This window comes from Oncorhynchus nerka, linkage group LG1 (genome assembly GCF_034236695.1).
Source record: "Oncorhynchus nerka isolate Pitt River linkage group LG1, Oner_Uvic_2.0, whole genome shotgun sequence".
Taxonomy (NCBI): Eukaryota; Metazoa; Chordata; class Actinopteri; order Salmoniformes; family Salmonidae; genus Oncorhynchus; species Oncorhynchus nerka.
Window position 1 is genome coordinate 19653768 of NC_088396.1, and position 144179 is coordinate 19797946.

At 43.3% G+C, this 144179-nt stretch overlaps 4 protein-coding genes and 1 long non-coding RNA gene across 13 annotated transcripts in view; 1 reads left to right on the forward strand and 4 right to left on the reverse strand.

The window, feature by feature from the left end:
• Positions 1 to 14530: 14530 nt before the first annotated feature.
• Positions 14531 to 18634, reverse strand: LOC115110807 (uncharacterized). Of its 2 annotated transcripts, XR_003860691.2 has the most exons (8): positions 18471 to 18634; positions 17675 to 17948; positions 17307 to 17435; positions 17027 to 17179; positions 16804 to 16841; positions 16408 to 16699; positions 15768 to 15821; positions 14531 to 15649 (listed from the first exon to the last, which is right to left on the reverse strand). XR_003860691.2 is itself a non-coding variant. In XM_029636782.2 (6 exons), exons 2-6 carry the CDS (start codon positions 17943 to 17945, stop codon positions 15390 to 15392), a joined length of 867 nt encoding a protein of 288 aa, XP_029492642.1. In that variant the 5' UTR covers positions 17946 to 17948; positions 18471 to 18632; the 3' UTR covers positions 14531 to 15389. The 2 variants fall into 2 exon arrangements, 1 of the variants encoding a protein (XP_029492642.1); XM_029636782.2 differs by lacking the exons at positions 16408 to 16699; positions 16804 to 16841 and having other exon boundaries at positions 18471 to 18632.
• Positions 18635 to 20851: 2217 nt separating this feature from the next.
• LOC115111032 (uncharacterized) lies at positions 20852 to 21608 on the reverse strand. The gene is made up of 2 exons (XR_003860751.2): positions 21411 to 21608; positions 20852 to 21292 (listed from the first exon to the last, which is right to left on the reverse strand). It is a non-coding gene; the product is annotated as an uncharacterized LOC115111032 (long non-coding RNA).
• A 306-nt stretch (positions 21609 to 21914) lies between these two features.
• LOC115110927 (protein FAM171B-like) lies at positions 21915 to 29870 on the reverse strand. Its single transcript, XM_029636854.2, has 8 exons — positions 29511 to 29870; positions 27059 to 27292; positions 26779 to 26871; positions 26168 to 26326; positions 25835 to 26005; positions 25547 to 25663; positions 25116 to 25239; positions 21915 to 24785 (listed from the first exon to the last, which is right to left on the reverse strand). Exons 1-8 carry the CDS (start codon positions 29716 to 29718, stop codon positions 23531 to 23533), a joined length of 2361 nt encoding a protein of 786 aa, XP_029492714.1. The 5' UTR covers positions 29719 to 29870; the 3' UTR covers positions 21915 to 23530.
• A 425-nt stretch (positions 29871 to 30295) lies between these two features.
• LOC115111091 (diacylglycerol kinase eta-like) lies at positions 30296 to 105841 on the reverse strand. Of its 6 annotated transcripts, none has more exons than XM_065012997.1 (30): positions 105605 to 105841; positions 104084 to 104245; positions 86039 to 86149; positions 81528 to 81608; positions 72062 to 72166; positions 65536 to 65668; positions 59744 to 59850; positions 58238 to 58363; positions 58056 to 58158; positions 53950 to 54112; positions 50569 to 50677; positions 50264 to 50485; positions 50058 to 50149; positions 49408 to 49507; positions 49017 to 49332; positions 48065 to 48196; positions 47309 to 47443; positions 44055 to 44172; positions 43666 to 43776; positions 43389 to 43485; positions 41505 to 41612; positions 39977 to 40090; positions 39759 to 39893; positions 39405 to 39565; positions 39162 to 39267; positions 38968 to 39060; positions 38650 to 38769; positions 38434 to 38539; positions 37189 to 37319; positions 30296 to 34245 (listed from the first exon to the last, which is right to left on the reverse strand). In XM_065012997.1, the coding sequence occupies exons 1-30, from the start codon at positions 105650 to 105652 to the stop codon at positions 34159 to 34161; spliced, it is 3732 nt and encodes a 1243-aa protein (XP_064869069.1). In that variant the 5' UTR covers positions 105653 to 105841; the 3' UTR covers positions 30296 to 34158. The 6 variants fall into 6 exon arrangements, with proteins under 6 accessions (XP_064869069.1, XP_064868953.1, XP_029493322.1 ...); XM_065012881.1 differs by having other exon boundaries at positions 47297 to 47443; XM_029637462.2 differs by lacking the exon at positions 105605 to 105841 and having other exon boundaries at positions 104084 to 104538.
• Positions 105842 to 111144: 5303 nt separating this feature from the next.
• The window catches only part of vwa8 (von Willebrand factor A domain containing 8), a 94766-nt gene continuing 61731 nt past the window's right edge, over positions 111145 to 144179 (forward strand). For 2 of the 3 annotated variants that reach the window (XM_065013025.1, XM_065013051.1), the window contains exons 1-19: positions 111149 to 111437; positions 111886 to 111963; positions 112100 to 112230; positions 114671 to 114781; positions 121318 to 121485; positions 121587 to 121751; positions 121881 to 121930; positions 122026 to 122134; positions 123929 to 124033; positions 124110 to 124253; positions 126676 to 126810; positions 127139 to 127216; positions 127768 to 127928; positions 134380 to 134493; positions 142748 to 142916; positions 143014 to 143091; positions 143207 to 143322; positions 143478 to 143575; positions 143659 to 143765. In XM_065013025.1, coding sequence (XP_064869097.1) covers positions 111299 to 111437; positions 111886 to 111963; positions 112100 to 112230; positions 114671 to 114781; positions 121318 to 121485; positions 121587 to 121751; positions 121881 to 121930; positions 122026 to 122134; positions 123929 to 124033; positions 124110 to 124253; positions 126676 to 126810; positions 127139 to 127216; positions 127768 to 127928; positions 134380 to 134493; positions 142748 to 142916; positions 143014 to 143091; positions 143207 to 143322; positions 143478 to 143575; positions 143659 to 143765 — 2256 coding nt within the window. In that variant the 5' untranslated portion in view covers positions 111149 to 111298. Of the gene's footprint in view, positions 111438 to 111885; positions 111964 to 112099; positions 112231 to 114670; positions 114782 to 121317; positions 121486 to 121586; positions 121752 to 121880; positions 121931 to 122025; positions 122135 to 123928; positions 124034 to 124109; positions 124254 to 126675; positions 126811 to 127138; positions 127217 to 127767; positions 127929 to 134379; positions 134494 to 142747; positions 142917 to 143013; positions 143092 to 143206; positions 143323 to 143477; positions 143576 to 143658; positions 143766 to 144179 lie in introns of all 3 variants that reach the window. The other variant, XM_065013072.1, reaches the window with a different exon arrangement.

A 144179-nucleotide genomic window follows, 5' to 3' on the forward strand; every position in this document is an offset into this window, starting at 1 on the left:
TTGAACCAGATCCTCACAAGCTCTGTCAGATTAGACAGGGAGAGTCGCTGCACAGCTATTTTTTCAGAGACCGGAAAATAGCTGTGCAGCGACTCTACTTGTCTAACCTGACAGAGCTTGTGAGGATCTGCAGAGAAGAATGGGAGAAACTCCCCAAATACAGGTGTACCAAGCTTGTAGCATCATACCCAAGAAGACTCGAGGCTGTAATCACTGCAAATTGTGCTTCAACAAAACACTGAGTAAAGGGTCTAAATACTTGTGTAAATGTGATACTTCAGTATTGTATTTTTAATATATTTGCAAACAATTTTGTTTTTTAATTAACTGTTTTTGCTTTATGGGGTATTGTGTATATATTTAGGAGTGAAAAAAAACAACAATTTAATCAATTTTAGAACAAGGCTGTAACATAACAACATGTGGAAAAAGACAAGGAGTCTGAATACTTTACGAATACACTGTAGCTAGATAGCTTCTCTACTGGTGTCAAAATTTGACTGTAGGGTGTCAACAAATGTAATTAAACATTTACCCTATTAATCTATGGCAAAGATACTTCAATGTTTCATCTGTGTCTGGTGTTAGCTAGTTCCTGGCTAGCTAGGTCTTCATCTGTGTCTGGTGTTAGCTAGTTCCTGGCTAGCTAGGTCTTCATCTGTGTCTGGTGTTAGCTAGTTCCTGGCTAGCTAGGTCTTCATCTGTGTCTGGTGTTAGCTAGTTACTGGCTAGCTAGGTCATCAGCCAGCATGGTGCAAAAGGGGGGGAATATAAATCTTATTTCTCAAAAATGTTTACTGTTACAATACTGTTAGTGAACATTTATCGTTTGACAAGATGATCCATCCACCTGACAGGTGTGCCATATCAAAAAGGAGAATTAAACAGCATGCTCATTACACAGGTGCACCTTGTGTGGGGGACAATTTTAGGCCACTCTAAAATGTGCAGTTTTGTCTCACAACACAATGCCACAGATGTCTCAAGTTTTGAGGGAGTGTGCAATTGGCATGTTGACTGCAGGAATGTCCACCAGAGCTGTTGCCAGAGAATTGAATCTTCATTTCTCTACCATAAGCTGCCTCTAACGCGCTTTTAGAGAACTTGGCAGTACGTCCATACGTCCAACAACTGCAGACCACGTGTAACCACGCCAGCCCAGGACCTCCACATCCGGCTTCTTCACCTGCAGGATTGACTGAGACCAGCCACCCGGACAGCTGATGAAACTGTGGGTTTGCACATCCGAAGAATTTCTGCACAAACTGTCAGAAACCGTCTCAGGGTCTAGACCTGACTGCAGTTTGGCGTCGTAACCGACTTCAGTGGCTAAATGCTCACCTTTGATCCCTACTGGCACGCTGGAGAAACGAACACAGTGATATTTTATTGATGGCAATTTGAATGCACAGAGACACCGTGATGAGATCCTGAGGCCCTTTGTCATGCCATTCATCTGCTGCCATCAGCTCATGTTTCAGCATGGTAACGCATGGCCCAACATGGCAAGGATCTGTACACCAGTGGTGGTCAGTGCTATTTAAGGGAGGATGATTTTTTTTCATGAGCATGGCCTTATTTCTATTACAGCATATTGGATGACCCTCATTCATATTCCATTCATCCAGTTCAATGTAACAGTGACAGGTTTAGGCTATTACATGATACTCTAATTTTCATAAGGTTCCTACAACCTAGCCTATGAATGAAAGTTTACAACGTAGGTGCACATAGGTCGAGAGACAAATTTGAGGTGACAGTGACACGTGGACAGACAGTGAAGTTCAATACTGCCTTGAACACTCTTGCCTGCATCAAGCTGATATAGCGTGTAATCATTAGCCCAACAGTTGCAAACAAGAGTTTCTATTGGACAAATTCAGGTATGTTTATACACGGTTTGTTCCATTTGCTTCTGTTTAAGAAGCGTTTTTCAACAGAATCAGTGGAATGAATACACCCCTGATCACCCACAGTTCGCTTTCATAGCAACCACGTTGTATTCCTTCTCGCATCTCTCCTCCTCTCACCTCTTCCCTTCGGTTGTGGACTTCAATGCACAACACATCAGCTGATATGGAAGAGTCCCAGTGTTGTGTTGGATAGTCATAGCCAGCCAGCTAGCTAACATAACATGTCTCTGTTTGAGCAGAGTGTTTCAGTAGGTTAAACTAGCTAGCTGCATTTGCTAGCTAAGTAAGTGCCGCTGAAAGTTTTTTTTTAATGACAATCTCTCTCTTATTTCTCTCTTGCTTCTCCTTTTGGAAGAAATGAGTTTGTTCAAAATCGTTAAACTATTTTCTTTCTCTTTGAGTCATCTACTTATGCTTTCAGTACTAGATTCATTCTCTGATTCTTTGATTGGGTGGACATGTCAGTTAATTACTGTGTAAGTCTATGGAAGGGGGTGAGAACCATGAGCCTCCTAGGTTTTGTATTGAAGTCAATGTACACAGAGGAGGTTGGAAGATATCTGTCCTCTGGCTACACCTTGGTGCTACCCTACAGAGTGCCGTTGAGACTACTGTAGTGTGTTTTAATAAATTATTTGGTGACATTTGTTAATATTTAGTATAGTTTTATCAAAAATCAATGAGGATGGTCCTTCCGTTCCTTCTCTGAGGAGCTGTATACAATTCCTAGAAGCTGAAAATGGACCCGTTCTTCCATGGCCTGTGTAGCCGATGTGAAATGGCTAGCTAGTTAGCGGTGGTGTGCGCTAGTGGCATTTCAATCGGTGACGTCACTTGCTCTGAGACCTTGAAGTAGTGGTTACCCTTGCTCTGCAAGGGCCGTGGCTTTTGTGGAGTGATGGGTAACGATGCTTCGAGGGTGACTGTTGACGTGTGCAGAGCGTCCCTGGTTCGCGCCCAGGTCGGTGTGAGGGGACGGACGTAAAGTCTATACTGTTTCACCTGCATACAGTACTCACCTGACATGTTACCCATTGAGCATGTTTGCTCACGCATGACAGCGTCTTCCAGTTGCTAACAATATTCAGCAACTTTGCACAGCCATTAAAGAGGAGTGGGACAACATTCAACAGGCCACAATCAACATCATTATAAACTATAGGTGAAGGAGATGTGTCGCGCTGTATGAGGTAAATGGTGGTCACACCAGATACTGACTGGTTTTCTGATCCACACCCCTACCTTTTTATTAAGGTATCTGTGACCAATAGATGCATATCTGTATTCCCAGTCATGTGAAATCCATAGGGCCTAATGAATTCATTTCAAATGACTGATTTCCTTATATGAACTGTAACTCAGTGAAATCTTTGAAATTGTTGCATGTTGCATTTATATTTTTGTTCAGTGTATATAGAAAATACATATCATTGACATAATTTCAATGGGGGCGGCAGGGTAGCCTAGTGGATAGAGAGTTGGACTAGCAACCAGAAGGTTGCAAGTTCAAACCCCCGAGCTGACAAAGTACAAATCTGTCGTTCTGCCCCTGACCAGGCAGTTAACCCACTGTTCCTAGGCCGTCATTGAAAATAAGAATTTGTTCTTAACTGACTTGCCTAGTTAAATAAAGGTTTTAAAAAATTGCCTGAGTTGCTTTGTGTATCACCAAATTTGGTTGAGATGATTTTACTTCAACACTGTTCACTGCGTTCAAGTTGTTGACATGGGTGTTTCAAAGAGCTGTCAGTCAAGGAGAGCTCATACCCACACTAAGCTCCATGCCCACTCAACCTGTCTTTTCAAACTTCCTTGTAGTTAGCCATGAGAGAAAAAGTACTTTTCAGAATAACTGTTCAGGACCTTTAATGAGGCTCACAGAAAGTCTCAGTCAAGGAGAGCTCGTGAATATAAGTTCCATGCCCACTCAACTTGTCTTTTCAAACATCCTTGTAGATAACCATGAAAGAAAATTCCTTTTCAGAATAACTGTTCAGGACCTTTAATTGAGGCTTACACAAATTGAGTTCTTAAAGTGCGTATGTGTAATGTTAAGATGATTACCACTTTGTTATAATTTTTATATTAAAATGATGTTAATTGTCTTTTTTTTAAAAAGCATATTATAAAAAAATATTGAGAGGAAATGTGAATTTGCAACCCTTCATGAAAGTGAATAAAAACCCGATAGGCCATGCCTTTGGATTTAACCCTGGTGGTTAAATTCATCCATATTTGGGCAATCCAAAAGCATGGCCTATTGGGAGTGTGGCTTTCAGATAGTTATTTTTTTATATGAAATATTTAAATATAAGGCATTAACTTGTCCATTATTGGGATATGCATAGCAACTCATACTTTTGTGTACGCATTAGTAAAGCTACAAAAATGTCAGTACTCAACCTTAACATGTGTTGACAATACAACAGAAAATATGAACCGGAATGACATTTACTCTCATGGGTGCTCAAAAATAACTATCTGAAAGCCACGCCCTACTAAGCCACACCCCCAGTCTTCTGATCTGTCCCGGTGGATCATAAGCTCAATAACCTAGCATCAACACCCCAACTTAATGAAAACTATGGGTTGTTTGTGACCCAACTGGCTGGGTCAAAATAACCCAACTTGTGTCCAATATTTACCAAAATTGGGTTGTTTTTAACAAAGCTTTTTTCAGAATGTGGGGTAACAAATAACCCAAATTAGGTTTTTAGCCCAGAATCAAGTTTTGTTTAAATGACTTGAAATCAATGCCAATGACTCCCATTTGTGATTAAATACCACCTTAAATCCATCCATTCCCCCACGGTACAAAGTGAGTGCTGTTTCTTAAAGGAAAAATTGACTTAAAAACTATGTCAAATAAAATAAAAAATTAGTGCAGGCCCAAAATGTTTTGCGTATCAACAGTCAAGTTTCAAGATATTGGACTTTCAAGTAGCAAATGCCGCGTGGGTATTCTCCGACTGGGAAAAATAATTTTGAACGGTCATCCAACTCGGCATTCCAAGTCAGAAATTCTGGCATCTTTCTAGAGCTCCGACTTTCCGACCTGAAGATCCCTGACATCATTACTTTGACCTATTTTATTGTTTGTTGAGTTCCCAGTTTTCTTGAAAGAACAAAAAATGTCAAGTGTCTCATCATCATGATATTGCAAAATGCATCTCATGATGCAAAACGCATCATCATGATGATGTGGCAAGTGACACTTAGCTTCTTGAAAAGTTGACTGCTGACATGCAAAACATTTTGGGACTGTATAAAAAAAATACTGAAGATAGTATTTGAGTGGATTTTTACTTTAACATTCAGACTCAACACTCTCTATCTTTGTGACTATACACTCAGGTTTTGGTCAGCAGTGCGCGAAAAAGAACTGCGAGTTGCCAGTCAAGGATCCATCTCTAGCTGTGATGACGTCATCAGATGACGTGTGTGGCGAGGGAATCAGAGGAAAAACAGGTCCCTGAGGAAGGACAGTCCATCCAGACAGACAGCTAGAGAATGGTGCGAGTAAAGGCCCTCTTCAGTGAGATGTTCTCCACATGACAAGTAGAGAGAGTTCAGAAATATCTCTCATGATATGTTGCTCTTCTTCAAGTCGGTTTGTTGACGACTCAAACTGTCACATTATTTACATGAAGATGAGTAAAAGGGAGGTATAGTGAGTATTTTTTTACAGTTCAAATACCCTCTCTAATAATGAGCTAATACGGGGTTTGGTAATGTGGGTAGTAATCAAACACAATTAACACCAATATGTTAATTATGTCACAGAATCAAATAATTTGTGGAAAGTATTTAGGCTTATAGTGATTATTTTCCTTGTTAGAACTATCTCGTTTCATAACTTTTTTTGCCAACCTCCTTTACACTACATATAACAATTCTGGCATTATTGAGCCATTTTTGGAAATAGAATTGCCTGCACCCCATGTTAAAGGGAGCTGTCTCTTGCCATTGCCATCTAAATTATGCAAGGTATTTGGTTGTCTGCATCCAACTAAGTCATCCCTGAATGGCTCAGTATTCTGTCAAATAATCTGATGGGAGAATTTCTAGCCTGTTCCCATGTTTCTGCTTTCTTGTCAACTCATTGGCATGACAATGACCATAGTATGTTGCACCACCAGATCTGGAACCAGGCCAGAGTATTCCACAAAATGTTTCCGGGAGTGAGTGGAAGGTCTAATGTTACCCCATGCTGCTCCCATTACGGATTGAGATATTCAAATATTCAAAAAGACACAAGGGTTAGGGTTTAGCAGTCTGGAGACCAGCATTCGGAAAATCTTTTTTTTCCAAGTCAAACTTAAAAGAATTCTTCACTATACCTGAGGGTTTACGTTAGCTTAAGTGAAATGTATGATTTGTAGAGCCCTATGATACAATCCTTCCAATCCAAATCGAAAGGGAGACTTTTACTTAAGCTCTCAATAATACGTTTATGATTAATCCGTTCAACAATAGTGTAGCAATCCTCACACCAAGTGGATTACCATATTTGCATTATGTGTAGGGTGTTTCTATTTCACACCAGTGACCTGGGTTCGCTGCCCTGCCGTTTGCTACAATATCTCTCTCATCAACCAACTTGAAATCAACCGTTCCCCCTGATTGCTCCCTTGCATACAATACACGTAGTTAGATTCTGTTGCTATGGGCTCTTACTTTTTTAGTTCCATCAGACCACAGTGCAGAACATTCGAGACATACCAATCAAGCAAGACTAATGGGTGCCTTTGTGAGCCTTCAGTTTGTTGTTCTTTTGTTTGGTGTTCGGATTAAATAAAGAATCATGAACACGTACCACGCTGCACCTTGATCCACTTCTTCCGATGAACGTTACAATATCCTGAAGCTGAATTTCGTGTAGCTGGGGATTTAAACAAGGCTAATCTGAAAACAATACTCCCTAAATTCTGGATCATTGTTACTCTAACTTCTACGACGCATACAAAGCCCTCCCTCGCTGTAACGGTTGTCTGTGATGGAAGAAAAGGAGGACCAATGCGTAGCGTGGTAAGTGTCCATATTGATCATTTATTATCATGAACACAAAACACAATAACGAGAACGAACTAAACGAAACAGTCCTGTACGGTGAATAGACAAAACAGAAAACCGTTACACTCGCCCTCCTTTCGGCAAATCTGACCACGACTCCATTTTGTTGCTCCCAACCTACAGACGGAAACTAAAACGGGAAGCGCCCGTGCTCCGGTCTGTTCAACGCTGGTCCGACCAATCTGATTCCATGCTTCAAAATTGCTTCGATCACGTGGACTGGGATATGATCCGGATAGCGTCGAACAACAACATTGATGTATACGCTGATTCAATGAGTGAGTTTATTAGCAAGTGCATCGGGGATGTTGTACCAACAGGGACAGAAACCGTGGATTGATGGCAGCATCCGCGCAAAATTGAAAGCGCGAACCACTGCTTTTAATCAGGGCAAGGTGACCGGAAACAGGACTGAATACAAACAGTGTAGCTATTCCCTCCGCAAGGCAATCAAACAAGCTAAGCATCAGTATAGAGACAAAGTAGAGTCACAATTCAATGGCTCAGACAAGAGAGGAATGTGGCAGGGTCTACAGTCAATCACGGACTACAAAAAGAAAACCAGCCCGTCGCGGACCCCGATGCCTTGCTCCCAGATAAACTAAACAACTTCTTCACTCGCTTTGAGGACAATACATTGCCAACGACACGGCCCGCTACCAAAATCGGCGGGCTCTCCTTCACCTCAGGCAACGTGAGTAAAACATTTAAACGTGCTAACCCTTGCAAGACTGCCGGCCCAGATGGCATCCCTAGCCGCGTCCTCAGAGCATGTGCAGACCAGCTGGTTGGTGTGTTTACGGACATATTCAATCAATCCCTATCCCAGTCTGCTCTTCCCACATGCTTCAAGAGGGCCACCATTGTTCCTGTTCCCAAGAAGGTTAAGGTAACTGAGCTAAACGACTATCGCCCCGTAGCACTCACTTCCGTCATCATGAAGTGCTTTGAGAGACTAGTCAAGGATCATATCACCTCCACCCTACCTGACATCCGAGACCCACTCCAATTTGCTTACCGCCCAAATAGGTCCACAGACGACGCAATCTCAACCACACTGCACACTGCCCTAACCCATCTGGACAAGAGGAATACCTATACAGCTCAGAATAGAGCTCAGCATTTAACACCATAGTACCCTCCAAACTCGTCATTAAGCTCTCGACCCTGCGTCTCGACCCCGCCCTGTGCATCTGAGTCCTGGACGTTCTGATGGGCCGCCCCCAGGTGGTGAGGGTAGGAAACAAAATTTCCACCCCGCTGATCCTTAACACTGGGGCCCCACAAGGGTGCGTTCTCAGCCCTCTCCTGTACTCACTGTTCACCCATGACTGCGTGGCCATGCACACCTCCAACTCAATCATCAAGTTTACAGATGACACTACAGTGGTAGGCTTGATTTCCAACAACGACGAGACGCCTACTGGGAGGAGGTGAGGGCCCTCGGAGTGTGGTGTCAGGAAAACATCCTCTCACTCAACGTCAACAAAACAAAGGAGATGATCGTGGACTTCAGGAAACAGCGTGGTCGGAACTAGTAGCACAAGCATTTCGCTACACTAGCATTAACATCTGCTAACCATGTGTATGTGACCAATAAAATTTGATTTGATTTGTGTGACGTCTGCATGAATGTGTGGTTTCATTTCAGCATACATTTTGACAATTGATCCCAGAGGTAAAAATAAGTTAGACTTCACCTTCATGCTGTAAATATGCCACCAAGCTACCCTTTCCAACCTCCCTGGTCTCATTCCCTTTGCCCAGGCAAGTGACACAGTCCAGTCTTTGTGAACACTTCCAACCCTGCATGTTTATGGCCTCCCAACCACTAATGGCAGTCAATGTACTGTCCTGACTGTGCCCTCACACGCAATCTCAATCACCCCATCCTGGACTTGTCTCTCTCTTTCCTTCTCAGCCAGGGATGAGAAAAGAGTAAAAGACCACATAGCAGGTAAAACCCTGGTAAATGCAATCACCTGTTAAATCACTGTTAACTTGTTTTCCTTAGAGATTTAATCAACTGTATTACACTGCAGCCTCTTGACATTCAATACTGACATAATAGAGTTGAATTCCCTCTTGAATTCAAAATAACTCGCAGGGGGACTTGGAGCTGACAGATGAAACTGTATTTGGTCATAAGAGCTGACTCCTTTCATATCAGTGGTGGTGATGTTTGATAGAGGCTGAGTCACACAATATATCACGTCCCTACCACGTCATCCATTATTTCAAGGTAATGTAGAGAGCATCTGCGTTTATCCCTTACACATATCACATAGGCTTTATACTAGAGAATAACTATGTAAATTACATAGTGAGAAGGTAGCAGTGGAGGCTCCTCAGAGGAGGAAGGGAGGACCATCCATAGTACCTACTGTACAGTACTTTGCTCCTCTGTGTCAATTTCTATACATTTCAAAATAGAGGTAAGTGGTAAACAACCTGTATTATGCTCTTGAAATTACTTTGAAATAATAATGACTATGTATAATGTTGGCAATGGATATCAAGTGCAATATCATGTTTTTTCTTACAATACATTTTCTAAATATGGGGTCATTATTGAAGAGCCATCATCGGTCACCGAATATATGTCCACACTATAAATGATTTGATCACAATTAAATACGCTTTTCACAACAACCATTTATGAACTTTTTTTGTATTTCTTATGAAATGCAAAACAAAGTTGGACTCTAAGGACCTCTAGTGGTAAAAACCATACACACAAGTTTGCGCCTATACTTGCAATAACTGGGGACATGGGCTGGGAACCCTGTGAGGTGAGATGGAAGGCCTGTATGGTGAGACTTTGGAATAGACTGCTGGATATGCCAACTGCCAGAATAGCTAGTAAAGTTTGTCAATTGGATCTATCCATAGGGGGAGCCTGGTAACTGAAATGTCTGACATTTTTCAACAGTCTGACTATGAACATCTGTACAAAAACCAAATTAAGGGAGACATGGATATGATTAAAAAACAACTGTTGATGCAATAAGAAAATAAGAACCTTTTGTTTGAATAAGGGTGAATTTGTGTGTTAGAAATATATTATATATAACCTACCTAAAAGCAAGAGATCGCTGTGTGCACAGGTAAGATCAGGGACATTGCCTCTGCGTATTGAAACAGGTAAGATCAGGGATATTGCCTCTGCGTATTGAAACAGGTAAGATCAGGGACATTTCCTCTGCGTATTGAAACAGGTCAGATCAGGGATATTGCCTCTGCATATTGAAACAGGTCAGATCAGGGATATTGCCTCTGCATATTGAAACAGGTCAGATCAGGGATATTGCCTCTGCATATTGAAACAGGTCAGATCAGGGATATTGCCTCTGCGTATTGAAACAGGTCAGATCAGGGATATTGCCTCTGCATATTGAAACAGGGACATTGCCTCTGCGTATTGAAACAGGTAAGATCAGGGACATTTCCTCTGCGTATTGAAACAGGTAAGGTTTTGCACGCCCAATTTTTCAGTTTTTGATTTGTTAAAAAAGTTTGAAATATCCAATAAATGTCGTTCCACTTCATGATTGTGTCCCACTTGTCGTTGATTCTTCACAAAAAAATACAGTTTTATATCTTTATGTTTGAAGCCTGTAATGTGGCAAAAGGTCGCAAAGTTCAAGGGGGCCGAATACTTTCGCAAGGCACTGTACCTTGGCATTATATGTGATGAGGAGAAATTGAAATGTTGTTTTTGTCCATTGTGTATTTCCGTTTGCGGAATATTTAGATAAAGACTGGAATACCTATAATTAAATTGTAAAACTATTTAGCTTCTATGTCGTAAATGGCATGTGTGTATATAGATTGTGTATAGGTCTTCTCTTTGTGGCAGACTGGATTCAAGTGACTTCTGTTTCTTTTTTTCTGTATTTATTATGTATGTACAGTGGGGAGAACAAGTATTTGATACACTGACAATTTTGCAGGTTTTCCTACTTACAAATGCAAATGAATTACTTAAAAATCATACAATGTGATTTTCTGGATTTTTGTTTTAGATTCTGTCTCTCACAGTTGAAGTGTATCTATGATAAAAATTACAGACCTCTACATGCTTTGTAAGTAGGAAAACTTGCAAAATCGGCAGTGTATCAAATACTTGTTCTCCCCACTGTATTTATTTATGTACACTACTGTCACTTAGAAATGTCCTTGTTTTTGAAAGAAAAGCTCGTATTTTGTACATTAAAATAACATCACATTGATCAGAAATACAGTGTCTCGGCCTCCAACCGCAAGACACTACAGAGGGTATTGCGTACGGCCCAGTAATTCACTGGGGCAAACCTTCCTGCCATCCAGGACCTCTATACCAGGCGGTGTAAAAGACCCCAAAAAAATGCCAAAGACTCCAGCCACCCTAGTCATAGACTGTTCTCCCTGCTACCGCACAGCAAGTGGTACCGGAGCGGCAAGTCTAGGTCCAAAAGACTTCTTAACAACTCTTACCCCCAAGTCATAAGACTCCTGAACAGCTAATCAAATATCCTGACTATTTACATTGTCCCCTCCCTCCCCTATGCATAGTCACTTTACCTCTACCTACAGTACATGTACATATAACCTCAATTATCTTGACTAACCTGTGCCCCTGTACATTGGCTCTGTACCGGTAACCCCTGTATATAGCCTCACTACAATTATTTAATTTTTTATTTCTTTTTCTTTTCTTTTTTACTTCAGTTCATTTAAGTAAATACTTTCTTAACACTTGTTTTCTTAAAACTCCATTTTTGGTTAAGGGCTTGTAAGCAAGCATTTCACTGTAAGGTGAATGTGATGTGACAAATACAAACAAATAGCATTCCTGAGGAAGATCCATTTTCGAGTTAACTTGAATTTACGATGTAAAAGGTGGATTTTATGATGTAATGTCAACTTTATACATTACATTGTCAACTCACCCACATAAATTCTCCATAAATATGCTGTGGATTACCGAGAATCCCATACCTTTATCACGGACTATGTTTGACAATGTAAACACACTAATCAACCAGGAGATGGCATAACACCCATTTTATGCAGGAATTTAACAACTTATTTACACCGTTACAATTACATGTACTGCAACACCTGTAGGCATTGTGATAACATGTTGTGTTTAAATAAAATGGAAATAGGTTGGCTGAGAAATGGAACACTGAGCTTAAGTTTTTCTGTGCAATATCTAGACACATTCAGGAAGTAATTTTACCCAGGTATATTAGGATTATGGAATCTTTACTTGATTTAATATTGAAGCAAGATTGGACATTGGGTGTTTGTGTCTGCGGAACCTCATACCCTCACTAACGTGCTCTGAATTTAAACGTGTTAACCCTCGCAGGGCTGCTGGCCCAGACGGCATCCCTAGCCGCATCTTCAGAGCATGCGCAGACCAGCTGGCTAGTGTGTTTACGGACATATTCAATCGCTCCCTATCTTTTGTCCCCACATGCTTCAAGATGGCTATCATTGTTCCTGTACCCAAGAAGGAAAATATAACTAAATGTCTACCGCCCCGTAGCACTCACTTCTGTCATCATGAAGTGCTTTGAGAGACTAGTCAAGGATTATTTCACCTTACCGGCTACCCTAGACCCACTTCAGTTTGCATACTGCACCAAAAGGTCCACAGATGACGCAATCGCCATCACACTGAACACTGCCCTATCCCATCTGGACAAAAGGAATACCTATGTAAGAATAGTGTTCATTGACTACAGCTCAGCATTCAACACCATAGTACCCTCCAAACTCATCAAGCTGGAGGCCCTGGGTCTCAACCCCGCCCTGTGCAATTGGGTCCTGGACTTATAGACGGGCCGCCCCCATGTGGTGAAGGTAGGAAACAACATCTCCACTTCACTGACCCTCAACACTCAGCCCCCTCCTGTACTCCCTGTTCACCCACGACTGCGTGGCCATGCACGCCTCCAACTCAATCATCAAGTTTTCAGACAACACTACAGTAGTGGGCTTGATTACCAACAACCTCTCACTCAACGTCAACAAAACAAAGGAGATGATCGTGGACTTCAGGAAACAGCAGAGGGAGCAACCCCCTATCCACATCGAAGGGACAGCGGTGGAGAAGGTGGAAAGTTTTAAGTTCCTTGGTGTACCCATCACAGACGAACTGAAATGGTCCACTCACACAGACAGTGTGGTGAATAAGGTGCAACAGCGCCTCTTCAATCTCAGGAGGCTGAAGAAATTTGGCTTGTCACCCAAAACCCTGACAAACTTTTACAGACGCACAATTGAGAGCATCCTGTTGGGCTATATCACAGCCTGGTACGGCAACTGACCCGCCCTCAACGGCAAGACTCTCCAGCGGTTGGTGCGGTCTGCACAACGCATCCCTGGGGGCAAACTACCTGCCCTCCATGACACCTACAGCACCCGATGTCACAGGAAGGCCAACAAGATCATCAAGGACATCAACCACCTGAGCCACTGCCTGTTCACACCGCTACCATCCAGAAGGTGAGGTCAGTACAGGTGCATCAAAGCTGGGACAGAGAGTCTGAAAAATAGCTTCTATCTCAAGGCCATCAGACTGCTGAACAGCAATCACTAACTCAGAGAGGCTGCTGCCTACATTGAGACCCAATCACTGGCCATTTCAATAAATGGATCACTAGTCACTTTATACAATAAACTGTAAAATAATGCCACTTGAATGATGTTTACATATCTTACATTACTCATATCACATGTTTATACTGTATTTTATACCATCTATTGCACCTTCGCCATCGCTCATCCATATACTTACATGTACATATTCTCATTCACCCCTTCAGATTTGTGTGTATTAGGGAGGTCTTAGGGAATTGTTAGACTACTTGTTAGATATTACTGCATTGTCGGAACTAGAAGCATAAGCATTTCACTACACTCATATTATTATCTGCTAACCATGTGTGCACTACTGTTCAAAAGTTTGGGGTCACATAGAAATGTCCTTGTTTTTGAAAGAAAAACATATTTTTTGTCCATTAAAATAACATCAAATTGATCAGACATAAACTGTAGACATTATTAATGTTGGAAATGACTATTGTAGCTGGAAACGGCAGATTTTTTATGGAATATCTACATAGGAGTACAGAGGGCCATTTTCAGCAACCATCTCTCCTGTGTTCCAATGGCACATTGTGTTAGCTAATCTAAAATTATCATTTTTAAAGGCTAATTGATCATTGGAAAATAATTTTGCAAATATGCTTTTCTTTTAAAAAAAAATGACATTTCTAAGTGACCCCAAACTTTTGAACGGTAGCGTATGTGACAAATAAAATTGCATTTGATTTGATTTGAATAATGTGCTAAGTTACGAGTGTTTTCTGATGTTTTGTGTTCACATTTCATCACGGTTATAGAGGTGATTGTCCATTTCTAGCTGTTGCATTACAATGTATGCAAATATGTCTTAAACATCAATGGTCAATGTTTAGATAACTACCGGCAAATGTATTGTCTATTGTGATGGGGTGTGTCAGTATGACAAAGTCAAACACAGACTGTCATTGCAAGTCCAACTCTTGGCCTGTAGAGGCCGATAGATGTTTATAGGCCTACAGATGTTTATTTCAGTCTAATTTATTGGACCTCTCCTTCTTGGTGGTTGACAACGTAAGTAGTTCAACAACATTTCATTTAAAGGTAATGTGGTGGTAAATCTTCAAACTGCACCGTTACATGATATATTTGGAATGTAAAGAACCATAGTCAACATAATCAAAATATATTGTCTTGCATTATTTATAAAAATGTTTCCCTTAAAAGATTATATTGTTTTGTCAATAAAAAATAGCACCACCACCAATAATTACACGTGGCAACAGCCTGGACTCAGGGGTAGACGTAACAGAGTAAATATATATCTGAGACAGCCAATTCGTATGATATGTTACCTTTCGTATGGAATGTATTAATTTGTGGATGTCCATCATCCATTTCCTATGATATGTTACAAATTACAATTTGTATGATATGTGATGAATTTCAATATGTAATGTTACCAATTTGCAGAATGTATGATATGTTATGAATTCCAATTTGTTGTGGCTAATGTTAGCTAGGCCTGGGGTTAGTGTTAGGAGTTAAGATTAGGGTTAAGAGTTAGGGGAAGGGTTAGCTAACATGCTAAGTAGGTTCAAAGTAGTTGACAGGTTGCATCATACTCATCCACCCTAACCAACCACTCTACATTCATTTAATGTAAACATACAATACCAAATGTACTGTAGCATATTATACTATTCTGAGTGTCCCAGATGTAAGTTGACTAGTCTATGAGACCAGGCTGGTGGCTAAGATGAATAAGAAAGTGATATAAAAAAGGTAAAAAATAGATCAATTATAATGAAGAACCAATTGACCTCTTCAAGCATTTTCAGCAATCAGGTCATCCATGACATCCTTCTGATGAGTTAAAAGGGCTTGAATCAGGGCGTTAGCAGCCCCGGTGCTGGTCGCGCTATCCAGGAGCTTCCTCATCATTTCTTGTGGTGTCAACTGGGCATTCACGTTGGCAGCCATTTCATCATGACAACCTCCACTCTGCAGATCATCGACAATGGCCTTCACGTTTTTCACCTGGCTAACCAGAGCTGTGCGGTTTCTTTTCAAAAACCCACGTTTGTCTTTCACAAGGAAGATAAATAAATATATTTAGGATAAATCGAATGACATTCTGATGGTAAGATACATGTATCGATAGCATTATCAGTGTTACAGCCCTTTCACAATATTTTTGTCTACCTGAAATTGAAGAGATCGATGGAGAATATGTCATGTTCTTGGGCTGTGATGGTCCTAAAAGAGAAAAGGTGATACATTGAGAAATAGTGCACCAATGTCACTAACATGAAAACACGCTATGGGAACACACTAGCAGAGAGTCTAACACAGCTAAATTGGTCAGCTTTTTAAAAATTCAAACACTTTTGCACGAAGGCCCACGTGTTAGAAATGTCTACTCAGGTCCGCAGTGCAAAAAAGGTAGTCACCCCTGCCTCATGCTACAGGGATTGCCATTTTAATAGGACCTCTAAACCAGGCTTAGCCTTATGTTCCACATAGGAATGAAGAAGACTAAGGTAGTAAGTCTAAATCAGGAGAAAACCAACGTATTATTATCTAGCCTGACTGGCCTCTTTCAGTGTATACAAACAGCAGTCTCTTCCTGGATCACTATTAGTACTCAGAAATCCAAACGTTAACAACATAACAATATTTCACGTCCCTGAAAATCATATTCTGAGGTTATGATCAGGTAAAGACATAGTACTAAGCTATTTATGGTATTCCTAAGTCTAGTCGTATTCTTCAAAACACAAGTTATTGATAAAATATTCAATTCTGTTAGTATGTTACTTAGTCAGTTAACATTCCAGATTACCTAGTCAGAATGTGGTGGTAATCCACTTCTTAAGTTCGGGATAGGTATCCTTCACCTCACTTTCTTTGAGAGTATCAAGAAACTGAGAGCATGTCTCTTCCTTTTTGAGAATCATCTTGTCAATCAGGTCAGTCACAGCAGCCTCTGGTACTGAGAGGCTCTTCAGCTCTTGATACTCTCTATCGGTAACAATACGTTTGGAGTGCACATGTTGAAGAATGAAGCCAGAATCTGCTCGGAGCCAGTCGATGAGTTTCACCTTATTCTCAATGATCATTTTCATGGCAGGGCCCTAGAGAAGCAATTTTTACTGACATGTTGTTTGTTTCTCAAAGAAAACAATAATTACGTTTAATAATTCAGTTTTTCATCTCATGCAAAATTGGGATTGACTACCTGAGAAGAGGACACATCTTCTGTTTGCTTTGGTGGCACTGAAATATATTAAGTTGCCATTATTTGATTTCAAATATCAAATGCATGATTGAAAATAACTTTCATTAAAATATATGTGGACTGAGCTCATTTGTCAAGGTTATTTGTCAAGATGATCCTGTTCTTTAACACAGCTACCACTGAGACCTGTGAAGATAAAACCTGCCTAAATGCAGTAGTTCACCTGGACACTGTGGGGCCTGGGGGGCTGGGACCTGCATCACAGACATATTGAGGTTGCCATCGATTGTACAGTTCGATATCTCTGATGCAAATATATGGCTGTGTTCTGTTGCAACCACTTCTGCGTGTGGGTGTGGTTGGCTGACGTTCATTCCTGAAAGAGACATTTTGTGTCCAAGTAAATATACAATTGTGTTATGTTCTTCTTATGGTGCTAGCTGTTAGTAAGCAATACACATTTCTCAGTATGACCATGTTGACTTATTCACAGTTGCACTCACCAGATCGATTCCTCGATCCTGCTTGGACGGTTACATGCATGTCTAAGTCTTTAATACCGCGGACATTGGTGACTTTCCTGGTATCAACAGTGCTGTTGCAATCTGCATACACCGTTGGGCTGACTGAAGCTTCAAAACACATCCGTTATTGCCATGTTAGATAAGGACCTTACAGCATGTAATGAAAACATTGTACCAGCAAACCCGACCATTAAATTGGTGCCTTGTGTCTATGTATTTATGTACTGTATAGTAACACCTATTTAAAAGCTTTACTGTAAAGAGTTGTATGTATTCTTATCATTACCATATGAAGTATATCTAAATGTTTTTTTTCATCACTACAAATGTTGATGTATACTACTTACCTTGTGTGCGCTTGCTGAAATGTTGTTGAAGGCCTGGATAATGTGTCTGCTCTTCCTTCAGAATCTTAAGGAAGTCCTGACATGTACGTTCTTCCATTTCAATGACTGTCTCCAAAAGAAGACTGATCTTCTCTGGATCCGTTTTTTGATTGCGAATACCCTTATCCTGTTTAGCTGTTAGGAGATCGTCGCACTTCTCAATGATAAACTCAGCATCCTTCGTCGATAACCACTTGCACAGGTCCTCCTTGTATGACTTCAGAAATTCCATGGCCTATTTGGAAATAATAAACACATCTCTGTTGGGTAAAACAGTCTTAATATTTGTATAGGTTGGTAGCAATCTATGTTTAACTGGACCAATATAATGTTTATTAAGGCATGATTATGGTTTACCCAAGGTGGTTATGGAATATTAAACAACCGCAGGTTTTGAGTGCATCGTGATTTTATGTTATTAAGTAGAACAAACAATAATACGTATAGTATGATCTTGTAGCAAAGTAAAATACCATGTCACTCTTTCTGGTATCCTTTTAACCCTTACAATGTCACTCTATGATAAAGTAAGTACCTTCTAAGTTAATAAAATACTGAACATGATACTGAATACTTAAAAACGTCTTCAGGCAAGAAGCCATAACTGTTTGGCCGCAGGCCTACAAAACATCAGCAGTTAATTGTATTGGTGGACGTAACGTAAACTTGACAAACAACGGCTGGTTTTCACACAAAGCTCAAGTAAAGCAGCTTCAGTACTTCTAAGAATAAACGGCAGAATAGGAAGATAGCTCACCAAATGATAAAGGTCTAACGGCACAGGTTCTGGTAGTAAATGTAAATCTGAAGACTGAAAAGACTTAACTTGAAAAAGTCCCGAAAAGCTCAAATGTGGCTGAGGCAAACTTTCTGCGTTATATAACCACGTTTACACAACTGGTGAACACATAAAGCGAAAGCGAAAGTACAGATTGCGCCGTAAAATTCACTTTGAGGAGTAATGTGTAGCTCAGTTGTTAGAGCATACCGCTTGCAACGCTAGGGTTGTGGTTTCGATTTCCACAGGTACCGATTGGACATTTTATTTCCTTTAAATGTATGCACTCTCTACTGTAAATCGCTCTGGATAAGAGTGTCTGATAAATTACTTACATGTAAAATTAGTAGTATGCTATGCCAGGTGCTCTTGTACTTGACCTTTCCTTGACATCCCAGGGTAGGGCTGAAAGTGAAGTCACTGTCTCACTGGGCAGGCAAAACATGTACTGGTTCCAAGATGTGGGTTGAGCGGGCAGTGATATGCAGGCAAAACATTTACTGGTTCTAAGACGTGGGTTGAGCGGGCAGTGATATGCAGGCAAAACATTTACTGGTTCTAAGATGTGGGTTGAGCGGGCAGTGATATGCAGGCAAAACATGTACTGCTTCCAAGATGTGGGTTGAGCGGGCAGTGATATGCAGGCAAAACATGTACTGCTTCTAAGATGTGGGTTGAGCGGGCAGTGATATGCAGGCAAAACATTTACTGGTTCTAAGATGTGGGTTGAGCGGGCAGTGATATGCAGGCAAAACATTTACTGGTTCTAAGATGTGGGTTGAGGGGGCAGTGATATGCAGGCAAAACATTTACTGGTTCTAAGATGTGGGTTGAGCGGGCAGTGATATGCAGGCAAAAATACACAAGACACTTGTAAGAGTGGAACAAGTTGAAATAAAATAGAAACAGGTTGGCAGAGAAATGGAACACTGACCTTACCTTTTCCTGTGCAATATCTAGAAACATTCAGGAAGTCATTTGACCCAGTTTTATAAGGATTATTGTATCTTTACTTGATTTCATATTGAAGCAAGATTGGACATTGGGTGTTTGCGTCTGTGTCTGTGGAACCTCGTACCCTCACTAACGTGCTCAGAATAATGTGCTAAGTTACTAGTGTTTTCTGATGTTTTGTGTTCACATTTTATCACGGTTATAGAGGTGATTGTCCATTTCTAGTTGTTGCATTACAATGTATGCAAATATGGCTTAAACGTCAACGGTCAATGTTTAGATGACTACCGGCAAATGTATTGTCTATTGTGATGGGGTGTGTCAGTATGACAAAGTCAAACACAGACTGTCATTGCAAGTCCAACTCTTGGCCTGTAGAGGCCGATAGATGTTTATAGGTGTCACTTTCTGACCTTAGTTCGTTTGTTATGTCTTTGTTTTAGAATGGTCAGGGCGTGAGTTGGGTGGGTAGTCTATGTTATTTTTTCTATGTTGTGTTTATGTGTTTGGCCTGGTATGGTTCCCAATCAGAGGCAGGTGTCGACACGTTCGTTGTCTCTGATTGAGAATCATACTTAGGTAGCGTTTTCCCACCTGTGTTTTGTGGGTGATTATTTTCTGTTTTACGCACCTTCCAGGACTGTTTCGGTTTTTGTTTATTTTCAGTGTTCAGTAAAATAAATCATCATGAACACATACCACGCTGCGCATTGGTCCGACATTTCATACTCGCCAGCTGGGGACGAAGAATTCCGTTACAATAGGCCTACAGATGTTTATTTCAGTCTAATTTATTGGACCTCTCCTTCTTGGAGGTTGACAACGTAAGTAGTTCAACAACATTTCATTTAAAGGTAATGTGGTGGTAAATCTTCAAACTGCACCGTTACATTTTATATTTGGAATGTAAAGAACCATAGTCAACATAATCAAAATATATTGTCTTGCATTTTTTATAGAAATGTTTCCCTTAAAAGATGATATTGTCCCGGTTTTGTCAATAAAAAATAGCACCACCACCAATAATTAAACGTGGCAACAGCCTGGACTCAGGGGTAGACGTAACAGAGTAAATATATATCTGGGACAGCCAATTAGTATGATATGTTACCTTTCGTATGGAATGTATTAATTTGTGGATGTCCATCATCCATTTCCTATGATATGTTACAAATTACAATTTGTATGATATGTGATGAATTTCAATATGTAATGTTAACAATTTGCAGAACGTATGATATGTTATGAATTCGAATTTGTTGTGGCTAATGTTAGCTAGGCCTGGGGTTAGTGTTAGGAGTTAAGATTAGGGTTAAGAGTTAGGGGAAAGGTTAGCTAACATGCTAAGTAGGTTCAAAGTAGTAAGTAGTTGACAGGTTGCATCATACTCATCCACCCTAACCAACCACTCTACATTCATTTAATGTAAACATACAATACCAAATGTACTGTAGCATATTATACTATTCTGAGTGTCCCAGATGTAAGTTGACTAGTCTATGAGACCAGGCTGGTGGCTAAGATGAATAAGAAAGTGATATAAAAAAGGTAAAAAATAGATCAATTATAATGAAGAACCAATTGACCTCTTCAAGCATTTTCAGTAATCAGGTCATCCATGACATCCATCTGAGTTAGGAGGGCTTGAATCAGGGCGTTAGCAGCCCCGGTGCTGGTCGCGCTATCCAGGAGCTTCCTCATCATTTATTGTGGTGTCAACTGGGCATTCACGATGGCAGCCATTTCATCATGACAACCTCCACTCTGCAGATCATCGACAATGGCCTTCACGTTTTTCACCTGGCTAACCAGAGCTGTGCGGTTTCTTTTCAAAAACCCACGTTTGTCTTTCACAAGGAAGATAAATAAATATATTTAGGATAAATCAAATGACATTCTGATGGTAAGATACATGTATCGATAGCATTATCAGTGTTACAGCCCTTTCACAATATTTTTGTCTACCTGAAATTGAAGAGATCGATGGAGAATATGTCATGTTCTTGGGCCGTGATGGTCCTAAAAGAGAAAAGGTGATACATTGAGAAATAGTGCACCAATGTCACTAACATGAAAACATGCTATGGGAACACACTAGCAGAGAGTCTAACACAGCTAAATTGGTCAGCTTGAACAGTTTCCTGGTATCAACAGTGCTGTTGCAATCTGCATACACCGTTGGGCTGACTGAAGCTTCAAAACACATTAGTTTTTGCCATGTTAGATAAGGACCTTGCAGCATGTAATGAAAACATTGTACCAGCAAACCCGACCATTAAATTGGTGCCTTATGTCTATGTATTTATGTACTGTATAGTAACACATATTTAAAAGCTTTACTGTAAGAGTTGTATGTTTTCTCATCTTAACCATTTGAAGCATTTCTAAATGGTTTTTATCACTACAAATGTTGATGTATACTTTTATTTTATTTTAAAAAGCAATCAAAGATGAGTGACAATGAGAAAGCGATCAAAGTTTCCATAGAAGTGCCCTTAATACTGTATATTACCTAAATTAAAAACTATCATTAACATTGAACGGGTTGTGTTTTTGGTCATTGGCATTTTGTTATGTAGTCTGCCCTTCTGAAGACATATAGTATGTTTGACTTCTATAGTGTCTATATCACAATAGTGGATAATATATTGCTAGTTATGTATGTGCTTTGTTGAACTGAAATATCATACACATTTTTACAAGTGTCGGGTATGTGTAAATGGCTGTAAGGGAGTCAGGTGCAGGAGAGCAGATATTGGGTAGCCAACGGAGCCTTTTTATTTAGGCGAACCAAAACCACACGGCATAGTGAACACGAAATAACAATACGGGTTAACCCAGCGCAACAGACTAACGTGTGGAAGACATGAAACAGAATTAACAATACCACACAAAGACCTGAGGGAAACAGAGGGTTAAATACACAACGCATGAGGGGAAATGAGAACCGGGTGTGTGAGAAGACAAGACAAATGGATCGACGATGGCTAGAAGACCACCGAGCACCGCCCAAACAAGGAGAGGCATCGACTTCGGTAGAAGTCGTGACAAGCCTCTGTGCCAACCAGTAATGAGTCATTTGCAAGCAAACTCATATGCATCATAACAGGCTCGCACAAGCGTATTTGAAAATGTAATTACTCTTTCAATATTCTCTTGACTTAAACAACAACTCATGCCATTATAAATTGTACAAAATCTAGGGATGACAAGAATAATAGATTTTAGTTGATAAAACCATGACTGTGGTGAAGTACCAGCAAGTACAAGCAGTTACATTTAAGTGGCAGAGGTGGAATGAGTCTAGAGTCCCGTGAACTAGATGAACAACAGCTGGTTTTCAACAGAGCGGGAGCAGCCATCTCACCCAACATACAGTTCAAAGGTTACAGGACAGGAAGATATAATTTACCACAGGACGGGATGTCTAACAGAGCAGAATCTGGCCGTGAACGTAAATCTAGAGACCTTACAACTTTCTGTACTGACAAGTTCAAATGTTGCTGAGGCAAATGTGTGCTTACTTCCAGGAATGTAACAGACTTCATGTGAGTATAGTCAATCACAGACAGGCAGATTCACAATGAAACTTAAGTGAAGACATGCATGGCGGGCTTGTAAAGGTGCAGCCTACACAAATGCATTCTATGTTATGAGTAAGAAATGGCACAGGTGAAGTGAAACTAAGATTCCTTTAAGTTTCACCGGGTTTACATTCGACAGATGAATACAAGAGATTGTACAACACCACCTTTAGGCATTGTCATAACATGTATTGACACAGTCAGTGCAATTTGATGTCTATGACTATTCCCCTACACAACTTCAGCTCATGCTCCTAGTTCAGCTTTGTGAGTGGCTTTTCCTCCATGTGATGCCAGGTTCTTGTCATTGTCCTTATCATGGTTTCCTGGGGGTGAGGTGGCCCAAGGTCACACTCAGTAGGCAAACGTTGTGGAGCGCTGCAGATAGAAATGTCATGAATTGAACTGACATGAATATTTATTGTTCATGTCAGAGGGACATGTTTATTCTACGTTGTATATTTATATCTGAACATTCCACAACTGAATATAGCCCTGAACTCAGTGTCTCTCTGGGCAAGCACTCGGCCCCTCCCCTCTCTCCTGTGAGACGTTGGTACTAGTTCCGCTAGCACCACTTACATCCAGGATGGTCCCCTGGGGGGCGTCATCATTTGGGGTCTGGCCCCCCATGGCACCTTTCCCGCTGCACTCCTTGTTCAATTCCTCACCAGAGACGAGAAGGGGGGGCTTAATATGGAGCGTGGCTCTCTTGACAAAGGTGCCACTACGATCCAGCATCGTCTGCCTATTCCCAACAGTTGGCTGGTTGTTGGGCTCGCTCATATCCACTCCAGAGTCAAGACTGGTGTCACGGCTGTCCCCTGCAGCCCTGCGTTTTCTCTTGGAGTCCGTGACGGAGGAAGAGTTGCGGCAGATCTCTGCGGCCGGTTTGCCCTCCAGGGATACAAACCATGCCCGCGGGGCGAGAGGAGAGGGCCTGGCCCTGGTGAGCTCTGAGGGGGTCTGCTCTGAATTCTGGTCTGCTTCCTGGAGCTCACTGGAAAAGGGACGCCCACCCCCAGGGCGGTGGCCTCCTCTTCCTCTGGCCTCGTTCAGCGTGCTGGGGACTGAGACGGACTCTGGGAGGCTGCTGTAGTAGCGGCTCCAGGACTCTGGCTTGAAGGTGGAGATGTCCCCGTGAAGCCCTCCCTGTCCCTGTGAAGTCCCCTCCCTGCCGTGCCCCTGGGAGCGCTCCAGAGTGGCCAGAGGGGCCTTGGGTAAAGTCTGTGTGAGGTTGTCCATGCCCACAGTTTGTCCTTGCCCAAGGTCGTACATCCCACCTGTTCGGGGCAGGGTGGCAGACCTGCATCCCGGAGAGGGCTGCTCTGGTGAGCTCCAAAGCCCCGGAGCATGGCGGATAGCCACAGGTTGGTTGTGGAAGTGGAGCAGTCTGTCCTGGAGGAACAAGCTCTCATTGAGAGAGAGAGGTAGATTTATCCCCTCAGAAATGCCCCGTGTCCACATAATGTCACTGCTGTTGACAAGAAGGGCCTGCTGCAAAGGCCTGGAGGATTCTGGACCAATAAGATCTGTACCCTCAATGTAAAAGTTGAAGTCGTCATTGTACTTGGAAGTGGCTGAATCGTCCAATTTGCCATCGCCCCTCCTCGTTAATAATTGGTGAGATACGTCTTCAGAGTGGGTGGAGTCTTGAGAGGACACTTCGCAGAGTTGGTTGTCATGTGTCGTGGTGGTTTGGTCCATCTCCAACGACGCCATTTTGGTGGCGTGGATCCTCTTTGTCTTAGGTTCCCTAGAAGAACATTTGTGGATCGAAACAGAAACCTCTCTTAGGAAATGCAACATGTTTCTAATCAGACCACCATTGAAAGGTGGATCAGCTTCAAATGGTCACTATCACTATGGTATATACAATCAGTTGATATCAGATCATAACATTAGTTGACATTGTTAAAAGATTACTATACTATACTATATTGACACAAATTCAAATGTGAAACAAAATATCAATTAACAGTTTGATGACACTGGAGATTTGTCAATTCACTTGGTTAATCTGGCCCATTAACATCTAAACAATAACAGATTAGTGAGGTAACAACAAAATGAATCCATCTCTTACCTACGACAACAGAGCATCACTGCTAAAATTCCAACAAGGAGGACAAGAGTTCCTCCTAGCACAGCCACGATCAAGGAGCTATGGTAGGAGATGAAGTCCATAGGGGTGGCATGTCCCGTGTAACCTATTTTAACATTAGCACATAAGAGTCTGGTTAAAAGTTTGGAAAGCGTTATGAGAGCACAACAAATAACTCATATACTGTAGAACAATAGACAATCTGCTTACTGGAAATGACCACCAGCTATAAATAATGTATAGTTCAATATATCTAGCAATGGTTGAATTGCATTCTGGGCCTAAAATTAATACAATTATGAAGTAATACAATAAACAGAGGTGCGTTTTAAGGTTTGAAGTTTTAAGGAGTTCTGAAGGGTCACAAATATTTTGTTGATTTGGGAAACTGCTACCTATCATACAGTACATACCCTTGATCGAAGGCATGGGTGCTGCTATCCAGTAGCCTAGATGAGGGGCCATGAAGGTCCAAAACAACTTCCCCTCCTCCATCTTCATAATTCCCAGTCCTCTGTTCATCCAGGCACCTGAATAATATTGATGACATGAATGTTGAAGTGTTGAAGACATGAATGAACTACTGATCTAGGGTCAGCCTTCCTTCCCCAAATCCTAACCTTAACCATTAGAGGGTAACATGTAAAACTGACCTTAGATCATTGTCTAGGGGAACTTCCCCTAACTACCTCTACACCCACCAGTAGTATGGTCAAAGGACCAGGCTGGCACAGCATGAGAGGCCTGCAGTCCAGAGCTGTCCCCCAGGGGTAGAGTGATCTGTACTGGCCCGGTCACCTGGATCTCTCTGCCATTGGACAAGAGTTGAGCACTGACAGCTGCTATGGGGCTCAACTCAATGCTGCTGTATCCTGAAACAGAAAACACTTACTTTAAGACCTTTGAAATACAAAAGATCGACGAAAAAGGTCTCATCATTACAGTATTGCTAATTTGTAGGCCGTTGTCTCTTGCTCTGTATCTCCCTCCGAATGTGGTTTGGAAAAGCTGCACAAACACACAAACACACATACCTGACTGGTTGATGAGAAGGCCAGCGGTGTAGACGTAACAGTCTTTCCCAACAGGAGGCTGAGGCGTTGTTAGGTAAGCTCTGAAAGAGGAGAGGCTTCTTCTGTCTGTCAGGTTCAGGAGACTCTTAGGGAACTGGACCCTGGGCTGAGACAAGGCATCTACAGATGAAAAGACATATGGTAATTAAGAAGATAAATGACAAAAACAAGGCCATGTTTAGCTTATGTTCAAGAACTAGGACCTATGAATAAGAGTAGCTACCCGTACGTACACTCGTAGAAAAAAGGCTTACAAAAGGGTTCTTCGACTGTCCCCATAGGAGAACCCTTTTTGGTTCCAGGTAGAGCTCTATTGGGTTCCATGTAGAACCCTCTGTAAAAGGAATGGAACTCAAAAGGGTTCTACATGGAACTCACGGATTCTACATGGAACTCAAAAGGATTCTACATGGAACCAAAAGGGTTCTTGAAAGGGTTCTCCTATGTGGACAGACAAAGAACCCTTTTAGGTTCTAGATAGCACCTTTTTTTCCCTAGGAGTGTAAATAAAGCATCATAGAATGGATAATAACAGGAAAGTAAATCAGACAACAAAGACGCAACATACATACCAGATGTTTTGCCAGTTATCAGAACTGAATCGTCAAACCACCAGATGTTGCCTTGGTTTATGGACAACAGGGACATGGTCACAGCTGAAAATACTGCAGTAAACCAGAAGGGAAAAGGCACGGTGAAACTTTCCAGAGGCACTTGCTTGATTTGATCCCCACACCGTCACTACGTAGTTGTTACATTGAGAAACTAGATGGCGATCTCACATTAGAATTCAACAGCTACTGCAATGACAAGCCGCCACGACGAGTACACACATACACCACACACACTTACTTGGCATCCTGGTGGTTTTCCAGGGCAGCAGGGTGAGCAGGTAATTATCCATGCTAGCCACGATGGTGAGGGGTAACCCCAGTTGGTAGGGCACATAAAGAAAAACTCTACCATCCTCAGTGGTGAGAGCAGAATTGGTCCTGGTGTAGTTCACATACACCTCCACTGTGGCTAGGCTCAGAACGTGGCGGGTTGACATGTCATTGACCTGGACCTTCAGAGGGAATTCAGAGCCTGGAGAAAGGATAAATTCAGTTCAATGATCAAATGTTTTTCCTTTTTACAATTCGATACTGTAATGTAGACAACACTGATTGGCAATATTTTTTAATCAATGATATAGTCCTGATTAAAACAAAAAAGGCCTTAATAAGAACACTATAAACAAAAACATTTGAGGATTTCCCTGTGGAAATATCTATTCAATTGTCCCACGGGACCTATGTGATGCAGAAACTCAATTTGGCCGATTATTGAGAATTATATAAAGACGTTTGAAAGATAACATTGTGCTACATCAGCAAACAGGCTAATAAAGATATTGTCCGGCTATCAAATCCTTTCTTTGGGCTGATTCTATAGAGGTGGACAGGTGACAATTCATCTCTGGGTAGGCTTATATTACATCCCTTTCAACAGTCCTGCAGTTTTCAGATCGGTAGAGATGAAGGAGAGATGTGAAGGGGATGAAGCCTGCCCTACAGCCACTTCACACTCATGTTCAACCAAGCAGTCTTAGTGGACCAACAGGACAGAAGGGCCTGTTTAATCTGCAGTGGAGGTGAATAATACCAGATTACTATAATCTACTTGTTTGGAGAATTGGGGCCCACTTCTAAGAGATTTACGGTTTGGACAGAATGGGGGTTTACGGGCTATGAGGTCATAATTCCAATAGAGATGGCTAGATATGTGATTCCACCTGCTATTAACTCAAATTAGATGGAGATTGAGAAGCCAGCTATAGTTGGTAACGCCAATCATATGACATGATATGTAGAATATCTTTTGAGACTTGGAAACAGAACATCAAATGGTTTCAGTGGGAATTAGGCTACATCGTGCAGGAAAGTGTGTGTGTTTGTTTGTGTGTGTGTGTGTGTGTGTGTGTGTGTGTGTGTGTGTGTGTGTGTGTGTGTGTGTGTGTGTGTGTACACCAATAGGAGGAGCAGATGGGCCTGTGGAGACTGATCCTCTATGGCTCCGGTTCAGACACTGCTGTGTTGGGATTAAGCCATTCCCTCTACAATTGCACAACATCACCGGGACAATCCAAGTCAAATTGCTGTCCTATAGACACCATACTGAAATGTATAGGAAAGTGGAATGGTGCTGAGATTTAGGTCATTTCGGTGCTTACAGTTAGCCTTGTCCCAGATCCGTTTGTGCCATTTTACCAGCCCCTATGGTCATTGGCAAGGCAATAGCAAACAGATCTGGGACCAGGCTAGTTTATGGTAAGACCTTGTAGGGTGTGTCATGTTGTCCAGCAGAGAGGACAATAAAACAGTGCGACCCTGTTAGGAGACACACCAGGAGGAGGAATTAAACAAAGAATTCAAATGATCCAAGTCCTTGTCTTTTAGCCTCTTCAATGTGGGACAAAATATCAAATTCTTGATCCCATTAGTCTGGTCCTAGACCTCTTTGTGCTGTAAGACAGCACAAAGAGATCTGGGACAAGGCTACTGAACATCTGGTACATGATAAAAGGTACCTTTTGTTCTTTTGTTGTGAATAAATGTTCCTCATTGGACACAATGAGCGAGAAGTGCACGTGAATAAGCATTATGCTAATCAACTCCTACACAATGAATAAATCATAAAGACTCTGAACAGAAATATGAATGCAAGCCTGTCATTCATTCGGCATTGTAAACAAGTAGGCAGCCTGCTGTTTAGATGCTATGAGGACCTTGGATCATGCTGTAATGGTGGTCCAGACTCCAAACCAATATCATGACTAGCAAAATGAAAATGAACACGTTTGGCTTTGGAAATGAGCTGTTCGTTCTAGTTCATTCACACTCTGAATGACATGATCTGCTAAATATTATTCACTCTCCTTGCTGACTAACAAACATCAGATGGATAGACGTGCATTGCACAGCATGTCTTACATTGTGGTATATTTGGCTTACAGCACTCCTTATGGGGATTCTACCGCAATTTAAACTGACTCTCTCATTCAAAGGTTCTCTGGAGGGAAAATGAAAAATATAACCAACCTGTGCTGCCTCACCTGTAGGCCTACCATGCAAGTATGGCATACTATGCACATTTAATATTTCTAAAGATGTAAAAAAAAAATATCATGAAATTTACGAGATTAAAATGTTCGTTGGCTATCTATGCACTTTACACAATATTATTTTAACACCACACACTTTGAAGATCTTTATTCATAACCAGGAACCACATTCCATCTGTTAACTGATTGGCGAACACATACCTGACGAGTAGACTGATGCTGTCCGGTCCTGATGCTGAATTTGTTGAACCACTTGATGGTCTGCTGCGCCCTTAACAATAAAGTTTACAATATCGCCGTCATCGCGCTGTGCCATCTGGCCCGCGGCAGACAAACTGCTTGCGGTCAATCTCATCCCGTCCCTGTAGAATAGCGCGAATAACAACAGGTAAACTCCTAATACTGACATGACTACTTGCAGTTACAAAGCGAGACATAACGGTAAACATTAGGCATGAGTCCCACATTATCCTCCGCATGGTAGGCCATTGTAGTTCTCTAAGCGATACAATTAGTTCAGCATGAACATCCTCGTTCAGAATCTACTGTCACTACCAGTACCAGCACGCAAGACAGGTCTGTAGTCTTTGACAAACTCCACCCCTTTTGTCCTACTAAATGTAGCCTAATGCTTTTCGTTTTTTGAATGTCTGTTTTTTGAATATCTGTGTATAGGCCTAAATATATACACAATTGTATGTAGGCCTACTTTACAGGAACATATTATAAATAGCCCAGTACCAGTTCATTAGTAAACAAGTACATTAACTGCTAATATGAGTGGTCCTCTCTACATTGGTTTTGTAAAAAATGTGATGAAACAACAACAAACAATATGAACAAACACCATATGTAATGATGGTAATGATGGTAACAGTCTATGGCTAGGCAGGAAACACATTGTGTACGCTTTCACTTTTATTCAAGAAGGAAGATATGAACCGGTAGCCTTGTTTTTAAGGCACCTAAGAAAATGTACAACAAAGTTGAACCATTTATTTAATCAGAATACAAAAATACACATCTCAGTGACTTCCATATTGTAATAAATAGTTAACCATGCATTCTAACCATAAAAAGGCACAGCAAACAGTCACTTATTAGTCATAAAAATGACCAACTACTTTACCAAAATCATCCAGATAGCAACACAGGTCACAACTGTAACATTATATTCCAAAGATGAAAACACAGTTACACATCATCATATTGTTTAACCTTAGGCAATAAATATGCAAATATTGTATATCTATGTATATGTATTCTTAAAACTGTGCCATTGTAAACATAATGTAAACAAATGAAACTCACTTCTCTTCCACCATGTTATAGACCATCATCCTAAAATATCCTCACATAGGGTTTGGTTGGTTTATGAAAACCAGGCAGTTTGCAGCATTATATATACACAACACTGGAAAACATGGAGTAGGTTGAAGTTGCCCTTGGATGCTGATCTAAGGTCAGTTTTGCGTTTTCCCCTTCTAATGGTTATGGTAAGGATTGGGGGAGGTAAGCTGATCTTAGATCTGTGCGTACGGGAAACCTCTCCCCAGGTTGGAGAACTCAAGCGCTCTCTGTCTCTAAGCCTGGAGTGGGGTCTAACACAGTCATGCAAAACCAGGCAGAGACCCTTCAGACAGACACACATAGCCTGTGAACTAAAGCTTTTGAGTTTGACCTGCAGTGAGAAAACGCACATTTGAGCTGAAAACACAGACATAAACTACCTAGATTGCACTTGAATTCAGATTACTGAAAATGTGGTTTTAATATGAATACAGAACTATGTATTGGAATGTTAAACCACTCTGAGAACAAGAGCTAGGCCTACTTAAAATGAATCCATATTCAATATGTCTGTGATACCAGCCCATAACAAAGCCACTTAAAGACAACAAGACATGACTGTGGCACAAACAAAGAACTGATCGTCATCTGACTGTCACACAATGACTGACATACACTTAATGATCAAGAATTGTGGGTTGGGTACTTAGGATTTCATAAAAGATTGAAAGTTCAGAATATGTTTAATTCATATCTTTGGTTAGGAACCTAGCTAGCTTGGGGCTATGAACTTGAATTATTATTATTTTTTTTTTTTACAACAATCATACTTGCAATAAAGCACATTTAATTTGTCTAGACTATTTTTTTGCTAAGGTAGGACTAGAAAAAAAAGTTTGTGTTTCAGGACATTTAAAGGCCTCATGATTTGGGTTTCATGTTATTAAAAAAATACTTGACTGTGAGGATAGTCTATATGCTTCTTGATAATGTCAATTCTCTTAAAGAAGTCACCGAAAGAGAGGTTGGTGGGAAACTAGGAATTTCAAGTTGTGATATGTGGCACCCTCTAAGAATATTGTAGGGAATGCTTTATTTTACAGTCCTACATTCACACTGCACAATTATGGAGTATTAGATACAAGCTACTTTCTGGCGCCGACTTCAAATAAATGAACACAATTGGTAACCAACTGGTACCAAAAAGATTCATTTCTTTCTCAATGAATCCCAAAGAAGCCTAAATGTAATTACCATGTGATCATGAAATGATCATTTCCTATTTCCATTTGATAGTAGATATTGGGGTACAGGAGGACTGTACAATAAAGCCAAGATCCTGACATGAACAGTTTTGTTCCAGGTAAAAAATGATCATCATAATAATCATTGGACCAATTGATAAACATACAGTTGTTGCTAAGTATTTAGCTGATGTAAATGAACATACAAAGGATGGTGTAGAAACACATAGAACAACAGTCAGGTCTGCCCGTTCAACAGTCAGGTCTGCCCGTTCAACAGTCAGGTCTGCCCGTTCAACAGTCAGGTCTGCCCGTTCAACAGTCAGGTCTGCCCGTTCAACAGTCAGGTCTGCCCGTTCAACAGTCTATGATTCCCTGCTTTGAGAATCATCCTGGAAGCACAGAGGAACGAGACTAAAAACCAGTGAGATGTTGGAAGAATTTTTGAATCGAAATGAACTAGTTAAAAAAACGCTCTTTCATTTAAAAGCCCGTCCGTGTATACAAAACCCTTTCGGTTTTCCCCACAGCGAAACAACTCGTCAGAGAAACTGTATGAAAACCACTACAGTATTGCACCTCCATTCAAATACAACAGCATTAAAACACATACAGGAGAGATTCGTCTACTTAACAAAAACAATCATCTACAATTGGTGTTTATGGCGCAAATGGATAAACAATGTCATCAAAACGTGTTAGCTGTTGCCACTTCATGACATGTCAGCAATCTATAAAAGGCATTGGACTAGAATAGCTACTAACAGTGTATGCATACACTGGTTTAGATTGCATATATACAATGCATACTTAGCATCACATACAAATATACCCTGTAATGCAACCAATCTAACAAAATAAGTGTCCTATTAACATTACATATCACACTGAGCAATTTAGAAAGGCTGCACATTTGCAAGACTCCTTTGCTCCTCAGCTGCTCTACTTAAATCAATGTATAACTCCTATCCCCACTACCATAGTGTTACTCTGTGAAATGTTTAAATGCTAAAGATTGAAGTGAAATGTATCTACTGATATGATGATGTATCTTTGCAAACACCCAAAATGGAAAAGTGCCTATTAAGTATTCCATAAAAATATGAAATTGTTGGCTTTTACAACCAGCAAATTCACTCCCTCTATACGTAACTGATATTTATCTCAAACACATTATAACAATATTTTCACTACTTTCAAAGTTAACATTTAAGCTCGGAAGTGTCTTGGACATTCACTTTGGTACTGATTTTCACATCAACAGAAAACGTGTCAAATGACAAAACATAACTCCTAATATGTAATCTGATAACTTGTCTTAAATTCTGATGTTTTCTTACCAATAAAGCACATTTACAATAAAATGACTAAAATATGGCACACGACATGGGTCTTTGACACAGAACCATCATGCAAAAACAAATAAATAGAAGTCATCAACACTTTTTTTCTATTCAAACTAAAATGATGCTTTCAGTAGTAACAAATGGCATAATAATACTAAAGTCATATAAAACAAACAAAAAAACTTGTTCAAGTGTTATCTTTTTACACCAAAAAAATCTAAACACTATTCATGCAATTCCAAATAGATATCCAAAGTCAAGCTAGCATAGCATGCAACATATGTCTCACTGTTTTCAGAGACCTCGCTTCACTCTCTTTAGGTTGTGATGTTGCATCTCTCCTTCTCCCAGGGCACATCTATTCCCTACATAGTGCACCACTCAAAAGTAGAGCTCCACATAGGGAATAGGGTGCCATTTGGGACGTAGGCCATCTCCTCTGGTGTAAACAGTGAAAGCAGGATATTGTGACTGTCGTGTTGCATCTGTAGCCATCTACTGTTAAGCAAAGGGCCAGTAAGCCAATCACAAAGCCATACGGTATTGAACTGGACACACTCACTCCCTGCTGGTAGGACACACTCATGGAAGTCACCTTGTTGCTACTTGGATTGGGCCTTCTCTACGATGCCAGGCGACCAATCAAACTTTTCTAATGATGATAAGTTGCATACCTGATTGTGCCATGAATGGTAATATGATTTTAGAAAAATGGCTTTTTGTGAAGATCCATGACTTCCTTCTTTGCACTGTCAACAGCTTTCAAGTTCCATCTTCCATTTTGGCACCAATCACAGCCTCACTAAAACATTTCTGTTCTAAAGCTTCTCTGAAACAGCCTTCCCAAATGCATCCAAAGGATCAAATCCATCCATTCATCCCAAGATACCAGGCATTCAGCTCTTCCTGCGGAGCTCCAAAATTCTTCCTCTGTGGTGGAGGGGCACTTCCTCTCCAACTACTTCTGGGTTAGAGGTCAATCATGGCGGTCTTAGCCAGGTCCTTAGTTCCCTGAAGAATTCTCTTCATATGACCCACTTTCGATATCCCCAGATCCTGTGGAGAGACGATGACATCTTAAGAACATTGATTCTACTATTTAAAAACTAAATATTTATAGAACTCAGTGTATATCACTATATAGGACCTCTTAAAGCTAGAATCCAGAGTTCAAACAAAAACAAGGCAGTTGGTAAAAAGCTACGGGATGGGTCTGGAGAAATGTAACCACTCTCAAATTCATAGACAGGGCTATGGATGCATAGAGTGACCATCCATTATATAAAAATGATAGTTTTAACCATGTTTTGAGGCTATACAATGTTTGTTTATATGTAGTTGTTTACAAACATAGGAGTAAAACAATCTTATATGTTGGGTTCTGATGGGGTATGACAGTTAAATTAAGTCCACATTGGATTTATGAGTTATATACTTCAGGAATCAACAAGTATATATGATTAATATATAAGTCCAAAAAATGGATTTAGCAACTAAGGAATCTAGCTTTAAAGGCAGCCAGTAATACGCGTTTCACTTCATGTGTGCTGAATATGTCTCATAGTGCCAGATGTTACAAAGCAACAGGTCATGTACTGTAAAAAAATAGATCTTCTGGTCAATGACAAAACAGACAGTGTGAACAGATGTGTTGTGCTGTACCTACCTTTCAATAACCATTGCAAATATTCAAACGTGGAGCACGCTACTGAACAGCATGTAGCTGCCACTGTTTGTATTTATGATCCTTTGGCCATTTTCTATGTGATAGTTTGATAATACCAATTAAAGCCAAATGTCATGCTTTCGGCACTCAAAATGTCTTATAATAGGGATTATAAACTGGGTGGTTCGAGCCCTGAATGCTGATTGGCTGAATAACACGGGTATGACAAAACATAAATTTTTTACTGTTCTAATTACATTAGTAACCAGTTTATAATAGCAACAAGACACCTCGGGGGTTTGTGGTATATGGACAATATACCACGGCTAAGGGCTGTGTCCAGGCACTCCGCGTTGCGTCGTGCTTAAGAACAGCCCTTAGCCGTGGTATATTGGCCATATACATCACACCCCTTCAGGCCGTTTTGCTTAATTATAATATGTTTAATACTTACATGCTGCAAAGCATTATAACCCACTGGGCACAGACGTCATTTCAACGTCTAGTTTTGATTTACAATTGGTTGGGTAGTCAAACAAGGTGGAAAAAAGACATCATGTTTAAGTACATTTTAAGTAACATTTTCGTAATAAATTAGGTGGAGAAAAAAACAACGAAATTCCAGTATGTTGATGACTTTTCGTAAATCCAATCAGTTTTCCACATTGATTCAACGTCATCACATATTTTTGGGTTTGTTGAGATGACGTGGAAACAACGTTGATTCAACCAGTTTTTGCCCAGTGGGAAGAGCCTTTTACATGCGTATGACAAGTCTTACAATGCATTATAACTGCATCATAATGCATTTTACCTGTAAGTGTTAAAGGCTCAGTGCAGTCAAAAATGTGATTTAACTGTGTTTTATATATATTTCCACACTAAGAGGTTGGAATATTACTGTGAAATTGTGACAATTATGATAATGCCCTTTCAGTGTAAGAGCTGTTTGAAAAGGCCGCCTGAAATTTCCGCCTGTTTTGGTGGGAGGGAGGTTTGGCCTTCCATGGTGACATCACCATACGTTAAATGAGTTTATAGACCAATACAAAAATAGTTCCAAACCTCTCTGCCAATAACAGCTAGTTTTCAGTTATCCCCTCACCACTCCCAGACAGTCCTAGCAAAATTCTTGTTTTGAGAAATGTCCCATTACTAAGAAGCTATTTTGTTTTATTAAAAACAATTACAGTAAGGTACTTAATTGTTACCCAGAAAAGATTTCACGTTGATATAAAAACAGCTGCATGGGACCTTTAAGTAAAATGTTACCATGTTTCTAAATATGATCAATTATAATTATGTAATAGTGTTTAGGAGAAAAAAAATCTAATTCTGTTTTTTTTCATTGGGTAATGATGGTATTTCCATAGCAACATGGATGGGACAGATTTGGAATGGACACACACACACACACACACATACACAGAGAGAAAGAAACACTGGCACAGTCCAAGGTATGGTAGGCCTGTTGCTCATATGGTATGCATGTGTGTGTCTATTACTAATGTCAGAAAGTCATCCCACTCGCTTTTCCCTCATTCAATCCCCCCCCCCCTGTATATTCCATAGGGTCACTGGTACATGAAATTCTGATAGACTTTTTAGTCTATTCAAAAAACATTGTTTAAATGACACTCCATCATCTCCATTGGATGTTCTGGTCATAAACAAGGTGTCTAAATTGTTCTCGCTGAGGTATTTTCTCAGAGTGGAGTCAACATTGGACATCTTTCTCCTATAACTCCAAGTATATGTCACCCATGTTAAGCATCACACCAAAAAAAGCATGTTCACTCACACACCCCTGGGTCGGCTTCCCTGGGAGTCGTTGTGCCTCTCTCCGTGAATACTATGTCGCTCATACTTAAAACAGCTTTTAGTCTCGTCTATGGTGGCACCCCAACCCTCCTTTACCCTTCCTGACCCCTCCCACACCCCCCAGCCCTCCCTCCCACCCCTCCCCCATTCCCCCAGCCCTGTCCCATTCCCAGTTCGCACACAGTACCATTGGAGACTGGGGGTTAGTGAGTTGCAGCCAGTCTCCTGCGGTAGGTAAGCAACACTCTCACACACAGAGGAAGCCAAGCAGAGCAGTGCAGCACAGAGTAGCAAACAGGGAGACAACTAACGGCCAACAGAATCAGAGAGAAAGAGATGGAGAGAAACGGAGAGGAAGAGAGAAAGAGAGTTGATCTGGGGATAGATGAGGTAACGTGTGTGTGTGTGTGTGTGTGTGTGTGTGTGTGTGTGTGTGTGTGTTTGAGAGTGAGTGTGTGTGTATGTATGCATTAGCGTGTGTGTGTGTATTATGTTTGAGTGTGTGTGTGTACCTTCAGGTCCCTCCTCTCCAGGTGCAGCAGTTCCGAGCCTCGGATGTCGTGGCGTGTGAAGGTGTCTCTGTACTCTCCCAGACTGAGTTGCTCCAGCCAGACGCCCACTTCCTCTGTGCCCCATCTCTCGACTACACACACATATAGAGCAAGAAGGGGCTCGCTCAGTGTGAGACCCTCGCTCGCGTGCACACACACACACAAATTTGGAAGCACTCCCACATCCACACACACGCTTGTATACACAGACATACACACACTCAGAGAAATAAAATCCCAATAGAGGGATAGGAAAACAGGGAGAGGAGGAGAGGTAGAGAAGGAAAGGAAGGGAGGGAGAGGAAATGCGGCAGCGGATGGCGGGAAAGAGGAGGGGTTAACAGAGATGTCAGAGGTTGGTTGGTCGGAAAAACAGGGCTGTGGCCAATGGCCTTCCAGAGAGGCTGAGGGCATGCAGGTTATCCACCAATCAGAACACAGACGTACAGGAAGTAGGAGGGAGAGGGAGGTGGAAGCCTGTGCAACCTACAGGAATGCCCCACCCAATCAACACCTTGCCCTGCCTCACTGTAGGCAGGACTAACACACTCCCAACATATCAGACATGGTCCTAAAGCAGAGGACCAGCCATCCCCTGGCATTCTATTTGTATCCATTCTACTGTCTGTCTGGCATCATATCTCATTTCACCCCAAAACAATGAGACGAGAGTTTATGAGACGAGAAACCCTACAGTAGAAATGGCTTTTTTTCATGTTCAATTGCCAGTAATATTCATAAACAAATGCAGTCAATGTTCAGTTGTATCAGTCGTCATGAAGGCAAAAAGGTGTTCTAATACAGAAAATGTCTTTCTCTGGGCAACCCCAGGGTTTTTGGCCCTGCGTCCACCACCCTCACCCTGTCGTTGGCCTTGGTTTGTGCCTGCTGTACATGCATAGACAGGTGGATGAGACCATGAACAGAGAAAAGAGGGGTGCTCTTGGATGGCTGGGTCAGACTGAGGACCCGGGGAGACAGAGATCACAAAGACAATCCCTGACACCACGCTGGGTGGTTATAATGCATTTCAACCACTATATGTAGGCCATAGAGACGGTAAAGACCTTAGTTCTAAACCTATGTAGTTACTTACGTATTGTGATATTTACACATTATATACACACTCTCGTTGTGTGTGTGTGTGTGTGTGTGTGTGTGCGTGTACAAAGCCTGTGGAGAGAGACGCAGAAGAACAACACGTACCTGACTGAGGGCTGGTCTTCTTGGTAGCTTTCTCTTTCTTGAACTTTGGCACAATTCTGAACATGCTGCTACGACTGTTCCTCTTGCCATACTCTAATGAGGGGTCCTGAGAGGGACACAAGTGTAGGATTAGAAGTGTGTGTGCGTGTGCGTGTGTGTGTGTGTGTGTGTGTGTGTGTATGGTGTGTATGGTGTGTGGTGTGTGTGTGTTCTCACCTCATCTTCATTGGGCTGCAGTATATGGTATAACCAGGGGATATCCACGAGTTTGCCTAGCTCCATCTCCACACTCTGCAGAGCACTGGATAAAGACTCTTCATCTGATGGTTCCAGTTGCTGCGGATGGACACACACACACACACACGAGTTGGGCAGGAAGGATACATTTCTGTAGAGAGACTGTGTAAGACAAAGTTGTCCTTTGGTACTGATCAAAGGTCAGTTTGGCGTATTCCCTCCTAAATAGTTCAGGTTAGGATTTAGGAAGGATAAACTGATCCTAGACCCTGCACATCTTCTTAGATTGTAACTCACCAGTGATACCCGTCCCACCAGAAGGGATTCAGTCTCGTTGTGTAAAGCCTTCACATTGCTGGCTACTTCTATAGCTGTGTTCCTGGCCATACTCTGGCGACAAGGCAATACAAACAAACCTGATATTAGACAACTAAAATCCCACACACACACTCCTCCCATCACACAGACAACCTGTTGATGACGTCCCTAACCTCTGGGAACTTGGGGTGCGTCTTGTTGATGGCATGTGACGAGGCGTTGACGGCGTGAGCAAGCTCCTGCTCTAGAAGCCCATTGGTCTTGGCTGCCTCACAGATCCTGTGATTGGAGAGGGGAGTCAGAGGGCAGAGTTCTGACTGCTGATTGACAGAGGGTTTTTACAGGTACAGTATTCAATATAAAGGACAGATAGTGTAGAATGGAGCGAAATGAGGTGGTCGCGTGTGTGTGTGTACCTGGTGATAAGCTCGTCCGCAGCACGTGCAACCAGCTGTACGAGGGCTACCTCCTCCTCAGTGGCCAGATCCACAGACTGCTGGGAGTAGAGGTGAGGCCGCAAGGGCAGTTTGTCATACTTCAGCTTGTCCTCCCACGACTTCAGAGTGTTCTCAAACGCCTGCACACGGACAGGAAGGGGACACACAGGGAGAACAGGAGTTCACATCCACAGACAGAGCCTCTTGGGCATACCCTTCTCTTTCTTCCTCTTAGCATCTCTTTCTCTCTCTCCCTCCCTCTCTATATTATCGCCCATTGACTGCATGTCCTCTTGTTCTCACACTCTGGGACTCCATCCCTACTTCGCTCACCCTGTCTCTCGTCAACATCTGGGCTCGGTTCTTGTGTTGGATCTTGATGACACCAGGAGGTTGTACCCAGGCCTCTCCGTCCACTTGGATAGGAACACCCTCATCTCCCAGGATCGTGATCTTCACTGAGCGACACTGACGGGGGAGGAAAGTGTCATAATGGCGAAAAACCACAGTATGATACAAGTAGTGTGTGCGCGTTCGCATGGGTGTGTTACCTGTGCTATGCGGTGGTGTTGTAGTTTGATGACTCTGGACACAGCCATCTGCATACTGCCGAACACTGCTACCACCTCCAGGATTTTATCATCGAACGACGGGGCACAGAAGATCTAAACACACACACAACACATACACACAACACACACACAACACACACACACAATAATAGAGGCAGGGGTTAAAACACAACGAACACATTTACAGTACATTGCTTTAAAGCATTTTGATGATGCTCACTGTGTGGGAGGGGGGGATTTTTCTTGTGGTACATCAGCCTCATAATCCTTATCACAATCACCATCACCACCATCGTCATCATCACCATCACCCTCCATTGAAAAATGTTGTTTTTTCTGACAATTCCTTCACCTCCAAATCATCTAGTGAAAACGAGGGGTTAGAATTTAGATTGAAAGACTGGAGTTAAAGGTCTCTCTGACTTGATATTGATTTCTCTGTCCACATTGTCCATGATAAGGTCAAGTAGTGATGAATTAGACATCCTTCTGCTGCAGAATTTCTCTGCTCCGATACACACTCGGAAATGCCACTTTAATGCAGATCTGTACTATTCAGCCGGCTGCACGTCAAAGGCTCAAAGAGAGAGAGAGAGAGAGAGAGAGAGAGAGAGGTTGTGAGCTATTGTATTGTAGTTCAGACTAATTCCACTAGGTAGAGCCCTACTCACAATAACACATTGGTATGTTTTCATTGTGGCCAAAACAGTCAGGTCTGTAGATGGTTTATAGTTTGAACACAGGCTAAGAAATAAGTATGTGTGTGCGTGTGAATTTACTGTAAGTGTGTATGTGTGTGTTTACAGACAAGAGAGTAAACTTTCAGGATGACGTGTGTGTTGGATCAGTTCCACTGAATGTTCTCTCCCAGCTGCTTCCTCTGCCCCAGCACAGCCATTACATAACAACACCAGGTCACAGACAGAGGTAACCTCACTGGACTAGGGGCCACACCAGGGAGGTGTGCGTGTGTGTGCGTCTGCGCATGTGTAGCAAACCGACACTCCAATCCGTCAGCAGCCCTTGTACTATCTGAGTCTTAAACAAACAAGTCGATAGGCGGCCAACTCTCTCACCAGGGGTCATACTCAGGCCCCGACACTGGGAGCGAGAGGAGAGGGTTTAAACACATCTAACAACGTCACAGCTCCAGTAATAAAACACACGTTACTGAACAACAACAACCCAGAAGTGTTATCATTCTCTTCTCCAACAAGACTGAGTCAGCAGCCACTAAGTGACAACCAAGACAACAAGAGTCCTTGGGATCTGGAAAGGTGTTGTACAAATAGAGTGACAAAGGCAGTATTATCAGTATGGTCGGAAGAATTGAGGTGCCACTTAGTGGCGTAAACAGGTCATCCCGTGCAAATACCAGAAGCCTGATTCTCTTTTAGCCTCCTGTACATCATCCTCAGGAAGCCGAGTAGTACACACACGCACGCACGCACGCACGCACGCACGCACGCACGCACACACACACACACAGAGAGAGAACAGTACTCACGTCATCCTCCTTGGTGCCTCCCCAGAAGTTGGTTCCTCCGGCGTAGCTGGGGATGTTCAGCACCGCGATGCCCTGAAGGCTGGGCAGGGGGATGTACTGACCGTCACACTGGAACACACAAAGAGTTAGTTAGGTTCTATTTCAACACGGAGAAGCTGCAGACTGGCTAGGGGTATGTACAGTGCATTCAGAAACTATTTGACGTTTTCCACAGTTTTCCAAGTTAAAGTCTTATTCTAAAATTGATTTAATTGTTTTTTTTTCCTCATCAATCTACACACAATACCCCATAATGACGAAGCAAAAACATTTTTTTTCTTTTTTTGCAAATTCATACAAATAAAAAAACTGAAATATCACACTTACATAAGTATTCAGACCATTTAATCAGTACTTTGTTGAAACACCTATGGCAGAGATTACAGGCTTGAGTCTTGGGTATGACGCTACAAGCTTGGCACACCAGTATTTGGGTGAGTTTCTCACATTCTTCTATGCGGATCCTCTCAAGGTCTGTCAGGTTGGATGGGGAGCGTCGCTACACAGCTATTTTCAGGTCTCTCCAGAGATGTTAGATCGGGTTCAAGTCTGGGCTCTGGCTGGGTCACTAAAGGACATTCAGAGACTTGTCCCGCAGCCACTCCTGCATTATCTTGCCTGTGTGCTTAGGGTCATTGTCCTGTTGGAAGGTGAACCTTTGCCCCAGTCTGAGGTCCTGAGCGTTCTGGAGCAGGTCTTTATCAAGGATCGCTGTACTTTTCTCTGTTCATCTTTCACTCAATCCTGACTGGTCTCCCAGTCCCTGACGCTGAAAAACATCCCCACAGCATGATGCTGCCACCACCATGCTTCACCGTAGGGATGGTGTCAGGTTTCCTCCAGAAGTGACGCTTGGCATTCAGGCCAAAGAGTTTAATTTTGGTTTCATCAGACCATCTTTTTTCATGGTCTGAGTCCTTTAGGTGTCTTTTGGCAAACACCAAGAGGGCTGTCATATACCTTTTACTGAGGAGTGGCTTCCATCTGGCCTCTCTACCATAAAGGTCTGATTGGTAGAGTGCTGCAGGGAATGTTCTACTTCTAGAAGGTTCTCCCATCCCCACAGAGGAACTCAGGAGCACTGTCAGCATGACCATTGGGTTCTTGTGCACCTCCCTGGCCAAGGCCCTTCTGCCTCGATTGCTTAGTTTGGCCTGGCGGCAAGCTCTAGGGAGTCTTGGTGGTTCCAAACTTCTTCCGTTTAAGAATGATGGATTCCACTGTGTTCTTGGGGACCTTCACTGCTGCAGACATTTTTTGGTACACTGCCCCAGATCTGTGCCTCGACAGAATCCTGTCTCGGAGCTCTATGGACAATTCCTTCGACCTCATAACTTGGTTTTTGCTCTAACATGCACTGTCAACTGTGGGACCTTATATAGACAGGTGTGTGCCTTTCCAAATCATGTCCAATCAATTTAATATACCACAGGTGGACTCCAATGAAGTTGTAGAAACATCTCAAGGATGATATATGGAAACAGGATGCTCCCGAGCTCAATTTCTAGTCTCATAGCAAAGGGTCTGAATACTTGTGTAAATAAGATATTTCTGTATTTTATTTTTAATACATTTGCTCAAAATTTGAAAAACCTGCTTTCTTATTGTTGTAATGGGGTATTGTGTGCAGATTGATGATTTTGTATCCATTTTAGAATAAGGCTGTACCGTAACAAAACGTAGAACAAGTGAAGGGGTGTGAATATTTTCCAAATGCAATGGACTGGTTATCATTCCCTGTGGTACACCCTATGTGGCCGCCATTCTATCGACCACTAAACATTGATCTGAATGGGTAAGACCCTTCTAGTAATTCTAATTCTATGGTAATTCTAATTCTCTCACCTCCAGTTGAACCTTCTGTTCTAGGTTCTTGTAGGTTCTCTGGAGGAGCTCCTTGGTGCCCAGAACACCATACCACACCCTGTTCTTAGTACGACTCCTAGAGAGAGAGAGAGAGAGAGAGAGAGAGAGAGAGAGAGAGACGGCGTGAGGATAGTCAGAGTGAGGAAGAGAAAGGAGTGTACACAAAATGTGGGAAAAGGGGGAGAGAATAGAGGAGAGAGATGGATGAGAGGACAGTAGAGAGGGGTGAGAGAGGAGAAATAAACCTAGAGCTCACCGGCACTTCTCTGGGTGTTCCTCCCTCTTGTTGTTGAACTCCAAGGTGATCTTAGCATCCAGCCCAACGCCAAAGTAATTGTTCATGACACACTTCTCACTAAAGCCCTCTCTGTGTGGGAGATATAGATAAAGGGCAGTTCAGAAAACTACAATTCAGCTGAAAACTGAAAACATTAATGTTTTGATCTGGTCGCCAAAAAGGTCAAGTCGGGAACATTCTGAATATGGTAGCCTAAAGGTTAGACGTCAGAGGTCTGAGGGTCTTACAGCGAGTCCAGGAGGTCAGGGTTTATGAAGGGTTAAAGGGTAGAGGTCAGAGGATCTTACAGCGAGTCCAGGAGGTCAGGGTTTATGAAGGGTTGAAGGGTAGAGGTCAGAGGATCTTACATTGAGTCCAGGTCAGAGTCCAGGAAGGGCGTAGCACCAAATGGGTCGATGTTGGCCAGCAGCATCTTACTGATGATGGAGCTACCAGCTATAGAAGCTGCCAGACCAGCACGCAAACCTGTACAGAGAAACAGGGCTGTTCTTAAACAGTGCTGTGTGTGTGTGTGGGATGTGCACTTGTACCAAGGCAGATGTGTGTATATCATTTCAGACAATAGATATGTGTGTATACGCATGAGCGCAAACCATGGCAGATGTGTGTATATCATTTCAGACAATAGATATGTGTGTATACGCATGAGCGCAAACCAAGGCAGATGTGTGTATATCATTTCAGACAATAGATATGTGTGTATACGCATGAGCGCAAACCATGGCAGATGTGTGTATATCATTTCAGACAATAGATATGTGTGTATACGCATGAGCGCAAACCATGGCAGATGTGTGTGTATAATTTCAGACAATAGATATGTGTGTATACGCATGAGCGCAAACCATGGCAGATGTGTGTGTATCATTTCAGACAATAGATATGTGTGTATACGCATGAGCGCAAACCATGGCAGATGTGTGTGTATCATTTCAGACAATAGATATGTGTGTATACGCATGAGCGCAAACCATGGCAGATGAAGTGTGTATCATTTCAGACAATAGATATGTGTGTATACGCATGAGCGAAAACCATGGCAGATGAAGTGTGTATCATTTCAGACAATATATATGTGTGTATACGCATGAGCGCAAACCATGACAGATGTGTGTGTATCATTTCAGACAATAGATATGTGTGTATACGCATGAGCGCAAACCATGGCAGATGTGTGTGTATCATTTCAGACAATAGATATGTGTGTATACGCATGAGCGCAAACCATGGCAGATGAAGTGTGTATCATTTCAGACAATAGATATGTGTGTATACGAATGAGCGCAAACCATGACAGATGTGTGTGTATCATTTCAGACAATAGATATGTGTGTATACGCATGAGCGCAAACCATGGCAGATGTGTGTGTATCATTTCAGACAATAGATATGTGTGTATACGCATGAGCGCAAACCATGGCAGATGAAGTGTGTATCATTTCAGACAATAGATATGTGTGTATACGCATGAGCGCAAACCATGGCAGATGTGTGTGTATCATTTCAGACAATAGATATGTGTGTATACGCATGAGCGCAAACCATGACAGATGTGTGTGTATCATTTCAGACAATAGATATGTGTGTATACGCATGAGCGCAAACCATGGCAGATGTGTGTGTATCATTTCAGACAATAGATATGTGTGTATATACGCATGAGCGCAAACCATGACAGATGTGTGTGTATCATTTCAGACAATAGATATGTGTGTATACGCATGAGCGCAAACCATGGCAGATGAAGTGTGTTTGTGAAGTAGAGGTCTTCACAGGTCCAAAAAGGTTTCTTCAAAGGGTTCTCCCAAAGAGAACCTGTCTGGGTTGGCACCCCCCACCTTGGGTTGTGCCGTGGCGGAGATCTTTGTGGGCTATACTCGGCCTTGTCTCAGGATGGTAAGTTGGTGGTTGAAGATATCCCTCTAGTGGTGTGGGGGCTGTGCTTTGGCAAAGTGGGTGGGGTTATATCCTTCCTGTTTGGCCCTGTCCGGGGGTGTCCTCAGATGGGGTCACAGTGTCTCCTGACCCCTCCTGTCTCAGCCTCCAGTATTTATGCTGCAGTAGTTTATGTGTCGGGGGGCTAGGGTCAGTTTGTTATATCTGGAGTACTTCTCCTGTCCTATTCGGTGTCCTGTGTGAATGTAAGTGTGCTTTCTCTAATTCTCTCTTTCTTTCTCTGTCTCGGAGGACCTGAGCCCTAGGACCATGCCTAAGGACTACCTGGCATTATGACTCCTTGCTGTCCCCAGTCCACCTGGCCGTGCTGCTGCTCCAGTTTCAACTGTTCTGCCTTATTATTATTTGACCATGCTGGTCATTTATGAACATTTGAACATCTTGGCCATGTTCTGTTATAATCTCCACCCGGCACAGCCAGAAGAGGACTGGCCACGCCACATAGCCTGGTTCCTCTCTAGGTTTCTTCCTAGGTTTTCGCCTTTCTAGGGAGTTTTTCCTAGTCACCGTGCTTCTACACCTGCATTGCTTGCTGTTTGGGGTTTTAGGCTGGGTTTCTGTACAGCACTGAGATATCAGCTGATGTACGAAGGGCTATATAAATAAAATTGATTTGATTTGAAAGAACCCTTTAAGGTTCTAGATAGCACCTAGGCACACACCTGTCTATATAAGCTTAAACAGTTGACAGTGCATGTCAGAGCAAAAACCAAGAAATGGAATTATCCGTAGAGCTCCGAGACAGGCTTGTGTCGAGACACAGATCTGGGGAAGGGTACCAAAACATTTCTGCAGCAGTGAAGGTCCCCAAGAACAGAGTGGCCTCCATCATTCTTAAATGGAAGAAGTTTGGAACCACCAAGATTCTTCCTAGAGCTGGGCACCCGGCCAAACTGAGTAATCGGGGGAGAAGGGAGGTCAGGGAGGTAAGCAAGAACCCAATGTTTACTCTGACAGAGCTCCGGAGTTCCTCTGTGGAGATGGGAGAATCTTCCAGAAGGACAACCATCTCTGCAGCACTGACAGAAGCCACTCCTCAGTAAAATGCACATGACAGCCAGCTGGGAGTTTGCCAAAAGACACCTAAATGACTCTCAGACCATGAGAAACAAGATTCTCTGGTCTGATGGTCTAATCCTTGCCGTTCTACAATTACAAATAAGTGAATAACTCTCTTCAAACTAAGTAGCTGTTGGCTCTTGCCGTTTTAGTCCATCCTTCTAATTGAACTTTTAAATCGATTATATATCTCCTACATTGCTTCCCACACACTGAGGCTTTTTGACTGTGGAGCCACTTTGACAATGACTTGTGATTGGCCGACAACAACAAGTTACACGCCCCTCAAGAGCAGAAGCATAAATAATAGCCTACAATTTTTTCTCTCTTCATACTGCAGCAGTCGCATTCAGGTCCTTACGGGCAAATCAGTTATAATTACACATACCCAAGACCCATGACGATCATATCAGATCCGACCAGGACACGTGAGAATTTAGAATTCTGTCAGAATCTGGACCCGCTCGGGTCCCTAGTCAGATGCCACGTAATTGTGTTTGGGTGGACCCGTGAAGACCGCTAATGGGAAGTGTGTACGCGCATGTATGTGCGCGGCGCACATGAGTGCATATACCGTAGGATGTACCAGGGCAGATGATGCGTGTGTTGAGTACAGGCAGGTTCTCCTTGCTAGTGGTGAAGGGCGTGATGGAGAACGAGCCACAGGATTGGCTGCTGCGACTTACATGCCTCTCAGGAGGAGAACATGGACTCTTAGCCACTAGAAAGAGAGAGAGAGAGACACCAGAAAGAGACCAGAGAGAGACGGAAGGAGAAAGAGACCAGGGAGAAAGACCGAGACATACCAGAAATGTGAGTACTGAGACATTCACTGTCTGCTACTACTGTATGTACTAAGGATCTAGAGAGAGTAGATAGAACAAAGGGAGGACGCAGGATAATATAGTGACATCCCCATTGATCTGAAGCAATAAGCAGATTACTTGTAAAAAATAAAAATAAAAATACAAAGGAAGTGCCTCTGTCCCACAGACAATGACACTTCCTACAGGACACACACACACACTAAAGGACACACACTCTGTGTAAATACCAATACCAATCCAATAGTGAGGAATACAGAGAATGGTTTCCCATCTATGCTTATTACAAAAACAACATCCTATATTTAGAGCAGGAAACATCATGTGTGTGGGCTTGTCAGACAGAGTCTGTGTTCTCTGTGGCCACTAAGCTGGTGGTGTTTAGATCCTGCGTGATTTCTTGTATGATACAACTTACTCTATCTGTATTCAAATGGCCCCTTGGCCCCTACTCCCTATCCACTCCTCTAGATCTAAAGAGGACTGGGTGGATGGGGGAGAGAGAGAGAGAGACTCACATGGCACGGCTTCCAGTTCCTTGGTGTCCTCGTCCTTCTCACTGTCCCTGTTGTCCTCCTCTCCTTCCTTCCTGAACTCCAACGGGGACGGCAGCTCCAGCTCCTCTGTGTGGGCATTCTGCTCATCCACCACTAGAGGGAGAGGGGGCAGTGCCAGAGGGTAAGAGAGGAGGGGGAGAGGACGATGAGAGAGGGACGATGAGAGAGGGAGTGACGGGGAGAAAGGGGAGAAATTGGACACTACAACTTTGTATTACTCGACACAGTGATTGCCGATACTTTTTATGGTTTTACAATCTGGATTCCATTGTATTTTCTCTGAAACATGCATGAAAGACTTGCCATAGGCTCTATTATATTGTATGTCTGATCCGTTTTGTCATACTCTATACCTACATACCTCTCTCGGCCTGTTCAATGATCTGTTATGTTCTATATCTACGTACCTCTCTCGGCCTGTTCAATGATCTGTTATGTTCTATAACTACGTACCTCCCTCGGCCTGTTCAATGATCTGTTATGTTCTATATCTACGTACCTCCCTCGGCCTGTTCGATGATCTGTTATGTTCTATATCTACGTACCTCTCTCGGCCTGTTCGATGATCTGTTATGTTCTATAACTACATACCTCCCTCGGCCTGTTCGATGATCTGTTATGTTCTATATCTACGTACCTCTCTCGGCCTGTTCAATGATCTGTTATGTTCTATATCTACGTACCTCTCTCGGCCTGTTCGATGATCTGTTATGTTCTATATCTACGTACCTCTCTCGGCCTGTTCAATGATCTGTTATGTTCTATATCTACGTACCTCCCTCGGCCTGTTCGATGATCTGTTATGTTCTATATCTACGTACCTCTCTCGGCCTGTTCAATGATCTGTTATGTTCTATATCTACGTACCTCTCTCGGCCTGTTCAATGATCTGTTATGTTCTATATCTACGTACCTCTCTCGGCCTGTTCAATGATCTGTCGTACAGCCTTCTTCAGGCTGTTGGCTCGTAACATCAGCTGTTCTTTAGCTCTGAACAGCTTGTGTGGCGAACCTCTTCCTTTCTCTCCTCCCTTTTCGCTCTCCTCCGCTTCCAGTTTCTCCTTCAGCTCGGTCAACGACTCCTCGCTCACCTCCTCCTCCTCGTCTTCCTCCTCTTCCTCCTCTTCAACGATTGGTGGTGTGGAAAGGGGAAGAGGTGGTGGGAGTGACTGGGCTTCTGTGTTGAGGGTCTGGAGGAGTGAATCTAGCTTTTCATTCAGGATGGCACACTGTTGGGAAAAGGAGAGTTAGGTTAGTGTGTGTGTGTGTGTGTGTGTGTGTGTGTGTGTGGGGGGGGTACTTACTTTGAGAGACATAGTGTCACACTCGTCTGTATTCTCAATACTTTTCTCGTAAGATTTCCCCACTTTGGCAACAAAGTCCTTTACTGTCTCACACAGGATCCTGGAAGGACAGTGAGAGAGTAGACAGAGTAGAGCGAGAGTAGAGAGAGAGTATTGAGAGAGTAGATAGAGAGTAGAGAGATAGTAGAGAGAGTAGGGAGAGAGTGTGTAGAGAGAGATAGAGTAGAAAGAGAGTAGAGAGAGTAGAGAAAGAGAGATAGTGTAGAGAGAGAGTGTAGAGAGAGAGAGAGGAGAGAGAGGAGAGAGAGTGTAGAGAGTAGAGAGAGAGTAGAGAGAGTAGAGAGTCAAAAGAGAGTAGAGAGAGAGTGTAGAGAGTAGAGAGAGAGTAGAGAGAGTAGAGAGTCAAAAGAGAGTAGAGAGAGAGAGTAGAGAGAGAGTAGAGAGAGAGAGTAGAGAGAGAGTAGAGAGAGTAGAGAGAGTCGAAAGAGACGAAAGAAAGAGAGTAAAGAGAGACAGAGAGTGAGTAGAGAGAGAGAGAGAGAGCGAGACAGAGAGAGAGAAGCGGGGGGTGAAAGGAGAGCGTGAGTTCACATTAAATGAAATTGTCAGCAGCCATTTAGCAGTAAGCAGTGTTGAGATGAGACACTCACTTAGCGGAGGAGATGACCACAGAGTGTTGATCAGAGTTGAGGATCTTGGTGAGATGGGCAGTTACCGAGTCTTCATATGCTGAGATCTGGAACTGGGGACACAGAGAGAGGAGAAAGGCAGAATTAGCAAAAAACTAAGCAAGGCCAGGGGGATACCGTTACATTATAAAACACCTCCAAATCTTAATGTGTCAGATGTTGTGTACCTGGCCGTCGTCAGTGTCGTCTGGTGTGACGGGCCCGCTGTGTTTGGAGGGGAGCTTTATCTCGTAGGTCATGATGCTCCAGCGGTCCAACATCTTGGTGCTGGCCCGCTCCAGTTTCTCCAGAATCTGGGGAAGCTGCGTGTCATCGTCACACGATGGGCCCCAGCCCAGCACCCGCGCCAGGTCGTTTCCCGTGCCCAAGGGCAGCACACCCAGCTGGCACTGGAGACAGAAAGAGAGGGGGGGAGAGAGTGAGAGGGGAAGTGTGTGTGGGGGAGACAGGCGGGGGGGGGGGGGGTTCTTACCTGTTTGTGGAGGTTGAGTTTGTCTATCTCAGAGAGGACCCAGCCGACACTCCCATCCCCTCCACACACCAGGATCCGGAAGTTATCAAACTTCTGAAAGAGACGCAGCCTGGAGAGCACACAGAGGAATGGTACTAGTGTCAGAGTCATTGAACAGTGTAGCTTCTGTCCCTGTTCTTCCCTGATCAGGGCACCAGCCACCCTGTCTCTGTCCCCAGTATCTATGTTGCATGTGCCGGGGTACTAGGGTCAGTCTGTCTTATCTGGTGTACTGTGTGATCTTAGGCTCCCTCTAATTCCCCCCTCTCTCTCTCTGTCTCCAGAAGGACCTTGGCCAGGGTCCATAAAACATCGTATTGGTAATTTCCCTAAAGTCTCCTTTGTACAGTTGATGTTGAGATGTGTCTGTTACTTGAACTCTGTGAAGCATTTATTTGGTGCTGCCATCTGAGGTGCAGTTAACTCTAATTAACCTACCCTATGCCGCAGAGGTAACTTCCTTTCCTGTGGCGGTCCTCATGAGAGGCAGTTTCATCATAGTGCTTGATGGTTTTTGCGAATGCACTTGAAGAAACTTTCAAAGTTCTTGAAATTTTCCAGGATTGACTGACCTTCATGTCTTAAAGTAATGATGGACTGTCATTTCTCTTTGCTTATTTGAGCTGTTCTTCTGTATCCCACCCCTACCTTGTCAAAACACAACTAATTGACTCAAAAGCATTAAGGAAAGAAATTCTACAAATGAACTTTTAACAAGGCACACCTGTTAATTGAAATGCATTCCAGGTGACTACCTCATGAATCTGGTTGAGAGAATGCCAAGCGTGTGCAAAGCTATCATCAAGGCAAAGGGTGTCTACTTTAAAGAATCTCAAATATAAAATATATTTTGATTTGTTCAAAAAAAAATAGGTTACTACACGATTCCATATGTGTTATTTAATAGTTTTGATGTCTTCACCATTATTCTACAATGTGGAAAATAGTACAAATAAAGAAAAACCCTTGAATGTGTAGGTGTGTCCAAAAGTTGACTGGTACTGTAACATATCTTTATAAAAGTATGTTTTCCTTTGTTATTTTACAATACCCCTACCACCCCTCCCCTAATTGGAGTAAACAAATTAACAACAACCCGTAGGCTTCTACTTCCAGCTTATACATACTATATACATTTTACGGACACAGTATATTTTACATTAGTATCTTGTTGTTATTAGTCCCACCTTTCAGCTCCATTCAACTCGTTCCATCTCTCTTAACACCATCCCTATTGGATTTCTATTTGCCATATATTTTTTCAACTGTGCTGCGATGTTTCACAAATGTTTCTACAGGTTGTAAATTTAAGACAAATAGTTTTGCTAAAATAATTCTCATATTTTTGATCCATTGACTATGACTTTTCAAATCACCCAGTATTTGCTATCTGCAGTTACCTCCAGGTAAGTGTTGCAATTCTTCAGCCATTCCTGGACGTGTGACTAAAAACAAGCTACATATGGACAGTACCAAAATAAATGATCTAATACTCAACGCAAAATCTGCAGAGCTGTGAAGGTTGTATCCCCCCCGTATATACAATTGAAGTCGGAAGTTTACATACACCTTAGCCAAATACATTTAAACTCAGTTTTTCACAATTCCTGACATTGAATCCTGGTAAAAATTCCCTGTCTTAGGTCAGTTAGGATCTCCACTTTATTTTAAGAATGTGAAATGTCAGGATAATAGTAGAGAGAATGATTTATTTCAGCTTTTATTTCTTTCATCACATTCCCAGTGGGTCAGAAGTTTACATACACTCAATTAGTACATGATAGCATTGCCTTTAAATTGTTTAACTTGGGTCAAACGTTTTGGGTAGCCTTCCACAAGCTTCCCACAATAAGTTGGGTGAATTTTGGCCCATTCCTCCTGACAGAGCAGGAGTAACTGAGTCAGGTTTGTAGGCCTCCTTGCTCGCACACGCTTTTTCAGTTCTGCCCACAAATGTTCTACAGGATTGAGGTAAGGGCTTTGTGAAGGCCACTCCAATACCTTGACTTTGTTATCCTTAAGCCATTTTGCCACAACTTTGGAAGTATGCTTGGGGTCATTGTCCATTTGGAAGACTCATTTGCGACCAAGCTTTAACTTCCTGACTGATGTCTTGAGATGTTGCTTCAATATATCCACCTAATTTTCCTCCCTCATGATCCCATCTATTTTGTGAAGTGCACCAGTCACTCCGGCAGCAAAGCACCCCAAAAACATGATGCTGGTTGGGATGGTGTTCTTCGACTTGCAAGCCTCCCCCTTTTTCCTCCAAACATAACGATGGTCATTTTGGCCAAAGAGTTCTATTTTTGTTTCATCAGACCAGATTACATTTCTCCAAAAAGTACGATCTTTGTCTCCATGTGTAGTTGCCAACCATAGTCTGGCTTATTTATGGCGGTTTTGGAGCAGTGGCTTCAGGTTATGTCAATATAGGACTCGTTATATAGGACTCATTTTACTGTGGATATAGGTACTTTTGTACCTGTTTCCTCCAGCATCTTCACAAGGTCTTTTGCTGTTGTTCTGGGATCTGGGAGTTGAGTATCTGGAGCATCAACATTTGTGGGTTCGATTACAGGCTCAAAATTGCCAGAAACTCACCAGTCTATGCTTGTTCTGAGAAATGAAGGCTATTCCATGCGAGAAATTGCCAAGAAACTGAAGATCTCGTACGACGCTGTGTACTACTCCCTTCACAGAATAGCGCAAACTGGCTCTAACCAGGATAGAAAGAGGTGTGGGAGGCCCTGGTGCACAACTGAGCAAGAGGACAAGTACATTAGAGTGTCTAGTTTGAGAAACAGACGCCTAACAAGTCCTCAACTGGCAACTTCAATAAATAGTACCAGCAAAACACCAGTCTCAACGTCAACAGTGAAGAGGCGACTCCAGGATGTTGGTGTTTTGCTGGTACTAAACAATGTAAGGAGCACAATCCATGGCTAAAAGCTAGCTGGCTAGCTAGCTACCTTCTCTGTAAGTTTGCTTGACGTACTAAAAAGTAATAGAAACAAGTTGAGAAAAAAAGTAACAAAAAGTAATGTCTTCTATTCTCTTCTGAATCATTTTGTATCTCCTGCCTTGAATTTAGAAGTTCTTTCTGATGATCTCCCAAAATAAATTTGATTTCTTTGACAAGATGTTCAGTCAGTGAATCAGGCCGGAACAAAATTACAAATCATTTATCGACTGCAAATTGACCGCAAAAAGCCCAAACTGATATAATATTGGACTAAAACATAATCATTTCAAAACTTGCTTGCATTTGTAAACCATCAGAGTTGCCGCTCTATTATGCGTGGTGATGCAGAGCGGTTTCCACTAGCCAAGCCGACTCACCCTAGATGTGGTCCACCATTGACCAGGTCAAACACCTGAGCAGGGTTAAGGAGCTGCTTGAAACGTCGGAGGAATTTAACCCCTTGGTTGTCTCCACTCTTGGAGTTGACGAAGACCAGCAGAGGACTGGCGCAGGACGGAGGACAGGTGGCCTTCCAGAAGCCTGAACACAAATACACAAAAAAAAATGTTATTACATTGAATGAAAAAGTGATTTATATTTAACTAAGCAAGTGAGTTATGAACAAATTCTTATCTTCAATGACGGCCTAGGAGTGGTGGGTTAACTGCCTTGTTCAGGGGCAGAACGACAGATTTCGACCTTGTCAGCTCGGGGATTCGATCTTGCAACCTTCCGGATACGAGTCCAACGCTCTACCACTAGGCTATCTGCCACCCCATGAATGAAGGTTTGAATGACTGAATGGATTGATGAATAGATAGATTAATGAATCTGTGCTCAAATATTAAGAGTACTAGCCAATTCTAGTAGTAAATCAAATGTAGACGTGATCTGATAAACGGTACGGAACTATTGTAGATGGTGATACACTGTAGATAGGACATCAGAAGCAATTACATGTATACTTGTTCATCTCTACCACATTTATCACGTTGCTTATCACTGTCAAATCCACTGGTTAATCCAAAGTGTATTAACAATATCTAGACTCTGAGCCGTGTCACAGTGACTAATAGAAGGGATGTGAGAAGACGAAGAGATGAAAAGAAAAGAGAGATTCTACTATGCTGGATCAACCCATTAACTACTGTATCATAACACCCACACGCTGCAACATCATTGAGGCATCAAAGTGTGTGTGTGTGTGTGTGTATCACAGTACTGAGTCAGGCTGTGCAGTTGTGTGTGGCACGTGCGGTATTAGCCCACATTCTAAGCAGGAGACACACTGTGGACAACGAGCCTGTGCGTTTATAGGATTTATCATATGGCAGATTGATACGCCTCCTGTGTGTCAACATTACTCTGTGTGAAAAGGCTTTAAGTTTGAGTGTATGTATGTGTGTGTGTGCTTGCGCGGGGGCGGATGGTGACAGTCCCCAGGGGTGCTGCCATCCACACTCTCATTCTCTCTTCCTTCACTCTCTTTCTGTCATTCCTTTCTCCCTCTCTCTATCCCCCTCTCTCTATCCCCCTCTCTTTGTCCTTTGCTCTCTCCATCCTCCACATCTCTTTGCTTCTCTTTTCTCTCTATCATTATTTTACGCTTCTCATTTTGCCTCTCTTCTCATTCCATCTTTCTATCCCTCTCTCTCTCTTTGCCACCTTCTCTCTCTCTCTCTCTCTCTCTCTCTCTCTCTCTCTAATCTTGGCAGCGGCGGAGCAGAGATGGGAGAGGAGAGGGGGAGGAAAGTCACAATGTTTCAGCACGTGCCACAGTCAGCTAGCAGCCAATTAGATTAGAGCCCTCTCAAGCATGCACTGGGACGAGGGCAAATCCTGACATGTGGAAGGGGGAGGGGTTAAATACATTGAAGAGGGAGAGAAAGATATTTGGAAGAACGAGAAGGAGAGGAAAAGAGGGAGAGGGGAAGACATGGTGAGAGAAGGGAGGGAGACATGGGGATATATGGGGAGACAGAGGGGGAGGGGCAGAGATAGAGGGAGAGAGAGGGGTGGGAACAGAGAGAGAGGGAGATATAGGAGCGGGAACAGAGAGAGGGAGCTATAGGAGAGGGAACAGAGAGAGTGAGCTATAGGGGCGGGAACAGAGAGAGGGAGCTATAGGAGAGGGAACAGAGAGAGTGAGCTATAGGGGCGGGAACAGAGAGAGGGAGCTATATGAGAGGGAACAGAGATAGAGGGAGATAGAGGGGCGGGAACAGAGAGAGGGAGCTATAGGAGCGGGAACAGAGAGAGGGAGCTATAGGAGCGGGAACAGAGAGAGGGAGATAGAGGGGCGGGAACAGAGAGAGGGAGCTATAGGAGAGGGAACAGAGATAGAGGGAGATGGAGGGGAGGGAACAGAGAGAGGGAGCTATAGGAGCGGGAACAGAGAGAGGGAGCTATAGGAGCGGGAACAGAGAGAGTGAGCTATAGGGGCGGGAACAGAGAGAGGGAGCTATAGGAGAGGGAACAGAGATAGAGGGAGATGGAGGGGCGGGAACAGAGATATAGGGGCGGGAACAGAGATATAGGAGCGGGAACAGAGAGAGGGAGCTATAGGAGCGGGAACAGAGAGAGGGAGATAGAGGGGCGGGAACAGAGAGAGGGAGCTATAGGAGAGGGAACAGAGATAGAGGGAGATGGAGGGGCGGGAACAGAGATATAGGGGCGGGAACAGAGAGACGGAGCTATAGGAGAGGGAACAGAGATAGAGGGAGATAGAGGGGCGGGAACAGAGATATAGGGGCGGGAACAGAGAGAGAGGGTGATGGAGGGGCGGGAACAGAGATAGTGGGAGATAGAGGGGCGGGAACAGAGATAGTGGGAGATAGAGGGGCGGGAACAGAGATAGTGGGAGATAGAGGGGCGGGAACAGAGATAGTGGGAGATAGAGGGGTAAGTAGAGATTTTTGTAGCTCAAACTCCTCTCATTTCTCATCCAATCATCTGTTTATTCTTTTGATCCTCCTTTCTTCTTCCACACCTTTCCAAGTTAGTCAATATGATCACCCTGAGAACGACTCTGTGTTTGTGTGTGTGCACCTGCCTGAAATATCTATTTGATATACCCGTCAATACAATACCCACGCACAATTTCCTGACACGCACGCACACGCACACACACACACATACACACTGGTGGGAGCAACCAAGAGAGTGTATAAATTCCACACCAGAAGGTGATATTTAGTATTAGAGTGAAAACACTAATATTTACATTCCTCTTCCATAGTTTACATCACGTGATACAGCTTTATACAGCACCATAATCTGGGTTGTGTCCATTGGGAACCAAAGGGAAGAAAGGGGACTGAAACAGGAAGGGACTACCTGGACTTATCCTATTAGAAATGCTTATTTCCTCAGCACAACATTTAACAATTATTTCCATTATGCTCCCTAATGAATACAACGCTGGGATGTGTATGTGTGTGTGTGTGTGTGTGTGTGTGTGTGTGTGTCTGGAGAATGATTCATTTCTCTCTGTTTTAATCATCCCCAGGTCATTCTGAGAGGAAATTAGCAAAGCCAATGAGGTGACTCCTTTATAACATTCATCTGCACTGCAATTCACTCCACTTTCCACCGGTCAGTAATACATGTTTTATTGAAGAAAGAATAATGTCATTGAGAAATCTCATTCTCCATTTGGGTGTAGAGACATCCTATGTGACTACACTATTCCTTGTCTCAGGATGGTAAATTGGTGGTTGAAGATATCCCTCTAGTGGTTTGGGGGCTGTGCTTTGGCAAAGTGGGTGGGGTTATATCCTTCCTGTTTGGCCCTGTCCGGGGGTATCATCGGATGGGGCCACAGTGTCTCCTGACCCCTCCTGTCTCAGCCTCCAGTATTTATGCTGCAGTAGTTTATGTGTCGGGAGTACTTCTCCTGTCTTATCCGGTGTCCTGTGTGAATTTAAGTATGCTCTCTCTAATTCTCTCTTTCTCTCTTTCTTTCTCTCTCTCTCGGACGACCTGAGCCCTTGGACCATGCCTCGGGACTAGCTGGCATGATGACTCCTTGCTGTCCCCAGTCCACCTGGCCGTGCTGCTGCTCTAGTTTCAACTGTTCTGCCTGCGGCTATGGAATTCTGACCTGTTCACCGGACGTGCTACCTGTCCCAGACCTATTATTTGACCATGCTGGTCATTTATGAACATTTGAACATCTTGGCCATGTTATAATCTCCACCTGGCACAGCCAGAAGAGGACCCCTCATAGCCTGGTTCCTCTCTAGGTTTCTTCCTAGGTTTTGGCCTTTCTAGGGAGTTTTTCCTAGCCAACGTGCTTCAACACCTGCATTGCTTGCTGTTTGGGGTTTTAGGCTGGGTTTCTGTACAGCACTTTGAGATATCAGCTGATGTACGAAGGGCTATATAAATACATTTGATTTGATTTGATATTCTGTAAGCCTTTCCTGGAAATTGTAATTGTAATGAAGTGTGTGTGTGTGTGTGTATGTTTATGTGTGTGTACCATCCGAGTCGATGCTGTTGAGAGCAGTAGGAGGGATGATGGAGACTTTACACTGGCCCAGGGGACATTTCCTGGGGTACAAGTCCATACAAGCTGTGTGTACCTGGAAAAACACAGAGTTTGTGTTAGAACACACACACACACCATACACACAGACACACACTCCACACGCACACACTCACCATGGCCTTGCACCAGAGGCAGCGCCAGTCCTGCAGTCGGAGCACGCTGCCACACGTCTTGTCACACACAGCACACTTGGCACTAACAGGCAGGTTCCCCTCCAGCCACTGGTGGGGCATGGCAATCTACAGGACATGAGGAGTGAGTCAGTCAGGTACAACGTTTATCAGGGGTAGAAATATATTATTCTATTTTCTACCTTCTCGTGCCATCAGTTGCTGACACACACACACACAAGTATGTACACAAGGACACACACACACACACAGATATACAGTGCCTTCGGAAAGTATTCAGACCCCTTGACTTTTTCGACATTTTGTTAAATCCTCAGCAATCTATACAAAATACCCCATAATGACAAAGCGAAAACAGGTTTTTAGAAATGTTTGCAAATTTCTTACAACTAAAAAACAGAAATATGTTTGGAAAGGCATGGAAGAAGTTTGAAACCACCATGGCACCACCAAGATTCTTCCTAGAGCTGGCTGCCCGGCCAAATTGAGCAATCTGGGGAGAAGGGCCTTGGTCAGGGAGGTGACCAAGAACCCGATGGTCACTCTGACAGAGCTCTAGAGTTCCTCTGTAGAGATGGGAGAACCTTCCAGAAGGACAACCATCTCTGCAACACTGCACCAATCAGCCCTTTACAGTAGAGTGGCCAGGCGGAAGCCACTCCTCAGTAAAAGGTACATTACAGCCCGCTTGGTGTTTGCCAAAAGACACCTAAACAAGATTCGAAACAAGATTCTCTGGTCTGATGAAACCAAGATTGAACTCTTTGGCCTGAATGCCAAGCGTCACGTCTGGAGGAAGCCTGGCAACATCCCTACGTTGAAGCATGGTGGTGGCATCATCATGCTGTGGGGATGTTTTTCAGAGGCGGGGACTGGGAAACTAGTCAGGATTAAGGGAAAGATGAACAAAGAAAAGTACAGAGAGATCCTTGATAAAAACCTGCTCCAGAGCAATCAGGTCTTCAGACTGGGACAAAGATTCACCTTCCAACAGTACAACGACCCTAAGCACACAGCCCAGACAATGCAGGAGTGGCTTCGGGACAAGTCTCTGAATGTCCTTGAGTGGGCCAGCCAGAGCCCGGACTTCAACCCGATCGAAAATCTCTGGAGAGACCTGAAAACAGCTGTGCAGCAACGTTTCCCATCCAACCTGACAGAGCTTGAGAGGATCTGCAGAGAAGAATGGGAGAAACTCCCTAAATACAGGTGTGCCAAACTTGTAGCATCATACCCAAGAAGACTCAATAATGTAATTGCTACCAAAGGTGCTTCAACAAAGTCCTGAGTAAAGGGTCTGAATACTTACGTAAATGTATATTTCAGTTTTTGCTTTGTCATTATGAGGTATTGTGTGTAGATTGATGAGGGGGGGAACAATTGAATACATTTTAGAATAAGGATGTAACGTAACAAAATGTGGAAAAAGACAAGGGGTCTGAATACTTTCCGAAGGAACTGTACATGAATACACACCCACACACTCACCCCATCCTCGTCTTCGATGATGTCTTTCCCTATGGAGGCCAGTGTGGTCCATTTGCAGTTGTTGGTGGCCCTGACGGCACACCGCTTGTGAGCTTTGAATTTACACACTGGAAAACAAACGCAAACGAGAAACACACCCCGTTAGTCTGGTCAACAATAGCAACAACACAGAGCATCACGTTCAACACCACAGCGAGAGAGGTTGATGAGAATGGGTTTGCCAGCATGGTGTATAAACAGACAGAGGAGAGGTGTTTGGTGAAAATGTGCTTCAGTCCCCAGTGCTAACCCTGCCTGGCGAGTGTGTCTCAAAACGAGAGCAGGGACTGTCCCGTGACTGAGCCCCATCCTAAGCGTGCTCTCTCTCTCTGTCATTTGGTCATTTTGCCATGTCTGCCGGTGTGTTTAACAGAAAGAGGACCAGAGCCAATCTTAATTCTATCCCCAGCCCTTTGTACCTGTGTGCTTGCGTGTGAGCCCTTACATGTCAAATACACTTGCCTACGGAGCTGTGAGGGGAACGGCACCTCAGTACCTCCAGGCTCTGATCAGGCCCTACACCCAAACAAGGGCACTGCGTTCATCCACCTCTGGCCTGCTCGCCTCCCTACCACTGAGGAAGTACAGTTCCCGCTCAGCCCAGTCAAAACTGTTCGCTGCTCTGGCCCCCCAATGGTGGAACAAACTCCCTCACGACCCCAGGACAGCGGAGTCAATCACCACCTTCCGGAGACACCTGAAACCCCACCTCTTTAAGGAATACCTAGGATAGGATAAAATAATCCTTCTCACCCCCCTTAAAAGATTTAGATGCACTATTGTAAAGTGGCTGTTCCACTAGATGTCATAAGGTGAACGCACCAATTTGTAAGTCGCTCTGGATAAGAGCGTCTGCTAAATGACTTAAATGTAAATGTACACCGGATAAGTACAGTGGAATCAGGGTCAGCCATAGTAGGAAGATGCCCCTGGATCAAACTGGGTTAGGTGCTTTGCTCAAGGGCACATCGACAGATGTTTCACCTCGTCTGCTCGGGTATTCAAACCGACAACCTTTCGGTTACTGGCCCAACCGCCAGGCTACCTGCCGCCCTGCCGTACAGTATCATGGTAGCACTTAATTGTACCCTACTGAAATTGCCCGATTTTTCCGAGGTAAAATGGTAATTAAACAGTAATAGCCTATGAAGCTATTTTTTTAGGGGTTTCACAAGCATAGGCATAATTTGGTACAATTGTGTTGAATTAGGTACCAGAGAGTACCTATTGCTACCGCGCACCAAAATACTAGGATCCACTGCATCAACATACATCACCACTCACATCACCGGGACGGCAAGTGTCAGAGGCCCAGAATATACCGTCTGTATCCCTGTCACGAGCCTACCGGCTGCTCAAAACAATGTGAACTGTAAAACCCAATTCTGTATGCATGAGAGGAACCTGAGTAAGAGAGGGACTATGGAACATACTGTTGTGGAAAACTCCACATTCTGCCACCACAATACTGTACATCTCTATGCATACAGTCTATAAATGAGGACCAGCCTGTAAGGCACTTACTGTGTGTGGCTTTGTATAAGAGCGGTCTGCTAAATGGACACTGAATACTTTATATCTCGCCACCACAGTGAGTGGAGGAAGCCCATAAAGTATCCTGAAAAGATATATAAACATGACATGTAAAGTGTTGGTCCCATGTTTCATGAGCTGAAATAAAAGATCAGAGAAATGCTCCATGTGGCAAAAAAAGCGCATTTCTCTCAAATGTTTTGCACAAATTTGCCAAGATAATCCATCCACCTGACAGGTGTGGCAAATGATACTGACTGGTTTTCTGGTCCACGGCCCTACCTTTAAAAAACCCAACATCTGTGACCAACAGATGCACATCTGTATTCCCAGTCATGTGAAATCCATAGATTAGGGACCGAATACATGTATTTCAAATGACTGATTTCCTCATATGAACTGTAACTCAGTAAAAAAAAATTGAATATGTTGCATGTTGCATTTATATTCTTGTTCAGTGTATGTATATTCATTATGGATGAGGAGGCACTTATCAGCCAACCATAAAATGACTGGACTTGGAAACTTCCACTACAGAAACAACACGCAGATACAAACACATGCACCCATGCAGGCACGTGCGGACACACAAACACACACGCGAGACTAATTGGCCAGTGTCACCGCTTGTCATTTGCAGACTGTGATAAACATTGTGCTTCTCTTCAAGTCGTGAAATGTTCTACTAAATGCATTTAGAGTTAGATTAGAGAAACATTGATTGCAGACGGATACGAGATGTTTGTTTTGAGAGAGATCGTCTTCCTGGTTTCAGACTGTTTGTAGCCAGGGGATGGTTGGGGAGGCGTGTGTGTGACACATACATCAATACCTATCGATCGTCCTGTGCAGGAAATCGAAGTAAACCATAAGCAGCTCTGATTGCTGTGAAACCGTCTGTCTAGCTGTTCTCACCACTTAAGAATCTCTCTCTCACACACTCACACACACACACACACAAACACACACACACATCAAGCTGTGTCTGTACAGTAGGTGTTGCTTTATCAGTTGAAATATAGAGATCAGCACATGGTCCAATGTCCCAAAAAGGAGACAAAAATAGTGAAAGCAATGTTCTTTACAAAAGCGTTCTTCCATGAAGCCACAACATTGCAATCAGAATGAATCAGAAGAAGCTACTGATCCGATACCCTAGACAAGGCAAATTCAAATCTGAACCTGGAAGCCAGTTCCATTTCTGATTTTTATCTTAACCCTCTAATCAAGGACTGAGGCGGAGAGGGAGAGAGAGAGAGACACCCTTTATTAGACTGTCTGACGGCCACACACACACAGCCTCTTGAATATTAGGACTCAATATGTTCTTCTCCCTAACAGATGAAGTATCCATTGTGCTGTTGTCTGCACTTGTTAATGCGTGTGCAATGTTGTGCTATTGCCATAGGTCTCTCTTTGTGTATCATGGTGGCATTGCTCCTGTAACTTGCTCTGGATGAGAGCGTCTGCTAAATGACTAAAATGTCAACATAAAATGATGTATCTGTGCTGTTGCCAAGTGTGTTCTGTCTATGTTGTCCGTCTTGTCTCTCCGTTTTAATCCCCACAGGAGGCCTTTTGTCTTTTGCCAGGCTGTCATTGTAAAGAAGAATTTGTTTTTAATTTACCTTAATGGTAAAATAAAGGTTACATATGCAGTACCAGTCAAAGGTTTGGACACACCTACTCATTCAAGGGTTTTTCTTCATTTTCCACATTATAGAATAATAGTGAAGCCATCAAAACTATGAAATTACACATATGGAATCATGTAGTAACCAAAAAAGTGTTAAACAAATCAAAATATATTTTATATTTGAGATTCTTCAAAGTAGCCACCCTTTGCCTTGATGTCAGCTTTGCACACTCTTGGCATTCTCTCAACCAGCTCCATGAGGTAGTCACCTCGAAAGCATTTTAATTAACAGGTGTGCCTTGTTAAAAGGTCATTTGTAGAATTTCTTTCCTTCTTTCCTTCTTGAGCCAATCAGTTGTGTTGTGACAAAGTAGGGGTGTTATACAGAAGATAGCCCTATTCGGTAAAAGACCAAGTCCATATTATGGAAAGAACTTTGAAAGTTTCTGCAAGTGCAGTCGCAAAAACCATCAAGCGCAATGATGAAACTGGCTCTCATGAGGTCCGCCAAAGGAAAGGAAGACCCAGAGTTACCTCTGCTGCAGAGGATACGTTCATTAGAGTCAACTAAACCTCAAATTGCAGCCCAAATAAATGCTTCATAGTTAAAGTAAGACACATCTCAACATCCATTATTCAGAGGAGACTGTGTGAATCAGGCCTTCATGGTCGATTGCTGCAAAGAAACCACCACTAAAGGACACCAATAAGAAAAAGAGACTTGCTTGGGCCAAGAAACACGAGCAATGGACATTAGACCGGTGGAAATCTGTCTGATGAGTCCAAATTTGAGATTTGTGTCTTTGTGCGAAGCAGAGTAGGTGGTTCCCACCGTGAAGCATGGAGGAGGAGGTGTGATGGTGTGGGGTGCTTTGCTGGTGACACTGTCAGTGATTTATTTAGAATTCAAGGCACACTTAACCAGCATAGCTACTACAGCATTCTGCAGCAATACGCCATCCCATCTGGTTTGCGCTTAGAGACTATTATTTGTTTTCAACAGGACAATGACCCAAAACACCCCTCCAGGTTGTGTAAGGGCTATTTGGCCAAAGAGAGTGATGGATTGCTGCATCAGATGACCTGGCCTCCACAATCACCTGACCTCAACCCAATTAAGATGGTTTGGGATGAGTTGGACCGCAGAGTGAAGGAAAAGCAGCCAAGAAGTGCTCAGCATATGTGGGAACTCCTTCAAGACTGTTGGAAAAGCATTCCCCATGAAGCTGGTTGAGAGAATGCCAAGAGTGTGCAAAGCTGTCATTAAGGCAAAAGGTGGTTACTTTGAAGAATCTAAAATCTAAAACATGTTTTGATTTATTTAACACTTTTTTGGTTACTTTGTGATTCCATATGTGTTATTTCATAGTTTTGATGTTTTCACTATCATTCTACAATCTAGAAAATAGTACAAATAAAGAAAAATCCTTGAATAAGTAGGTGTGTCCAAACTTTTGACTGGTACTGTATATGATTCACACCTAACAAGTTTAATCAGCACAACTGAATTAATAGAAAAGAGTGGGAATGACGCAACTGCCACTGTTTCATTGGGCTCTGTTTTAGACTGCTCCATCTATCCACACCTAAGCTGCAAAGGAACAGTATAACCAACCATTTTTAAACCAGTACTATTTATACACCACTTCCTGGTTTCATATAAGGAGCCTGTGAGTCAGACAACCATAATGAACACCATATGAATATGAATCTAATGCTAATTAGCCTATAGCGTTCACATCATCTGCAAGTGCATGTGTGGTGTGTCTGTGTGTGTGTTTGTGTGTGATTGGTCTGACCTTCCACATCATCTCAAACCATAAAACATGTATAATGTAGAAGACTGCAGATGGGAGAGACAGACATTATACTAGGGTTACATGTATGGAGCAGTCTATGAGCCACACACCACACACCCCACACACACGCCACACACACACACATCCATAATAGCCTTTGAGGAGGCTTCAAGGAGGAAGCCCTTCATTTCAGAGCAATTAATGGGTTATCATTAGCCTCTCACAGTAGGCTAGCCAGCAAAGAAGACACTACAACGTCTAGGACAAATTGTACGCTCTTCTCAACCCACAACTTATTTCTCCAGCGAATACACCAATCCCCTATCATTCAGCTCCTGCACAGCTCTGCCCTACTATACTATACTTAATCGATCCGGAGGGAAACAAAGCATAAAGTAGTATTGAATGGATACTTAAATTGAACTGCCCCCAGCCCTGCCCTTCTATGAGCTTATAGACCTATTCTCTGGATGGTGTGGGCTTGTTGCGAATTTATACTCCACAGGGAGCGAAGAGGAATAAGTAAGTAAGTCCTATTCCCCATTGTACAGCCCCAGTCCTATATCTCCACTCCCCTCCACCTGCCCAGGACTGATTAAAACTACCACAGCCCAAGAGGGACACACAGAGCAGTAACATGCTTCTCGCTGGTCCATTAATGAGTAGATGGAAAGACGTGGGAGGAGGGATGGACAGATAGTTGAGGAGGAGAGGTTATAGGAGAGATAAAACAGAGATGTGTGTGTGTGTGTGTGTGTGTGTGTGTGCGTGCGTGAGACTCTTACCTTCGCAGGACAGGCCGTGGGAAGTGACGCCAGAGAGGCTGTCTCTACAGACGTTACAGAAGGTGGGGCGTGCATGGGAGCAGGCATACCAGTTGTGCATCCCTGAGAAATGTTCCACATTAAACTGTGCTGTCTGGCAAACGAAAGGTTAAATCAGGTTGGCAACACCAGGATATACAGTCAGGCACTATACTTTACACATTAGGCTCCATTTTGCTCATGTTAAAAAACACAGACAGAGAAATAACCATAACATTTGGAAAAGACAGAATGGCACAAATTACCTTAAAGGCATAGTGCAGTCAAAAACGTGATTTCCTGTGTTTTGTAGATATTTCTACACTATGAGGTTGGAATAATACTGTGAAATTGTGGAAATTATTATAATGCCCTTTTAGTGTAAGAGCTGTTTGAAATGACCGCCTGAAATTTCAGCCTGTTTTAGGATAGAGTTTTGGCCTTCCATGGTGACAGCAACATGCGGTAAATTAGTTAACAGTGGTGGGGGAAAAGTACCCAATTGTGATAACTGAGTAAAAGTATAGATACATTAGTAGAAAGTTACTCAAGTAAAAACTAAAGTCACCCAGTAAAATACTACTTGAGTAAAAGTCAAAAAGTATTTGGTTCTAAATATACTTAAGTATCAAAAGTAAATGTAATTGCTAAAATTACTTGCTTGGAAGCAAGCAACACTGAAGCATGCATGGGAGTACCAATTTTTCCGGACGACTGTGTGATCACGTTCGCCGTAGCCGATGTGAGCGAGACCTTTAAACAGGTCAACATTCACAAGGCCGCAGGGCCAGACGGACTACCAGGACGTGTACTCCGAGCATGCGCTGACCAACTGTCTTCACTGACATTTTCAACCCGTCCCTGGCCAAGTCTGTAATACCTACATGTTTCAAGCAGACCTTCATAGTCCCTGTGCCTAAATGACTACCGACCCGTAGCACTCACATCTGTAGCCACAAAGTGCTTTTAAAGGCCGGTCATGGCTCACATCAACACCATCATCCTAGAAACCGTAGACCCACTCCAATTTGCATACCGCCTCAACAGATCCACAGATGACGCAATCTATATTGCACTCAACACTGCCCTTTCCCACCTGGACAAAAGGAACACCTACGTGAGAATGCTATTCATTGACTACAGCTCAGCGTTCCCTCAAAGCTCATCACTAAGCTAAGGACCCTGGGACTAAACACCTCCCTCTGCAACTGGATCCTGGACTTCCTGATGGGCCGCCCCCAGGTGGTAAGGGCAGACGAGAACACATCTGCCATGTTGCTCCTCAACACGGGGGCCCCTCAGGGGTGCATGTTTTGTACCCTCCACTCAGGAGACTGAAACAGATTTGGCATGGGTCCTCAGATCCTCAAAAATGTTCAAAGACTCCAGCCACCCTAGTTGTAGACTGTTCTCTCTGCTACCACACGGCAAGCGGTACTGGAGAGCCAAGTCTAGGTCCAAAAGGTTTCTTAACAGCTTCTACCCCCATAAGACTGCTGAACAGACTGCTGAACCCCCCTGGCATCCTTTGTTTACGCTGCTGCTACGTGCTGTTTATTATCTATGTATAGTCACTTTACCCCTACCTACATCTACAGGACCAGTCAAAAGTTTGAACACACCTAATCATTCAAGGGTTTTTCTTTATTTTTACTATTAATAGTGAAGACATCAAAACTATGAAATAACACATATGGAATCACAAAGTAACCAAAGAAGTGTTATGAAATAAAAATATATTTCATATTTGAGATTCTTCAAAGTAGCCACCCTTTGCCTTGATGACAGCTTTGCACACTCTTGGCATTCTCTCAACCAGCTTCATGGGGAATGCTTTTCCAACAGCCTTGAAGGAGTTCCCACATACGCTGAGCACTTGTTGGTTGCTTTTCCTTCACGCTGCGGTCCAACTCATCCCAAACCATCTCAATTGGGGTCGGGTGATTGTGGAGGCCTGGTCCTCTGATGCAGCACTCCATCACTCTCCTTCTTGGTCAAATAGCCCTTACACACCCTGGAGGTGTCTTTTGGGTCATTGTCCTGTTGAAAAACAAATGATAGTCCCACTAAGCGCATACCAGGTGGGATGGCATATCAAAGAATGCTGAAGAATGCTGTGGTAGTCATGACAATGACCCAAAACACAGATCCAGGCTATGTTAGGGCTATTTGACCAAGGAGAGTGATGGAGTGCTGCATCAGATGGAGTGCTGCATCAAACGTATTCCTCATGAAACTGGTTGAGAGAATGCCAAGAGTGTGCAAAGCTGTCATCAAGGCAAAGGGTGGCTACTTTGAAGAACCTCAAATCTAAAATATATTTAGATTTATTTAACACCTTTTATGGTAACTACATGATTCCATGTGTTATTTCAGAGTTTTGATGTCTTGTGTAGAAAATAGTTTCTCAATGTAGAAAATAGTAAAAAAAGAAAAATAAGGAAAGAATAACCCTGGAATGAGTAGGTGTATCCAAACTTTTGACTGGTACTGGCATATTACCTCAATAACCTGGACTAACCTGTACCCCCACACATTGACTCGGTACCGGTACCCCCTGTATATAGCATTGTTATTGTTATTTTATTGTTGATCTTTTGTTTTTTACTTTAGTTTATTTAGTAAATCTTTTTCTTAACTCTTATTTTTCTTAAAACTGCATTGTTGGTTATGGGCTTAAGGTCTAAACCTGCTGTATTCGGCGCATGTGATAAATAACATTTGATTTGCATTTTAATTGCATGCAACGCATTTTCACACCATTTACTGAAACAAATATTTCTCAAAGACATAGTTAAAGAAAAGTTACAAATTGCTTTCCACGAATTGCACTGCAGTGTACACTGTACAATGTTTTTTTGGGGTGAGCAAAACAGAGCCTATACACAAGCATTTTACACAAGCATTTTACACAAGCCTTTTACACAAGCATTTGCAAACATTGACTTAATTTGACATTTTTTTACTATACTTTATACAATAATTTGATATTTTTACAATGTAGATTAGAAGAAGGCTTTAACCATACTTCAATAAACAAAGTCTTTACCTAAAGGGATAGTGCAACATTTTGGCAACTACTTGATAGCAGCTTTGTAAGACTAGAACTGACCAATCTTTAGAGTAGTTAGAAGGGTTTTTCCCTGCTTTTGAGAGGAGCTAGCTAGTTGTTCCTGGAGACAATCATTTAGCAATGGCACAGAAACTACATTCTAAACTGCACACAGAGAAATTATCTGACTCTGGGTGACTAGAAAAAAGCACTTCATTACCAAAATGTCCCATTATCCATTTAACATAAGCTTTTGGATTCATTCCACACAGACAAACATACCATCTATCCTTTCCACCCTATTAGAATTGTAACCTGTGGTTCCAACATGGGAGTATAGTTTCCTGAACCTGTAGCTCTACTCTATTGCTCTGGGGTGCTACTGCATTGCAGTGGAGAGGAGAGGAGAGGGGGCAGAGATGGAAACAATCTTATGTCATCTTTCATTCCCAAATCAAAGGCTTTAATATGCAGTGCTGGCACTCTACCGTATATTCTTTATCTTCCCCGGAGACAAGCGTAGCAGTCAACCGCTATCAACAGTAATATGTTTCTTGTCACGGCAGAACATTTCAAACGGATCATTTCTAGATGCTTTTATAATCATCTTGATGTTTGTTAAGTTGAGATTTTACAATGATTGTTTTTAAGCGTGAATATCAAAGATCCACTCTTATTTTGCTGTTGTAATAACATTAAATGGTTCGTTAGAGAGGATACTGGTGTTGTGTGTTTTTCACGGGGGGGAAAACACGTGAATTTGACATGCGATCCCGTTTCATGTAGTCTCACGTGAGCACGTGATTTTATGTGAAGTTCATGGGATAACATGTGTCAACAAGTCAAAGCAACGTGTGATAATATGAAACTACATATGAGAAAACATAATCTAGTGAAACAAATGTGACGAGATAGAGATGAAAAATGTCAACATGTTGGAACCATGAAACTACAGGTGACATTTGAACATTTTTCACATGTTAAACCGCAAATTCGATTTTCACATGTGAAGGTTTTTCACATGTGAAACTGCACATTTGAATACAGGTGAACATATGGTTTCACGTGAACAACTAACTGACCTCACGTCTCTTGTTTTGACAAGTGGATATTTCAGCTCCACATGTGAAAACAGCTATTTCACATGTGAAAATGTGATATCACAAAAGTGTGATTGCACATGTGAAAATGCACATTTCACAAGTGTTTATTTGTCAGGAAAGTAATGAAATGGTATGGAGGTTTAAGGTAAGTGGTACACTGTTCAGATAAAATAGTGTAAACATCTCTAACATTTATATTTGACATGGTCACTTAGTGGTGAATTTTCAATATGACCCCACCTGGGATTTGAGCTCTCAACCTCTGGATTTGGGGTATGCTGATCTTTCTGCTGCACCACAAAGTGCCCTACAGATTCATTACCTATACATTACCATTCATTACCATGACCTATTCATTACCTATATTACCTATACATATTTGCTCTAAGACTATTCTCTCATCATTGATGACTTATTTCATCAATTTGAGGGTTTCCTGTATAGTTGTCTAATGTTTGTGGGGTATACAGTGCATTCATAAAGTATTCAGACCCCTTGACGTTTTCCACATTTTTTTACTTTACAGCCTTATTCTAAAATGGATTAAATAGTTTTCTTTCCTTATCAATCTGAACACAATACCCCATAATGACAAAGCAAAAACAGATTTTCCGATATTTTAGCAAAATGATTAACACTTTTTTTAAACACAAAAAAAATACATTTACATAAGTATTCAGACCCTTAACAGTACTTTGGTGAAGCACCTTTGGCAGCAATTTCAGCATAGAGTCTTCTTGGGTATGATCCGTATGATCCTCTCAAGATCTGTCAGGTTGGATGGGGAGAGCCACTGCACAGCTATTTTCAGGTCTCTCCAGAGATGTTTGATCGGGTTTAAGTCCGGGCTCTGGCTGGGCCACTCAAGGACATTCAGAGACTTGTCCCGAAGCCACTCCTGCATTGTCTTGGCTGTGTGCTTAGATTCGTTGTCCTGTTGGAAGGTGAACCTTTGCCCCAGTCTGAGGTCCAGAACGCTCTGGAGCAGGTTTTCTTCAAGGATCTCTCTGTACTTTGCTCCATTCATATTTCCCTAGATCCTGACTAGTCTCCCAGTCCCTGCTGTTGAAAAACATCCCCACAGCATGATGCTTCCACCACCATGCTTCACCGTAGGGATGGTGCCAGGTTTCCTCCAGATGTGACGCTTGGCATTCAGACCAAAGAGTTCAATCTTTGCTTCATCAGACCATCATGGTCTGAGAGTCTTAAGGTGCCTTTAGGCAAACTCCAAGAGGGCTGTCGTGTGCCTTTTACTGAGGAGTGGCTTCCGTCTGGCCACTCTACCATAAAGGCCTGATTGGTGGAGTGCTGCAGAGACGGCTGTCCTTCTGGAAGGTTCTTCCATCTCCACAGAGGAACTCTGGAGCTCTGTCAGAGTGACCATCGGGTTCTTAGTCACCTCCCTGACCAAGGCCCTTCTCCCCCGATTGCTCAGTTTGGCCGGGCAGCCAGCTCTAGGAAGAATCTTGGTGGTGCCAAACTTCTTCCATTTAAAAATGATGGAGGCCACTGTGTTCTTGGGGGGACCCTCAATGCTACAGAAATGTTTTGGTACACTGCCCCAGATCTGTGCCTCGACACAATCCTGTCTTGGAGTTCTACGGACAATTCCTTCAACCTCGTAACTTGGTTTTTGCTTTGACATGAACTGTCAACTGTGGGACCTTATATAGACAGGTGTGTGCCTCTCCAAATCATGTCCAATCAATTTCATCTAAATCAAGTCAACTGTTGTTGACAGGTGTATAAAATCAAGCACACAGCCATGCAATCTGTGTGTATGCCTCCTGTTGAGCTGGGCAGCCGCGACCACCCTTAGTGGGTGAAATAGATGATCCAGTACACAGCACGCTACAGAGCACGGGACCCACTGAGTACACTACCCTGCGCTACCCTGCACTATCCTGCACTACCCTGCACTACCCTGCACTATCCTGCACTATCCTGCGCTACACTACCCTGCACTATCCTGCACTACCCTGCACTACCCTGCACTATCCTGCGCTACACTACCCTGCACTATCCTGCGCTACACTACCCTGCCGCTCACATACATCTCCAAAATAAACAATAGAAACATAGCAATATTACAACAATATATAATGGCTAAATAACTGCTATCTAAACAGCAGAAACTGACATCATCATAAGCCTCCACAGTTAACCAATGCTCAGATCAAAGATCTATTGTTTTCTGCAACACTCTCCATTCCATCTCCTCTCCTTTTCCCAATTCTCTCCTTCCCCCTCTCTCCATGCCTCCCCTCTTATTCTCTCCCTCTTTCTCTCTCGCTCCCACACAGGCAGTGGATCTGTTGCTATAGAGAACAGGGAATGGATCGGGTCTTACCTCGTAATGCTCTCTGGACTGGACGGACTTCAGCGAGCTGATCCAGTCCTCCATCTCTTTCCTGTTCTCCGCGCAGAGGATGAGCCTGCGGAATGGAGTGATCACCTGGATGGATAGATGGATGGGTGGATAGAGAGATGGAGAGACAAGGATGATGAGTGTACACACAGAGAGAGAGTCCTCTGCCTAGCCTCTGAGCCGGCGGGAGATCCGCTCTCCGTCTTTAAGAGGGGAGTGAGGACAAGCCCCCTCCCTCGCTTTCTCTCCCTTTTTTCTCTTAGGCGCTCACGATCTGCCTCGCTCTCGTTCTTTTTCCCCCGCAACATTTCCTTGCGCTAGCTTGCCCTGTCTCTCTCTCTCTCTCTCTCTTTCTCAGCCCCCTCAAACATGTCCTCACTCTTTCCCTTATCACTTATCCCCCCTCCCCTCTCTCTCTCTCTCTCTCTCTGTCTGCCCGCTCACACTCCCTCATGTTTTGAGTCTGAGGTGAGGTGACAGGCGGAGTGCCTTGGTAAAGGCCGAGAGCCCATAGCCCCCCTCCTCCTCCTCTCTTTCCCTCTCTCTCCAGGCTGAGGGAGGGAGGGAGGGAGAGGCACCCAGTAGACAGACAGACAGACATTACAGACACAACCCTTTCAACATTCATCACTTATTCATCACTCGGTCTTATCTTCTATCGCTTCTCTATCTCTCCTTCTTCTCTTCTTTTCTTCTCTTCTTTTCTCCCTCTGCCTTATTTCTTTCTCTACTCTCTCGGTCTTCTCTATTTCCTCTCTTTTATCCCTAACCATTTTCTCTCCTCTCTCTATCCCCCTCTTCCTCTCGCTGTTATCCTTTTAGGTAGCGATAGAGGGGGTGTTAACACGGCTGACAAGGATTCAGTGCTGGGAGACTCGAGGCAGGGGGTTCACACAGCAACACGCAGCAACACACACAAACACCTTCTAATAAAGACGACCATAACACACACGCACACACAAACACTGCAACCAAAAACCTTCAACACAAAAAAAGTGCCACACAACACACTGAAACGCCTTCTAACAAAGCGCACACATGCATACACCCACAAATGCACGCATACACCAATTTAGATCTATTTGTATATTTTCACCTGATAATTACCCAGTCTCTGTCACAGTGCCCACCCACACTCATCCCTCCCTCCCTGTGCTATCCATCCCTCCCTCCCTGCATCTCAGCAGCTGTGTCCAGGTCTGTCTGCCCTGTGGACCAGCAGCATCTGAGGCTCTGAGCCCATTACCAGGAGTGGAAACATAGCCGTTAGCTCACACACAGCAGCCACCCATCAGTGTTTGTGTGTGTGTGTGTGTGCGCGCGCGCGCATGTGTCCATGTGGCATACAACACACAACACACATATCACCTCTTGTGTATGAGGCAGATATACTTAAAACGTTTGAACAAAGACCCCCCCACACACACACACACACACACACACACACACACACACACACACACAATTGTACTAGTGCAGTATTTTTTGCAAGAAATCTACAGTAACACATTCATGTGCTACAGTAACTATAATGCATGATGACATGCAAAAGAATAAGACTGATACCGTTTGTCAGCCATATTGTCTTCTCCATTAGGAGACATGGACAGTTACATTTTCACGGGTTCCGTGCAGATCCAACCTCTTTCCCCCTGCGATGTGACTGTTGCCGTTGTGCGTTGTAATGGTGTTGTTGTGGATGAATAAATCATGTCGGGATAAAAGAACGGATGTGTCCACAGACAGACAAACAGCTCCACACGGCGGCCCCTCTGTCTGTCTGACGGATAAAAGAAACACCTGTGCACGTCACACACTAACCTCACTGACCCCTCTGTGTTCGTTGCGGTGTGTGTGTGGGTGTGTGTGTGTTTGCGTGTGTGTGTGTCTTGTTAGATATAGCTGGCTAATTAGACCAAGCAGAACAAGTGGCAAGCCTTCCCGCCTTTGGGACAACGCCTCCCATTGTTAGAGCGGAGACAAGACCATCTCGTCATTATATACGGTATCTCTGGTAACAACTAGAGGTGAACTAATCTGCAGATTTTTTCTGGTGGGTTTTTCGTTGCATGCAAGCTTGCTTTAACACGCGGATGCATGTTATCTCCCGTTAGTTGCACTTTAACGTGTAGCACTGCGTTCTGCCTGTTCGCTGCAATCGACCCCTTCTTTCTCTAGGATTAGAGTGACCTGATGCTGCAGGGTTACATAGAGAGAGAGTGTGTGTATGTGTGTGCGCGCGTGTGTGTGCTTGTAGGGGATGAAGGATGGTTGCCTAGGGAAACTGGAGTGTGTTTCTATAAATAGCACTGGAAACTCTTGAGGGAGAGAAGTTCCCTGATGAGCCACCTCAGACTTAGGTCAAAGGGCAGATGAGGAGTGTTGAGGTGTGTGTGTGTGTGTGTGTGTGTGTGTGTGTGTGTGTGTGTGTGTGTGTGTGTGTGTGTGTGTGTGTGTGTGTGTGTGTGTGTGTGCAGGCGTGCGTGCGTGCGTGCGTGCGTGCGTGCGTGCGTGCGTGCGTGCGTGCGTGCGTGTGTGTGTATGTGTGTTTTATAATCATATCAATTAATTATCCATGTTTGATTGGTAATAATTTCAATAATCAATCATTTTTCACCTTCTAGAGCAGACTCTTCATAACCCCACAGTCATCTCGAATCACGAGGATCCCACTATGAGTCTACAGCTACCCGTTATCGAGAAAATCACATCAAGATTGGGTTCTCATTGCTTGAACACATTAACAAGAGTCATACAGTAGCTAACCTAACATTCAGCTTCTATAATGGGCTGGAATACAAGGGTATCATCTATCTAAATGAGGGTTCAATTGCCTGGAGTTGAGATCACAGCATTAGAGCCATCAAGATTTGATCATCTAAATTGAATAGCAAGGCATTACAATGTTCTATTCACTAACATGCAGAGAAAAATTACCATTTGCAGAAAGGTACATGACAGGACCAGACTCACACACACACACGCACGCACGCACGCACACACACACACACACACACACACACACACACACACACACACACACACACACACACACACACACACACACACTCACACTCACACACACACACGCGCGCAGACTCACACACACGTGCAGACTCACACACACGCGCAGACTCACACACACGCGCAGACTCACACACACGCAGACTCACACACGCGCAGACTCACACACACACGCGCAGACTCACACACACGCAGACTCACACACACGCGCAGACTCACACACACACACGCAGACTCACACACACGCGCAGACTCACACACACACGTGCAGACTCACACAAACATGTGCACACACGCGCAGACTCACACACGCGCAGACTCACACACACACGCACAGACTCACACACACACACGCGCAGACTCACACACACGGGCAGACTCACACACACGAGCAGACTCACACACCCGCAGACTCACACACCCGCAGACTCACACACATGAAGACTCACACACACGAGCAGACTCACACACACGAGTAGACTCACATACACGAACAGACTCACACACCCGCACTCACACACATGCAGACTCACACACATGCAGACTCACACACACGCAGACTCACACACACGCAGACTCACACACACACAGGAGTAGACTCACAAACACACGAGTAGACTCACAAACACGAGCAGACTCACACACACGCAGACTCACACACACGCAGACTCACACACACGAGCAGACTCACACACACGCAGACTCACACACACGCAGACTCACACACCCGCACTCACACACACGCAGACTCACACGGTTACTGTGCATGTGCAGACGTTTATGATTCATGACTAATATATATATTTTCATGAATAGAAACCTATTACTACATACAATCAACAATCTACATCAGCAGCAAACCCAATCAGAAAATTCAGAAAATACACAATATAGCCAATACACACAGTGTCTATTTCCATGCCACATAAAGGGTTAAAATCGAGGACATTAAAGCCTTGACGAAACAATAATCCTTTATCTGAGCCTAGTATCCATGCAGAATCCGTAGCAAGCACCCTCATATGTACCGCAAGGTGGTTCCCCCAGATACATCTAATCTCATATTCACAGCAGCCCCCTACACTACATACACACACACTACCCGCACACACACACATACACACACACACTACCCTCATACACACACACTACCCGCATACACACTACATACACACTACATACACACACACACTACCCGCATACACACACATACACACACACTACCCGCATACACACACATACACACACACTACCCGCATACACACACATACACACACACACTACCCTCATACACACACACACTACCCGCATACACACTACATACACACTACATACACACACACTACCCGCATACACACACATACACACACACTACCCGCATACACACTACATACACACACACTACCCGCATACACACAAACACACACACACACACTACCCGCATACACACTACATACACACACACTACCCGCATACACACACATACACACAAACTACCCGCATACACACTACATACACACACACTACCCGCATACACACACATACACACACTACCCGCATACACACTACATACACACACACTACCCGCATACACACACTACATACACACACACAGAAAGAGAGAAGGACACAGACACGAAGGACATCAATAATACAAAGGCTAACATACAATCTTTTAGTGTTCTATCATGCCACACACTGAACAGTATCTGTCCCACTCCCTCTATCACGCTGTCTCACTCCCTCTATCACACTGTCCCACTCCCTCTATCACGCTGTCCCACTCCCTCTATAACGCTGTCCCACTCCCTCTATCTCGCTGTCCCACTCCCTCTATCACGCTGTCCCACTCCCTATATCACGCTGTCCCACTCCCTCTATCACGCTGTCCCACTCCCTCTATAACGCTGTCCCACTCCCTCTATCTCGCTGTCCCACTCCCTCTATCACGCTGTCCCACTCCCTCTATCACGCTGTCCCACTCCCTCTATCACGCTGTCCCACTCCCTCTATCACGCTGTCCCACTCCCTCTATCACGCTGTCCCACTCCCTCTATCACGCTGTCCCACTCCCTATATCACGCTGTCCCACTCCCTCTATCACGCTGTCCCACTCCCTCTATCACGCTGTCCCACTCCCTACATCACGCTGTCCCACTCCCTACATCACGCTGTCCCACTCCCTCTATCACGCTGTCCCACTCCCTACATCACGCTGTCCCACTCCCTACATCACGCTGTGCCACTCCCTCTATCACGCTGTCCCACTCCCTCTATCACGCTGTCCCACTCCCTCTATCACGCTGTGCCACTCCCTCTATCACGCTGTCCCACTCCCTCTATCACGCTGTCCCACTCCCTCTATCACGCTGTCCCACTCCCTCTATCACGCTGTCCCACTCCCTCTATCACGCTGTCCCACTCCCTCTATCACGCTGTCCCACTCCCTCTATCACGCTGTCCCACTCCCTACATCACGCTGTCCCACTCCCTACATCACGCTGTCCCACTCCCTCTATCACGCTGTCCCACTCCCTACATCACGCTGTCCCACTCCCTCTATCACGCTGTCCCACTCCCTCTATCACGCTGTCCCACTCCCTCTATCACGCTGTCCCACTCCCTACATCACGCTGTCCCACTCCCTCTATCACGCTGTCCCACTCCCTACATCACGCTGTCCCACTCCCTCCATCACGCTGTCCCACTCCCTACATCACGCTGTCCCACTCCCTCTATCACGCTGTCCCACTCCCTCTATCACGCTGTCCCACTCCCTCTATCACGCTGTCCCACTCCCTCTATCACACTGTCCCACTCCCTCTATCACGCTGTCCCACTCCCTCTACCACACGGTCCCACTCCCTCTATCACGCTGTCCCACTCCCTCTATCACGCTGTCCCACTCCCTACATCACGCTGTCCCACTCCCTACATCACACTGTCCCACTCCCTACATCACACTGTCCCACTCCCTCTATCACGCTGTCCTACTCCCTCTATCATGCTGTCCCACTCCCTATATCATGCTGTCCCATCCCCTATATCAATCTGTCCCACTCCCTACATCACACTGTCCCACTCCCTATATCATGCTGTCCCATCCCCTGTATCATGCTGTCCCATCCCCTATATCATGCTGTCCCATCCCCTATATCATTCTGTCCCATCCCCTATATCATGCTGTCCCATCCCCTATATCATGCTGTCCCATCCCCTGTATCATGCTGTCCCATCCCCTATATCATGCTGTCCCATCCCCTGTATCATGCTGTCCCATCCCCTATATCATGCTGTCCCATCCCCTATATCATACTGTCCCATCCCCTATATCATGCTGTCCCATCCCCTATATCATGCTGTCCCATCCCCAGCACAAACCAACCTGCACAGACCACAACAGCATCTTTCAACTTACAGACACACAGCCAGAGAGACAGACAGAGACATAGAGACAGACAGACAGATGAACTGCAGTATTCATTAACACTAACTGTGTCTGAAAGCCATCCTGCAATGCACTTACCCCCACTCTCACTCTCTCTCTTTCTCTCTCTGAAGGAGAGTGTGTGCGGTCGTGCTGAATGGTGAAGCCTGGTCTCCCCCTCTCGGTGTGTGTGTGTGTGTGTGTGTGTGTATGTGTGTGTGCGTGTGTGTGTCTCCCTCACTGCAGCAGATCCTCAGCCCCTTGAGGAACAAACAGAGCACTACACACGCACACTGTCACATGGAGCAGCACTCTCTCTCACCCACACACACAACCACACACACCCACAACAGAGGTGAAGAGCCCTTCTATAATAAATGCACATTCCCCAAAGGGGAAGAGACCACAGAATACCCTGTCGCAAAACACATCCCTAAATAACCTGACCCAAAACGCACCCCTGAATAACCTAACTCAAAACACATCCCTAAATAACCTGACCCAAAACGCACCCCTGAATAACCTAACTCAAAACACATCCCTAAATAACCTGACCCAAAATGCACCCCTGAATAACCTAACTCAAAACACATCCCTATATAACCTGACCCAAAACGCACCCCTGAATAACCTAACTCAAAACACATCCCTAAATAGTGACCACCCCCCCCCCCCACCTCCAAATAGCCTGACCCAAACACACCCCTGAAGAGTGACCAACCCCCCCTGAACAGTCTGATCCAAAACACACCCCTGAATAACCTGACCCAAAACACATCCCTGAAGAGTGATCAAAACACATCCCTGTCCTTGGTGTTTAAAGGGTTGCACAGGTAAATGGACTGGAGATAGTGGAATGTGTTCCAGAACAAAAACTTCTGTGCTATTAAATCTCTCTTCCTTTCTCACTCTCTTTCCCTCCCTTTTCATTTCGCTCTTTCTCTCTGTCCCTTGTTTTCCCATATCTGCTGTTCTCATCTCTCCTTCCTTCCCTCCCGCTTACTTTATCTCTCCATCCATCCCCCTGTCCTTTGCAGCTTTCTTTCACTCTCTCACCCTCCATCTCTTTCCATCCCTTTCTCCCCTCCCAATCCCTCTCTCTGATGTGGTTTGTCTCTACAGTCATTCTGAGGGTTGTGCTGATCTCTCTATAAGCTGCACCCCACTCCAGTGACTCATAGCAAACATTAGATAGCATGTGCATTCCCCTGCACTGCACGTGCCCAACACACACACACACACAAGTGTTCATGCAGGCAGACACGCAAACTCACACACATACACACAAATATACAAGCTTGCAAGCGGGTAGCTAACTAAACTCAATTCCATGCTGAAGGAAGTTTCTGATGAGCTCCACCAACGAAGTGGAGCAGAAACCAGGCTTTGTGAAATCCAGCGCCAACTACAATCCAGCGCCAACTACAATCCAGCGCCAACTACAATCCAGCGCCAACTACAATCCAGCGCCAACTACAATCCAGCGCCAACTACAATCCAGCGCCAACTACAATCCAGCGCCAACTACAATCCAGCGCCAACTACAATCCAGCGCCAACTACAATCCAGCGCCAACTACAATCCAGCGCCAACTACAATCCAGCGCCAACTACAATCCAGCGCCAACTACAATCCAGCGCCAACTACAATCCAGCGCCAACTACAATCCAGCGCCAACTACAATCCAGCGCCAACTACAATCCAGCGCCAACTACAATCCAGCGCCAACTACAATAAAAAAATGCTATTATGAAACGCTTATCTTCTTTGTTTGCTGAAATCCATACTTAACAATACTTTTGTCAAAAACAACTACCGGCCGTTTCCTCGTCCTTTGTTGCTCTAAGATGGCTCTAAAATATACATTACCCTAAGTAATCGGAGATTCAATTGACACAGTTACCATTTTATAGCAACAGAAACAAGGAAACAGTCGCGATTGTATTTGGCAAACGGCATTATTAAAAAGTATGGATTTCAGCAAACAAAGAAAGGCACGCAACTACAGAGGACAAACATAGGTACACAGTAAGTGTTGAACAATTGACATTTTTAGAAGTATCAACCCTGGGCGAATCGATGTAGTCGGAGCTCGTCACTGCTTGACCACTTGGGGAAGATCTTCAAAAATGTATTTCGTCATGAGGTCAAGTAAGCTCGGCTAGCAAGCGAGCAGACACGCAAACACACACACAAACCAATATGCCGGCAGTCAAGTCATCCCAAACATGCTCAGCGGAGCGCTAAAGGCGATGCTAAAAATAGCCCTGTGTTCTCCTCTGAACTCTCTCTCTTACTCCTCTCCTGACTCTCTCTTCCTTCTCCTTTCTTTTTATAGCAACGCCAGGGGAGAGGGCGGACATTTATAGAAAGACATGCCCTCACACACTCCTTTGAGCTTGTGCACACGTGTGTGTGTGTGTGTGTGTGTGTGTGTGTGTGTGTGTGTGTGTGTGTGTGTGTGTGTGTGTGAGAGAGAACATTAATAGAAAAACAAGAACACACTCACTGTTCCCTGTCAGTTTGCATCCCAGTTGACAAGATGTTTGCTTACATTTCTCTCTCACACACACACACACACACACACACACACACCACATTGAAGCAATCATCATCAACATAAGACTTTGGTGGCCTTAGCATAGCACATTGATCTGCAGTGCAACCTAATGTCGGCACACGCGCACGCACACACACACACACACACACACAAACACACACACACACAGTTTAGACACTGCTGCTACTATTATTATAATGTTTATCCTGCTGCCTAGTCACTTTTACCCCTGCCTACATGTACATACCTACTACCACCGCATCACTGCACATTGATATGATATTGGCAGTGACTTTGAATGTAGCGAACATTCTCATGTTTTTTTTACACCTGTTGTATCTTGTACATGCGACAAATAAACAAAAGTTTGATTTGATTTTGTTTGTGTGTGTGTGTGTGTGTGTGTGTGTGTGTGTGTGTGCGTGCATGCGTCTCACCGTGAAGCTGTTGTTAACATTCTTAGTGCTGGACTCAGCCACACTGGCATCTGATAGGTCCACCTCGTCAAATATCAGAGACTGTAGGAGAGGAGAAAGAGGAGAGGAGAGAGGAAGAAGATGAGGAAGAGGCGAGAGGAGTGGAAGAAGAGGAAGAAGAGGAGAGGAGAGAGGAAGAAGATGAGGAAGAGGCGAGAGGAGAAGAGAGGAGAGGAAGAAGAGGAGAGGAAATGAGAAAGGAGAGGAGGAAGAAGAGAGAGAAGAAGAGAGGAGAGGAAGAAGAGAGGGGAGAAGAGAGGAGAGGAAGAAGAGAGGGGAGAAGAGAGGAGAGGAAGAAGAGAGAGGAGAAGAGAGGAGAGGAAGAAGAGACGAGAGAGGAAGGGTATAGAGAAGAGAGGAGGAAGACCAAACAGATCAACAGATTGAGTACTCTGAGTATGATAAAACACACAAAATGCTAATACATAAAACATCTCTTATTTTAACCCTTCACTACTATGAAGGCAGATCTATGGGAGCCTTATCATAAATATTGACTTCAGGGCTGGGGTCAATCTTAACTGACCTAGACCAAAAAAAGAAAAGCCATTTTGAAATCACAATGGGACAAAAACAGACTTGAGAGCTGTGCACACAACTTCAATATTTCCCTATAGATCATAACGCATGATTTACATAAATCTGAGTTCAAATGAAAAGCACTTAAACATCCGATGTTTAGATTCAATCCCTAATGAATAGATATTCAACTGACCACAACCCTGAATCTTAGGCTGTGTTTACACAGGCAGCCCAATTCTAATGTTTTGGCGATAATTGGGCAACAGATCAGAACTGGGAGGACATCATGCAGTATCATACACTTACTCTGTATGAAGAGATATAAGCATTATACATGATCATATGTTCTATCAGGGCTAGGTGACCTTCCTACTAGGTGTGCAGGGTTTTTGCACAAGCCCTGCTTTAACACCTCTGGTTCAGCTAATCAGCTGCTCATCAGGAACTTGATAAGTTTTATCTGGGGTGTTGGCCCAGGGCCTGATCGAAAGCTTGCACACCCAGTACAGCAGTCCAGGAGGAAGGCCACTCCTGTGTTATATGAACTGCTATAAGCATTATGCATTATTCTATATGAGGAGCTATAATGAGCCTTATGTCTATTGTAATAGTAATAAGAAGCAGGCCAAAGCAACATGCTAATGATGACCTCGATTAATTCAACGTAGGCCAACTAACTATAGACCTGATGGCGTAGATCGAAGAATAGCGGTTGTTTATCCCACCTCTGGCACAGACTCAAACACACGGCTACTACTGAGTGAGACACACACACACACGAAGAATGAGAGCAGATTATCCCAAGTCAATGTTGGAACAGCCCCATTCAGTCAGTCAGCAGAGAGCAGACGAGCCAGGACCTGCTAATAGGAACATGATATCCAAACACACAACCTGCCGGATGATGACATCACTACTGCCTGCCCTGCCGCTGAGCTCTTAAAGGGCTGGAGGCCAACTACAGTGCAGCTGCCGCTGTTATAGTAGAGGAATGCCCCTAGTGTGTGTGTGTGTGTGTGTGTGTGTGTGTGTGTTCGTCCTTAAAGGCTGCAGCTGTCAGAGAAATGCCCTGTTTATGACACTCTCCAGGGATGGTTTAAGAGCAGGATGGGGACACTAGCCAGAGTATGTGTGTGTGTGGGCGGTGGGGGTCTGAGAGCTTGTGTGTGGCATGCCAACATAAACATTTCCCCCTCTTCAAGCACTCTTGGCTGTCATGACATGGCTGGTATCACGTGTATGTGTGTGAGTCTGTCTGTGAGGTCTCAGCAATGACAAACACACACACATGCATGCACACTCAAGCACACACACACTCACACACATCATCCTTATGAACTAACACACAGCAGGATCATTCACTATCGAGCCATGTGACAACAGTCAGTGGACATACATTACTCAGAGACGGTGTAGACTAAGGCCCTGTTCAAATACTTAGAAACCCTTCTTTCCTCCCCCTTTAATCTAGTCATGAGTCTGTATGTGATTGGATAAGCTAAACCCTTTCAACCAATCCAATTACTTCAAGAAAAAGAAGGAAGGAAGGTTGGATTTCAGACGTATTGGAACAGGGTCTAGGTAAAGGTGAGTATGGATGTTGAATGTTTCTCTCGCTCTCTGGCCTCCTCGTGAAAGCTGTGTGTAGCAATGGCGTGACATTAACACATTCTGACTCCCAATTTAATCCCTAAACTTTAGGACTGAATTCCCAAGACAGAGAGAAGAGGGTAGAGTCGAGAGTCAACTCAGGCCAAAACACTGTCCATTAGCTAACAAGCTAGTTGTTCCATATAGAAAGTTCTAGGCATATAGAAAGAGATGCTTGTCAAGGTAGTCTCTGTGGTTGCATTGTGATGATGAAACAAAGCACCTGGCTGCACAGTGCCCTCTAGCAGGCCGGCAGACAGAGGGCCAGACATGTAGAGGACGGACAGGGCAGAGTGGAGGTGGTCTGGACAGCGGAAGTGAGGTGTGTTTCTCCCACAAGACATCTCAATGACCTCAGATGGCTTCCTCTCCTGCTCTAATCTCCTGGGTCATGATCGTTGGGCACCAAACAGAAGAAAACGAACAGAACCAGGGAACGGCTACCTGGACTTGTCCAGTAAGAAACGCACATTTGTCATGTTGCGTGCCCCTAATAATTACCACCCTGATCTACAACAGTCCTGGTCCTGGAATGGGAATCAGATTTTAGTGCTGCGCTTGAAAAAAATCCTGCACACCTGACTGCAGCTCCCCAGGACCAGGGTCCTGACCAATACTCATCTACTGTCCCATTGAGAAAGAGCAGTCCTTAGGAAGAAACTAGAGAAGAGAGAAGAGATGAGAGGAGATAGCAGAGGAGAGGAGGCCACTTTGGACCATTGATACACATCCATGAGGGAACATTCTAAGCATGAAAAGCCTCCTAAGCAATGCCAGAGAAAACAGGCTTTATAGGCGATGCTGGAGTGAATGTGGCAAGATAGCGAATAGCCTGTAGTTCTGGAGCAGTAGGTCAAACTCTGGTCCACTGTGTCTTGCTGGTTTACCTGAGGTACACCTGTCCAAAAATGTTATGTTGACTCTTTAGCTAAGACATATTCATTGACCCAAAAGAAGAGATAGGAAGAAATGTCAAGACCAGCAGGACTGTAGCCCTCGAGGACTGACGTTACAGCCTTAAAGTCTAGAGGCTAACAGAAGAGTCTAAAGCCTTAAATCAGAGTCTATGGGTGGGCTGAGGGAAGATGGGATGGTACTAAGGTGGCCCGGTCGTGACGCTGCAGCTGACCCGTATCGACATCAGACCTTCGTCGGATCCGCTAGGCGGTGGTGTGCGGCGAGGCCCTGCCCAGCACACGGACAGAACCCTCCAACATACACGACTCCTGGAAACGCCGCGCAGTGCCCGCTCCTGCCACCGGGCCAGGGCACTGCCAGTCTAAGAGGTCAGGGGTTGGGGTTAGAGGTTAGGTGTTAAATGGAATGCCAAACTGCCACAGAATAGGGAGGTGCAGGAGAGGGTGCCTAGAAAGACTAGGACTAGAGGTAAGGGGTTACATTGCAGGACTCCTGCCAACGAGCCAAGGGAGAGGGTTTGGGTCTGGGGTTATGGGGTTCAGGGTTAGAGAGGTAGGGTAAAACAGTTATGAGGGTTAGTTCTGGGGTGTTAGAGGTTATGTTAGTTAGGGGTAAAGGGTTGGCAGGCTGCCAGAAGCAGGAGAGGGAAGTCAGATTAAAGGTCAAAGGGTAGAGGGGTAAGACGTTTTGGGGACAGGGGTTCTGAGTATATAGTTAAGGGTAGGGGCAGTCTTCAACCCTGGTCCTGGAGAGCTAGAGGGTTTGTTGCTGTCTATAGTTCCAACCCTGCATTAACACACCTGGTTCAACTACGAAAGGCTGTGGAAATGAGTTACTTCTGGTTTGTTCAGCCATCCCTATGGGGAAAATGATTGTGGAAAGTTTTGGGATAAATGCTGAAAATCAGGTCTGCGGTTAACACAGGCTTAGGAGATCTAATACGTTTTGTTCTATTCGATAATATCAGTAATTTAACATGACCTTTATGAATTATGAAGCCTTCGTGTGCTTTTTTTAATTAAATAAATGCTTGAAAATTCACAAAAACTGACATTAGCTGACGAAGATTATCACACAGACATTTTCATAAGATCTCCTAAACCTGTGTTTCCCACAGAACTTATTTTCGGTGTTTATCCAAAAACCGTGCAAAAATTCCATTAACTTTCCCATAGGCTTTGTTCAACGAACCATGGCAGAATTAGTGCTTACAAAAAGATGCCATTACTATTGCTCTCTATATAGGGTGGCTAAATGTAATGTGCTTTTGCTGGGCCTCTAAAATAGGCTGCTATGGTAGTCAGTGAGAGACAGTTAAATCGTTTTTCTGACTCTGTGTTTGTCTGTGTGCGTGTCTGTGTGCGTGTGTCTGTGTGTCCTACCTTGGCATCTTTGGCGTAGTAAAGTGTGCGTCCTCTCAGTTTGAAATAGCGTTTTTTCCACCTCTGGAATGAGCTTGTCTGTTTCAGCAACAGTCCCTCTTTCACACTGGTCTGGAGAGACAGAGAGACAGAGAGAGAGAGAGAGAGAGAGAGAGAGAGAGGGAGAGAGAGAGAGACAGAGAGGGAGAGAGACAGAGAGAGACAGAGAGAGAGAGAGAGAGAGAGGGGGGGGAGAAGAACAGAGAGAGAGAGAGAGAGGGAGAGAGAGAGGGGGGGGGGACATGGTTAAATGTATCTTCAATTCACCATGAATTGTCTGAACAGTGAACTAAACTAACCCCAAACCCTGTTTCAATACATTAATGAATACAATTGGCAAATATCACATAACCGAAAACACTGAAGCCCAGCACGTGTGTTGTACCCTCCAGGTAAGGGTATAGTATGTATGAGCTCTGTGTTAATCCCAGTGACTGGCAGAGTTAATCCTCCTCCCCCATGGAGCATGCTCACACACACACACACACACACACACACAGTGCCCAAGGCTCACTGCGCACTGACCACACCTCTGTGTTTATCTACAGGAAACTCTGCTGAGATAAAAGTGAGTGTGTGTCAATTTCATGCATGGGGGAGGAAGGACAGGCTAAATAACAGCAAAGAAAGGAGAAGGCCATTAAAGATGCCTTGCTTCTCTGACCCACTATAAACACACATTGCTCACACTCAGGCCTGACAGACAGAAAGGGGGAGGGAGGGGAGAGAGCGATGGAGGGAGGGAGGAGAGAAAGAGAGAGGGAGGGGAGCATTTCATTCACTAGTTCTAAACCCTCTGTTGAACTCCGTGGTCTGAACATGTTTTAACCAATTTAACTAAATAAGCACCTGTCTTCTACTCTGAAAGGTGACATTTCTTTTAAGAGACTGTCATAACGTGGAAAAGTAGAGTGTTTGAGCATGTTTCGCCATTGAAAGCTTTTCATGGGATTTTTCCAGGCAAACCAGACAGAGAGAGAGAGAGAGAGAGAGGTGTATGTACTGTGTACGCCTGCAGGTTGTCCTGTCTCTGTGACACCGTAGATCACATTTTTACTTCCGACAGTAAACATAGGGCCCTATAAAATCAGACTTGCGGGAAACACGGACAGAATCACGGAATCCAGACATTAAAACGGCATTCAACAATGTTTAAAAAACGTATTGAACTTAGTAGTACATTTTTAAAAAAGTGTGATATTGAAAATGAAAAACTGAAACCTGGAAAAACGAGAAGACGGAATTGGGGAAAAACTAAACGGGCTCTATAAACACACACACACACACAACACACATGGAAACGCTGGGTGAAGAACAGCACTCTGGGGGCACACAGGGGAGGGGGCACACACAGAGGGAGGCCTATTTTTAGCAGAGGAAATGTTCTCTCTGAAGGGAGAATTACAAACAGAGATGGAGGTTTGGAGCCGACATCCTGCCTGTCCACCAGCTGTGTCAACCTAAACACAGCACTCCATCCGCCACACTGTTTCGCTAAGGACATACAGCCTTGGCTACGGCTAACTCAATGGCTCACTAACTAACACAGCCTGGCTGTAGCTAACTCACTGTCTCGCTAACTAACACAAGTCTGGCTGTAGCTAACTCACTGTTTCGCTAACTAACACAAGTCTGGCTGTAGCTAACTCACTGTCTCGCTAACTAACACAAGCCTGGCTGTAGCTAACTCACTGTCTCGCTAACTAACACAAACCTGGCTGTAGCTAACTCACTGTCTCGCTATCTAACACAAGCCTGTCTGTAGCTAACTCACTGTCTCGCTAACTAACACAGACTGGCTGTAGCTAACTCACTGTCTCGCTAACTAACACAGACAACGGCTAACAACACATACCCTCGCTATCACTAACTGCACGTTTTGTAAAGGACAGTATTTTGAGCAAATTACTTAAAAATTACTGATTTCCAGTAAAGGGGAAAACATAAAGAACCTCTGCGAACATTGGCAATGTGACCAGAGTTGAGCAAGGTTCTGACCCTAGATCTGTGGTTAAGGGCAGCTTCTACTTCTAGGCCCCAAGCCGAACACTGGCCACTCGGCTTGACTGTTTACATGCTTCAAATATTAATTCCCTCCCTTTATGTAGCAGAGTTTAAAGCCTAAATACCTCAACTGGATTAAGGTGAAATACCGCATTACGGACTACCTTATAAGGCAACCGTTGCTCGCCTGTGCCGACTATCAAAGAACCAGCACGTAAGGATTGAAATACAGAGGGACAGGCATGGCGTATGAAGTCATAGCCTTGTTATAGAACCACTAGGGGAGGTAGGTAGGTGGGCAAGTAAGGTCTGCACTAGAAACTTCCTTTACAATGGGACTGGGGTGGGTAGGTAGGTAGGTAGGTAGGTAGGTAGGTAGGTAGGTAGGTAGGTAGGTAGGTAGGCGGGTAGGTGGGTGGGTGGGTAGGTAGGTAACCGAAAAAGGGGTCTTGTCACTTCTGGTAAATGTGCTACACACACATAGACAATGGTCCTGACACTACATGAAGGAGCGTTTCTCCTCTCATAATGCGCTCAAATCACTCATCTAAAGGTCAGAGCAGGTCTACACAGATGAGCTCACTGTCCAATCAGCAGGCTGCATGGCTAATCCAATCAGAGACCGAGAGACATCATGAGAGCCACATGACCGAGAAAGAGGATAGGAGCAAGAGGGTAAAACTACCAGAACCACAGTACGATGACTACACGTTTAGAGTGCAAAGTTACAAACACCACTGTTTACATATTATACTATACTTAATTTACTTGAAATATTGGACAAGGCTGAAACAAGCTTTGCAAACCAGCTTGTACGTATTCTTCTACTAGGAAAAGAGGCCAGTGGTGATGGGGATGGAGAGCAAGACGGCTGCAAAAGTCCCTCATAACAAAGTCAGAAGTATAACTTTTATGCCAGGCGAGAGAAAAAGTAGCTTTGCTCCAGTTTGCTGTTCTATTTTCTAGTTTGTCCCTCTTTGGCCCCCATAGTTCCTCTCCTTGTCTCCATCTCCTTCCTGTGGCCAACTGGGCCAGAAGCAATCTATTATTAGCCTATTCCTCTGCTACACACGCACACGCACACACACACACACACACACACACATTCCCCTGTTACTGGGGAGGGCAGGGCTGCCAGACAGAATTGAACTAACCTTACCACCAAGTAATGTACACGCACACACACCTCTCCCTGGCCTGAATATTGAAACACACACACACACAATGGACAAAGGCTGAGCTCCAATGAGTCCAGCAGCTGTGCTGGGGGATAAGAACGGAGCAGGCAGGAGTTCCCTGAAAGGGTAAATGAAAAGAACAGGCCTGCATCCTGTCCCTGAGGATATCATATCCAGCCTCTAGTCTGCCTGCTACAGTTAGGACATAAACCAGCTCCTAACACCAGCCATATGCCCCTAGCCACAAGCCTGCTACAGTGACACAAACCAGCTCCTATAGCTCATAACGTCATGCTGGCCATGCTAAAAAGGACAGTTCCATATGGTAGTGCGCGGTCTAAGAAGGGAGATGTTTGAGATTCTAGTACAATAGTCCAGTTCAATGGACAGGAAGTGGCATAGAATGATGAATGATTTTTTCAGGTTCAGAAAATCAGTCACTGAGCATTGTAGCTCGGATCCAAATTAGAGGTCGACCGATTAATCGGAATGGCCGATTAATTAGGGCCGATTTCAAGTTTTCATAACAATCGGAAATCGGTATTTTTGGGCGCCAATTTTTTTTTACACCTCTATTTAACTAGGAAAGTCAGTTAAGAACACATTCTTATTTTCAATGACGGCCTAAGAACGGTGGGTTAACTGCCTCGTTCAGGGGAAGAACGACAGATTTTTACCTTGTCAGCTCGGGGTATTCAATCTTGCAACCTTACAGTCAACTAGTCCAACGCTCTAACCACCTGATTGCATTGCACTCCACGAGGAGCCTGCCTGTTACGCGAATGCAGTAAGCCAAGGTAAGTTGCTAGCTAGCATTAAACTTATCTTATAAAAAACAATCAATCAACGACTGTCGTTGCTCCAATGTGTCCTTAACCATAAACATCAATGCCTTTCTTAAACTCAATACCCAAGTATATATTTTTAAACCTGCATGTTTAGCTAAAAGAAAGCAGGCAATATTAACCAGGTGAAATTGTGTCACCTCTTGCGTTCATTGCACGCAGAATCAGGATATATGCAACAGTTTGGGCCGCCTGGCTCTGTGCGAACTAATATGCCAGAATTTTACGTAATTATGACATAATATTGAAGGTTGTGCAATGTAACAGAAATATTTAGACTCATGGATGCCACCCGTTAGATAAAATACAGAACGGAATAAACGTTTTGTTTTCGAGGTGATAGTTTCCAGATTTGACCTAAGGCTCGTATTTCTGTGTGTTTATTATTGTTAAGTCTATGATTTGATATTTGATAGAGCAGTCTGATTGAGGGGTGGTAGGCAGCAGCAGGCTCGTAATAGTCAAAGGTATATGGTTTAGAGAGAAATAGTCGACGCGTTATAATTCCTGTAATAATAATAATATTGATCAGAGTTACCTTGTCTTATGGACATCTACACAGTTATAAAATTGGCAAGGTGGTGTAAGCCTACACGAAACACAGACCTTATTTTAAGTGAATCTAAAAATATCATATGGAATAAATTAATGAAGGAACCGCTTTTCAGATTTTGCTAGAAGGTGTCATGGGAATTATGACTCACACTTTGGTAGTCAATTCTTACCATGCCCATTATTAAAATAGGATTTCCTGCATATAGAAATTACAGTTTTTGTTTTCAACATTCATCCCAGTTAACTTAAACTCTAATTTTATTCAAACAGTTGAGAGTATTTGTCTCCTAAGCAGACTCTTCAGTATCATTGTCACTTCAGAGCTGTGTGTGTGTTTTACAGATGGCAGAGAAAAGCAGAGCACCAGTGTGGGACTATTACATGGAATTGGCACCAGGGAAAGCAAGGTGTCTTATTTGTGATAAAGCATGGGGTCAGCAACGGCTAAATAAAAAATACCACCAACCTGTGGAATCACCTTAAGAACACCCATCCAAAAGCCCATAATATGTATTATATTAAGTTCAAATAAAAGTGTTCATTGTTCATTCAGTGTTGTTGTAATTGTCATTATTACAAAAATGTGTGTGTATATATAAATACAATTTATTTTTATTTTTAAATCGGTATCGGGTTTTTTTTGTTCTCCAATAATCGGTATCGGCGTAATCATAATCGGTCGACCTCTAATCCAAATACACAGTAGGCTACACTTCAATTCCTCCATTCATAAAAAGCCAAGAGGTTGTTTTTGAGCCGACCGGAGTCTATAACGAGACAGTTTTACTGAAGGCCTGAGCTATGTCTTCATGGGGACACATGTTTCTGCTTTAGGCCTGTGAAAACCAGATGTAGGGAAAGGGGATACCTGGTAAGTTGCACAACTGAATGGATTCAATCTAAATGTGTCTTCAGCATTTAACCCAACCCCTCCAGATCAGAGGGGGCTGCCTTAAACGACATCAACAGCACCCAGTTGTTGTTGGGGGTTAACTGCCTTGCTCAAGGGGAGAACAGCAGATTTTCCCACTTTGTCGGCTTAGGGATTCAAACCAGCAACCTTTCAGTTACTGGCCCAATAGCCTTAACCGCTAGGCTACCTGCCAATTATAGTAGCCTCCTCTAAGAATAATGTAGCAAATTCACACAACATAGCTGGTTCGGCATATCTTCACGTCCAACTCTGTAAACCCTGGTTCAACCCTACAACAGAAGACGAGACAAGACAAAACTAGAACGTTTTATAATTGTGTGTTGTAGAACAGCTGACTGGAGGGCGTTCAGATCAATAAGACGAGATGCACAGTTGCGACCGTTTCCACGGTAACGGTGCTTCTTTCAATAACGTGATGAAACTTTGAAACAAAGTTGTCCCTTGTTGTAAGGTATTGTAGCAAACGAGTTTCGTGAATAAACCAGAAACACTATACACTTTCTGACTTCTGAGAAATATCAGCAAGCTAGGCTAGCTACAGTATTACTGCTGAAAAACAGCTATCTAGCTATCTGCTTGGCTAGTTAGCTGGCTGCTTGTCTGAACACAGAACATCAGAGAACTGTTCTCTGATTGGCTAAAGGGTCGCGTCTACTACCACTCCCCTCTCCGGTGCTCAACAGAGGATCCTGAGAAGACACCGCCAGAACCAGCAGGGGGAGTGGGCCCGATTCCTTCCCTGGGCGGAATACACTCAGAATTCATTGCGTCCACCGGGCTGACTCCCTTCCAGTGTGTTCTGGGTTATCAGCCAGCCCTGGCTCCGAGGACCCTGAGCCAGACCGAAGCTCCTGCGGTGAGTGGTTCAGGTGCGCAGACGAGGTCTGGAACAATGTTCTTAATTACTTCCTTGATTACACACCCTTTATATCAGTCCTGGGGGCCTGATTGGTGTCACACTTTTGCCCCAGCCCCAGCTAACACACCTGACTGCAATAATCAACTAGTATTGATCTTCAGTTAAAAATTCAATTAGTTTAAATCAGGTGTGTTTGCTCAGGATGGGGGGAGTGTGACACCAATCAGGCCCCTGAGGACTGGAATCGCCCAGGCCTGCTTCATATAGTACTCTTCTGTTAGTAGTCTTCAGGTATTATTGTTTATAGTTCCATGTTAATTATTATTAAACTCAATAACTGAACTTGTTTCCTGACTCCCTGCGCCTACGTTACATAAAGGAACCTGTCTCATCGCAAGTCTTCAGCTAAGATTTGAAACGTTGAATTTTGGAAACTCCAGGACTGTTCAGATCAAGCAAACTTTGTTCTAAAAGTCCTTAAGACCATTGTGAGTCTCGTCTCTTGTATCTGAACTGGGCTTTATACTCTTTTACAATAACACACACCCATTAGGGGAAAAAACACATGAATTTCTCATGTTATCACGTGATTTAATGTGAAATTAATGTGACATCTGACAAACGTTTATTTCAATGTTTTATCAAAATGCTTTTTTTGGGCAGAAATGCCTTTTAAATTTGATGTGCCTTAATAACAAACGTGTATGCCATCTGTAAATACAAATACAATTGTTCAATTACAAGATTAGTTGGTTTAGTTGGTTTAAATATTTTTATCTGGACACTTTCTGTTTACCTGAAATGTTTCCTTATTGTAGGCTACTACTTTTAATCTTAATCTTTACCGCACTACATGACCTTCAGCACATGACCTCACACACAACCTCAGGAGGCTGAAAAAAATGTGTCTTGTCACCGAAAACCCTCACTAACTTTTACAGGTGCACAATCGAGGGCATCCTGTCGGGCCCACAACCGCAGGTCTCTTCTGAGGGTGGTACGATCTGCATAACGCATTACAGGGGGGGGGCAAACTACCTGCCCTCCAGGACACCTACAACATCCAATGTCACAGGAAGGCAAAAAAGATCATCAAGGACAATAACCACCCGAGGCACTGCCTGTTCACCCCGCTATCATCCAAAGGCAAGGTCAGTACAGGTGCATCAAAGCTGGGACAGAGAGATTGAAAAACAGCTTCTATCTCAAGGCCACCAGATTGTTAAACAGTCATCACTAACACAGAGAGGCTACTGCCTACCTACAGACTTGATATCATTGGCCACTTTAATAAATGGAACACTAGTCACTTTAATAATGTCACTTTAATAATGTCACTTTAATAATGTTTACATATCTCGCATTACTTATCTCATATATATATATATACTGTATACTACACTATCTTTTGCATCTTAGCCGCTCTGTCACTGCTCATCCATATATTTTATATGTATATATTCTCATCTCATTCCTTAACTAGATTGTGTGTATTAGGTTTTGTTGTGGAATTGTTAGATACTGCTGCACTGTCGGATGTAGAAGGCTAAGCATTTCACAACACTCACAACAACATCTGCTAACCATGTGTATGTGACCAATAAAATTTGATTTGATTTGACATGTGACTCCTTAAAGAGATGGGTGGGGATAAGGCTTAAGAGGGTGTGAACAATGCTGAATGGGTGTAGACAAAAGAGCTCTTCAGTAGGTGTACCAAAACATTCAAGGGCCATTTTTCTGAAAAAGTGGGGTTACAACTTTCATAGCAGAATTACTTTCCCATTGTTCCTCAAATGCAGTGTATGATATACCATTTTGTCTCTACTTTTATCCAATGTAAAAAAATTATAATAATTTGAATTTGCTACATAATACCGAATCAAGGCGGTCGGTCACATATGTGTATGAAGGTACCTCATGTGTACCTTTGACCATTTTATACACCAGAGAACAACACTGTACCGTAACGAAGTTACACTTCCGACACTGCCAAAACACCAGCTATGCGGGTGTCGGCTATCGCGTGTTTACACTTGCTCTGATTGAATCTAGGCCTTAATGTCATGTGTCCCTGAGCACTGCTACTTTTTCGTTGGTGATAATCACACAATTATTGACTTGATTCTGGGAAAGTACAGAAATGTATTCTTCCCAATAAATCCGTGGTCGGTCTCTGTCATGGTGACAGACCTAGTGGCAAAGCAGGATATTCAGGTTGCTGACGTCCAAGAGGTTGTGAGTTCAAATCTCAGCTGTGGTTGTATCTGAAGTGTGCTAACCAATGTTGAGTTAAAGTCCAATCAATTCAGAAAGTAGATCACATTTTTCAGCATTGAAAATAATTGGATGTAGAATTGGATTTCCTGTCTATTTCCTGAATACAGTTTGTTGTTGTATATTTACTTTCAAAATAAAGTTCAACTGTAGAAGTACAATACAAAGTATTCCAATATTTTCAGTGCAAATTAGTAGCTGTTAACTTACTATAAAATAATAAGTGCATCTAAACTATACTTAAATTAAATGCAATTACAAGTAAGGCATGCCAAGTTAATTTGCAGGACGGGCCAAAAAAGTAACCTACCCAAGTGCATTGCAATTGACAGTAAATATATTGACAGTAAATATATAGCAACACTAATATAGTATCCTATTACTGTAGAAATGTACCGTAAAATATTACACAAAATTAACAGCAATTGCTAACAGTGTAGTTTCATGTTATCACATGTTGAACCACATGATTTCACATTGTGGAGAATTACACGATTTGAAAACGTGTTTTTGGAACATTTCACATGGTAAAATTCACATGACATGTAATATTCTTTTTGGCAAGACAGCATCAGATACAGTGCCTTGCGAAAGTATTCGGCCCCCTTGAACTTAGCGACCTTTTGCCACATTTCAGGCTTCAAACATAAAGATATAAAACTGTATTTGTTTGTGAAGAATCAACAACAAGTGGGACACAATCATGAAGTGGAACGACATTTATTGGATATTTCAAACTTTTTTAACAAATCAAAAACTGAAAAATTGGGAGTGCAAAATTATTGTCCCACTTGTTGTTGATTCTTCACAAAAAAATACAGTTTTATATCTTTATGTTTGAAGCCTGAAATGTGGCAAAAGGTCGCAAAGTTCAAGGGGGCCGAATACTTTCGCAAGGCACTGTACATGGGCTACACATACTATGACAGAGGGTCGCTGTTTCGCTCTCTCGGATGCTTTCTCCGGTGAGATTGATGAGTCTTGCTATCGGTGTGGGTCTTGGTCAAAATCATCAATATATTCTGGATTTATGGGTGGGCCACTGGGGTTTCCAATCAGATTTCAGGGGGGGGGGGCACCTTAATTGGGGAGGACTGGCTCGTGGAAATGGCTGGAGCGGAATAAGTGGAATGGTATCAAATCAATCAAACACATGGTTTCTGTGTGTTTGATGCCATTCCATTCGCTCTGTTCCAGACATTATTATGAGCCGTCCTCCCCTCAGCAGCCTCTACTGGTGGCCACCCTGTGCCACCCCCTGGACACGCCACTGCTCTAGATAAAATAAATAGACCTATCAGTGAAACCTTAAACTGAGGCCTTGGAGGGCGGTGGGGATTACACCTCGTCAGCGGTTGCTGGCTAATTTTCCTGTCTCTAACGACAGTGTATCGTTGTGTGTGAGGGGGAGGCAGAACAGAACACAGGCTTAGAATTACCTCCCTCCAGCAGAGGATGCTGGAGAAGGGCGGGAGGAAAAAAACCAAAAAAAACAGCAAGCGACTGCACAGGGGAAGGCTCGCAAGAGGAGAAGGAAGGGGAGAGAAGGGGTGGCGAAGGTGAGGATAGACGCACTAACAACCTAATGTGTTTAGGTTGTTACTATCTCTAAAAGACGGTTTTGTCTCAATACAGACCTCTCTTAGCACCAGCACGCACACACAGGATGACTAGGAAATAGATGTGAATAAAGACAGTGTCACCGAGGCCCAGACACTCCCTCTCTCTCTCTGTGCTTTCAATTACCAACGGTCTGCATGTATTACGACTCACACACACACACACACACACACATTGTAAAGATTCAGCTCACTGAACTCAGTTCACCCATCACAAACTGCCAGGAATTTTGTGTTTTGTGACAGTTGTGTCTAGGTTTGTCTGCTTAGTGCAGGGATTTTTGGATTGGACACACACACATTAACACACACACACAGTCATGGACATCTGAGTGACAGATACTTAGTTTTCCAATGGCAGTATCAGGTTCCCTCCATGCATGGCCCATTAGTGCTTACAGAACAGGGACAATAAGGCAGCCCCCCGCACCTCTCTGATTCAGAAGGGTTGGGTTAAATGCGGAAGACACCTTTCAGTTGAATGCATTCAGTTGTACAAATGACCAGGTATCTGCCTTTCTCTTTCCTTTCCCATCCACTCTCAGACTGTCAGGATAAGAAAGACTACAGTATACTTCTCATTATATTATAATCCCTCTCACCCCCCCCCCCCCCTTAAAAGATTTAGATGCACTACTGTTCCACTGGATGTCATAAGGTGAATGCACCAATTTGTAAGTCGCTCTGGATAAGAGCGTCTGCTAAATGACTTAAATGTAAATAATCATCAAGTTCATCTCACTATAATTATATAAACGAAATCAAATGTTATTTGTGACATGCACAGAGTACAACAGAGTACAACAGTGAAATGCTTACTTACAAGCGGTTAATCAACAATGCAGTTTTAAGAAAAAGAAGTGTTAAGTAAAAAAGTAGTAAGTAAAAATAAATAAATAGAAAAATAACGAATCATTAAAGAGCAGCAGTAAAATAACAGTAGCGAGGCTATTTACACAGGGTACCAGTACAGAGTCAATGTGCAGGGGCAGTTAGGTTAGTCGAGGTAATATGTACATGTAAGGATAGCTAAATACCAATCAGTGTTATTTACTCATGTTGATATTTTACTATTCCAGACATAACAAACTCTCAAAAAGTGATATACTATTGTTTAGATATCCAATTTAATAATAACCGACAGCTCATAACGGGAATCAGATGCTCACATCCAGAGTCAATGGTAGTGTTCGCCCAATTCTACAACGAGTAAGGTGGATCTGGTGGATGAAGAACGAGCTGTTACTTCTCTCCCTCTGTCCCTCTCTCTCTTTCTCTATGTCAGTGGTGGACTCAAATCAAATCAAAGTGTGTTGGTCGCGTACACAGTTTAGCAGATTGTATAGCGGGTGCAGTGAAATGCTTGTGTTACTAGCTCCTAACAGTAGAGGAAAATGTCAAACAAGTACACAAATAATTAATCATCAAAAACTAGAAACAAGAAATCAAGAATGTCAGAATGATATCCAATTAACAACCCAAATAACACTGTATCAGTAATCCAAATTCAATTTATGCTTACATAAACCAAACAGATATACTAAAAATGATATGTACAGCAGTAGATCTATTACAGTGAGCGCTGTTAAGAATCTAGTATATAAATACGCAACTAACCAACTAACCAACGCATCTAACAGACTCAGCCCCAGGTGATGTGCTATCCAGTTTTTGTGTGTGTGTGTGTGTGTGTGTGTGTCTGTAGGTGCGTGTGTTCGCCTGTGTTCTGGGCTTCTTTCCCTGTGGCCGTTAGATATCTTGTTGTCATGACACCAATCCAGAATCCGACCTACAGTTGGCAACAAAAAAAACTTGAATAAACTAAGCACAAACGGGCACTTTCACAGATCACTAGCTATAAGTACAACTCAGTTTCAGTTAGAAGCAAAAACCCTAGACAGTATGTTCAAGTTGGTTAGATGTACGTAGTCTTTGCAACACCAGAGACGTGGGTCATATACTGAGGAACCATGGTCTTACTAACTTAACTTACTAACTGTATAGTACCTACTATGTACAGTACTTACTATAGGCTACTTATAGTATGGTGATTTGAATAATAGCATCTGCTAAAGCTAAATGACCATATTATCATTAGCTGGGTGAAACCTGGTAATTACTGTCTATAACACACGGCAGAACAGAACACCCATGATACAATGTCTCTTGGCCTACCGAGGTCTTCCTCAGGCAGCGTTGCCATGGCACCAGCCAATCAGGGGACAGGGATGTGGTAGTAGTCCTGGGCAACCAGAGAGATGGTGGGAGGAGAGGGGCAGAATCTCCTCAGACAGAGATGCAGGCAGTGAGCAAACACACACATACACAGACACACAGACACACACACACACACACTGCATCCATGGGTTGAGCAAACAACCATATTCGGAACAACAATCAGAGCCAGCGTGCTGCTCCATTAATTCCCTTCTGTGCACACACACACACACACAAACCATCTACTGCCCTGGGAGTGGGACACACGCAGGTAGACAGACATATATACAGGTCACTCATTCAGTCTGTCTCTCTCGCTCTCTCGCTCTCATCTGCCCATCTCTGACCATTTCTCTAGCTATTGTAAACATTCAAACTACATTCCACACACCATGTATACATTACTCACACACAAACACCTTAAAACAAAAACCCCAAAATTATATTTTTTCAACTTGAAATTTGATTACTTTTCCTAGAGTGACCACAACATTAGAAAAAGTGAAACATTGCCTTTGTTCATATTTCAATGAAAGCTGTACACCACCAGGGTGCAAAGATTGTCTTAGGGTCATTTTTGACCCGGCAGTATGAAAATCATTTACACACCACAAAAACACACACACACACACACACACACACACGCACCAAATGAGAAATTGAGATTGTGTGCTACTGATTGAACTCAGACAAAACTAAAAACGTTCTTGTGCATGTGCAGCATCTCCCTTCCACGACCCCACCCACACATGACTCAACAAAATGAAAACAATTTCAGACAAAATGAACAACATTTCAGACAAAATAAAAATGTCTTGAAAGCATTGTTTACTGATGGGGAATGCAGTCAGAGACTATAAGATGCTGCAGATGACAGTCCCCCCAGTTCTCTCTTTTCTGAAGCCATGAGTGCATGTTTCAGTGCCCAACAGGTCGTAGATCTGATTTTTTCAGATGTCCAGGAGGAACAAGAGAACAATGATTTAGAAGAGGAGGTATCTGAAGAAGAAGATGGGGAAGAATATAACCCAGAGCACGATGCATCATCTTCAGATGAAGAAGAAGATGGGGAAGAATATAACCCAGAGCACGATGCATCATCTTCAGATGAAGAAGAAGATGGGGAAGAATATAACCCAGAGAACGATGCATCATCTTCAGATGAAGAAGAAAGAAGATGGGGAAGAATATAACCCAGAGAACGATGCATCATCTTCAGATGAAGAAGAAGATGGGGAAGAATATAACCCAGAGAACGATGCATCATCTTCAGATGAAGAAGAAAGAAGATGGGGAAGAATATAACCCAGAGAACGATGCATCATCTTCAGATGAAGAAGAAGATGGGGAAGAATATAACCCAGAGAACGATGCATCACCTTCAGATGAAGAAGATGAGGAAGAATTACAACCCAGAGAACGATGCATCACCTTCAGATGAAGAAGAAATCCCCCAAGCTGAAAGAGAGACATTTTTGTTAAAGAATAGCAAAATAACATGGTCCTCGTCACCATATGACAACCAGGGCAGGAAGGCGGCACAAAATGTCATAAGGAGGCTACGATTTGATAACCGTGAGTCAAGATCTGCAGGACGTGTGAGAGACAAACTCTCTATGAGAGGTCTGGGAGAAGTGGGTGGAGTGTCTGCCATACCTCTACAACCCTGGGCCTGAATTAACAGTGGATGAGCAACTGGTACCATTCAGAGGTACATTTTTATTTTCATATCTGTAATGTAAGTGATTTTCACTGTTCATTTTATTATGTATCGCTGTAATATCATTGATTTATGTGATTGTTTTCTGTGACACTGATACTAATTACTGATAGTAATCTCTTTTGTCAAAAGGTTGCTGTCCTTTCCGGCAGTATATGCCCAGGAAGCCAGCCAAAGTATGTCATCAAGATATGGGTGGCCTGTGAAGCACAATCCAGCTAAACTTGGAAGATGCAAGTCTACACAGCAAAGCGGACCAGGGGAGGCCCGGAGAAGAACCAGGGGATGTGGGTTGTGCTTGATGTGACAGATGACTGAGGGGGCATAATGTCATGTGTGACAATTTCTTCACCTCTTATGAACCCAGACAGCAGCTCCTGAAGAGGAAGATCCCCATGGTTGGCGCAGTTAGAAAGAACAAGCCTGAGCTCCCCCTGCACTCCTAACAACAAGGGGGAGAGAGACCTTCTCAAACTTTGCCTTCACCGCCACCACCACTCTAGTTTCTAACCTCACAAAAAGAAACAAGAATGTGGTCCTCCTGAGCACACTGCACAAACGGCTGAGATCAGTGATTGTGAGGACAGGAAGCCAGCCATCATCCTGGACTACAACCACAACAAAGGAAGTGTGGACAACCTAGACAAGGTGATTTGAACTTACAGCTGCAGGAGGATGACTCTCCGCTGGCCCCTGGTCATCTTCCATAACATCATTGATGTGTCCTCATACAATGCCTTCGTGATATGGAACGAGATCAACCCTACCTGGATGCCTGATAAGCGGAACAAAAGGAGGGTGTTCCTGGAGCAGCTGGGAAAGGCACTTGTAACCCCACACATTCAAAGAAGGGAGCGCCTCTCCTGCACAGCATCCTCTGCAGCACTTGTGAAAGCAGTTCAAGGAGCTGAATCTTGTCCTGATCCACATGAGGCTGCAGCTTGGGCAGGCAAAAAGAGGAGATGCCAATTCTGCCCCCGAAAGAAGGACTGTAAAACAAATACTATGTGCTAATTAGAATTGATTGATTTATGTTCTTTACATTTTTGTTTTGTATCTATAGACAGCTAGCTTCTGTTCTCCTCTGGGAACATTGACTTCAATACAAAACCTAGGAGGCTCATGGTTCTCACCCCTTTCTATAGACTTACACAGTAATGATGACTCTTTCAAGAGGACGTCCTCCAACCTATCAGTTCTCTTGCAGCATTAACTGACATTTTGCCCACCCAATCAAGAATGAATCTAGTACTTAAAGCATTAAGCTACAGCTAGCTAGCACTGCAGTGAGTAGTTGACTCAAAGAGAGAGAAAGACAATAATTGAACCGTTTTGAACAAATACATTTCTTCCATTATTAAGTCGATGCAAGAGAGAGAGAGAAAGTGAGAGAGATATATAGTTGTAATTTTTTTAACTTTCATTTAGCTAGTGAATGCAGCTAGCTAATTTAGCCTACTCAAACACTCAGCTTAAACAGAGAGTGATGCTATGATACCTTTCCAACACTGGAACTCTTCCAAGTCAAGCTTTTGGTTTTATTAATTTATTGCCAAGGGGCCTGCCGGTGTAACTGCTAAACTGCTCGCTAACTGTACACTGTACTGCATGATTGTAGCGGGTTTACTAACGCGCTAGTTCTAGTAGCTATGTTGACTTGACGTTAGCTAATATGGTGACGACGATGTAGGCTGTGTGTAGCGGATCGCGAACGTGATCTGAAGGAAAGATTTTTTTTGCCTGGTCACAGACAGCTGATGTGTTGTGCACTGAAGTCAACAAGCGAAGGGAAAGGGTGAAGAGGAGAGCACGTAGATGTGAGAAGGAATTACCCAACGATCAAAGGGACCATGCTGTTTGTATGTGGCTGTTGTGAAAGTTAACTGTGTTAGCGTGTGATCAGGGGTGTATTCATTCCACCGATTCTGTTGAAAAACGCTCTTAAATGGAAGTAAACGTAACGAAACGGGGATAAACATACCTGAATTTGTCCAATAGAAACTCTAATGATTACATCCTAGATCAACTAGATGCAAGCAAGATTGTGCAAGGCGGTATTGAACGTGTCAATGTCTGTTACCTTGATTACTCCAATTTTTCTCAACCTGTGCACCTACCTCATAAACGTTCATTCATTGACTAGGTTGTAGCAACCTCATGATGGGAAATGGGAAAAATGTGTGTATCATGTAGTAGCCTAAATCTATTGATGTTACATTGAGCTGGGTTAATGGATATGAATGACAGTCATCCAATATGCTGTAATAGAAATAAGGCCATGCTCATAAAAACAAAACAAAAATATTCCCTCATCTTAAACGGCACCAACCGCCACTGGTTCTACCACCACAAAACACCGTAGCTATATCTACAATTAGGTCGTGAAGACTTGTTCATGACAAAAAAGCCTATATTAGCTACAGGTTTATCATTTTTGGTAAGATTAACTCGGACTCTTTTGAGTTTGAAAGGGGGTTCAGTGGACAGTCATCTTGGTAACATTTTAGAATGTTAGGACAGCATATTGTAGCACAACTTATTATTTTTTTTAGCTATCCTATGAGAGTTATAAGACAGATCAGTGGCCTAATGTTTACAGAACACAATATAGACAGACATCAATCTCTATAACACAATATATTTTAAACTCTAGCTGCAAGATGGTGTGCTGTTCCTTTTTTTGATATCTGTTTCCTCACTGGTTCCATTGCTCATATTTAATGATACGATTTCCCTTTCATCTATCTCTCATCTCTCTGTCTATTTGTCTTAATTCTTTACCTAGTGCTATTATACTGTCCCTTCTGTAGCCTAATGTTTGTAAACCTTAGGCTACATTTGTTTACTATACTGTATGTAAAGACACTACACCAGAGTTATTCTCGGGCCATTATAGTGAAGGGAACCCTGCACACTGTGTGTAACCTAAATGCATATAAACATTCCTTGAAGCAAGACGTTTCGTTACTGCACATACAGTGGCCCTCATCTATCAAACAAACAATTTCACTCTCTTTCCTACAATCTTTTGGTAAATAAGGCCCAGCGTGCAGGAGTTTCTTCAACGATTCTACTTGAGACTCCTATGCACCTATGACAAGACGTTGGCCTACTTCAAGTGTTTGTTCTATTGTCAGGTAGGTAAATAACCATAACAAAGCCCTGTTCCCCAGCCCAATAGGTCCTTATCGTTTAAATATAAACACCTACTTTAATAATGAAGGCGGGGTGGAGTAGACCTGTCAATAACTGAGTGGCTCTTTTCTGCCTTAGCTTATTTGTAGGTTATCATGTAGTGTCAGTTTGAGTTGTTTCATGAAAAAAAAAAGTTCCAAAAAAGTTCCAATAAATAATTTGCACCTCTACAATGTGAAAGAAAATGGTTATAAGCTCTTCACATCTATTTTAACACATGTACAGAATGGGGGTAGGCTACAATAGCAGAGTTCCTGATACCTCAAAACAAGTAGACTGCCTGTAGAGCAAAGAACACTGGCTTTCCACAGCTCACAATGCTTTCCACAGATTTTTTTTCAATATTTATTTTTTGCGCATCTATTTTATTCTATGGTCAAATGTTGCATAAAATTACAAGGTATGACAGTCAGAATCATGTGCTGGTTGTCAAGGTGGGTGTCATTACCTTGTATTTGCTTCCATAAAAACAACATGGACTGGGCTACCGATACAATACTACAAAAAGACGCACAATACAAAATCGTGTAGCTTATTTTTCCAAAACAAGAATCAAGTCGAGACAGCGACCAAAAATAAAGACAGATAAGTGTATTTTCTTACCTTGCTTCTGAGCTGTCCGGAGGTCGACACTTTCCGGATGAGTTTCTGCGGGCCTTCTTGTTCTCCCTCGCTGTCTGAAGACTCATCCACGGCCCCGGAGCCCCCGACAGCCCCCACCACATGGGCATGGATCCCCGTTGTCGAAGGGCCTTTCTCCGGCTCCTGTTGCGGAAAAGGATAAGACCAGTCCGGGTTAGTCTTCCCCCGGTCAGCCGCTCCCTTCCTCTCCGGGATGCGAGAGCTGGACAGTGGCTGGAAAGCGTCTTTCCTCGCCGTCATCTCGTCCCTCTTCTCAACCCTAATTAGCGCTGTAAGAACCGATATCTATATATCCAAGAACATACGTGCGCAGCTGTGCTCATGGGGACGTAGCATGTCTCTGTGCGGTGGGGTTTACTGGGGTAAAGCCTAGTTCAGGATGTGTTTATGGTTCCATCTTACATGCTCAGACCAGACTGAGGCTAGAGACCGCCTAGGCTGCCTCCCTCACACACAGACGCACCAGCAACCAACAACCGGTGGACATGGAATAACCGGTGGACATCGCCATGGAATACCCTAGCGGCCGCAACAGAAGCAGTCCAACTCATACTGTAACTGTAACGGATTTCAAAATCCCACAAAAAAATATGAGCAAATTGAACATGCAAACTATATGGGCAATGTTAACTGTAGGCCTATGTCTTTTGGGCTATAGCCATAGGCAGGAAATAAAATGATATAGCAATAGCCTATTTTCCAAATTTTGACTAATGATATGTTATTAATTCTAAAAAGGCGTAGGATAATAATAAACAATTTGATATTGCGCGGTTATAATAGGTCTACAGATTGTCAGAACACTTTCGACTCATGAAACAAAACTGATACAAATTAGCACTGGTGGGTAGCCTATTCCTACTTTGGAAACGGAAAATGTAGCCTATGGGTAAAGGGTTACATTCTTGTGCTGATATATGATATATTGATATATTGTATTGTAGAGAAACCATTCCATTGCTCAGGCGAAATGCCACTTGATAGCCTACTTTGCGATAATGTCACAGGAGAAGCCGCAGTCTTACAAAATATGTGATCTAAAAACACCATCAAATAAATAGAATAGGCTATTGACATCAAAAGTGTCCGATTTAACAGTCGTCTATAATGTAGCTACATGGATTAGGTTTGAACATAACATTGACCACTTGAATAGCAACTTCAGACAAAGACAACGAGCCTATAATCAGATACATTTTAGTTTGTCTAAAGACTAACTTTGTTAAACATCAATCTGACTGTTCTATTGTTTTCACAGCAAAAGACAATAGGGGTTGAGTTCTCAGAAAAGCAAAGGCATTCGGTTCTCCAAAAACAATGACTGATCTGGATGGTGACAAGAAATTACTTAGAAATTATTCTAAAACGGGAGAAAAACGTCTGTCTTTTCCCTTTCAGTATTTAGTCTCGTAGACAAAAGGCAAGACTAAGAAGACCACACTATCTTATTTCACTAGAAATAATTTGGCAAAAGCTACTGACCAGTTCTTCCCATGCAGGGCTACGAGTATAATGGTATACATCTTCCATAGTCCCACTCAGTCCGCTCCGGGAAACCAGTCTAGAAATAGTATATGCAGATTAATGGATACAGCTGTCTGGTTAGCGTAAAACCGTCTATATCTGGTTTGAGGTTCTGAACCAGGTAGGCCTCCTAGGCTATAATTCCGTGTTGCCTATTACTCCACTCTACCACCTCCTCTAAAATCTTCTCTGCCGCTTCCCTCGCCGCTGGTTCAAGGGCTGAGCCTCGTCAACCACGTGATAAAGTCAAACCCTTATATGGCACGGAGGAGCACCGAGGGAGAACGGGGCACCTCCTCCCCAATCCTCCTTGCCTTTTCCATCGCCACTGGTTCAATAGGAGGGGGGTGACGCCATAAAAACGAAGACACTGCCTTAAACTATTTTGACAGAGTTAATTTCACTCTCGCCCATTAAGAATATAATGATTATGGATACACACAGTCGTTTAATATAAGCATTTTTCACAGAGGGTAGAAGAATGTTGACTCTTTCTATATTTTGTAATAGCCTACAGACGAAATTAGTGTGAAGCATAGCAGGATTAATTTATGTATTCAGACAATATTTACTTGTACACAATAGTCACAAACAAGACAAAATAACAATATTTCATTTGAAGGTATGTTTAGGCCTAGGTCTAGATATTTAATTCATTTTGAAAAATTATAGACTAACAATTAATTACAAAACAGGAATGTCTTGATGAATAAGTGGACCATCTTTCCTCAGCCTATACGAATTCAGAAGCAAAGATTGCTTTAACACAGTGCCTCCTCTGCCTATAAGCAGATTGACTACACACTGCGTATAAGGCCTGCAGCCGCTAGGGGGCCTCGAACTGAGTTTAGGGGGTCTCAATTTACTTTTGGGAGTTAGAATAGTAGAACACAAAGATTGCAATTTAAAACATTTGGTACTGAATCAGCAGTTTTCCTCGTTATGTCCATCCCTGACATTCAATTACCCATGTCAGCTAACATTTATAAATGTCTTGGTAAATTAGTCTAGCCAGCTATCCAAACCTTGTAGTAATCATGGCTGAATTAGGGCTACTGACCAGGCGCGAAGGGCACGTGCCCAGGGGCCCTGACCTCCAGAGGGCCTCTACTGATTTTCTTTGTCACCCAGATATCTTATGAACATGGAATAGATCAAGGCAAAATGTGTAGAATTGCAGGAAATTTGCTTTAAAACTGCAACATTTTCTCTCCACTCCTTGGCATGGGTCCTCAGATCCTCAGAAACGTCTACAGCTGCACCATTGAGATCATCTTGACTGGCTGTATCACTGGTTGGTATGGCAACGGACTGGCATCCAATCATAAGGCGCTGCAGAGGGTAATGCGTACGGCCCAGTACATCGATGGGGCCGAGCTCCCTGCCATCCAGGACCTCTATACCAGGCGGTGTCAGAGGAAGGCCCTAAAAATTGTCAAAGACTCCAGCAACCCAAGTCAAACGGATCTCTCTGATACCGCACAGCAAGCGATACCGGAGCGCCAAGTCTGGGACCAAAAGGCTCCTGAATAGAAGACTGCTGAACAGTTAATCAAATGGCTTTCTGGACTATTTGCATTGACCACTTTTTTTTAGCACAGACTTTCTTGCACTGGCTCTATGGACACTCATTGGACTCTACTCACACACTCACATATACTACACTGACACTCCAACAAACACATACACACACACATTACATACGCTCACACATAAAACACACACACACACATCCACATTGACACATCTTTCATACTCTTCACATATGCTGCTACTACTCCGTTTTTTAAAATCTATCATGATTGCTCAGTCACTTTTACACCTACCTACTTGTACATATTACCTCAATTACCTCAACTATCTTGTATCCCTCACATTGACTCGGTACCGGTATATATATCCTTGTATATATCCTCGTTATTTTATTTTTATTGTTACTATTTCCTTTTTTTATTTAGCTAATTGTTTTTGCTTTTTAACTCTGCATTGTTGGAAAAGCATTTCAAAGTGAAGTCTACACCTGTTGTATGCGGCGCATATGCAAATAAAATGTGGTTTGATTTAGCAAAAGGTGTAGAATTCCTGGATATTATCATTAAAATGTCATTTTTTTCTCCCGCCCCATACCAAGATGTAGGTTGACATTTATTGCCATGAATCAGGTGTGTGCCTTTCCAAATCGTGTCCAATCAATTGAATTTTCCACAGGTGGACTCCAATCTAGTTGTAGAAACATCTCAAGGATGATCAATGGAAACAGGATGCACCTGAGCTCAATTTCGAGTCTCATAGCAAAGGGTCTGAATACTTATGTAAATAAGGTATTTCTGTTTTGTTTTTTTATACATTTGCAAAAAAAAAAAAAAAAAAACTGTTTTCACATTGTCATTATGGGGTATTGTGTGGAGATTGCGAAGCATTTTTAAAAATGTAATCATTTTTAGAATAAGGCTGTAATGTAACAAAATGTGGTAAAATCAAGGGGTCTTAATACTTTCCGAAGGCACTGTATATATATACATGTATATATACATTCTAGTCATACTTTATTAAAATACTTTTCAAAATCTGCTATGAAGACCTAGACCTGACCTGGTTTCTTTGATGTTTCATAGTGTTTTAAGTAATTGTCATATATTATATGTCTGATCAGAAAGAACAATATCTGGTAAAAACCTTTTCATTCTATGCACTATGCATTTTGCCAGGATTTGTGCTTCACAACATTGCAATGTAAGAGGCCTCCAGTTTTTTAAATTAACTATATATTTACCACACGGGTCCTGTTTCAGTAGTCGTGAAATCAGACCATCTTGCTGAGTACCTGAGAGTCTACCATTTTTATAGGAGAAGTTCAAACATGCTAATACTGGATATTTGAGTACAGAAAGACATGTCTGATATCAAATCAAAGGTTATTTGTCACGTGCGCCGAATACAACAGATGTAGACCTTACAGTGAAATGCTTACTTACAGGCTCTAAACAATAGTGCAAAATAGGTATTAGGTGAACAATAGGTAAGTAAAGAAATAAAACAACAGTTAAAAGACAGGCTATATACAGTAGTGAGGCTATAAAAGTAGCGAGGCTACTTACAGACACTGGTTAGTCAGGCTGATTGAGGTAGTATGTACATGTAGATATGGTTAAAGTGACTATGCATATATGATGAACAGAGAATAGCAGTAGTGTAAAAAGAGGGGTTGGCGGGTGGTGGGACACAATGCAGATAGCCCTGTTAGCCAATGTGCGGGAGCACTGGTTGGTCGGTCCAATTGAGGTAGTATGTACATGAATGTATAGTTAAAGTGACTATGCATATATGATAAATAGAGAGTAGCAGCAGGTTGGGGGGGGTGCACACAATGCAAATAGTCCGTGTAAACATTCGATTACCTGTTCAGAAGTTTTATGGCATGGGGATAAAAACTGTTGAGAAGCCTTTTTGTCCTAGACTTGGCACTCCGGTACCGCTTGCCATGTGGTAGTAGAGAGAACAGTCTACAACAGTCCACGATCATCTCCTTAATCTTGGTTAGGTTGAGGGATAGGTTGTTATTCTGGCACCACCTAGCCAGGTCTCTGACCTCCTCCCTATAGGCTGTCTCGTTGTTGTCGGTGATTGGGCCTACCACTGTTGTGTCGTCTGCAAACTTAGTGATGGTGTTGGAGTCGTGCCTGGCCATGCAGTCGTGGGTGAACAGGGAGTACAGATGGGGACAGAGCACGCACCCCTGGGGAGCTCCAGTGATGAGGATCCGCGTGGTGGATGTGTTGCTACCTACCCTCACCACCTGGGGGTGGCCCGTCAGGAAGTCCAGGATCCAGTTGCAGAGGGAGGTGTTTAGTCCCAGGATCCTTAGCTTAGTGATGAGCTTTGAGGGCCCTATGGTGTTGAATGTTGAGCTGTAGTCAATGAATAGCATTCTTACATAAGTGTTCCTTTTGTCCAGATGGGAAAGGGCAGTGTGGATTTCAATAGAGTTTGCATTATCTGTGAATCTTTTTTGGGCGGTATGCAAATTGGAGTGGGTCTAGGGTTTCTGGGATAATGGTGTTGATGTGAGCCATTACCAACCTTTCAAAGCACTGTCTGTAATAGTTTGCAAGCCCTGCCACATGATATACCTGTACTTGTATGTTAGTTTTCTTAAACTTGCATCATGTTGTCTCCATAGCAGGAGTTGCGAGTGTCGAATAGCAGGATGTCCAAGAACTGGGTGCGGGTTCAATGTATATTTTCAGTTTAGATTAAATTTAACGCTCATCCTATTTGAAATTGAATGATGGTTTACTGAACATTTTTTATAATGCATTATACTACAGTAATATTCATGTTGAAAATGTCTATCAATTTCCAGACTCACCATCTCTTGCAATCTTCCAGGTTCAAGGTGAAGCTAAGGTGAAGCTAATCACCTCTCTGTCCTCTACCATGCATAAGATTTGTGTGTGTGATGTAGTGCTAGAGAAGTGTGCCCAAGGCCAAGGCAAGCTACAGGTCACTTGTTTTGTTGAGTTCATCTTGTAGTACGTTTGCCTATCTGGGCATAGGCCGTAAAGTTCTGCAGTTATTTGAAGTCATCTTTATTTTATGTTTCAACGTATTTTACGATTCATATTTATTGTACAATGTTCCTGCAAACCTTTTCGCCCTGTTTCTCACTGGAGCTCGAAGAGAAAATAAAAGCAACCCAAACTGGTATCAAATCAAATTGTACTTGTCACATGCGCCGAATACAACAGGTGTAGACCTTACTGTGAAATGCTTACTTACAAGCCCTTAACCAACAATGCAGTTCAAGAAATAGAGTTAAGAAAATATTTACTATATAAACTAAAGTAAAAAACAAAATAAAAGTAACACAATAAAATTACATGACAATAACGAGGCTATAAACAGGGGGTACAGGTTACTTGAGGTAATTTGTACATAGGGGTAAAGTGACTATGCATAGATAATAAACAGCGAGTAACAGCATTGCAAAAACAGGGGGGGGGGGGGGGGATTTGTAAATAGTCTGGGTGGCCATTTGATTTGTTTAGTTGTTCAGCAGCCTCATAGCTTGGGGGTAGAAGCTGTTAAGGAGCCTTTTGGACCTAGACTTGGCGCTCCGGTACCTCTTGCCGTTCAGTAGCAGAGAGAACAATCTATGACTTGGGTGACCATGTTTTAGACCTTCCACTGACACCGCCTAGTATATATGTCCTGAATGTCAGGAAGCTTGGCCCCAGTGATGTATTGGGCCATACGCACTATAATTCCTGGTGGCACAACTCTTTCCTTCAGCTTAGGCCCTAAGGTCTCTTTCTTTTTTACGCAATTTCTTACACTATTACGATTGTTTCCCTATCTGTGCTTTTACTTACAGTCCACGTTAATTACATGCTAATACTTGCTAATAGGCGTAGATACTCGTTTACTGTGGAATTAGGAACTAGGTAGTTGAAGTGGTAGATGTGATTCCACTACGGAAGACATTTCTCACGGACGCATTTTGTTCATAATTTATTATCTTCCGCCAATTGAAAGGTTGTCGGCGTAGCTACATTATGAAACCAGCATGAGGGAACGTAGCTAACTGCTAAATAACAGACAAAACGGTCTTGTATTTTTGGATTCTGACTTCGATAACTTCTGTAATTCACCATGCATTCGCAGATCCTGTGCAAAGGCACGGCTGCGGCTGTGGCTGCGAGGAGAATGCGGAATATTTTAGGTCCTGTCCTGGGCAAAGGCGGCTGGACGTGGAATACTCATGAGGTCAAACTCCTCAACACATCGGCAGGTGACTGACCCTAGCTAACGCTATTAGTAACACTACAGGCTATTATCATAGTGTTCAACTATTGTTTTTGAGCCTAAAACCCCACTTTTGTCGTCTTTAAATATATATTTAAAATGGGCTGATGTAACAGGTTAGCAAGTTAGCTAGCTAGCCACACCATGGAAGTAACTACATTGTTAGCTAGCTGTCACCTCTCACCTACATTTCGTATGTTGCTGGTAGTTAGCTAGCTAAGTGTTTTACAACTACTGTAATCCAAGCTATCAGATTACACTGTCACATTCACATAACATGGTAAACTTCCCGAAACAAATCATCCCTAGTTAACGTTAGGCCTACTCCTTTTGGTTTTTACTTATGTGGCATTTGTTCCTGCAAACGTTGTATTAGTTTTGCGTGTGGCATCAATCACTGTATTGTACACAATCTTTGTTCTTCTGTGTGTCAGGTGACACAGTGAAGATAGGGGAGATATCCTACCAGCTCAAAACACCCAGGAACCCAGAGCTAGTGCCCATCAATCACAGTATGTAGCACCAGTGATATGCTCTACCTTCAATGCAATATATTTCTGTCTGTGTGTTGTGTATGTGAGAGAGAAAGAGCGAGAGAATGAATGAGACAGTGAGTTTGTGTTTGCATGTCCTTCCTTGTGTTTTTAGTGTCAGAGACCCTGCCCCAGACTGTGGTCCAGCACCTGCGTTGGATCATGCAGAAGGATTTGTTGGGTCAGGATGTGTTTCTCATCGGACCCCCTGGACCCCTACGACGATCCATCGCCATGAAGTACCTGGTGAAAACAAACACACACACTCACTCTACTAGTCCACTGAGCAATCAAATCAAATTTTAATTGTCACATGCTTCATAAGCAACAGGTGTAGAATAACAGTGCTTATGGTGCCTTCCCAACAATGCAGAATACAATAAGAAATATAATAATAGAAAAATTAATTGTAACACTTATTACACAATGAGCAATGATAGCGAGTCGATGTGCAGGGTTACGAGGACATTGAGTTAGATATGTACATATACAGTTGAAGTCGGAAGTTTACATACACTTAGGTTGGAGTCATTAAAACTAGTTTTTCAACCAATCCACAAATGTCTTGTTAACAAACTATAGTTTTGGCAAGTCGGTTAGGACATATACGTTGTGCATGATACAAGTAATTTTTCCAACAATTGTTTACAGTCAGATTATTTCACTTCATTTTATTTTATTTCACTTCACTAATTCACTGTATTATAATTCCAGTGTGTCAGAAGTTTACATACACTAAGTTGACTGTGCCTTTAAACAGCTTGGAAAATTCTAGAAAATGATGTCATGGCTTTAGAAGCTTCTGATTGGCTAATTGACATAATTTGAGTCAATTGGAGGTGTACCTGTGGATGTATTTCAAGGCCTACCACCAAACTCAGTGTCCCTTTGCTTGACATCATGGGAAAATCTAAAGAAATCAGCCAAGACCTCAGAATCTTTTTTGAGACCTCCACAAGTCTGGTTCATCCTTGGGAGCAATTTCCAAACGCCTGAAGGTACCACGTTCATCTGTACAGACAATAGTATGCAAGTATAAACACCATGGGACCACGCAGCCATCATACCGCTCAGGAAGGAGATGCATTCTGTCTCCTAGAGATGAACGTACTTTGGTGCGAGAAGTGCAAATCATCCCAGAACAACAGCATAGGACCTTCAAATCATATTTATTGGTCACATACACATGGTTAGCAGATGTTAATGCGAGTGTAGCGAAATGCTTGTGCTTCTAGTTCTGACGATGCAGTAATATCTAATAAGTAATCTAACAATTTCACAACAAGTACGTTATACACACAAGTGTAAAGGAATGAAGAAGAATATGGTAAAGCACCTTGTGAAGATGCTGGAGGAAACGGGTACAAAAGTATACATTTCCACAGTAAAACGAGTCCTATATCGACATAACCTGAAAGGCCGCTCAGCAAGGAAGAAGCCACAGCTCCAAAACCGCCATAAAAAGCCAGACTACAGTTTGCAACTGCCCATGCGGACAAAGATTATACTTTTTGGAGAAATGTCCTCTGGTCTGATGTTACAAAAATAAAACTGTTTGGCCATAATGACCATCGTTATGTTTGGAGGAAAAAGGGGGAGGCTTGCAAGCCGAAGAACACCATCCCAACCGTGAAACACGGGGGTGGCAACATCATGTTGTGGGGGTGCTTTGCTGCAGGAGTGATTGGTGCACTTCACAAAATAGATGGCATCATGAGGGAGGAAAATGAGGTGGATATATTGAAGCAACATCTCAAAGACATCAGTCAGGAAGTTAAAGCTTGGTCGCAAATGGGTCTTCCAAATAGACAATGACCCCAAGCATACTTCCAAAGTTGTGGCAAAATGGCTTAAGGACAACAAAGTCAAGGTATTGGAGTGGCCATCACAAAGCCCTGACCTCAATCCCATAGAAAATGTGTGGGCAGAACTGAAAAAAGCATATGCGTGCAAGGAGGCCTACAAACCTGACTCAGTTACACCAGCTCTGGCAGGAGGAATGGGCCAAAATTCACCCAACTTATTGTGGGAAGCTTGTGGAAGGCTACCCAAAATGTTTGACCCAAGTTAAACAATTTAAAGGCAATGCTACCAAATACTAATTGAGTTAATGTAAACTTCTGACCCACTGGGAATATGATGAAAGAAATAAAAGCTGAAATCAATCATTCTCTCTACTATTATTCTGACATTTCGCATTCTTAAAATAAAGTGGTGATCCTAACTGACCTAAGACAGGGCATTTTACTTGGATTAAATGTCAGGAATTGTGAAAAACTGAGTTTAAATGTATTTGGCTAAGGTGTATGTCAACTTCTGACTTCAACTGTAGGTAGGGGTAAAGTGACTAGGCAACAGGATAGATAATAGACAGTAGCAGCAGCGTGATGAGTGTGGACGTGCCGCTCTTTATCCATGCTGAAGCCTATCTAGGGTGTGGTGCTGTATTACAGGAGTTGCCAAACCTTAGTGAATTTCCAAAAGCTGTTCAACAGTAGCATAGCGCTTTAGTTACTATTACTAGTAATATAAGTTACTATTACCATGCAATAAACTATGTGATAACTAATTACTATTAGTACAAGTATACACTGTACAGCATTATTGAGTGTTTTTAAAGTGTTATGGAGTACTCTAGTATTAGGAAGTGTTCTAAAGTATTGTGTTGACTTCCCTGATTGGTTAGGAGCTGACTAAGAGGGAGGTGGAGTATGTAGCTCTGTCCAGAGACACTACAGAGACAGATCTCAAACAAAGAAGAGAGATACGATCTGGAACAGCCTTTTACATAGACCAGGTGAGTACCGTTCCTATGTCCGTCAGCCCATCCGTCCGTCAATCTATCTGTATGCACTATATAGCTATCCTATCAATGTGAAGTTCTGCAAAGGTGTTTTAAAACATTGGTCAGATATGTCAGTGGTGTGAACATTAAGACATTTAGTCTTTTGTCATTGCAGCTACATGCTGATGGTTATACGCTTTCTTGTTAAAAACAGCACTTATTTGTTGGTTTCCGATGAGAGCACCTCAATGATCAAAGCTCCACTCTCCAGCAGCAGTGGTTAGTTAAGCTGCTGTCAATATAAAGACCCCTTTCCTGGTTGGTTTATTTGTGGCTTGGTTCTACACTGGGATTTGCCAGGGACCACACGATACTATATCATGATGCTTAGGTGCCTATACGATATGTATTGCAAGCTTAGGTGCCTATACGATATGTATTGCAAGCTTAGGTGCCTATACGATATGTATTGCAAGCTTAGGTGCCTATACGATATGTATTGCAAGCTTAGGTGCCTATACGATATGTATTGCAAGCTTAGGTGCCTATACGATATGTATTGCAAGCTTAGGTGCCTATACGATATGTATTGCAAGCTTAGGTTCCTATACGATATGTATTGCAAGCTTAGGTGCCTATACGATATGTATTGCAATTCTATATGTATCACGATTTATCACAATTGTATATGTATTGCGATTCGATACTGCTATTTTATAGCGATTCGATGTTCCAAACATATTGCTCACTATGTCTGCTGCAGAGGGTCGAAAGAGAGCCAAAATAAAAACATTTTGATCAGTCATTGAAATAAAAGTGCTGAAAACATGTTCGCTCGCCATTTTAAAAGGAAGTTTGAGGCCAAACTATAGGAGGAGAAATACCAACGTTTTGGTGCAGGTACAACAGACTAGCGCTAGCCAACCTTAATAACTGCCTTTTTAGAGAATCGCTACTTGTAGTCATAGAATCAATATAATATTGCGATACTCTACTGTATCGATTTTCCCTCCATCCCTATTCTACACTAACCATCTAATGATCAGTGAGATCCACCAGGACACAGTCCATTCTGTGAGCTGGTGAGCTAGCTAGCTCATACATCTTCCATCTGAAAGCAGTATCAATGATTTCATAAAGATTGGATAGAATTTATGCGGACATGTTATTACTGACTTGTCACCAATGTTCCTGCTAAGCTGTGCGCAGGCGCGTAGCTCCCCAGGACTGCCACGCTGAAGAAATATCAGCCCGCTCAGAGATTGAACTTCAACTTTCTAGAGTTTTTCCCCTTAGTTAACACTATCAACGTTTCCCTTTACTGTGGGAACTGTGATTGAATCAACGCAGTATTAGCCACGTTCAATGCAACATACTGAAACAGAACAAACTATGCAACAGTTAGTATGCAAAACTAGCTATGCAAGAGTTTTTGTTGTAGGCAGAACGCACCAGTGTAGGATTCTGTTGCAATGATAGGCTCGACTCAGCCCATACTCTACACAGACCCGCACGGCATAACCAATCAGAGCTGCAGTGGGCCTATTTGCAAATAGACCATTGCCATTTATGGATCTGTGCCATTCACTTAGAACTGCACTGCGTCGTAAAATGTTATGGAATGCATTTTCTCCAGTGTTTTGATGGTAGGCCACTCTGGTAGGCCTACATTATGATCAAGTAGGCTACTGTAACTTAAAGCGGGTACAGCCTCAGTGTTCACAGTAAACGCGCAACGTTCATGTTTGCGCTCAGCAGACCTGAAATTTGCCCAGTTCAAATGATCTATTTTTTGGCTAAACCAATGCATGTTCCTTATTATTTAAAAAAAGATGGATGTAATTATATCTCTCAACCTGACCCAAATAAGATGATGGTTCAATGAGATGGATAAGAGGATGCATATAGACTTCAGGGCTCGACATTAACACTTGTCCGAGTTTTTAGTCAATGTAAAAAATATCTATACAAAAATTATAGGGAGTAATATTCATTTATATATTCATAATAATCAGGATGTTGTGTCCAGTGGGGTAAATGCAGATGGACGAACTCCATTCTGTTATTTGACCCATTTCTGGATGTGGAAATTATATTTTAGATGGTGTCAGCATAATTTTATTTTCATTAATTTTGGAGTAGAATGTCCTTTTAAAAAGTCACCAGAATTGAGCTTCTGTCCTTCTACATAGAAATTCTCACGGGAAGGATGCCCTAAGCAAGGGGAATTGGTCAAACTCGCATGTACAAAATGATCCTCTTTCACTAAAAGCATGATGGTCATGACTTTCTCACATGAAAGGGAAGGTTAACTTGGCCCCAGACAATTGCCCCTGCCGAGGTGCAGTTGATGAACAGGTGCCTTATTAAACCAATGCTACATAGGCCTACCATCTCTCCAGCACTTAATATTGGGAGCTGACAAATAAATCTGACCTTTGGAAAGCTGGGATTCATATCTTAGTTAGTTATCTTGCTTTGAAGCACCGGTAGCCTACTTTAGCCATTTGATCCCTGATTTATTGAATGAGGAATTATTTTATAAAGAAATAAAAAGTATATGGTTGTAATTGTGATGTTTTGTAGGATATGAAGGGTGGCCAACCAGCCTCCAGGAGAGAATTAAAGGGGCAGTGTTGTATTTTGAGACCGGCTTGAATATGCAAAAATGCCAATAGAAAGAGGGTCGCCTACATTTGAATGATGATAATACATTTTATTTTGTAAAGTGGTTCCTTGCATCATACAAAACCATTTTCAGTTCTCTTTTTGGCCCATTTGTGTTACAGATCTTCTTTTTGGGGGGACAAGTGACAATTAAAATGTTAATGTCAAGCCCTGTAGAAACTCATCCACTGGTCTCTACTCTGCCTAGAAACAGTCAGCTGGGTCACCATGGAGACAGGGTGTTAATAAACTGCAGTGATTCCCCCAGGGGAAGCCCTCGGATCATCCTCTCCCTGGGGTTCAGATGATAGACCCTCGATGATTGATCCGAGGGCCATTCAATCAGGGAAAACATCACCCATCCTGCAATAATTCATTTTTGCGGCCTACTTTATTCAACTAGACAATATGTAAAATGTATAATTTGCTGCAAGGATCAAATTGCTGCAGGAAGAGGCAGAGCAATGTTGCTTTTGTGGCCTACTCCTCTCCTCCTCCTCTTCTTCTTCCTCCAATGAAAACAAAGCAACCAGGATTAGTGTTTCTACCTCCTCTCCTCCCCCGCTTCCCCACTGGCCACCATCCATCCCATCAAAGAGAAAACAGGTTTCCATTGTTCCCATGGCAACAGGTGCTGAATAGCTGCACCATTATGGATTGAGCTAATTGGTGTCAACATTATTCACAAATAAGTCATTTACTTCAGCAATGGCTGTTTTGGCTAGATTTGTTTGTGTGTGTGTGTGTGGATCGGGATGCATAAAACTGGTTTTCTGTCAGGATTGGGTACTAGCAGAAGGGTGTGTTGATAAGAGCATCAGTGTATTCCTGTGGGCCTTGCGCTCATTTGGAGACCTATATTCAGGCTTTGTGTGTCAACCCATCTGCTCTCCCCTCTCCTCTTCCCTCTCTTCTCTCACTAATAGACTCCTCCAATTCAACATCCTTGTAGTCAGCATCTAATATAGATCCAGGGCTGGAAATAATCACTGTCCCCGGAGATTCTTCTGCCATTGAAATCCTTGGGCGGGCCGCCTAAGCATTTTATTGGGCCACCTGAGCATTTTATTGGGCCACCTAAGCATTTTATTGGGCCACCTAAGCATTTTATTGGGCCACCTAAGCATTTTATTGGGCCACCTAAGCCCAATTGGTGTTTTCTTAGTGTTATTTTTTAAAATATATTTCCGGCATAAAAATGCTTTAAGATATAAAGTATGTAGAAAAGTTAATGGACTAATATAATGTTTTTATAATATAATCTTTGAGAACTAACAATCACCAAAATTAAAGCTAGACAGTCAAGGAAAATTCCAAAAACAATGAATTTAGCAGTATGGATTTTATTATGTTTGAGCAAAATAACACAGCACTAGTCATGACAAAAAGCGTATTGCAGGATAATAGCTTTAAAACGGCAATATCTTATCTTAGCTCCATGGCAGAATATGTTAAATCGCAGGAAATTTGTTTTAAAACTGCAAAAAAATCTCATGGAGAAATGTGTGGAAGAGGCCCTCCCGAGTGGCGCAGCAGTCTAAGGCGTTACTACAGCCCCGGGTTCATTCACGGACTGTGCCACAACCAGCCGTTGACGGGTGTCCCATTGGACGGTGCATAATTGGCCCAGCGACGTTCGGGTTAGGGGAGGGTTTGGCCGGGGGGGCTTTACTTCCTAGCAAGGGGGGCTCATCACGTCCTAGCAAGTTCTTGTGGAGGGCCGGGTGCCTGCAGGCTGTTCACGGTATCCAGTTGAACGGTGTTTCCTCTGACACATTGGGGCAGCTGGCGGGTGTTAAGGAGCGTGGTTAGGCGGGTCATGTTTCGCAGGACGCGTGACTCCACTTTCACCTCTACCGAGCCAATTTGGGGAATTGCAGCGATGAGACAAGATCGTAATTGAAATTGGGACATTTTTGGAAATGTGGAATTGCAGGAAATTGGCTTAAAATTGCAAACATTTCTCTACACCATCTAGATGGGGGCCGCTCAAATATTCTCTCAAATTCAGCTATACCTCGCCCCCTCCATGCCAACCACCTAAGTCCCTTTTTGATCCAAAAAAAAACAACCTGGTCCTTTGAAATCAGGTCCAACTCTAATTATATTAAACATCCTCCAACCCAGGAGGCTAGTCAATCTGCAAATAGACATCATTACAGTGATTGGAATCTCACCTTCAATAATGACCTAGTTGGACCAATGAATGCCCTAGCCTTGTGCTTTAGCTTATTCTATGGCATGACAACAGGAACGGAGTGGCTGGAGTCGATTATGGGTTGTTGAGAATATTGAGTGCTACCGTACCATTTCAGTTTCAAGTAAGACTTTCTCTAAGAATCAAGGAACTTTTTGTTCCTGCTTCCTGTGACATAGCCTAACCCCCAGATCTACAGGTAACCACCAAAATAATGGAAACACTTAGTAAATGAGGGATACAAAGTCTATTGAAAGCAGGTGCTTCCACACAGGTGTGGTTCCTGAGTTAATTAAGCATTTAACATCCCATCATGCTTAGGGTCATGTATAAAAATGCTGGGCAAGCCATTATTTTGTCTACCATGGCTATACTCACATAGGATGAAAATGTCCCCATCCACAAGGTATAAGTGGTTACTGAATGTTTTGATGAGCATGAAAATGAAGTAAACCATATGCCATGGCTGTCTCAGTCACCAGATCTCAAACCAATTAAACACTTATGGGAGATTCTGGAGAGGTGCCTGAGACAGTGTTTTCCACCACCATCACCAAATGATGGAATTTCTTGTGGAAGAATGGTGTCGCAACCCTCCAATAGAGTTCCAGACACTAGTAGAATTTATGTCCAGGTACGTTGAAGCTGTTCTGGCTCAAGGTGGCCCAACACCCTGTTAAGACATTTTATTACGGAGTTTCCTTTATTTGGGCAGTTACCTGTAGCTATCAAGTCAACTCCAGCTACTAGCTAGCCAGTTCTCTTGCGTCTTTTCTCCAGCTTCCAGGCCATGTCCAACGCAAGGCAACAGTCCCATTGCTCTGTGGGGTTCTTATTATAAAAAGCCAGAGAAAGTATTTTGAGGGATGTTTTTCTTTCTCTTCCAACCATGTCGTCCTCTTCTGTATCAAACCCAAACCCAGCACAACACACACACACAACACACACACAAGGCCTGCTTATGGTTTTGCGTCCTCTCGCCATCCTGCGTCACTCCACATTTCTACCAATTATCTGATTAGAGTGTCCTCTGGGCTGAAAATGGACCAATGGTTTATATATAGTCATCTGGTTCCAGCTATAGTTTTTATGGTTGCTCTTCCCAGAGACCCGGGCCGTGTATTTACATGTAAACCTAATTATATGGCAACATCACTCTGTGGTCGGCCCAGATGGCTAAAGTTTCTTGCCTTTGACGTCAGAGCTGTTTGATTTGCCTACACACACACACGGACACACACACACACGGACACACACACACACACACACACACACACTCACACAGTTTTATCTTCTTAACACAATAGACCTATCACACGTCTGGTTAGGGTAGAATATAGCCTGTGTTAAAATAGCCAGACTGTTTTGACCCAGAAGGACATTCTTAGGAAAGCATTATGGTAGGTCTGTGTTGTTCAACGAAGGGGGGCAGTTTGACTATAAAGATAAGGGTAAACTTTTACGTAGTAATGTCGATATTGGAACATGGGTTGGGAAGGACAAGCAGAGGTAGTAGTGCTTGCAGATACACAGGGATTCAGGGAATAGTCCTGTTAGCCTGATGTGTGTCAATCAACTCATCAACAAAGCAGTCAATCGATCAACCAATAAAACCTATCAGTTCATCACATGTAATTTACAGTGTCTAGTTTATGTGTATTGTATAACTAAAGTTGTATTGCAGTGTGCGGTGCGGGCGGCGACAGAGGGCAGGATCCTGGTTCTAGAGGGGCTGGAGAAAGCGGAGAGGAATGTTCTCCCGGTTCTGAACAACCTGCTGGAGAACCGAGAGATGCAGCTGGAGGACGGACGCTTCCTCATGTCCTACCAGCGCTACGACAAACTACTGACGGTGAGACCTGTGTGTGTGTGTGTCAGCTGTGTGTGGGCGTATTGAGCAACGTGTGCTGCCCCAGCGTACAAGGGCAGTTGATTTAACCCTGTCCCCTGCAGGAGCACACCAAAGAGGAGCTGGATGCGTGGCAGATTGTGCGTGTGAGCGAGGACTTCCGGGTCATCGCCCTGGGACTTCCTGTCCCCCGGTACAAAGGCAACCCTTTGGACCCGCCCCTCCGATCCCGCTTCCAAGCCAGAGACATCTACTACCTACCCTTCAAGGTTAGAGCAACGATCCCAGATCAACTAGCCTATCCTACGGGCTATATTAATTACAGATGTGGGTAAGAAGGAGAAACACTTTGAAGCACCAGTGTCGTGTCTGATTACTTCCTATTTCTTCTCTCTCAGGATCAGTTGGAAATCCTGTACGTTGTTGGACCAAACGTGCCTGCCGAGAGGTAAAGACACACACACTAATGCTGTACAACTTTGAACAGAGTTATAATTTAGTAATAGCCTAATACGTGTGCTGTGTTGGCTCTTTGTATCTCAGGGTGTCGCAGCTGCTGTCGTTTGCCACCACTCTCTGTTCCCAGGAGTCATCCAACCTGGGTCTGCCTGATTTCCCTGTGGACAACCTGCCTCCTGCTCTCACAGTACTGGTAAGACCGATGGAGGGAGGGATGAGCGAAGCATGAAGGAGGGGGAGGAGAGGAGTGAGGGTATAGGGCTAGCCTTGGTCTGCCTGACTTCTCTGGGGACAACCCGCCTCCTGCTCTTCCAGTACTTTTGAGAAACATCTGGAGGGAAATGGATGTAGAGGTGAGGGACAAGGGAGTGAGGACATAGAGCTGCTTGACAGATATCCTTGGTATGGGTCTACTCCTCCACATTATTAAGAGTCAATTCACCCACCAAACAATCAATCAATTAGACAATAAGTCAACCAACTTATCAATCAATTATTTAGGCAATTTACACTACCAGTCAAAAGTTTGGACATTCATTCAAGAATTTTTCTTTATTTTTTACTATTTTCTACATAATACTGAAGACATCAAAACAATGAAATAACACATATGGAATCATGTAGTAACCAAAAAAGTGTTAAACAAATATATTTTAGTAGCCACCCTTAGCCTTGATGATAGCTTTGCACGCTATTGGCATTCTCTCAACCAGCTTCACCATATGCTGAGCACTTGTTGGCTGCTTTTCCTTCACTCTGCGGTCCAACTCATCCAAACCATCTCGAATGGTTTGAGGTCGGGTGATTGTGGAGGCCAGGTCATCTGATGCAGCACTCCATCAGCACGTCCTTTAGTGGTGGTTTCTTTGCAGCAATTCGACCATGAAGGCCTGATTCACACAGTCTCCTCTGAATAATGGATGTTGAGATGTGTCTTACTTTAACTATGAAGCATTTATTTGGGCTGCAATTTGAGTTTTAGTTAACGCTAATGAACTTATCCTCTGCAGCAGAGGTAACTCTGGGTCTTCCTTTCCTGTGGCGGACCTCATGAGAGCCAGTTTCATCATTGCTCTTGATTTGCGACTGCACTTGCAGAAACTTTCAAAGTTCTTTACATAATATGGACTTGGTCTTTTACCAAATAGGGCTATCTTCTGTATAACACCCCTACTTTGTCACAACACAATTGATTGGCTCAAACGCATTAAGAAGGAAAAAAATTCCACAAATTAACTTTTAACAAGACACACCTGCTAATTGAAATGCATTTGAGGTGACTACCTCATTGAGCTAGTTGAGAGAATGCGCAGAGCTGTCATCAATGCAAAGGGTGGCTACTTTGAAGAATCTCAAATATAACATTTATTTATTTATTTTAAATTTATTTTATTATTTTACCCCTTTTTCTCCCCAATTTCGTGGTATCCAATTGGTAGTGTCTACTGTCTTGTCTCATCGCTGCAACTCCCGTACGGACTCGTACGGACTGCTTCTTGACACAACGTACATCCAACCCGGAAGCCAGTCGCACCAATGTGTCGGAGGAAACACCGTACACCTAGCAACCTGGTCAGCGTGCACTGCACCCAGCCCGCCGCAGGAGTCACTAGTGCGCGATGAGACAAGGATATCCCTGCCGGCCTAACCCGGACGACGCTGGGCCAATTGTGTGCCGCCCCATGGGCCTCCCGGTCGCGGCCGGCTGCGGCAGAGGCTGGGCTCGAAACCCAATGCAGTGCCTTAGACCACTGCGTCACCCGGGAGGCCCCAAATATAACATATATTTTGATTTATTTAACACTTGATTCCATATGTGTTATTTCATAGTTTTGATGTCTTCACTATTATTCTACAATGTAGAAAATAGTAAAAATAAAGAACAACCCTCGAATGAGTAGGTGTGTCCAAACTTTTGACTGGTACTGTATATTCAGTTTCAACCAACCAACCAACCAACCCTTTCCCTGTTCCTGTGTGCTTCCAGGAGCATTTTCCCATGCTGTCGTCCCAGCAGCTAGTGCAGAGGCTCTACCCCTACCAAGCCATGTTGGGGAAGGAGGGCTGCACCGCCGTGGAGGGGGTTCTTAGTGTAAGAACACGCATGCACAGTTACACACACACACACACACACACACACACAGCTGACTGTTGTCGTCTCTCTCCAGAGGTTTGAGTTGCTGGACGCGTGTCAGCAGCCGGCTTCCAGTGCTGTCCTGAAGGTGGTGCCAGCGAACATAGAGCAGCCCGGCCAGGCGGGAGCCCAGGCTGACGTCACAGTCCGCATCACAGACAAGGACATCACCTTCCAGGTAACACAACCCCTTTGTGATTGTGAACCATTCTGTAGAGAAGGCTGACTACTGGGGCAGTGTGGGGTTTGGAGGAATGACATACCAGAGTTGAAAGAGATGTTCGGGTCCACAGCCATCTACTAGACGGTATATGGCTTTGGTCCTCAGTTCCAAGTCGCCTGGTCAGTGAGAATGGTGGCGTTATCTGCAGTTCGTTGAAAGCTCTTTTTTGTTGTGTTTGAACTCATGTGGGACCCTGGAAGTGTGTGTGTGTGTTTGATTTTCTGTGAGGCCCCATATCTGCCGGATTATGAGAGAAAGTGAAGTACGTAATATGGATTAAAGATGATGTGTGTTGATGTGTAACAAAATGGTGATATCTGGTTGTTTTTCTAGTTAATTTGAACTCTCTGTTTTCTTTAGCATTACTTGATTCATCTCTCTCGTTTTCTCTTTATTTTTCTCTTTCTCTCTATATATATACAGTGCATTCGGTCCTATTGAGGGGAAAAACAAATTCATCCATTTTAGAATAAGGTGGAACAAAATGTGGAAAAGGTCCAGGTGTTTGAATACTTTCCGAATGCACTATGTATGTGTGTGTGTGTGTGTGTGTGTGTGTGTGTGTCAAGAAAAATACTGTGAACCCTTTGGAATCACCTGGATTTCTTCATAAATTGGTTATAAAATTTGATCTGATCTTTATCTAAATTATAAAAATGATATATTATATATATATATACACTGCTCAAAAAATTAGGGAACACTAAAATAACACATCCTAGATCTGAATGAATTAAATATTCTTATTAAATACTTTTTTCTTTACATAGTTGAATGTGCTGACAACAAAATCACACAAAAATTATCAATGGAAATAAAATTTATCAACCCATGGAGTTCTGGATTTGGAGTCACACTCAAAATTTAAGTGGAAAACCACACTACAGGCTGATCCAACTTTGATGTAATGTCCTTAAAACGAGTCAAAATGAGGCTCAGTAGTGTGTGTGGCCTCCACGTGCCTGTATGACCTCCCTACAACGCCTGGGCATGCTCTTGATGAGGTGGCGGATGGTCTCCTGAGGGCTCTCCTCCCAGACCTGGAGTAAAGCATCCGCCAACTCCTGGACAGTCTGTGGTGCAACGTGGCGTTGGTGGATGGAGCGAGACATGATGTCCCAGATGTGCTCAATTGGATTCAGGTCTGGGGAACAGGCGGGCCAGTCCATAGCATCAATGCCTTCCTCTTACAGGAACTGCTGACACACTCCAGCCACATGAGGTCTAGCATTGTCTTGCATTAGGAGGAACCCAGGGCCAACCGCACCAGCATATGGTCTCACAAGGGGTCTGAGGATCTCATCTCGGTACCTAATGACAGTCAGGCTACCTCTGGCGAGCTCATGGAGGGCTGTGCGGCCCCCCAAAGAAATGCCACCCCACACCATGACTGACCCACCGCCAAACCGGTCATGCTGGAGGATGTTGCAGGCAGCAGAACGTTCTCCATGGCGTCTCCAGACTCTGTCACGTCTGTCACGTGCTCAGTGTGGACCTGCTTTCATCTGTGAAGAGCACAGGGCGCCAGTGGCGAATTTGCCAATCTTGGTGTTCTCTGGCAAATGCCAAACGTCCTGCACGGTGTTGGGCTGTAAGCACAACCCCACCTGTGGACGTCGGGCCCTCATACCACCCTCATGGAGTCTGTTTCTGACCGTTTGAGCAGACACATGCACATTTGTGGCCTGCTGGAGGTCATTTTGCAGGGCTCTGGCAGTGCTCCTCCTGCTCCTCCTTGCACAAAGGCGGAGGTAGCGGTCCTGCTGCTGGGTTGTTGCCCTCCTACGGCCTCCTCCATGTCTCCTGATGTACTGGCCTGTCTCCTGGTAGCGCATCCATGCTCTGGACACTACGCTGACAGACACAGCAAACCTTCTTACCACAGCTCGCATTGATGTTCCATCCTGGATGAGCTGCATTACCTGAGCCACTTGTGTGGCTTGTAGACTCCGTCTCATGCTACCACTAAAGTGAAAGCACCGCCAGCATTCAAAAGTGACCAAAACATCAGCCAGGAAGCATAGGAACTGAGAAGTGGTCTGTGGTCACCACCTGCAAAACCACTCCTTTATTGGGGGATGTCTTGCTAATTGCCTATAATTTCAACCTGTTGTCTATTCCATTTGCACAACAGCATGTGACATTTATTGTCAGTGTTGCTTCCTAAGTGGACAGTTTGATTTCACAGAAGTGTGATTGACTTGAAGTTACATTGTGTTGTTTAAGTGTTCCCTTTATTTTTTTGAGCAGTGTATATATATCGGTATCTCTGAAATTCAATATGCTTTAATGTCATGAATAACAAGGTCAGTGTTGCCAAAGCGAAGTAAACATCGACATCAATAAGAATATTAGCTGTAATACTCTCTGATTACAGGTCCCAGCAGGCACCAAGGCACCCCGCCCCCCCAACAGTAACCCCGCATTCATCAGCACCCCGAGCCACGCCCAGCTCCTGGCTGAGATGGTGCAGTCACACCTAGTCAAAGACATGTGCCTTATAGGGGCTAAGGTACACACACACACTGCTGCTATATACTATTTATTCACCTGCTTGACCAAGACACTACCTAATTTATATTTTTAAATACAGTCATTCTTGCATAGTACATTCATTATCTATACTGTATATCCTATTGTGTCCACATCAGGCTATTACCATGCATACTATACCTCTTATATTTCTTGTTATTTTTTACGTGACAAATATAATTGGATTAGATTGTTTTATTTGACACACGCACGCTAACCTCCGTCTAAGACGCTTAGTTACGTTTAATGTGTGTTAGTTTGCGTTTGCTACTTGGACAACATTATGACCGAGTCTTGTATGTTTTCAGGGTTGTGGCAAGTCAGTGGTTGCCAAAGAGTTTGCTGAGATGCTGGGTTACAGCATGGAGCCTGTAATGCTCTATCAGGTAGGAATACAGTACCTCCCAACTCTTCATTTGGAGACTGTGTGTGTGTGTGTGTGTGTGTGTCTGTGTGTTGGAGAAAACAACCCCTTGGCTGAGGTTCAGTTGTCCAGAGGTGCATCACTGAGATGCCACATCTTCCTCTTGGCAAAAGACAACTGGAAACATTATGTTCAACAGTCCGATAATGGAGTTTTGATTGAATGAATGATTGTCATGCTTTATTCCACGTTGATGGACTTGATAACTGACTGAGAGAGAAGGCTGTCTTTCTCAGACTACACACGCACATGCAGTTGTCCCTTCCATAGCAGACACATGGTAATGGGTCACTCATGGCTCTGTCCCAGGGGGTTAATTTACTGTATTTCACAGGAGCACATTCCTCACACAACTCACTGTGTGTGTGTGAAAGAAAATGTTTTCTTAGAGAGAGAGATTGTGTGTGTGTTACAAACAATATGTGGCTTATAGGTTGTCAGGATATGTGTGTTTGTGAGACAGTGGAAATGATTACAACACCTCATCTCTCTCTCTTTGTCACCTGCTTATAGGACATGACAGCAAGGGACCTGTTACAGCAGCGCTACACGTTAGCTAATGGAGACACAGCGTGGAGACCCTCTCCCCTGGTCACTGCTGCCCAGGAGGGCAAGCTACTGCTGCTGGACGGCATACACCGAGTTAACCTGGGAACCCTGTCTGTACTCTCCAGGTACATAGTCACTTACACGCAGTTGCAGGCACACACACACATGCAGACAGGAACACGTGCACACTCATATATAGCAAATCATCTACTAATAGCATGTCTACTGTATTACAGCTTAATGGCCACTGTGACTGGTCCTAGATCAGTCATCCGCTAATAAAGAGGTCTTCAACCTTTTCTTGTCTAGGGACCCCCTCACAGGCAAACCGGCGAACCAGAGACCCCCATCATATGTTAAGAAAAACGTTTTTTCATCAGGTGAATGATAACGGCAAGGAGAAGTAATCAACATTTTAAAATGAATAGATTTGGTGGATAATTTTTCATTATTTTGACCTACCCACATTATAATTGGAAAAGCAAGTGTAAACTCAACATACTCTATTAGCTAGAAAGGTAACGCCAATCCAGGGTTTCCATTAGGAACTTATGGCTCTAAACATTTGACCGGCAGCATTTTTAATTTACTGTACACTTGAGAAATGTATGGGAACCACATGCATTGGGAGCGTAACCTGATTGGGTCGTCCACCCACGGTGCTCAGAATGACAGAAACCACATGCATTGGGAATGTAACCTGATTGGGTCGTCCACCCACGGTGCTCAGAATGACAGAAACCACATGCATTGGGAGCGTAACCTGATTGGGTCGTCCACCCACGGTGCTCAGAATGACAGAAACCACGTGCATTGGGAGCGTAACCTGATTGGGTCGTCCACCCACGGTGCTCAGAATGACAGAAACCACGTGCATTGGGAGCGTAACCTGATTGGGTCGTCCACCCACGGTGCTCAGAATGACAGAAACCACATGCATTGGGAGCGTAACCTGATTGGGTCGTCCACCCACGGTGCTCAGAATGACAGAAACCACATGCATTGGGAGCGTAACCTGATTGGGTCGTCCACCCAAGGTGCTCAGAATGACAGAAACCACGTGCATTGGGAGCGTAACCTGATTGGGTCGTCCACCCACGGTGCTCAGAATGACAGAAACCACATGCATTGGGAGCATAACCTGATTGGGTCGTCCACCCACGGTGCTCAGAATGACAGAAACCACATGCATTGGGAGTGTAACCTGATTGGGTCGTCCACCCACGGTGCTCAGAATGACAGAAACCACATGCATTGGGAGTGTAACCTGATTGGGTCGTCCACCCACGGTGCTCAGAATGACAGAAACCACATGCATTGGGAGCATAACCTGATTGGGTCGTCCACCCACGGTGCTCAGAATGACAGAAACCACATGCATTGGGAGCATAACCTGATTGGGTCGTCCACCCACGGTGCTCAGAATGACAGAAACCACATGCATTGGGAGTGTAACCTGATTGGGTCGTCCACCCACGGTGCTCAGAATGACAGAAACCACATTCAGATTATGGTAGTTCATATTTGCAGAACATGCAAGGGATCGCAACGGAGTAACGAATTCTGATGTGCACTTTGAAGTTAGAATAACTGTCCACATTTCAAACAGCAAAATCACTAACCTGTCTACTCTACCCCATAGAAGAGAAGTTGACTTTTTACATAAAGATGTTTTTTTAAAAGCAACAGATCAGAACGTTTAGCTTAACATGCTGATAAGCTATTATTTCTTTACATTAAAAGAGCAGCAATGCGCATAAGGCAGTAGGCTACGTGCAAATGTTTGTTCCATAATGCAATTAACGGGAAAACACCATTGGGAAGAAAGAGGGGAGCTCTAATATGCAACAACTAGCATGGGTTGCTAATATGACTAGGATTGTGCCTTTGGCTACTGTACAATGAAATAATTTGATATGAAATAATTGCCCCACGGATATGATCGAGTTTGGCTAGGCTACTTTGAAGTGAGGTAGGCAATGTAGTAAAAGAGTTCAGGTTTCAAACAATTTAATTTATGTTTTCAAAATGCATACTGCCTCCAGCTCTTTGCAAAGTGGTGTGTGACTCGCGGATGAATCCTGCCTTCTATTGCAAATGCATGTGCTGTTTGAGTTGCTGTAGCATCAACTCTTGTGCTGTCTGACAGACTTTCTGCTCTGTATGCTGTAAATTCATTCCATCAAATGATGCAAATTAGACCGATAAGCAAGACAAGTCAAATGTATTTACATCGACTAGTATTTCCATCTATGAATAGGCTAAAAAGCATTATTCTGCCATGGGATTTGACTTCTCTTGGACAATTGGCCAGCTCAATTTTGATTTATCCACTTTTCAACCACAACAAAAATGCGGCCAAAAGCTGGCTATTACCGGCTAATGGAAACCCCGCTCCAAACACATATTAGCTAAGAGCAGCTGTTTTAGCACGGTTAAAGGGCCCAGTGCAGTCAAAAACATGATTTACCTATGTTTTATATACACTGAGTTTACACATTAAGGACACCTGCTCTTTTAAAAAATGTATTTATTGAACCTTTTATTTAACTAGGCAAGTCAGTTAAGAATACATTCTTATTTACAATGAAGGCCTACTGGGGAGCAGTGGGTTTAACCGCCTTGTTCAGGGGCAGTTCAACAGATGTTTACATTGTCAGCTCGGGGATTCGGTTACTGGCCCAACGCTCTAACCACTAGGCTACCTGCCTCCCTTTTCTTAACATAGACTGACCAGGTGAATCCAGGTGAAAGCTATGATCCCTTATTGATGTCACTTGTTAAATCCACTTCAATCAGTGGAGATGAAGGGGAGGAGACGGACTTTTAAGCCTTGAGGCAATTGAGACATGGATTGTGTAAGTGTGCCATTCAGAGGATGAATGGGCAAGGCAAAATATTTAAGTGCCTTTGAACGCGGTATGGTAGAAGGTGCCAGGCACACAACAGTTTTCTGTGTGTATCAAGAATGGTCAACCACCCAAAGGACATCCAGCCAACTTGACATAACTGTGGGAAGCATTGGAGTCAACATGGGCCAGCATCCATGTGGAACACTTTCAACTCCTAGTTTAGTACATGCCCCGACGATTTGAGGCTGTTCTAAGGGGGGAGGGGTGCAACTCAATATTAGTAAGGCATCCTTAATGTTTTGTGTGCTTAGTGTATATTTCCACACTAAGAGGTTGGAATATTACTGTGAAATTGAGAAAATTATGATAATGCCCTTTTATTGTAAGAACTGTTTGAAAAGGCCGCCTGAAATTTCAGCCTGTTTTGGTGGGAGGGAGTTTTGGCCTTCCATGGTGACATCACCATGCGGTAAATTAGTTAATAGACCAATAAGAAGACAGTTCCAAACCTCTTTGCCAATAACAGCTCATTTTCAGTTTCCTCTTCCCGACTCAGACAATCCCAGTCAGTCCAAGCAACATTTTTGCTTGAGAAATTGCTCTTTGCTAAGAAGCCATTGTTGTTGCTTTTTGACCATTTTCATTAAAAACAATCACAGTAAGGTACTTAATTGTTACCCAAGAAATGATTTGATATTGAACTAAAAACGGCTGCGTTGGACCATTTTTATATAAAGGTTAGTTGTGTGGCCAAAATGTATGTAACGCTTTATTTAGATAGTCCATCTGTAGATTCTCTGCAGATGTTCAGTTACATTTCAACTATCTACTAATCCTGGCCCTAGCCCTAACCGTAGCCTTTATCCTAACCTCAACCTTTATCCTAACCCCAACCTTTATCCTAACCTCAACCTTTATCCTAACCCCAACCTTTATCCTAACCCCAACCTTAACCTTTATCCTAACCTCAACCTTTATCCTAACCCCAACCTTTATCCTAACCTCAACCTTTATCCTAACCCCAACCTTTATCCTAACCCCAACCTTTATCCTAACCCCAACCTTAACCTTTATCCTAACCCCAACCTTAACCTTTATCCTAACCCCAACCTTAACCTTTATCCTAACCCTATCTTTATCCTAACCCTAACCTTTATCCTAACCTTAACCTTTATCCTAACCCCAACCTTAACCTTTATCCTAACCCAAAACATAACCCTTAAGTTTACTGTATGCTGCCCAGTCAAAACAGTTTGAGCATATAGTATGTTATTTTGTTATGTTTTGTTATTTTTGGTGTTTTGCAGAGTTTTTTCTCTGGCTCTTCCAGCACACAAATTTTTTTGGCCCCTTCGTTTGTGATTTGTAGGGATTATTACATTTTTTCACCTGGGAAATACTGCACCAAACATCTTAGTTAGATGTAAAATTGCGCGACTAAGACCTCTGCAAAAATGTCTAAATGAATGACAGATGTCTTCATTTATCTTAGATTGATTCTGACTATTTTGAGGAAGTGTTTTTGTGTTAATGCCTACGCCTAGCTGAGTTCTGCTAAAAGCAAACCCGAACCTATGTATACGGACGCCTTTACCCTAGCCCTAACTCTAACCTTAACCCTTATCCTAGCCCTAACCTTTACCCTAGCCCTAACTCTAACCTTAACCCTTATCCTAGCCCTAACCTTTACCCTAGCCCTAACTCTAACCTTAACCCTTATCCTAGCCCTAACCTTTACCCTAGCCCTAACTCTAACCTTAACCCTTATCCTAGCCCTAACCTTTACCCTAGCCCTAACTCTAACCTTAACCCTTATCCTAGCCCTAACCTTTACCCTAGCTCTAACTCTAACCTTAACCCTTATCCTAGCCCTAACCTTTACCCTAACTCTAACCTTAACCCTTATCCTAGCCCTAACCTTTACCCTAGCCCTAACTCTAACCTTAACCCTTATCCTAGCCCTAACTCTAACCTTAACCCTTATCCTAGCCCTAACCTTTACCCTAGCCCTAACTCTAACCTTAACCCTTATCCTAGCCCTAACCTTTACCCTAGCCCTAACTCTAACCTTAACCCTTATCCTAGCCCTAACCTTTACCCTAGCCCTAACTCTAACCTTAACCCTTATCCTAGCCCTAACCTTTACCCTAGCTCTAACTCTAACCTTAACCCTTATCCTAGCCCTAACCTTTACCCTAGCCCTAACTCTAACCTTAACCCTTATCCTAGCCCTAACCTTTACCCTAACTCTAACCCTTATCCTAGCCCTAACCTTTACCCTAGCCCTAACTCTAACCTTAACCCTTATCCTAGCCCTAACCTTTACCCTAACTCTAACCTTAACCCTTATCCTAGCCCTAACCTTTACCCTAGCTCTAACTCTAACCTTAACCCTTATCCTAGCCCTAACCTTTACCCTAGCCCTAACTCTAACCTTAACCCTTATCCTAGCCCTAACCTTTACCCTAACTCTAACCCTTATCCTAGCCCTAACCTTTACCCTAGCCCTAACTCTAACCTTAACCCTTATCCTAGCCCTAACCTTTACCCTAGCCCTAACTCTAACCTTAACCCTTATCCTAGCCCTAACCTTTACCCTAGCCCTAACTCTAACCTTAACCCTTATCCTAGCCCTAACCTTTACCCTAGCCCTAACCTTAACCCTTATCCTAGCCCTAACCTTTACCCTAGCCCTAACTCTAACCTTAACCCTTATCCTGACCCTAACCTTTACCCTAACTCTAACCTTAACCCTTATCCTAGCCCTAACCTTTACCCTAGCCCTAACTCTAACCTTAACCCTTATCCTAGCCCTAACCTTTACCCTAGCCCTAACTCTAACCTTAACCCTTATCCTAGCCCTAACCTTTACCCTAGCCCTAACTCTAACCTTAACCCTTATCCTGACCCTAACCTTTACCCTAGCCCTAACTCTAACCTTAACCCTTATCCTAGCCCTAACCTTTACCCTAGCCCTAACTCTAACCTTAACCCTTATCCTAGCCCTAACCTTTACCCTAGCCCTAACTCTAACCTTAACCCTTATCCTAGCCCTAACCTTTACCCTAGCCCTAACTCTAACCGTAACCCTAATCCTTATGCGAACCGTAACCTTAGCAAGCAGTTGCTTATCAACAGGTGGACGGACAGTTGCTTATCAACAGATAGTTTGTTTATAGTTTACAGATGGACTTTCCAAATAAAGTGTGACCAAATGAATGTGTTTCAAAGCCTATGTCAGATACTCCAGGGAGTGTAAATTACTCAATATTTGAGAAATAAAGTTGACATCATTATAAAGATATTCTCCTCTTTTCTTTTCTACTGTGGGTGTGTTGTTGCTAGCGATATTCATAAAAACGTTGGGGGGGCAAAATGCACTAATTGTTTTAAATATGTTTATTTTCTGGGGGTCTGCGTGTCCCCGTTTGAATACCCATGCACTAATACTATGTCTACTGTATTACTGGTCACTGTGACTGGTCCTAGATCAGTCAACCATTAATACTATATCTAGTTTGTCCAATGTGTTACTGGCCACTGTGACTGGTCCTGTATCAATCACCTACTAATACTATCTCTACTGTAATTTAGGTTACTGGTCACTGTGACTGGTCCTAGATCAATCACCTACTAATACTATCTCTACTGTAATTTAGGTTACTGGTCACTGTGACTGGTCCTAGATCAATCACCTACTAATACTATCTCTACTGTAATTTAGGTTACTCCATGACAGAGAGCTGTCTCTGTATGACGGGTCCAGACTGCTGAGGTGGGACAGATACCAGGCACTCAAGGAGGAGCTACAGCTTACAGACGAACAGCTACAGGAAAGGTACACACACATACACGCATGTAGGAACACATATTCCGAGGCATGTATGTTAGCTAGAGCCAAAGTGTCACACCAGTGCTGCCCTGGGGAGCAACCTGTTCACCCATTATCTCCAGCTATGCAACTTCCTGTTTTGCCAGCCTGTGGCATAATTTTGTGTGCTACTATTTTGTCCAGGTCTCTCGCGAAATAGATTTGTAATGAATCTAACCTGGTGAAATAAATAAATCAAATAATAACTGGCGTTTCTCTTTCGAGCTCCCTGTGGCAGCCTGGTCTCATAGACTAGACGTAACATAGTGAAAGTAAATCCAGGCCACTCAAATTAGTATGTTGTGTTACGTTTGATATGGTTACATAAGACAGAATGTTACTTAAGGCAAAAACGAAAGGAGGGTGGATGGGTGGGTTAATAACGTGAACGTGTGCTCGTTTTTTGTTTCCAAATACTCATCCTTACCAGTTTCCTTTCATTAAGGTTAACCCAATGGTTGCGTTTTCAAATCTCATTCCGGAAAACTTTTGCATTTGAGCTACTTAGCAACTTTTCAAAATGTAAACGCAACATGTAAAGTGTTGGTCCCATGTTTCATGAGCTGAAACAAAAGATCCCAGAAATGTTCCATACCCACAAAAAGCTTATTTCTCTAAAATTGTGGACACAAACTTGTTTACATCCCTGTTAGTAAGCATTTCAAGTGTGGCATTTCAAGATGCTGATTAAACAGCATGATCATTACACAGGTGCACCTTGTGCTGGGTACAATAAAATGCCACCGCAGTCCACGTGTAACCACGCCAGACCAGGATCTCCACATCTGGCTTCTTCACCTGCAGGATCGTCTGAGACCAGCCAAATGGACAGCTGATGAAACTGTGGGTTTGCACAACCAAATCATTTCTGCACAAATTGTCAGAAACTGTTTCAGGGATGCTCATCTGCGGGCTCGTCGTCCTCACCAGGGTGTTGACCTGACTACAGTTTGGTGTCGTAACCGACTTCAGTTGGCAACTGCTCACCTTCGATGGCCACTGGCAAGCTGGAGAAGTGTGCTCTTCACAGATGAATCGCGGTTTCAGCTGTACTGGGCAGATGGCGTTGTGTGGGCGAGCGGTTTGCTGATGTCAACGTTGTGAACAGAGTGCCCCTTGGATGTGGTGGTGTTATGGTATGGGCAGGCATAAGCTACGGACAACCAACACAATTGCATTTTATCGATGACAATTTGAATGCACAGAGATACCGTGACGAGATCCTGAGGCCCATTGTCGTGCCATTCATCCGCCGCCATCACCTCATGTTTCAGCATGGTAATGCACAGCCTCATGTCGCAAGGATCTGTGCACAATTCCTGGAAGCTGAAAATGTCCCAGTTCTTCCATGGCCTTCATACTTACCAGACATGTCACCCATTGAGCATGTTTGGGATGTACTGGATCGATGATTTCCAACAATATCCAGCAACTTCGCACAGCCATTAAAGAGGTGTGGGACAACATTCCACGGGCCACAATCAACAGCCTGATCAACTCTATGCAAATGAGATGTGTCGTGCTGCATGAGGCAAATGGTGGTCACCCCAGATACTGACTGGTTTTCTTATCTATGCCCCAATTTATTTTTTAAGGTATCGGTCACCAATAGATTCATATCTGTGTTCTTATCCATAGATTAGGGCCTAATTCATTCATTTAAATGGACTGATTTCCTTTATATGAACTGTAACTCAGTAAAGGCATTGAAATGTTGCATTTATACTTTTGTTCAGTGTACTTACTGATAGCTCACCCTAACCTGCCCCTAATCCTGAACTTAACCTAGCTTTGAACCCTAACCCCTAGCCATGCTAACATTAGTTTTAGCCACCTATCCAACTTTAGCCGCAATAAATTGGAATTTGTAACATATCATACATTTGCAAATATGTAACATATTGTACGTTTTTTGAAATTGTTAATGTATAGTGCCTTCAGAACGTATTCATATGATGTTTTCCAAATGTTCTTGTGTTACAGCCTCAATTTAAAATGGATAAAATTGAGATGTGTCTCTGACCTTTCACAATCCCCCATAATGACAAAGTGGAATTATGTTTACAAATTATATTATCTTTACAAATGGATTAAAAATGAAATTCTGAAATGTATTGAAACAATAAGTATTCAACTCCTATGTTATGTCAAGCCTAAATAAGTTCAAGAGTAAAACATTTCTTGACAAGTCCGCCTGGGGCGGCAGGTAGCCTAGTGGTTAGAGCGTTGGGCCAAGGTTGGTCCCTGAGCTGACAAGGTAAAAATCCGTCGTTCTGCCCCTGAACAGGGCAGTTAACCCACTCTTCCTAGGCCGTCATTGTAAATAGGAATTTGTTCATAACTGACTTGCCTAGTTAAATCAAATAAAAAAATAAGTTGCATGGACTCACTCTGTGTGCAATAATAGTGTGTAACATGATTTTTTTTTATTGGCTACCTCATGTCTGTACCCCACACATACAATTATCTGTAAATTCCCTCAGTCGAGCAGTGAATTTCAAATACAGATTCAACCACAAAGACTAGGGAGGTTTTCCAATGCCTCGCAAAGAAGGGTAGGTGGGTAAAAAAGAAAAAAGCAGACATTGAATATCCCTGTAAACATGGTGGCGTTATTAATGACACTTTGGATGGTGTATCAATACACCGTCACTAAAAAGATACTGACGTCCTTCCTAACTAAGTTTCCGGAGAGGAAGGAAACAGCTCAGGAATTTCACAATGAGGCCAAATGCTGACTTTAAAACAGTTAGAGTTTAATGGCTGTGATAAGAAGGAACTGAGGATGGATCAACAACATTGTAGTTACTCCACAATACTAACCTAAATTGCAGAGTGAAAAGAAGGAAGCCTGTACAGAATAAAAAATAATCCAAAACATGCATCCTGTTTGCAATAAGGCACCTAAGTAAAACTGAACAAACAAATTGGCAAATACATTAACTTTATGCATTAGGTTTAGGGCAAAAGCAACACTCACAGCTGTAATTTCTGCCAAAGGAGATTCTAACATGTATTGACTCGGGTGTGAATACTTGTGTAAATGAGATATTACTGTATTTAATTTGAAATAAATTGCAAAAATGTCTAAAAACATGTTTCCACTTTGTCATTATGGAGTTTTGTGTGAAGATGGGCTAGAAAAAACATATTTAATCAATTTTGAATTCAGGCTGTAACACAACAAAATGTGGAATAAGTCTAGTATGAATACTTTCTGAAGGGACTGTAATTGTACGAATTGCAATTTGTAACATATTATACGAAATGGATGATGGACATCCACAAATTACTACACATCATACGAAGCATAACATGTGTCATGAATTTACGTACAGAATAATATGAAATGCTCTGAGACCAGGTTGCCTATGGAGATGGCAGTTCTGCTTGTGATGTGTTGTAATGGTGGCTGTATGTGTGTGATGAAGGGAAACAACACCCTATCATGTTAATTAGCTTGCCATCCATTTAGATATCACGGTGTGTGTGTCTGTGTGTGCAATTTTTGTATTTTATTTTCCAATGACTCATCCTTCCTGTGGTTAGTCATTCAATAATACCTCCTCTCAGGTGTCATACCCCACACACAGACTTTCAGGTGTCAGACAGAACAGTGAAGTTATGGGCTGTGTAATGTCGGGTGTTGATTAAGCCTCATTATTAACCCTACGAGGTTCGGAGTCTGCTGGTATTCTGTTCTACCTGGTCATTAATTGCACACACCTGGTATTCCAGGTGTAAATCAGTCCCCGATTTGAGGGGCACAATTTAAAAAATGCGGTGGAACTGGCTTTTAGGTCCAGAGTTGAGTTTGAGGGGTCTAGGGACATGAGCTATGAGTTACAGTTTGACACACACACACACCACTGACTCACACCTCAGGACGTGACCTTGCAGCCAGAGGCAGGTCAGTCAGTAGACAGTGTAGCAGTGGAGGCTGTTGAGGGGAGGACGGCTCATAATAATGACTTGAACGAATAGAATGGCATCAAACACATGGAAACCATTCCTCTAGTTCCGCTCCAGCCATTACCACGAGCCCATCCTCCCCAATTAAGGTCCCACCAACCTCCTGTGCAGTGTAGTATTTAAATATCTGTGTTAGCGTCAGAAGTGAAAACCCTGACAATGACTGCTTTCATCTCCACCACCATAACAGGAAATTAGTAGGAGAGAGAAGGGGGAGGGATGAAGAGAGAGAATGAGAGTGGGGGAGAGATAAAGAGGAATAGAACAAGGATAGAGGAATGTGGTGGAGAGAGGGGAAGGGAGAGATAAAGAGGAATAGAACGAGGATAGAGGAATGTGGTGGAGAGAGAGGGGAAGGGAGAGAGAGAGCGGGGGAGAGATAAAGAGGAATAGAACGAGGATAGAGGAATGTGGTGGAGAGAGAGGGGAAGGGAGAGATAAAGAGGAATAGAACGAGGATCGAGGAATGTGGTGGAGAGAGGGGAAGGGAGAGATAAAGAGGAATAGAACGAGGATAGAGGAATGTGGTGGAGAGAGAGGGGAAGGGAGAGAGAGAGCGGGGGAGAGAAAGAGGAATAGAACGAGGATAGAGGAATGTGGTGGAGAGAGAGGGGAAGGGAGAGATAAAGAGGAATAGAACGAGGATAGAGGAATGTGGTGGAGAGAGGGGAAGGGAGAGAAAGAGGAATAGAACGAGGATAGAGAAATGTGGTGGAGAGAGGGGAAGGGAGAGATAAAGAGGAATAGAACGAGGATAGAGGAATGTGGTGGAGAGAGAGGGGAAGGGAGAGAGAGAGCGGGGAGAGATAAAGAGGAATAGAACGAGGATAGAGGAATGTGGTGGAGAGAGGGGAAGGGAGAGAGAGAGCGGGGAGAGATAAAAAGGAATAGAACGAGGATAGAGGAATGTGGTGGAGAGAGAGGGGAAGGGAGAGAGAGAGCGGGGGAGAGAAAGAGGAATAGAACGAGGATAGAGGAATGTGGTGGAGAGAGAGGGGAAGGGAGAGATAAAGAGGAATAGAACGAGGATAGAGGAATGTGGTGGAGAGAGGGGAAGGGAGAGATAAAGAGGAATAGAACGAGGATAGAGGAATGTGGTGGAGAGAGGGGAAGGGAGAGATAAAGAGGAATAGAACGAGGATAGAGGAATGTGGTGGAGAGAGAGGGGAAGGGAGAGAGAGAGCGGGGAGAGATAAAGAGGAATAGAACGAGGATAGAGGAATGTGGTGGAGAGAGGGGAAGGGAGAGATAAAGAGGAATAGAACGAGGATCGAGGAATGTGGTGGAGAGAGGGGAAGGGAGAGATAAAGAGGAATAGAACGAGGATAGAGGAATGTGGTGGAGAGAGAGGGGAAGGGAGAGAGAGCGGGGGAGAGAAAGAGGAATAGAACGAGGATAGAGGAATGTGGTGGAGAGAGAGGGGAAGGGAGAGATAAAGAGGAATAGAACGAGGATAGAGGAATGTGGTGGAGAGAGGGGAAGGGAGAGAAAGAGGAATAGAACGAGGATAGAGAAATGTGGTGGAGAGAGGGGAAGGGAGAGATAAAGAGGAATAGAACGAGGATAGAGGAATGTGGTGGAGAGAGGGGAGAGAGAGAGCGGGGAGAGATAAAGAGGAATAGAACGAGGATAGAGGAATGTGGTGGAGAGAGGGGAAGGGAGAGAGAGAGCGGGGAGAGATAAAAAGGAATAGAACGAGGATAGAGGAATGTGGTGGAGAGAGAGGGGAAGGGAGAGATAAAGAGGAATAGAACGAGGATAGAGGAATGTGGTGGAGAGAGAGGGGAAGGGAGAGAGATAGCGGGGAGAGATAAAGAGGAATAGAACGAGGATAGAGGAATGTGGTGGAGAGAGAGGGGAAGGGAGAGATAAAGAGGAATAGAGCGAGGATAGAGGAATGTGGTGGAGAGAGAGGGGAAGGGAGAGAGAGAGCGGGGAGAGATAAAGAGGAATAGAACGAGGATAGAGGAATGTGGTGGAGAGAGAGGGGAAGGGAGAGATAAAGAGGAATAGAACGAGGATAGAGGAATGTGGTGGAGAGAGGGGAAGGGAGAGATAAAGAGGAATAGAACGAGGATAGAGGAATGTGGTGGAGAGAGAGGGGAAGGGAGAGAGAGAGCGGGGGAGAGATAAAGAGGAATAGAACGAGGATAGAGGAATGTGGTGAGAGAGGGGAAGGGAGAGAGAGAGCGGGGGAGAGATAAAGAGGAATAGAACGAGGATAGAGGAATGTGGTGGAGAGAGAGGGGAAGGGAGAGATAAAGAGGAATAGAACAAGGATAGAGGAATGTGGTGGAGAGAGGGGAAGGGAGAGATAAAGAGGAATTAGAACGAGGATAGAGGAATGTGGTGGAGAGAGAGAGCGGGGGAGAGATAAAGAGGAATAGAACGAGGATAGAGGAATGTGGTGGAGAGAGAGGAGGATATTTTTGCCTACTGACTGTTGGCAGGACAACTCTTTCTGTTTATCTGCCTTTCACCCTCTCATTTAACTCTGTATTGTTTCCACCTTCTCTTCCTAATCACAAATGTCAGATTTGACATCATCCAACAGACAACATTTAACCATCAGAACTATGTGATAGAATGGCTACAATTTCTCCGTACATGTTCCCTTTAAATGATTTCTTCTCCAGATAGAAATGTAAGTCCATCGGTCGGGATTCAGGGTTGTTTAGCTTGGTATTTGGGTGAACAAAATGTATGCTGTGTGTGTGTGTGTGTGTGTGTGTGTGTGTGTGTGTGTGTGTGTGTGTGTGTGTGTGTGTGTGTGTGTGTGTGTGTGTGAGCTCCACCTAGGCTGGCAGGAAGGATGTTTGTGGTAGAGCGTCTGGGCTGAAATTAAATCACTTCCCCTTTGTTTTTGCGGCTGTGTGTGTGTGTGTGTGTGTGTGTATCCTGAGTTTCCCGCGGCTCACGCTCTTGATGTGATTCCACCCAGGACTATGGGCCAGGGCCACTATCGTGTTATTACACATACTGTAACTGTAGAGTTACCATTATTACAGTCAGTCACTATTACTATACAAATACTATTACTACAGTACTATAACTACAGTACTGTAACTACAGTTTTATTACCACAGTACTATTACTACAGTACTATTACTACAGTACTATAACTACAGTACTATTACTACAGTACTATAATTACAGTACTATTACCACAGTACTATAACTACAGTACTATTACTACAGTGCTATAACTACAATAGTATTACCACAGTACTATTACTACAGTACTATTACTACAGTGCTATAACTACAATACTATTACCACAGTACTATTACTACATTACTATTACCACAGTACTATAACTACAGTACTATTACCACAGTACTATTACTACAGTACCATTACCACAGTACTATAACTACAGTAATATTACTACAGTACTATAACTACAGTACTATAACTACAGCACCATTACCACAGTACTATAACTACAGTACTATAACTACAGTACTATAACTACAGTACTATTACCACAGTACTATAACTACAGTACTATAACTACAGTACTATAACTACAGTACTATAACCACAGTACTATAACCACAGTACTATAACCACAGTACTATAACTACAGTACTATAACCACAGTACTATAACTACAGTACTATAACCACAGTACTATAACTACAGTACTATAACTACAGTACTATAACTACAGTACTATAACCACAGTACTATAACTACAGTACTATAACTACAGTACTATAACCACAGTACTATAACCACAGTACTATAACCACAGTACTATAACTACAGTACTATAACCACAGTACTATAACCACAGTACTATAACCACAGTACTATAACTACAGTACTATAACCACAGTACTATAACCACAGTACTATAACTACAGTACTATAACCACAGTACTATAACCACAGTACTATAACCACAGTACTATAACCACAGTACTATAACTACAGTACTATAACTACAGTACTATAACTACAGTACTATAACCACAGTACTATAACCACAGTACTATAACCACAGTACTATAACTACAGTACTATAACCACAGTACTATAACCACAGTACTATAACCACAGTACTATAACCACAGTACTATAACCACAGTACTATATGACCTGAGGTTTTTACTGACTCCATACCTTGACTAAGGAAAACCCCATGTACTGTAAACAAGTCTTTCTGGACAACAAAACATGTATATGTCGTGATTCACAATCAGTAAAGACTCTACAAGCTCTAAAATGTGTGTGTGTTTCCAGGTCCATCTTCCCCGTCCACCCTTCGTTTCGTGTGTTGGCCCTGGCAGAGCCCCCTGTGGCGGGCAGCAGTGGTCAGCAGTGGTTGGGTCCTGAACTACTCACCATGTTCATGTTCCACAACATCCAGCCTCTGGCACGGGCACAGGAGACCAGCCTCATACAGGGCTTGGTGAGACGCCCACACACACACACACACACACACACACACGTTGATTCAGTCATCTGTTTCCTTCATATCATCCTCCATTCATTCTTTGTCTCTCCAGACTCCCAATGTTCCGAAGGAAGCAGTGGAGCAGCTCCTCCACCTCACACACAACCTCCGACAGACCAACGACCCTACTGTAAGTGTGTGTGTGCGTGCGTATGTGTGTGTGCGTGCGTGCGTGCGTGTGTGTGTGTGTGTGTGTGTGTCCATGCTAGTGAGTATGTGTACTAAACCGTCTGCTATGTGTCCAGGCCCAGTCTCTAGCTTCGTCCCTGTCCACCAGACAGCTGTTGAGGATCTGTCGTCGTCTCTCTCAGTATCCAGAGGAGAGCATCGCTCACGCTGTCAACAAAGCCTGTCTGTCCAGGTACACAGAAGCACACACACATACACACACACAAACTGATTTGTTAGACAAATGTTGATTGAACTATTCCTTTAAACTGTACGTTGCTTGGGATTAAATGGTCTGATTTAGTAACCTTGTTATAATATGCAATGATATGCTTTATGTTTGATTAGGTTTCTACCCAGCCTGGCTCGTTCCTCTCTACAGAAGGGCCTGGCTAGCTGCTCTATACAGGACACACAGCCTGATGCTGAGGCACACGACCACAGCTGTAAGACACACACACACACACACACACACACCACGCACAAACATGTATAATCTATTTCACCCCTCCCCCCTCTCTCCATCCAGGCACTGTAAAGGATGGTGTGTTGACCATAGGCAGTGTGTCAGCTCCTGTCTATAATGCTGGGGAGAAGATGAAGGTGCCTGACGTGCTCTTCTACGACAACGCACAAGTAATGGCCTCCACACACTGATTGTAGTTGTATCAACCCCTGGACTGAGGGGTTCTGAGTCCTCTCTAGAATACTGAGTGGGACTGCCCCAGATCTATCCATCGCTCTCTCCTTCCCGTCTATCTTTTTTTCATGCTCCCCCACACTTTTCTCTCTCCCCTCTCTCTCCTCTCTAGCTCTGTTGGTTCTCTCTCACTCCCTCTCTCTCACTCCTCTCTAGCTCTTTGTCGGTTCTCTCTCTCTCCCTCTCTCTCTCTAGCTCTTTGTCGGTTCTCTCTCCCTCTCTCTCTCCTCTCTAGCTCTTTGTCGGTTCTCTCTCACTCTCCCTCTCTCCTCTCTAGCTCTTTGTCGGTTCTCTCTCACTCTCCCTCTCTCTCTCTAGCTCTTTGTCGGTTCTCTCTCCCTCTCTCTCTC

Bases quoted from the DNA above. Each gene is read 5' to 3' on its own strand.
- LOC115110807 (XM_029636782.2), bottom strand. From the start codon at position 17,945: ATGGAATTTCTGAAGTCATACAAGGAGGACCTGTGCAAGTGGTTATCG. The intron at 17,436-17,674 runs GTAAGTAGTATA...TGTGTTTTGAAG, and splicing joins TTTCAGCAAGCGCACACAAG to CTTCAGTCAGCCCAACGGTG. The intron at 15,650-15,767 runs GTAGACAAAAAT...TCCTTGTGAAAG, and splicing joins ATCGATCTCTTCAATTTCAG to ACAAACGTGGGTTTTTGAAA.
- LOC115110927 (XM_029636854.2), bottom strand. From the start codon at position 29,718: ATGTCAGTATTAGGAGTTTACCTGTTGTTATTCGCGCTATTCTACAGG. The intron at 26,006-26,167 runs GTATGTGTGTTT...TTTCTGTTTCAG, and splicing joins CCTTCTCATCAACCAGTCAG to GATACAGCAGCATTGAGTTG. The intron at 25,664-25,834 runs GTGGGTGTAGAG...AATATTATTCAG, and splicing joins GTCCTTTGACCATACTACTG to GTGCCTGGATGAACAGAGGA.
- LOC115111091 (XM_029637213.2), bottom strand. From the start codon at position 104,362: ATGACGGCGAGGAAAGACGCTTTCCAGCCACTGTCCAGCTCTCGCATC. The intron at 48,197-49,016 runs GTACGTAGATAT...CTCTCCCTCTAG, and splicing joins CATTGAACAGGCCGAGAGAG to TGGTGGATGAGCAGAATGCC. The intron at 38,770-38,967 runs GTGAGTTACAAT...GTCCATCCGCAG, and splicing joins TGGTGGGACGGGTATCACTG to CAACTGGAACCATCAGATGA.